We start from the raw sequence: 144,179 nt of genomic DNA, 5'->3' as shown, positions 1-144,179 counted from the left end.
AGGAGTGTAATAGACCAGTAAGTACTTACCGCATTAGACACGTGACTGAGAAGCGTTTCCTCTTCTGCGCACAGAGCTGACACCTCGTTTAGCTCTTTACAATGTGCTTGTACAATAAGTTGCCTGACAGACAGAAAGAAAGAAGTTTATGCATATACATACATTACATCTTACTTCCTGAGCAGTATAATATGTATCATTCATCCTATTGGGGGACATTGGAGGCATTGGGGATCCTGGAGCGTGGGCGCTTTAAATCAAGCCTGTAGCTCCACCCCCTTTACACCCTGTGACAGCAGGAGCCTCAGCCTGGTTTCATGCCCTGGTAGTGCAGGGGCTTATTTCGTTCTCCTCGGCAGACAGGTAGGTAAACCCTCCTCCCATTGTTATCATTCCATAACATTCAACTGGGTTGGAGGTATTGCGAGTTGTGGATAGGTCATAGATATCTTGGGCTTCACAAATTAGGATTTAACACTGGTGACAGCAGGCGCCAGCCGTTGAGGAAGAGGGAGCTGTTTGCAGAGTCTTTAGCCCTCCCTTTGAATGGGGATGCAGTGATATTGCCGGCGGACCGGATCCTGGTCGTCCATATACAGACGCCGGAATCCCACAGCCTGTCATGATGCCGACGCAGATATTATGAATGAGATCAGGATACCGGCGTCGACATCCTGAACAGCCGGAATACCAAACGTCCACGGCCAGGTAAGTATTCTCATGTCCCCGGGGAAGGGGGGGTTAGGTTTAGGCACCCCTGGAGGAGGGAATTAGGGTTAGACACCCCCCAGGAGTGTTCGGGTTAGGCTGCAGAGAGTGGAGGTTAGGGTTACACACCACCGGGGGGACATTAGGGTTAGGCACCCCTTAGGGAGGTTAGGGCTAGGCACCACTAAGGTAGGGTACTTACCTTCCCGCGTCAGGATCCTCCTGTCAGGTTTCTGCATTCAACAGCCGCCGGTATTTCGATACCATTCCCTTTGAATGCGATGGCACTAAAAGCAGTGATTTACAACTTATTAGGAGGAGAGGTGGTAAAAATCCCGGCAGGCAATGTCATGTCACATTACCTACATCAGCAAAGGGGCACTAACATTCCCTTGCTATGAGAGAATCCCATAGGATCATGCGATGGGAGGAACGCCCTGTCTATTATGGCGAGCGAAGACAGATTTACTAAGATAGGATCTTCATACCCAGGAATGTTACCTCCACCTGTACGTCTGTCTTTAGTTGGAGGAAAGATGGAGTCGCAGTGGAATTGTCAGCCCAGGTGTAATACTTCTGCTCCAAGACAAAAGAGCCAAATGTGTTTATGGTAGGTGCCATATCTGTGCGGTAGGCCCTTCATATAAATTACTTCTTGCTTCCACTGTCAAAGCTTCGGAGTGTACTAAAGGGAAGGTTTTACTGTGGCTCCATACTGGCTGTGGAGGTTGTGGTACATGTGTATTCTCAACATGGCAGAGCAGCAACAGCCAAGGCCAGGCCTTCAAAGCCACGGTCCTGAATTTACAACGGCTAGGTTTAACAGTATGGCTGCTGACGCCAATGATTCAGGCCTTATTACTGGAAGTCTAGATGTATATACAGCACGTAGAACATGTGTACCCTGCATGTCTTTTCTACAGCCCCTTGGGATCTTAGCCTGGTGCTAAACGCCCTAAAGCAGCCTCCTTTTGAGCCGTAAATTCGGTGGAGTTAAAGTCCCGTTACCTGGAAGATGGGTTTACATTTGCCCATTTATAGAATACTAGGAGAGTCTCCACCTGGGGGCGCTGTTCTGCAAGTCTCCCTTTCTCATTTCAAAAGGACTGGGCTGTCCTTCAGACTGTCTTATATTCAGCCTAATAAGGCATCCTAATTCCATATTATTCAGGATATTAGAAGCCCAGACAGACACATGGCAAAGAGGGGGATGAGTTACAGACGTCTAGTGACGGCACTCCTGGATCCACACACTCTATACCCAAATGCCTCAAGTGTCCCTCAAAGAGTAACTATAAAACCCTCTTATTCATGTAGTGCTACAAAACTCTGCAGCGCTGTACAGATGGGCATAGAGGAGCGGTTTATAAACTACGAAGCAAGCACAGGTCAAATACAGGAATCATTAATGCATGCATAACAATACTGTACATCAGACATAAGACCGTATTCAATTTGGAGCGAAAAGCCATTTTCGCGTGTTTTTGGCGGAAACTTTTCGCCGATGACGTCATTTTCGCCTGTTTTGCTTTTACTCCGTATTCAATTTGAAAGACTTTCCGCCTAGGCGGAAAGTCAGTGCAATGTACTAGGCGGAAAAGTTTCGCCTATGAATGGGAGGCGGAAAAAAGTGCAGAATTGGGGTTTTGTGGTGCAACGTTGCGGGAACCCCTGTGCAGCCTTCAGAGAGTCCCCCAAAGGTAAACTGTCAAAAAAAAATAATAAATAAATACACGTAAGAACACCGCAAAATATTACTTTGAATTTGGGGACATAAAAAAAATTGTTGGGGTACAAAGTTAAAAACTAGAGAACTTGACTCTGGGGAGGGTCCCCAAGTATGCCCCAGGTGTTTTTGTGATTGCAGGTGCTTGCGGAAGGTGGATTTTTCACGTTTTTTTCAACTTTACTTTAGCAACTCTTAAATATGCTGACCCCCATTTTCAAGTACCCCAAAATACTGGGATAAGTTATTTTCTGGAAAAAATACTCCTGAATACTATTCTGCACCACGTATAGAAAAACGCTATTTAGCAGCTATTGAGCCCGTTTAAAAACAGCAAATACCTTCAGCAAGCCAAATCGGGGGGTACCATAGGGAACCCCCATGTCAGAGCATCATTTGGGGGGTGTCAGGCTGATTTCCCCAAATCTGACAGTACTTTCCGCCTGTTCAAGTTTCGGCGGGTCGCGTACTTTCAAATTGAATACGGCGATACGCGGGCATGCGTGCGATACTTTTCCGTCTGCAAAACAGGCGAAGTAGGCGGAAAGTCCGGGGAGGCGAAAAAGTATCGCGGGTCCGCTCTAATTGAATATGGGCCATAATAGGTAAGGTATAGGACAAACAGGTGTCAGACAGAACACGCATGTGGCATGATAGGAGGATGGAGGGGGGAGAAGATGCTAGGAGAGAGCACTGATATAAACCTCACTGTTACTACACACATAGAGCGGGCACTATAAGACAGGGAACGTGCACTATGCTGACTAATAACCATCTCCCGACCGGGGGTGCCCTAAGGACTATTTCTTCCCTGATGCACTCTACCAACAGTAAATATGCCCATTATGGTATGCCCTACATCCAATTAGGAAGCATACCTTGGCTTTTCCTGCCACCAATAAGGAAGCCTATCCTACATCCAAAAAGTAGCTGACTCTGGTATACCCTAATTCAAATAAGGAATTCAACCCTGGCATATTCTACCTGCTATAAGGGATCCAACACCGGCATATCCTACCTGCTATAAGCGATCCAACACCGGCATATACTACCTGCTATAAGGGATCCAACACTGGCATATCCTACCTGCTATAAGGGATCCAACACCGGCATATCCTACCTGCTATAAGGGATCCAACACCGGCATATCCTACCTGCTATAAGGGATCCAACACCGGCATATCCTACCTGCTATAAGCGATCCAACACCGGCATATCCTACCTGCTATTTAGGGATCCAACACTGGCATATCCTACTTGCTATAAGGGATCCAACACTGGCATATCCCACCTGCTATAAAGGGATCCAACACTGGCATATCCTACCTGCTATAGAAGGACTAACACTGGCATATCCTACTGCTATAAGGGATCCAACACTGGCATATCCTACCTGCTATAGAATGACTAACCCTGGCATATCCTACCTGTTATAAGGGATCCAACACTGGCATATCCTACTGCTATAAGGGATCCAACACTGGCATATCCTACCAGCTATAGAAGGACTAACACTGGCATATCCTACCTGCTATAAGGGATCCAACACTGGCATATCCTACTGCTATAAGGGATCCAACACTGGCATATCCTACTGCTATAAGGGATCCAACACTGGCATATCCTACCTGCTACATAAGGACTAACACTGGCATATAATACCTGCTATATGAGGACTAACACTGACATATCCTCCCAGCTATATAAGGCCTAACACCAGCATTACCTACCAGCTATAGAAGGACTAACACTGGCATATCCTACCTGCTATAAGGGATCCAACACCGGCATATCCTACCTGCTATAAGCGATCCAACACCGGCATATACTACCTGCTATAAGGGATCCAACACTGGCATATCCTACCTGCTATAAGGGATCCAACACCGGCATATCCTACCTGCTATAAGGGATCCAACACCGGCATATCCTACCTGCTATAAGCGATCCAACACCGGCATATACTACCTGCTATAAGCGATCCAACACCGGCATATACTACCTGCTATAAGAGATCCAACACCGGCATATCCTACCTGCTGTAAGGGATTCAACCCTGGCATAGCCTACCTGCTATATTAGGGATATAACACTGGTATATCCTACATGCTATAGAAGGGCTAACACCGGCATATCCTACCTGCTATAAGGGATCCAACACTGGCATATCCTACCTGCTATAAAGTGATCTAACACTGGTAAACCATTAGTCACCAATAAGAAAGCTCACACCACAACCACTTACTGGGCTTTTTCAAGCATTTTCTCTTCATGACCAGTCATGTGGGTGGACTGTAACTGACTGGCAGAGGTCACTTTAGTTCTGGGATTTGTCTCCTCTTTACTCTGAACACATCTTGGCATCTTCTCATCCTTGACACCACAGTTGGGAAATAGACATTTCATTAGCTTGTTTTTGAGATGCTCCAGTTCACGGTCTCGGAAAGGCAACCGTTTGAGGTCTCCAGAACATTTGCAATCTGTACCCGCGACAGGAGACTCTTGTTGATGACGGTCGCTCTCCATAGGAGTCCCGATAAGGTTGGGTTGTTTATTAGCTATCGTTTTAAAGACATTGGCCTTGGCCTCATTTAAACCAAGGTTGTTGTCATGTTTGTCTTTGACAGCATCTACAGACTCTTCAAAAATCTTCCTACCCAAACCCCAAGGCAGATTTGCAGTCTCATGATTTTTAGGGTTTGTGCTGCTTTCTTCAGTATCCGCATCATAATAGTGACTGATCTGGTCACCGAATCTGGAAACAGCAACATCTAAGTAAGAAGAATCACTGATGCTGAAGGAGCCGTTCTGCCTCGACCTTGGCGAACCACCTGAACATGGCTGGGAGCCATTGCTGGCTTCTGAAGGCCAGTCCTTGGCTCTTTGCTGGGAGTGCTGAAAATGCAAGCTTTCATTATACCGAAGCATCTGTTTGACAAGTGCCGATAAGTTATTTTCAACAGACCGGTCATCAAGGTGAGATTCTAAAGCCACAACCTTCTTAGGAGCTGTATTTCCTGCTCCATCATCTGATCTAGAACACTCATGTGGTTCAAGGTCAGTAGTAGCCTCCAGGAACCAGTTGTCCTGGAGCTGCGACACAGTGAGTGGAGGCATCAAAGCAGAGGCAGAGTCCGATGATTTATTCATGGACTCTCTGGTATGCTCGCTGATTAATGTGGCTCCTGTTGTCTGGGACCCTAGTAAAGGAAGAGTTCTATCACCCTGTAATGGTAATGGACCAAAATCACTTGATATGTCCTCCACAGTACTGGACATGAAAGAAAGCTCATTCTTTTTCTTTAGCTGGTTGGGTAAGTCCTCATGAGAAGAATATGGCTTTTCAGGAGTATTGCTGATGTCCGACGAGCCGCGTGCACTGGTAGAATCATCTTCGGAACTCCATAAAGTGTGGTCACCATGTCCTGTCCTCATTCTCTCTGCAGAACCACAGCCACTTGCACAATTACAGCTCACCGCGTCTTTGTACTCCCGTGGTTCAGAGTGATTGAAGCACAATCCTTGACCCCTACCTGAGCATTTCCTCATCTCCGTGTTTGACGAACCCTGGTGAAGAAAGAACGAAAGCCTTTCACGGACCATCTCTTCTTTTCTTCCCTTCTTCTGATTGGAAGCGTAAGAGAAGGAGTCTTCGCTAAAATCACTGTCATCTGGGTCTTCCTGTGGCTGTCCCTCCTGTGGTGGAGTTGAGCTGCTGATATGGCCAACTCTAACCTCTTGGGGCTTATATCGGTCCAAAAACTTTTCGAGCGGCTGATAGTGCAGTTTCTGATGGAGAATAGGTGGGTGTTGAAACTGCTGATGGTAAAATCTCAGGCGTTCTTCCCTTTCCTTCTGTTGTGGAAGATCCCCCAAATCACCGCCAGCATTTCTGCGGACTGGGTCATCACCAGAACTACATCCTCTAGTATTCCTATTCTCCAGCGATATCCCAGTCCTGGACACAATTTGCTTCTGTACAGGCTGCACGGCTTGTACTCTTTGCAAATTTTGACGATTGTGGCTAAAATTATTTTCTCTCAATTCATTTGACATCTCTGATTTATTACCACAAGGATTCCTGGGTGTGGGATTCTGATCCTGGTTAGGTTCAGGTTTTTTTTTGCCATTATTGCCCATCTTCATGAATCCTTTGAGTGGGGTGGTGTGAGCGATCCAGGCTTGGCCAGGGCTCCCTCTCACAGTATTTGGTTTCGTACAGATTTTGGGAGTGGAAGACAGGGGTATATTAGATGGATGGAAGACAGATGGATATGACTTGGGCTTTATGGTGCTTGAGGTGGTGGAGGAGGAGGATGAGTGTTGTAATCCCAATTTTACTTTTTTTGGCGATATTTTTTCTCCCAGCATAGAAGGAGAATTCTGGACCCGTTTTGGAGAGAAACCGGAAGCAGAACGGCTGCGATTAGCGCAGGTTGTGGCGCACCTCAGTCCCTTTTTCAGTTCTTTTACCCTGGAACATACAATGAAAAGTCATCAAGTTTGTCTGTAACTTTTAAAATGTATTTCTACTAAAAGAAAAAAAAAAAGTAAAATTAATGGTGAATTTAATTTATTTTTTCCAGGGCTGCACAATAGGGTGGGTTGGCGCCTAAAGATTTTGTATTTACGCCAGAACACCACCGCAAAGCGCTCTGGCAGCGCTTTTTTTCATACTGTTTGTTCCTAAGTAGCAGTATACAATAGTTTTGACTCATAATACACGCCCTGTTCACCGTATAGTGTCATATAGTAAGTGCGCTCACCATAGCCGTATCATCTAAAATGCAAAATCCAAGATAGTGGCTTTTGGCGCTAAGAAGGAAACCTCTGATTTAATATGTCACTTCACGCAGCTGTTTATATGGGGGCAAACCAAAATATGGGGGCAAACCAAAACAAAAAGAACAAATATTTAAAAAACAGAGCAGTGTGAAATGAGAAGATGCGCAGTGTACCCACAGTTTCATAAAACAAATGTATTAATAAGACATACAGTATATCAACAGTCTGATGATCAATGTTCAAACTAGAAAAGCATCACAATAAAAAAACATGCAAATACAATACAAGTAGCAATAATTTGATATCTTAAGATCGTAATCAATACGTGTCCAAATCCTAACTGCTCTAATATAAATCCCAGACACAGGTATCTATGTCTATTTTTGCTATCTGCAGATTTACTAAGGCCAAAACCGCTACAAAACTGCCATCAAAACACATTTTAGAATAGAGTAGAACAGGGCTGTCATTTAGAAACCGCTGAAAAACTGCCACCAAACCCCCGCGGTTTAGAACAGAATAGAACCCGCCACCAAACCCCCGCGGTTTAGAACAGAATAGAACCCGCCACCAAACCCCCGGGGTTTAGAACAGAATAGAACCCGCCACCAAACCCCCGCGGTTTAGAACAGAATAGAACCCGCCACCAAACCCCCGGGGTTTAGAACAGAATAGAACCCGCCACCAAACCGCCGGGGTTTAGAACAGAATAGAACCCGCCACCAAACCGCCGGGGTTTACAACAGAATAGAACCCGCCACCAAACCCCCGGGGTTTAGAACAGAATAGAACCCGCCACCAAACCGCCGGGGTTTAGAACAGAATAGAACCCGCCACCAAACCGCCGGGGTTTACAACAGAATAGAACCCGCCACCAAACCCCCAGGGTTTAGAACAGAATAGAACCCGCCACCAAACCCCCGGGTTTAGAACAGAATAGAACCCGCCACCAAACCCCCGGGGTTTACAACAGAATAGAACCCGCCACCAAACCCCCAGGGTTTAGAACAGAATAGAACCCGCCACCAAACCGCCGGGGTTTACAACAGAATAGAACCCGCCACCAAACCCCCGGGGTTTACAACAGAATAGAACCCGCCACCAAACCCCCGCTTAGTAAATTTTGCCCAGGCTGTGTATATTCAGAAAAGATAGAGATATACAGTCAGGTGCATAAATATTGGGGCATTGACAGAATTTTCACATTTTGGCCTCTATTCACCACCACAATGGCTTTGAAATGAAACAAAGATGATGTGAATTAACTGCAGACTTTCAGATTTAATTTGAGGGTAATTACATCCAAATCAGGTGAACGGTGTAGGAATTACAATGGTTTCTATATGTGCCTCCCACTTTTTAAGGGGCCAAAAGTAATGGGACAAACTAAACAATCCTAACTCTAACTTTCACTTTGTAATACTTTGTTGCAAATCCTTTGCAGTAAATTACAGCCTGAAGTCTGGAACGCATAGACATCACCAGACGCTGGGATTCATCCCTGGTGATGCTCTGCCAGGCCTCTACTGCAAATGTCTTCAGTTCCTGCTTGTTCTTGGGGCATTTTCCCTTCAGTTTTGTCTTCATCAAGTGTGATGCATGCTCAATCGGATTCAGGTCAGGGGATTGACTTGGCCATTGCATAACATTCCACTTTTTAGCCTTAAAAAACTCTTTGGTTGCTTTTGCATTATGCTTCGGGTCATTGTCCATCTGCACTGTGAAGCGCCGTCCAATGAGTTCTGAAGCATTTGACTGAATATGAGCATATAATATTGCCCAAAACACTTCAGAATTAATTCTGCTGCTTTTGTCAGCAGTCACATCATCAATAAATACAAGGGAATCAAGGGAACCAGTTCCATTGGCAGCCATACATGCCCACGCCATGACACTACCACCACCATGCTTCACTGATGAGGTGGTATGTTTTGGATCATGAGCAGTTCCTTTCCTTCTCCATACTCTTCTCTTCCCATCACTCTGGTACAAGTTGATCTTTGTCTCATCTGTCCATAGGATGTTGTTCCAGAACTGTAATGGCTTTTTTAGATGTTGTTTGGCAAACTCTAATCTGGTCTTCCTGTTTTTGTGGCTCACCAGTGGTTTACATCTTGTGGTGAACCCTCTATATTCACTCTTGTGAAGTCTTCTCTTGATTGTTGACTTTGACACATATACACCTACCTCCTGGAGAGTGTTCTTGATTTGTTGTGATGGGGTTTTTCTTCACCAGGGAAATAATTCTTCTGTCATCCACCACAGTTTTTTTCTGTGGTCTTCCGGGTCTTTTGGTGTTGCTGAGCTCTCCGGGGCGTTCTTTCTTTTTAAGAATGTTTCAAAACAGTTGATTTGGCCACACCTAATGTTTTTGCTATCTCTCTGATTGGTTTGTTTTGATTTTTCAGCCTAATGATGGCTTGCTTCACTGATAGTGACAGCTCTTTGGATCTCATATTGAAAGCAACTGATTCCAAATGCAAATGTCACACCTAGAATTAACTCCAGACCTTTTACCTGCTTAATTGATAATGAAATAACGAGGGAATAGCCCACACCTGTCCATGAAATAGCTTCTGAGTTGATAGTCCCATTACTTTTGGCCCCTTAAAAAGTGGGAGGCACATATAGAAACCGTTGTAATTCCTACACCGTTCACCTGATTTGGATGTAATTACCCTCAAATTAAATCTGAAAGTCTGCAGTTAAAGCACATCTTGTTTGTTTCAATTCAAAGCCATTGTGGTGGCGAATAGAGGCCAAAATATGAAAATTCTGTCAATGTCCCAATATTTATGCACCTGACTGTATATAGTATGAGAAGATATTCGTCACTGGTTTCCACTGTAAGAGTGTTTGTTGTGTTTACTGTTAGAACATCTAACCAACAGAAGTAAGTGTTAAAATCAACAAATTACTTAATAAAGAGTCAGTTAATACATTTCTTGTTGTGTCTGCAGACTCTATATGTGGTTTTACCTTTTCAACCCTCTCCAGAGGGAACAGCCAGGGGGTGGTGAATGCAATAGCGGTGTCTGTCTTAAGAGGGTCACAAAGTAGCAACTTCACAGGGCTCCCATTCTCTGTACCTCGATCCGAACAGAATAAATACAAAAGCGGCGTCTGCCGTGAAATGGTTACAAAGTAGCGACTTCACGTTTTCTGTACCACAATCCGACCAGAGTGGGGCTTTTGTGCCGGTACTGGCGTGGGATTATTAATATTTGTAACACGTAAACTGCAGTAGTAGGGTATCTGTTGCCCTCTGCCCGCAATTGCAGCTTAGGAGTATAGGCCTAATCAATGCCACCAATTGCCATACGACGCTTCCATCTCTGGTCTTTTAGAAACATACGTTCCTTGGGATCTACGGTCTTTCCCTTCGTGCACTTACATTCTCCTTCACAAGTACAAGTGCAAACATCAAACAGTCACCTTGCCTCAGTTTTGAACTTTTCAAGCCTACAATGGAAAGTCGGCCAGCTCTAATTTTTAGGAGTGTCGATCGTTCTTGTAGTATGTCTGAACGCGTTTGTCTATGTTTTACAGGGTGACAGAATTATAACTGTATGGACTAAAGCATCATTACCTACGGTTAGCACCAGCCCTAGCGACCTCTGCAGTTGACGGGTTAAGACGTGTATCTGACAGAATGTCATGGAATTGAAGAACTACTTTTTCGTAAGTCGGAAGAACAGTACCATCAAACTCCTGAGGGGTCCCAAAAATAGGACAGTTAGGATGTTGGGGAGAAGGGGGATTTATCATCTTTCTTGTGGAATCGGCCCGGAACCTTATCCAAATTCATCTTAATAATGGAAATGATTGGATGTTGTTCCGATGGTTGACTCTTTCTTTAGTTCCTCAGAGCTGCCCTGGCTCCTTCCTGCCTGCTGTGCCTCAGGGGAATCTTGTACTCGTAGGAGGCTGTCTCTGGGAATCAGTCAGTCTCAGTGATACCTCCCCTCTCTAGGCTGCTGCTAGGCAACCAGACACATTGCTAGCTCTGATTGGTTATCACAGTATCAGTGAGCCAATCAGAGCACAGCCTGCCCCTCTGCCATGCACTACTAGCACAGCCACAGCATGATGAGCAGGGAAGCGGCAGGCAATTGGCAGCAAGCCTTCCATCCCACCCAGTCACTCAGTGACTGCTGCTGGGGACAGGCTGGACAACAACAACACAGTATACCTCTATCAGCGCTGCCAGAATGCTTTGCGGTGGTGTTGCCTATAGAGCGTAAATACAAAATCTTTAGGCGCCGGTTGGCCGACTAAGATATTATCCAAATTTGAACAAGTAAACGGCAATCATCTACTCCAGTGGTCCCACAAATTTTTTCGACGCTAACAAATCAATGCAATAACTTTTTCTTTTTTTCTTTTTTTTAAACCCACCCTTTTGCACAATTTACTAAAATAATCTCCAATAGTTTCCATGGTTACAGGCGTCAGATAATTTACATTACAACAAATTTACCAAATAGCAGTAGCAACCATGGAAAATGGTGATCACTTTTGGAATGGAGTCACAAATAACGCCTGGCTTACACTAGACAAGGGAACATATTAAATCACCATTGAATATACTGTACAGCCATGGGTAGTTAGACACCTCGCTTCAGCCATGGGTAGTTAGACACCTCGCTTCCCATGTATATCGTGTAAAGGATTCTAGGAGGGTAATCCAGAAAGTAAAGACCGTTTGCGCATTCCTGCAGGTCATTCACCCCCCAATTCATGGTCGGACGGTCTCCCTAACCTGTTTCCTAGGTGCTCTGTGAGTGGGGTGACGTTATGGCTGATTTTGGTGATGGGGTGTTTGCTTTGCTATAATGAACCCTGTAATACAAAATCCCTCCGACTGTGAAGTGAGGAGCGTGATCGGATTCCTGAACGTGCAGAAAGTGAGAGCTGTATTGGTGATGTGAGAGAGTGGTGTGATATGTTCAATAGTGCATGATAGGGATCAACTAGGACACCCATCACTTGTCACAGTTTTGGGTGGGAGGTTTTCGATCACTCACTCTATAGTCCGGACCTCGCTCTGAGCGATTTTCACCTTTAAGCTCTTATGCTGGCCACACACATGGCGATCTGCACACGATCAGCCGATGTGTACGATTTGTGTACGATTTCCCTTGAAACTCTCCCCGGCAGCTCTGCACACGATCTGGTGTCCAATCTTCATACGATCTCTCCTGCAGTCAGACTATCACAGTGCATCGCCTCCTATATTGTCAGATCTGCCCTACTGCACGGCAGATCTGAAGATGGGATGAAGATGCGATGTGCGACCAGCGGGGACGCGCATCGCATCGTGATCGTGAGTGGGGCCATATTTTGCAAGATCTGTCGTTCCAATGTGTCGAAATCAGCCAGATTGAGTAGAATATCGCTGTGTGTGTGGCCAGCATTAGAGTTCCTGGGTGGACAACCTTTAGGAAGTGATGATGACCTGAAGCCTATGGTCAACGGGATGTAGTTATGATGCGACCGCCGTTCTAAATCTCAACAGCGCAATCTGACACCTATGTTAATCCCGATGCCGGAACGCCGAACCAATCGTCCTCTCTGCCGGGTAAGTATACACTTATCCCGGGAATGGGGGGGTTAGGTTTAGCATTAGGCACTGGGGGAGGGGGGGGGGGTTGGGAGGTTAGGGTTAGGCACCCCCAGGGGAGGGTTAGGGTTGGGTTTATAGCATACTTACCACCGGGCGTCGGGATCTTCACCTGTCGGCCTGTCACATTGCTTAGCTCTGATTGGTTATCACTGTATCAGTGAGATAATCAGAGCACAGCCTGCCCCTCTCCCCTCCCAGAGCCACAGCATGATGAGAAGGGAAGCTGCAGGCAATTGGCAACGAGCCTTCCATCCCACCCAGTCACTCCCTGACTGCTGCTGGGAACAGGCTGGACAACAACAACACATTATACCACAGTAGACACTGTCGGGATTTGAGCCGCCGGTATTTCAATCCCATTCCGTGGTCAACAACTGGTTCCACGGACTGAAGGCTGCTGAGTACAACAAGGGTTTTGCTAAAGTTCGTGCACAAATATGACAAATGCTAAAATGCTAGAGGCGATTATGTGGAGAACTAGACAAAGGTACTCTGTGTGTTTTATTACCAGCTAAACGGTCTATTTTCTGGATTACCCTCATATTTCAAGCAACAGCCCACATCTTAGCTGCACTACTGCTCAGTAGGAGGACAGTGAATCCGGCTGCAGAATGGACAGAAGTAGCTGATCCACTGAGGAGTCCTCATTACCCCCCCTCTCATTCCTAGTGTCTTCAACATCTACAATGTGCTAGGTCCAGCAGTGGTGACATCTCTCCTGGCTTTCAGCACTGTGAGATCCATGGCTACATTCTAGTAATGCTGGGGTCGGGCAGGGAGTAGCCCCAGCAAAGAGGATAGAGGGAAGACGTACAGTCCCTATATGGTGATTATGTATACAATGAGGAAATACCGCTTTCCTGAATGAGTTAAACGTCTCCAGAATACATTGTGTTCTTAGATTGGTCGTGCTGACTAGTGAAGCCGCCTGGAGAATGGCGCACGTACTGCTAATGTCGTGACCAGGAGGAAATCCCCCATATGCGTCACATATAACAGACCTGAGGGAGAGAGTACTAGAAATGGTGGAATTTGGGCTGCAGGAAAAATATTTCACCACTACTTCAGAAAAGGAGATGGTTTCAGTGGAGGCGATTTCTGCAGCGGTTTGACATTCACAGCACATCCTAATATCAATGTACTGTTACTTACACGCATATCATTACTGGGACAAATCAACTGTGACTGTTCTAATACTGAGCTCATGTAATAATTCACAGCCAATGTACCCAGAGCTGACAGCTTGATGAGGTCACAGGGGCACACGGAGCATGCGTCTGCCAGGACATGGGCTGTTCCCCAGCTCATTAATAGTCATTGACGCCCAGAAGATGGCTGACTTCCCGCAGGTGTGTACAAAGGTGGATACAGAAGAATCTATCCAGCTGTACCACACAGAACAGGTAACATACTGTATGACTGGCTAGGTTTCATGTGCAGCTGTGTGTGTAGGTGACAGGTCCATTGTAGATGAGAGAGGAAAAGTCCCTTAGGGAACACAGAAGAGATCAGACGTGTAGCAAAGAAGAATGTAGCGGCCGGGACTACTTACCTGTCTGCATAGCGTAGGGTATTCAGTGTGTGCTCAGTCGCTATGTGACTTGGGGATATATTAGCGATCATACAAGTCTTTGAGTTACCGATAAATGAATCTTTCAGCACCTGTAATAAATGAGATACAGCTATTAGACTGGAAAGTGTAGTTATACACAGGCAATCTCATGCTCTGGGACCATGCACGCCCATCCGTCTGCACCGGAGACCACGCACACCCATCCGTCTGCACCGGAGACCACGCACACCCATCCGTCAGCACCGGAGACCACGCACACCCATCCGTCAGCACCGGGACCACGCACACCCATCCGTCAGCACCGGAGCCATGCAGGGCCATCCGTCAGAGCACCAGGACCACACAAGCCCATCCGTCAGCACCGGGACCATGCCCGCCCATCCGTCAGCTCTGGGACCACGCACACCCATCCGTCAGCTCTGGGACCACGCACACCCATCCGTCAGCTCCAGGGGCCACGCACGCCCATCCGTCAGCTCCAGGGGCCACGCACGCCCATCCGTCAGCTCCAGGGGCCACGCACGCCCATCCGTCAGCTCCAGGGGCCACGCACGCCCATCAGTCAGCTCCAGGGGCCACGCACGCCCATCCGTCAGCTCCAGGGGCCACGCACGCCCATCCGTCAGCTCCAGGGGCCACGCACGCCCATCCGTCAGCTCCAGGGACCACGCACGCCCATCCGTCAGCTCCAGGGACCACGCACGCCCATCCGTCAGCTCCAGGGACCACGCACGCCCATCCGTCAGCTCCAGGGACCATGCACGCCCAACCGTCAGCTCCAGGGACCACGCACGCCCACGCGTCAGCTCCGGGGCACGCACTGGCGCCATCCGCACAGGATACATCCACAAGGATATGTGTCATGCATTGCATTGCACCATGTGAAGCCTTCTAAATCCTTCCTATTAAAAGTTCGGGTTGATCCAGTTTCTGGGACATTCTCTGGTGCTTTATTCCTCTGCTGCACTTACTATTTATGTCACCAAACGTATTTCAGCTATACCCGATCACCGGAGGGGCCGGGAGTTCCCATCTTACCTGGGTGAGTTTGCTCTGTCGGAATGGGGTGTGGGCCTGTTCCTGGTCCAGAGCGCGGATACACTCCTTCAGCTGATGAGGAAAATGTCACAGATCAGTTTCACATAATTCAGTCACAACAGAATAAAAGCAGGAACTAAGACTGGTCATAATTACTCCTGTATCCTACGTGATTTGGAATGTATGAAATGTATGAATGAAATGTATAACCATTGGCATACCACCCTTTCACCAGTGGTGGCAGCACAGAGTCATCCATTGCTGCGCCTTTATCTGTACCCAGCCAACCTATGTAGGACAGCGTTACTGCGCCTTTATCTGTACCCAGCACACTTATGTAGGACAGCGTTACTGCGCCTCTATCTGTACCCGGCACACATATGTAGGACATAGTTACTGCGCCTTTATCTGTACCCGGCACACTTATGTAGGACAGCGTTGCTGCGCCTTTATCTGTCCCCGGCACACTTATGTAGGACAGCGTTACTGCGCCTTTATCTGTACCCAGCACACTTATGTAAGACAGCGTTACTGCGCCTTTATCTGTCCCTGACACACTTACGTAGGAAAGCGTTACTGCGCCTTTATCTGTCCCCAGCAATTATGTAGGACAGCGTTACTGCGCCTTTATCTGTCCCTGACACACTTACGTAGGAAAGCGTTGCTGCGCCTTTATCTGTCCCTGACACACTTATGTAGGACAGCGTTACTGCGCCTTTATCTGTACCCAGCACACTTATGTAGGACAGCGTTACTGCGCCTTTATCTGTACCCTGCACACTTATGTAGGGCAGCGTTACTGCACCTTTATCAGTACCCAGCACACTTATGTAGGACAGCATTGCTGCGCCTTTATCTGTACCCAGCACACTTATGTAGGACAGCGTTGCTGCGCCTTTATCTGTACCCAGCACACTTATGTAGGACAGCGTTGCTGCGCCTTTATCTGTACCCAGCACACTTATGTAGGACAGCGTTACTGCGCCTTTATCTGTACCCAGCACACTTATGTAGGACAGCGTTACTGCACCTTTATCTGTACCCAGCACACTTATGTAGGACAGCGTTGCTGCGCCTTTATCTGTACCCAGCACACTTATGTAGGACAGCGTTGCTGCGCCTTTATGTGTACCCAGCAAACTTATGTAGGACAGCGTTGCTGCACCTTTATGTGTACCCACCACACTTATGTAGGACAGCGTTACTGCGCCTTTATCTGTCCCTGACACACTTATGTAGGAAAGCGTTACTGCGCCTTTATCTGTACCCAGCACACTTATGTAGGACAGCGTTACTGCGCCTTTATCTGTACCCAGCACACTTATGTAGGACAGCATTGCTGCGCCTTTAGCTGTCCCCGGCACACTTATGTAGGAGAGCGTTGCTGCGCCTTTATCTGTCCGTATCCAAGGGTTGAGTATACTCACAGCGAGGAGACTCTGGTTTATTTCTGCTCCCTCCATCTTTGTTTGTTTGTCGGATTCTCTGGCATCAGACGCTCTCTCACTTCCAGCTAAATCAATGAAAGACATTCTGAAGTAGAAAGATGAGAGAAAGTTACAGCACGGATCCAAGTTACAAGCTCAAGTCCCTTTATACAAACTGTAGTGTAGTATCTGACGGCATCACAGACTGTATTTATATCATGTAATATAGAGGACACCCCACTGGCTGATTCCCCATCTCACCTCCTGTGATTACAGCTCCCAGTGTACGTTACTACAGGGGCTCATTAGTATCAGAGTCACAGACTGTATTATATGACATGTAATATAGAGGACACCCCACTGGCTGATTCCCCATCTCACCTCCTGTGATTACAGCTCCCAGTGTACGTTACTACAGGGGCTCATTAGTATCAGAGTCACAGATGTATTTATAGGACATGTAATATAGAGGACACCCCACTGGCTGATTCCCCATCTCACCTCCTGAGATTACAGCTCCCAGTGTACGTTACTACAGGGGCTCATTAGTATCAGAGTCACAGACTGTATTATATGACATGTAATATAGAGGACACCCCACTGGCTGATTCCCCATCTCACCTCCTGAGATTACAGCTCCCAGTGTACGTTACTACAGGGGCTTATTAGTATCAGAGTCACAGACTGTATTTATAGGACATGTAATATAGAGGACACCCCACTGGCTGATTCCCCATCTCACCTCCTGTGATGACAGCTCCCAGTGTACATTACTACAGGGGGTTATTAGTATCAGAGTCACAGACTGTATTATATGACATGTAATATAGAGGACACCCCACTGGCTGATTCCCCATCTCACCTCCTGAGATTACAGCTCCCAGTGTACGTTACTACAGGGACTCATTAGTATCAGAGTCACAGACTGTATTTATATCATGTAATATAGAGGACACCCCACTGGCTGATTCCCCATCTCACCTCCTGTGATTACAGCTCCCAGTGTACGTTACTACAGGGGCTCATTAGTATCAGAGTCACAGACTGTATTTATATGACATGTAATATAGAGGACACCCCACTGGCTGATTCCCCATCTCACCTCCTGAGATTACAGCTCCCAGTGAACGTTACTACAGGGGCTCATTAGTATCAGAGTCACAGACTGTATTTATATCATGTAATATAGAGGACACCCCACTGGCTGATTCCCCATCTCACCACCTGTGATTACAGCTCCCAGTGTACGTTACTACAGGGACTCATTAGTATCAGAGTCACAGACTGTATTATATGACATGTAATATAGAGGACACCCCCACTGGCTGATTCCCCATCTCACCTCCTGTTATTACAGGGGCTTATTAGTATCAGAGTCACAGACTGTATTATATGACATGTAATATAGAGGACACCCCCACTGGCTGATTCCCCATCTCACCTCCTGTTATTACAGGGGCTTATTAGTATCAGAGTCACAGACTGTATTATATGACATGTAATATAGAGGACACCCCACTGGCTGATTCCCCATCTCACCTCCTGTGATTACAGCTCCCAGTGTACGTTACTACAGGGGCTTATTAGTATCAGAGTCACAGACTGTATTTATATGACATGTAATATAGAGGACACCCCACTGGGTGATTCCCCGTCTCACCACCTGTGATTACAGCTCCCAGCGTACGTTACTACAGGGGCTTATTAGTATCAGAGTCACAGACTGTATTTATAGGACATGTAATATAGAGGACACCCCACTGGCCGATTCCCCATCTCACCTCCTGTTATTACAGGGGCTTATTAGTATCAGAGTCACAAACTGTATTTATATCATGTAATATAGAGGACACCCCCACTGGCTGATTCCCCATCTCACCACCTGTGATTACAGCTCCCAGCGTACGTTACTACAGGGGCTTATTAGTATCAGAGTCACAGACTGTATTTATAGGACATGTAATATAGAGGACACCCCACTGGCCGATTCCACATCTCACCTCCTGTTATTACAGGGGCTTATTAGTATCAGAGTCACAAACTGTATTTATAGGACATGTAATATAGAGGACACCCCACTGGCTGATTCCCCATCTCACCTCCTGAGATTACAGCTCCCAGTGTACGTTACTACAGGGGCTCATTAGTATCAGAGTCACAGACTGTATTATATGACATGTAATATAGAGGACACCCCACTGGCTGATTCCCCATCTCACCTCCTGTGATTACAGCTCCCAGTGTACATTACTACAGGGGCTCATTAGTATCAGAGTCACAGATGTATTTATATGACATGTAGTATAGAGGACACCCCACTGGCTGATTCCCCATCTCACTTCCTGTGATTACAGCTCCCAGTGTACGTTACTACAGGGGCTCATTAGTATCAGAGTCACAGACTGTATTATATGACATGTAATATAGAGGACACCCCACTGGCTGATTCCCCATCTCACCTCCTGTGATTACAGCTCCCAGTGTACGTTACTACAGGGGCTCATTAGTATCAGAGTCACAGACAGGATTTATATGACATGTAATATAGAGGACACCCCACTGGCTGATTCCCCATCTCACCTCCTGAGATTACAGCTCCCAGTGTACGTTACTACAGGGGCTTATTAGTATCAGAATCACAGATGTATTTATAGGACATGTAATATAGAGGACACCCCACTGGCTGATTCCCCATCTCACCTCCTGAGATTACAGCTCCCAGTGTACGTTACTACAGGGGCTCATTAGTATCAGAGTCACAGACTGTATTATATGACATGTAATATAGAGGACACCCCACTGGCTGATTCCCCATCTCACCTCCTGAGATTACAGCTCCCAGTGTACGTTACTACAGGGGCTTATTAGTATCAGAGTCACAGACTGTATTTATAGGACATGTAATATAGAGGACACCCCACTGGCTGATTCCCCATCTCACCTCCTGTGATGACAGCTCCCAGTGTACATTACTACAGGGACTCATTAGTATCAGAGTCACAGACTGTATTTATATCATGTAATATAGAGGACACCCCACTGGCTGATTCCCCATCTCACCTCCTGTGATTACAGCTCCCAGTGTACGTTACTACAGGGGCTCATTAGTATCAGAGTCACAGACTGTATTTATATGACATGTAATATAGAGGACACCCCACTGGCTGATTCCCCATCTCACCTCCTGAGATTACAGCTCCCAGTGAACGTTACTACAGGGGCTTATTAGTATCAGAGTCACAGACTGTATTTATATCATGTAATATAGAGGACACCCCACTGGCTGATTCCCCATCTCACCACCTGTGATTACAGCTCCCAGTGTACGTTACTACAGGGACTCATTAGTATCAGAGTCACAGACTGTATTATATGACATGTAATATAGAGGACACCCCCACTGGCTGATTCCCCATCTCACCTCCTGTTATTACAGGGGCTTATTAGTATCAGAGTCACAGACTGTATTATATGACATGTAATATAGAGGACACCCCCACTGGCTGATTCCCCATCTCACCTCCTGTTATTACAGGGGCTTATTAGTATCAGAGTCACAGACTGTATTATATGACATGTAATATAGAGGACACCCCACTGGCTGATTCCCCATCTCACCTCCTGTGATTACAGCTCCCAGTGTACGTTACTACAGGGGCTTATTAGTATCAGAGTCACAGACTGTATTTATATGACATGTAGTATAGAGGACACCCCACTGGGTGATTCCCCGTCTCACCACCTGTGATTACAGCTCCCAGTGTACGTTACTACAGGGGCTCATTAGTATCAGAGTCACAGACTGTATTTATAGGACATGTAATATAGAGGACACCCCACTGGCCGATTCCCCATCTCACCTCCTGTTATTACAGGGGCTTATTAGTATCAGAGTCACAAACTGTATTTATATCATGTAATATAGAGGACACCCCCACTGGCTGATTCCCCATCTCACCACCTGTGATTACAGCTCCCAGCGTACGTTACTACAGGGGCTTATTAGTATCAGAGTCACAGACTGTATTTATAGGACATGTAATATAGAGGACACCCCACTGGCCGATTCCACATCTCACCTCCTGTTATTACAGGGGCTTATTAGTATCAGAGTCACAAACTGTATTTATAGGACATGTAATATAGAGGACACCCCACTGGCTGATTCCCCATCTCACCTCCTGAGATTACAGGGGCTTATTAGTATCAGAGTCACAGACTGGATTTATATGACATATAATATAGAGGACACCCCACTGGCTGATTCCCCATCTCACCTCCTGTGATTACAGCTCCCAGTGTACGTTATTACAGGGGCTCATTAGTATCAGAGTCACAGACTGTATTATATGACATGTAATATAGAGGACACCCACTGGCTGATTCCCCATCTCACCTCCTGTGATTACAGCTCCCAGTGTACGTTACTACAGGGGCTCATTAGTATCAGAGTCACAGACTGTATTTACATAATGTAATATAAAGGACACCCCACTGGCTGATTCCCCATCTCACCTCCCGAGTTTACGGCTCCCGGCATCTTTGATCTGGATCTGAATGACGGCATGTGACCGTGAAGAATCAGAATTCACCCCGGTGGCGCCGGTACTACGTTCTCTGCTGCCCTTCAGAATCATCTACAGCAAAGACAATGGAGTTATCAGCTGTATTGTATTACACTGATACAATGTACGTGGCTGGTTCAATAAATACGGTAACAAGACCTCTCATTGCGTACATTTATTCAACTCGTAAATGACCATATAATCAATAGCATGGCCTTGGTACAGATTATATATCTACATAGTCCCCATACTTGTCTAAGCATTTGCTCCAATAGTACACAAAGGCATCTATCCCGGCATAGAAGAAATCAGTGCCAGGAGCCTGAAGCCAGGACATGGCGGCTGCTGAACTTCACCATTGGCTGCAAATCTGCTTCCACCCAGGAGCTTCTTCAATGGTCCAAAGAGAGGGAAATCACTCGGTGCCAGGTCAGGACTGTAGGGAGGATGGTCCAGTACCTCCCAATGGTAGCGCCGTGTGAGTGTGGCCTGGCGTTATCGTGCAGCAATAAGACGCCTGCTCAAAGCAACCTAGGTCGTTTTTTACTAATTGCCCTCTGCAACCGGCTCAAAGTGTCACAATAGCGGACAGCATTCACAGTATTATTATTATCATCCTTTATTTATATGGCGCCACAAGTCTTCCACAGCGCCTTACATAGTACATAGACAAATTGTTGACAAGACTTACAGAACAATACAATACAGGACCAGGACATGGATAATATATATATTGTTACATTAGCGACCATAACACCCAGATAAGCAACAGAGCATAAGCAGCCAAGTGTTAGGTGCCCTAGTGGTAAGAAGTAGATGAAACTAAAGTAGGGAGAAGCACAAGAGGGTAGAGGGCCCTGCTCGTAAGAGCTTACATTCTAAAAGGGAGGGTAAGACAAACAGGTGTGAGACAGATGGGGTAGGCAGGGAGGAAGGAGCATGTAGCAGGGACTTAGGATGAGAGCTGGAAGGCTTTAATGAAGTAGGGGGTCTTGAGAGCCCGTTTGAAGGAAGCGGAGAGTCTGATGGGGAGAGGGAGCGAGTTCCAAAGGTGGGGTAGTAGTACGGGCAAAATCTTGGGAGTCGGGAGTGGGAGGAAGTAATCAGTTGGCATGAGAGGTGGCGTGCATTAGTTGAACGAAGAGGGCGGACAGGAGAGTGAAGGGAGATGAGATCAGAGATGTAAATGGGAGAGGAATGGGTGAGGGCTTTGTAAGCGAGTGTAAGAACCTTAAATTGGGTTCTAAAAGGGAATGGTAGCCAGTGGAGGGCTTGTAGGAGAGGAGAGGCAGATGTAGAGTGTTTGGAGAGGGTGAGCCGAGCAGCAGCATTAAGGACAGACTGGAGAGGACAGAGATGGGATTTGGGGAGGCCAGATAGGAGGAGGTTACAGTAATTCAATCTAGAGATGACCAGTGAGTGGATGAAGGTTTTAGTAGCATCCTGGGTGAGATAAGGTCTGATCTTAGAAATATTTTTGAGATGGAAACGACAGGACTGTGAGAGGTATTTGATATGTTGTTTGAAGGAGAGTGAGGAGTTCAGGATAACTCCAAGACAGCGCCCTTTGGGACTAGAGGACAGTATCTCCCTCGGGTGAGGAAATAAACAAGAAGCACGCCCTTGTGGTCCCAAAAACACAGTCGCCTTTGCTGCTGGAGTGGTTTTGAATTTATTTGAAGGTGGGGACGATGCGTGTTTCCATGTCATGGATGGTGGCTTCATTGTCAGTGTCACATGATGCATCCACGTTTCATCACCTGTAGCAATACGCTGCAGGAACTGCCCTCCCTCCCTATGGTACCGCATCATGTGCCTGAGACACCATCCCATCTGCAAGTAGCTTCGGTACCCAGCGTGATCACATTTCCCTGTACCCCACTTGCTAATGTGCGATGTTGTGCACAGGACCCACTGAGAGGTTCAGTTCCTCAGCAATGTCATATCATCTGTCCTCCTGAATCAGACCTTCAATGCGGCACAAATTGCCATCTGTGGTGGACGCGCTTGGCCGGCCGGATCGCGTCCCATCATGGACGTCTGTCCTGTCGTTATCAAAGGCCATGCACCAAACCCAAACCCGTTTCCATGACATGACCACTGTACACCTCAACAAGTAGGCGATTAATTTCAGCTGCTGATGAGGTAGAAATCTGATCACACTACGCACCTCAATGTGTGACCATGTCTCACCCAGCCTCGCCATCTTACACCTGATGCTGGGACAGTATGACTGGTATGGGGCGCAGTCTAATGGCTGTGAGGGGGAAGCAGTGGTCTAACCTGCGCCAGCCTGGCGGGAAATTAGAATGATATAGACATGCGAAAGGTCTTATTACCTTACTTGTTGAACCACCCTCATATTATATTCCTCAGCATAGAACACAAACAGCGCTAAGGTCAGATACACAACTTAAAAGTGAATCTTTAAATATTAATCTGTATAAATGCTGCATATAATACACCGAGAAACCCGCAGTAAAGGATCACATAACTGGCCGATAAGTCGGGGATATTTCCAGCGTCCTGTCACATCGGTCTCCCTGCATATGTTTAATATACTGAGTTTGTCAGTAGTGATTGTATTTCTCTATATTTTCTGTAAGAGGCTTCTCTTCTCTCTATGGGGTACATGCTACGAGCAGCAGGTAGAGCCGCACGGTCTGTTTCCCATGTAAAGTGCCTGGAGCTATTCGATTATAGACCCGCAAACAACCTGCTGGCTACCGTTAATACTTATCTAATGAGCATTAACGGCAGCATCAGGACTGTCCGCGAGTCTGTTCACCATTGAAAGTGCCTGGAGTCATTCAGTTACAGACCCACAAACAACCTGCTGGCTACCGTTAATTCTTATCTAATGAGCATTAACGGCGGCATCGGGACTGTCCGAGAGTCTGTAACTGAATAACTCCAGGGAACTGACAGCGCAAGCTCCATATATTAAAAGACTGGGAGCAGCCATATTGTTTGATCATAAAATGATCAAGAATCAGCCACAAGGGGTTAAATGATGTAGCATGGCACAGTGATGTAGCATGGCACAGTGATGTAGCATGGCGTATGACTGAGCACACTTACGATTCTTTAGCAGCGCTACACAATGACTGCGTTTCCGGTACACTAGGTGCTGTACATCTGCATTGCATCTTTTCATGTATGTGTATACTGGCAGTTTTGCTCATCTATATAATAAATGGAGAATGAAACACTCAGAGACCATGCCCATTCTGAGCAGTGTCTCGTACCTTCCTTCCCACCACACTAAGGGGGTCATTCAGACCCAGTCGTTAGCGCCGATGCGCTCGGACCGGGTCGATGGCCCCCCACAGAGCATGCACACGACGGCGACGGCGCCGTCGTGCGCATGCGTGAGACCCGCTACGACCGACAGCGCCGGTCGTAGCGGGTCTCGATCCAAAGGGGGCGAGCTGTCGATGTTGATTGACAGCTCGCCCCATTTGGAAGGCGGGCTGGGGGGGTGGCAGCCCAAACGGGGGCGTTCCCATGGGAACGCCTGCAGTTTGGGGGCGGCCCCACTGACATCACGAGTGATGTCAGTGGAGAGCTTCCGGCTCAGACAGAGCCAGAAGCTCTCCGGGGCTTACGACAAGGGAGACCCTACCCACCCTAGGGTCTCGTCGTAAGTCCTGATGGTCGCGATGGTCTTGACCATCGCGACCATCACCTTAGGCGGTCGTAAGGCTGTGGGTGTTAACCCACAGCCTTACCACCGCCAAGGAGGACGTCTTGAAAATTCAAGACGTCCTCCCCTCATTCAGACCAACCGCACGCTCTGTGCGACCGGCTCTGAATGAGGTCCTAAGTGCTCCCACCGCAGTGCGGGGAGAAAGCAAGAAGACGAGAGGGTTGCGGCTGGGGTAACAGTGGCGTAAGGATGTGGCTTGGCATATGCCTAGTGCATTTTGATAGGCTAATATAGGTAAAACTATCTAATCATGTCTTTATTTCAGGTGTAATATTAATTGATTCTATGTCCTGAATCCCGTTAGCTCTCCGTTATCTGCTGTGAAACATTCTGCAGTTTGTATGGGCTTAATGAACATTCCCTTTCAAATCCCAGGGTAAAACTTCCTGCTCAGCAATCAGGGGAACCCACCCGCCCTACTGCCACTCCGCAGATTCATTTATACAGATATGTCCACAAACATCTAGCCACCGCGTTAAACAGCCCTTCTAGTCGCACCACGCCGTGGCTTGACTCGGAAGCGCAGAACGTCTTTTATTGCGTCTTCTGCTGAGTAAAAATGATATGCGGCATGCCTATGTTCTGTGCGTGACTGCGGGTGTTTCTGCATGCGGAATGCTACGTTACAGTGTCAGCGGCTGTATCTGCATGCAGAATGCTACGTTACAGTGTCAGCGGCTGTATCTGCATGCTGAATGCTACGTTACAGTGTCAGCGGCTGTATCTGCATGCAGAATGCTACGTTACAGTGTCAGCGGCTGTACCTGCATGCTGAATGCTACGTTACAGTGTCAGCGGCTGTATCTGCATGCAGAATGCTACGTTACAGTGTCAGCGGCTGTATCTGCATGCGGAATGCTACGTTACAGTGTCAGCGGCTGTATCTGCATGCGGAATGCTACGTTACAGTGTCAGCGGCTGTATCTGCATGCAGAATGCTACGTTACAGTGTCAGCGGCTGTACCTGCATGCTGAATGCTACGTTACAGTGTCAGCGGCTGTACCTGCATGCAGAATGCTACGTTACAGTGTCAGCGGCTGTACCTGCATGCTGAATGCTACGTTACAGTGTCAGCGGCTGTATCTACATGCAGAATGCTACGTTACAGTGCCAGCGGCTGTATCTGCATGCGGAATGCTACGTTACAGTGTCAGCGGCTGTATCTGCATGCGGAATGCTACGTTACAGTGTCAGCGGCTGTATCTGCATGCGGAATGCTACGTTACAGTGTCAGCGGCTGTATCTCCATACGGAATGCTACGTTGCAGTGTCAGCGGCTGTACCTACATGCTGAATGCTACGTTACAGTGTCAGCGGCTGTACCTGCATGCTGAATGCTACGTTACAGTGTCAGCGGCTGTATCTGCATGCAGAATGCTACGTTACAGTGTCAGCGGCTGTATCTGCATGCAGAATGCTACGTTACAGTGTCAGCGGCTGTATCTGCATGCAGAATGCTACGTTACAGTGTCAGCGGCTGTATCTGCATGCAGAATGCTACGTTACAGTGTCAGCGACTGTATCTGCATGCAGAATGCTACATTACAGTGTCAGCGACTGTATCTGCATGCAGAATGCTACATTACAGTGTCAGTGACTGTATCTACATGCAGAATGCTACGTTACAGTGTCAGTGACTGTATCTGCATGCAGAATGCTATGTTACAGTATCAGCGGCTGTGACACTGTAACGTAGCGTTTCGCATGCAGATACCCTCATAGTTGAACATAGGCATGCAGCATATCATTTTAATCAGCAAAAGCTGCTTGTGCGTTCTCTTCACTGTGTGAATAAGACGCATTGAAAGGGAAAAATATGCACAAACAGATGCTCTGCGCTACCGAGTCACACGGCGCTCACGCTTTGTGTAACATGACTTGTGGCGCACATGTATGTGGACACATCTGTAGCTTAGCTTACAGAATGGAATCCTGTTTTGGAGCAAGTGGTTCACACGGAATTGTGCCAAAACCACCAATAATTCAGAACTGACCGAAAGATGAAGCAAACTTGCCGGCCAATCTGAGAACGCATAAACGCAGTCATGTGACATCAATCCCAGGAAAACCGGCCAGTGCCCTGTGCTGCTCTTCAGGTTAGCTTACAGACAACAAGAGATATGGTAAGAACTTACCTTTGTTATCTCTGTTTCTACGAAGTCCATAGGGTCCACAGGTTGACCTTGGGGTATAGCTAGATCTGGATCCATGGGCACCACGCAGTTAAAGCTTTAGCTGCTCCCAGGATGCACTTGGGTCCGTCCTCCTCTATACCCCGCCCCCGGCCACAGCACCTCAGTTGGTAAGCAGCCAAGGCCGGAGGAGGAGACTAAACAGAGAGAAGGAAGACTGGAACACACAAGAAACCATACTCACAGAAACGGGAGATGGAAAACCGGTGACCAGCCACACAGCCCATTTGAAGCCAGGTGCGTCAGGGCGGGCGCCCTGTGGACCCTATGAACTTCGTAGAAACAGAGATAACAAAGGTAAGTTCTTACCATATCTCTTGTTTTCTACTTCAGGGTCCATAGGGGGTCCACAGGGTTGACCTTGGGGATGTCCCAAAGCAGTACAACTAAGGGCGGGGACGCTCCTGAGCTGAAAGGAGTACCCGGCGCCCAAAGGATGCATCCTGAGAGGCAAAGGTGTCAAACGCATAGAACCTCAAAAACGTTTGAATTGAAGACCAAGTGGCCGCCTTACACAGCTGAACAGCAGAAGCGCCACGTCTAGCAGCCCAAGAGGGACCCACAGAACGAGTGGAATGAGCCTTAACAGAGGCTGGCACAGGTAAGCCCTCCTGTGCATAAGCCTCACAAATAACGGAACGAAGCCAACGGGCTAACGTTTGTTTGTTGGCAGGCCAACCCCTCTTGTGAAAACCAAAGAGGATAAACAAGGAATCAGACTTCCTAACCGAAGCCGTCCGGTCTACATAAATTCTAAGCGCCCGGACCACATCTAAGGAAGTCTCACCAGCTGAAAGATCAGGGGACTGAAAAGCTGGCACAACAAGTTCCTGATTAATGTGGAACTTCGAGACCACTTTGGGCAAAAACTCAGGACGAGTGCGGAGCACCGCTCTGTCCTGGTGAAAAATCAGGAAAGGAGGGCGACAGGAAAGCGCCCCCAATTCAGACACCCTCCTGGCCGAAGCAATTGCCAGGAGAAAAACCGTCTTAAATGTCAGCCACTTGAGCTCCACCGCCTCAAGAGGCTCAAACGGAGGACCCTGCAGGACCCGTAGCACCACCGCCAAGTCCCAAGGAGCCACAGGAGCCACAAAGGGAGGCTGGATCCTGAGAACACCTTGGAAAAAGGTGTGAACGTCTGGTAGTATTGCAATCCGCCGTTGAAACCACACGGACAAGGCGGACACATGAACCCTCAGAGATGCAAGGCGTAAGCCGAGATCCAATCCTGACTGAAGAAATTCCAAGATCCCAGAAACTCGGAACACCTGAGGATCATAATGTCTGGACTCACACCACTGAAAGTAAGTGTGCCACACTCTGTGATAAATCCGTGCTGAAGCAGGCTTGCGTGCCCTGAGCATGGTACCAATAACCGAACTGGAGAAGCCCCGAGACCTCAAGACGGCTGTCTCAAGAGCCACGCCGTCAAAGACAGCCGACCCAGATCCGGGTAAAGGCAGGGCCCCTGAGACAACAGGTCCCGACGCTGAGGAAGAAGGTACGGAGCGTCGATGGAGAGGCTCCTGAGATCGGAGTACCAAGGACGTCTGGGCCACGCCGGAGCTACCAGCACGAGCATGCCGCCGTCCTACTTGAATTTCCGCAGAACCCGAGGAAGCAGGGATATCGGAGGAAACAGATACGCCAGGTGAAACGTCCATTTCACCGACAGCGCGTCCACCAGACTTGCGCCTGCGTCTCTTGTCCTTGACCCGTAAACGGGCAACTTGTGATTGTGACGGGAGGCCATCAAGTCCAGCTCCGGAAGTCCCCACCTGTCCACGAGTAGCTGAAACACCTCTGGGTGAAGCGACCATTCCCCGGGATGCACGTCGTGACGGCTGAGGAAGTCCGCCTCCCAATTGAGGACTCCGGGGATGAAGACCGCCGAGATCGCTGGAATGTGACCCTCCGCCCAAGTCAGGATACGAGACACCTCCGACATCGCTGCCTGACTGCGAGTTCCGCCTTGGTGGTTGATATACGCCACCGTGGTGGCGTTGTCGGACTGCACCTGTACCGCCCTTCCGTGAAGAGCGGGGCCGGACGACTGCAGGGCCCTGTATACTGCCCGCAGTTCCAGGATGTTGATGGGGAGAAGTGCTTCTTCCGCTGACCAACGACCCTGAAGCGACAAAGAGCCGGTCACTGCCCCCCAACCCCGGAGACTGGCATCCGTCGTGAGCAGGACCCAGTCCGGGATCCAAAATGGGCGCCCCTCGACCAGATGAGCTGTCTGAAGCCACCAATCCAAAGATTGCCGAACGTCCGGAGACAACACCAGCACCTGAGAGCGGATCCGGTGAGGTAACCCGTTCCAATCTGATAGAATCAGCCCCTGCAGGGGCCGGGAATGGAACTGGGCAAATTCCACCATGTCGAATGTCGACACCATGGACCCCAGAACTCTCATAGCCGAATGGACCGACAGGCGGCAACGGCTCAGGCAACTGCGTATCCGCAGCTATAGGGAGGCGACCTTCTCCGGAGTCAGGAAGATCCTTTGCTGACGCGAATCCAGCAGGGCTCCCAAATGAACCATCCGCTGTGATGGAATCAGGGAGGACTTTTTCCAATTTATCAACCACCCGTGTGCTTGCAGGCAAGCGATCGTCAGGTGGAGATGTTGAAGCAGTACCTCCGGGGAGCTCGCCAGCAACAGGAGGTCGTCCAGATACGGCAGCAGCCGTACATTCTGGTTCCGAAGATGTGCGGCCATGACCGCCATAATCTTCGTGAACACCCTCGGTGCCGTGGAGAGACCAAAGGGTAGCGCCCGGAACTGGTAATGGTGTTGAAGGATAGCGAACCTCAGATACCGCTGGTGTGAAGATGCTATCGGAACATGGAGGTAGGCGTCCTGGATGTCCAGGGACACCATGTAATCCCCCGGTTCCATCGCCAGAATGATGGAACGTAACGTTTCCATCCTGAACTTGGGAACTCTGAGGAATTTGTTCAGAGACTTCAAGTTGAGGATAGGGCGATGAGAACCATTGGGTTTCTGCACCAGAAACAGAGACGAATAATACCCCGTCCCTCGTTGTGATAGAGGAACGGGAACAATGACCCCTGCTTTCAGCAAGGACTCTATAGCCTCCTGAACCTGTAACGCCTTGGTCTTGTCCTGAGAAGGACTTGTGCAGAAAAACTGGTGGGGTGGTATGTGCCAAAAAGACAGGGCGTACCCCTGGGAGACCACTTCTCGAACCCAGGCATCCGTGGTGGTATTGTGCCAGCACTGGGCAGATAGAAGAAGTCGGCCTCCCACTCTGAGGTCCCCCAGAGGGAGGCCCGTCCCATCAGGCCGCAGGTTTATCTTCCTGCTTGGAAGAAGGGCGCCGAGCACTCCAGGCTTGCTTCTTGGGTTTAGAGGCCATCTTACTCGCAGACTGTCTCGGGAAGGACTGACCTTTCGCCTTACCCTGAACCCGAAAGGAACGAAAAGCTGAACTCCGAACCTTAGCAGGCAGTGCCGCCGAAGGGAGGAAGGCCGACTTGGATTTAGCCAGGGTGTCCACTATTTTGTCCAAGTCCGGACCAAATAGTAATTCCCCATTGAAAGGTAAGGCCTCCAGACCTTTCTTTGAATCAGAGTCCGCTCTCCAGGACCGCAACCATAAGGATCGGCGGGCAGACACCGCTGCAGCCGATACCCGCGAGGTCAGCAGACTAGCATCTAAAGAAGCTTCTCCAATGTAAGAAGCAGCGTCCCTCATTTGTCCCAACAACGCCCGCTGGACATCCGGAGCGTCGTCCGGGAAGGTATCTTCCAATGCATTGGCCCACCCGTCAATGGCCTTGGCCACCCAGGAGATGGCCATGGACGGTCGGGCCACCGCCCCGGAGAGGGAATAAATAGACTTTAAGCAAGTCTCAACTTTCCTGTCTGTGGGATCCTTCAGCGAAGATATCGACGGTAATGGTAAGGTGGCGCCCCGAGTTAAACGGGTGACATGGGAATCCACCGCCGGTGGAGTTTCCCATTTTTTACAATGTGCCTCAGGGAAGGGGTAATTAGAAGCCAACCGCTTCTGAGGAAGGAATCTCTTACTGGGCGCTGCCAAGCTACCGCCATATGATCCGTCAACTGATCCGACAGGGGAAACACCGCAGAAGCCACCTTAGTTTTTTTGAAACTAGGAAACTTCGACTTAGGAACCGGTGCCTCATCCTCTATAAGAAGAATAGCTCGCACCGCCCTAACTAGTGCTCGCACATTAATGGACGACTTGGTATCCATTTCCTGGACCGAGGCGTCCGAGTCAGTGTCATCAGGGACCTCCCCATCATCTGAGGAACCCTCTGAGTCCGATACCTGAGCAGCCCGTGTCATGAGTGGGCGTTTTGAAATCCTAGAAGGCATGTCAGTCTGCAACATTCACTGAAAAGCCGAGGAAGCGGCCGCCAAATTTTGCACGGAGTTGGAGAGCACATTCACCCATGGTGGAGGAGTCGCCATAGGGCCCTGAAAAGGTACCACAGGCTGCTGCGACACAGGGGAAGCCTGTATATACATAGGCAACCCCGCATAGGGACCTACTGATTGAGACCCAGGAGGACTCCGCAATAACTGCGGGACACCCGGGGAATGGGGGATGGTCGGCTGGGACAACACCCAAGTAGGGAGAGCAGTCGGGACCGACAGACGGTCCGCAATAGACACCAGCACTTGAGAAAACATCGCCCACGGTGGTTCCTGCGCCAGAGAAGGTCTGGATGGGCCAGGAGCCACCTGGCATCGACTACACAGGCCATCCTGTGACAAATCCTCCCTATCTACTCCTGCAGAACAGCGTCCGCAGGAGGCCAACACCGGAGCCACTGAGCGCTCAACCTCCTCGTCTGACATGACAGAATATATTATATAGTCAAAAAATATATCTGGCAACAGGGCAGAAGAAAACGCACTCACCGGTGTGCTAAACAACAGCCCACAATACGGCACTGTGTAGCACACAACTGTATGTGACGGACCTCACAAATACGTGATCTATATAAGTGAGGTCAGTAGAAACGCCCCTCCCCCACACACCTGTAGGGCTTGTAGGAGAAGTAAAGGGACAGGTATAAGCTGACAGTAAGCGGAAAATAAGCACAGACAGGCAGCACTAGCAAAAGTCACATACCATGCAGAAGATATACTCACTGCACCTTTACACTACAATCAACCTGCCCAGATTCAGTGTCTGGGAGGGCTATAGTGCTGTGTACGCTGTCCTTAATCAGGGGAGAGGTACACAGGGGGACCGGTCCGCGTGCTCCCTGAAGATCTGCGCTGCCACTGTGAGAAAATGGCCGCTGGAGACCTCAGAGAAGGAGTGGCCGAGTATCTGCAGCTCAGCGACGCCAGACTCCGTGCTGAAAGGCGCGCTGAGCTGAGGGGAGGAGCCGCTGATAGGGAAGGCTTCCTCCCCTGGCTAGCATATTAACCCCAGGGCTTGCCGGCATCCCGCTTGCCATATATCCCTGGTGGTCTAGTGGTCCCACGGGTTATTCCTCCTCAGAGGGGGAGCCCGCCGCCACCGCTAGCGGCCCCCGGTCTGTCCCCTAGGACCGGGGGCAAAGGACTGCATTTGCAGGCAATACTCACGAGCCGCCGCTAATCGGCGACTCGCGGCTTACCTTGTCCCCGGCGACTCCGGCAGCAGTCCAGGGAGGGACCCAGAGTCCGGCTAGTACGTACTCTGGCCTCCCGCCGCGATCCCCAGTGCAGTACTGGCGTCGCGGCGCCAGCGGGGAAGGAGAGCGGCAGCGTGGGCGTCTGCATAGACAGCCCGTCGCTGCCACACTAGAGCCTCTGTTTTAAAATAAAAATCTAACAGGCTCTCTTTTTTTTTTTTTAAATAAAAATAGAAAGCTTTTGGGGGCTGCCCCCCTGCGCAGGTGAACCGACTCCGGCCGGGCACCAACTCAAACTGAGGTGCTGTGGCCGGGGGCGGGGTATAGAGGAGGACGGACCCAAGTGCATCCTGGGAGCAGCTAAAGCTTTAACTGCGTGGTGCCCATGGATCCAGATCCAGCTATACCCCAAGGTCAACCCTGTGGACCCCCTATGGACCCTGAAGTAGAAAGGATAAAATAAACCAGCCGCTGTGAGCAATATTCCAGCCTTACACCTTCGTCATACACTTAAAGACACAGGAAAAGCGCGATCGGCAGGGTCACATGATTTACATAGCGGTCAGAGTCCTTACCTCCAGGAGGAAATCCACATTTTTTACTTGAACTTCTCGCAGTCCCACTACCTGAACTACATGCTTCCCATCTTCTCTAGCATAGAGCCTGTACAAAGACAAGGTGAGAGCGGATTATTCCTAGTCCTTTATCTGCAGTAACCGCACATTTACACCACAGGGGCGCTATAAGAACACTAACGAATGGCAGTCTGCTGGAATAAGCCCATCCTAGTGGTACGGACTCCTGGGATGCGAGGTGTGACCACCACCTGGCAGGCTCTTGCTGCATTCAGTACCACCTCATCACACCTATACTAAGGCAAGGGGGTGATGTTCCTGCACAGAGTTATGGACAGAAACCACCTCATCACACCTATACTAAGGTAAGGGGGTAATGTTCCTGCACAGAGTTATGGACAGAAACCACTTCATCACACCTATACTAAGGTAAGGGGGTGATGTTCCTGCACAGAGTTATGGACAGAAACCACCTCATCACACCTATACTAAGGTAAGGGGGTAATGTTCCTGCACAGAGTTATGGACAGAAACCACTTCATCACACCTATACTAAGGTAAGGGGGTGATGTTCCTGCACAGAGTTATGGACAGAAACCACCTCATCACACCTGTACTAAGGTAAGGGGGTGATGTTCCTGCACAGAGTTATGGACAGAAACCACCTCATCACACCTATACTAAGGTAAGGGGGTGATGGTCCTGCACACAGTTTTATGGACAGAAACCACCTCATCACACCTATACTAAGGTAAGGGGGTGATGTTCCTGCACAGAGTTATGGACAGAAACCACTTCATCACACCTATACTAAGGTAAGGGGGTGATGTTCCTGCACAGAGTTATGGACAGAAACCACCTCATCACACCTGTACTATGGTAAGGGGTGATGTTCCTGCACAGAGTTATGGACAGAAACCACCTCATTACACCTATAGTAAGGTAAGGGGGTGATGTTCCTGCACAGAGTTATGGACAGAAACCACCTCATCACACCTGTACTATGGTAAGGGGGTAATGTTCCTGCACAGAGTTATGGACAGAAACCACCTCATTACACCTATAGTAAGGTAAGGGGGTGATGTTCTTGCACAGGCCTGGGTACACCGGGGCACGGAAACCAGGAGATCACAGAATAGGAGCCACATCTATGTGTAGGATGCACATACGGGGAGATCACAGAATAGGAGCCACATCTATGTGTAGGACACACATACGGGGAGTTCACAGAATAGGAGCCACATCTATGTGTAGGACACACATATCGGGAGATCACAGAATAGGAGCCACATCTATGTGTAGGACGCACATACGGAGAGATCAGAGAATAGGAGCCACATCTATGTGTAGGACACACATACGGGGAGATCACAGAATAGGACCCACATCTATGTGTAGGACACACATACGGGGAGATCACAGAATAGGACCCACATCTATGTGTAGGACACACATACGGGGAGATCACAGAATAGGAGCCACATCTATGTGTAGGACACACATACGGGGAGATCACAGAATAGGAGCCACATCTATATGTAGGACACACATACGGGGAGATCACAGAATAGGAGCCACATCTATATGTAGGACACACATACGGGGAGATCACAGAATAGGAGCCACATCTATATGTAGGACACACATACGGGGAGATCACAGAATAGGAGCCACATCTATGCATAGGACGCACATACGGAGAGATCAGAGAATAGGAGCCACATCTATGTGTAGGACACACATACGGGGAGATCACAGAATAGGACCCACATCTATGTGTAGGACACACATACGGGGAGATCACAGAATAGGACCCACATCTATGTGTAGGACACACATACGGGGAGATCACAGAATAGGAGCCACATCTATGTGTAGGACACACATACGGGGAGATCACAGAATAGGAGCCACATCTATATGTAGGACACACATACGGGGAGATCACAGAATAGGAGCCACATCTATATGTAGGACACACATACGGGGAGATCACAGAATAGGAGCCACATCTATATGTAGGACACACATACGGGGAGATCACAGAATAGGAGCCACATCTATGCATAGGACGCACATACGGGGAGATCACAGAATAGGAGCCACATCTATGTGTAGGACGCACATACGGGGAGATCACAGAATAGGAGCCACATCTATGTGTAGGACGCACATACGGGGAGATCACAGAATAGGAGCCACATCTATGTGTAGGACGCACCTTTTCCTTCCATCTAACAGGTCATACAGTTGTCCGCAGTAAATTTCAAAAAAGCTGATCCAGACAGTCTGGTCTTTTCTGGGCTGGGAGGACTCTAGTTGCTGGAAGATGTCCCTAGCGGCCAGGGCGTAGAGTCCGGGGTTTTTCTGGGTGCCGATCATGGTGTACGTTTTACCTGCTCCCGTCTGGCCGTATGCAAAGCACGCAGCATTTCCACTGAAATAAGAACACAACAGCTGTAGGGTTGCCGATACTCTACCAGACAGGTCTTAAAGTTGTTCTCATACGCCGTACATTAACAATGAATATCACACACATTGGTATACAGTTCTCTTTCCGGATTCCCTATAGGATGGGTGTAATTTACCCCCATGTTGGTGGCTAAACTGGTCAGATCGGTACTTTTTTGAGCAGGAACAACAGGAATCAGGAAAACCTGTAACTTGCTCTCAGACATCTAACGTACGGTGTATTGGTCGGCGGTGGAGTCACATGTCTGCGACTTGTGGTTCAATTTGGTGTAAATCTGTGAACCTGGTTAGCAATATAGGCAAGTGTCTCCCATGGTCTTGGGCAAATTGACTCGACATTGTACCTGTCTGATTAATATGAAATACTGGGGGATGCTGTAAAATGAAAGTATCCCTACTTAGAATTCTCTCCGGACTGCTCTAAAGTTGGCCACACACCGGAGCAAAGTCGTTCTGTTTTGGCTGATTTGCCAAATCGGAACAACAAATCGTGCAGTGTGTATGCACAATATGCGCACTCCCACGGTCGCATGCGAAGTCGTCAGGTTTGATGTGCTGCACATGAAACCTGACTATATCGCATTCGGCGCCGTGCATATTAATGAAGGACGGAACGGGGGATGTTTCCTTCCTTCAGTAATCGCTGCAGTGTGTACCGGCAATCATGCGATAACCAGGGCGTCCCTGAATATTGTCACTACTGCCGGTCGACCAAGTGTGTACCCCGCTTAAGGCTCGTAGTAAAGAGAACCCTGGAATGAAGGTTCCTCAGAGGATGAGCTAACCATTTATTAAAGAATAAAATAATAACTATAAACATTGTTGCTTAAGTGGCCAAGAATAAAAATCACTTGAATAGACAATAATTGTTCGATGTATCCTCCATTGTGGTCATTTGAAGAATAGCAATCTCTTTAGTGGAACGTAACATGTCGGGTGGAATAGCCGGCATGTAATGACTAATGCGGTCTTCCAGATCTGACAGTGTATGGGCTCGCGTCCGTCCCCATATACCTGCTTCTTAAAAAAAAAAAAATAACACACACAAACAAAAGACGCATGGGGGAGCGAGGTCTAGTGATCAAGGTGGATGATGATGATGATGATGATCGGTTCTACGGTAAAGTGTTGACTTGGTAATAGCTGCGCTATGTAAGTGAATTTTATCACCACATAGTAACAAAATGTATATATAATTTTTTTCCAATAAATGGCTAGCATAGAAGTAGGCAACATGCGGCCCTTCAGTTGTTATAGAACTACAAATCCCAGCATTCCCTGTCATAGTTTTGGCATGCTCTAACAGCAAACCAGTGGCAGGGAATGCTAGGAGTAGTTCCACAGGCCGCCTACCCCAGGGCTAGCACATCCTCTCACATTGTCTACATCTCTTTCCATTAAATAAATCAGAGTTTCGGAACACTAGAGAAAAGAGGACTGACGTACATGATAAAGCACAGAGGGCCTGATTCAGACCGAGCGATCGCAAGCGGGTCAATGTTGACCCAGTGCGCATGCGCACGACGGAGGCAGCTCCATCGTGCGCATGCGCGAGACCCGGATAGTAACGGGCAAGCCGTCGCTCCAGGTCTCGCTACAAAGGGGGCGTGCTGTCGATGTTGAGTGACAGCACGCCCCCTTTGGTGGGCGTGCCGGGGGCGTGGCTGCCCAGACAGAGGCGTTCCCATGGGAACGCCTACCGTCTGGGGCCGGCCCCACTGACATCACTAGTGATGTCTGTGGGAGTGCTTTTGGCTCTGATAGAGCCGAAAGAACTCCAGGGCTTGCGGCAACGAGACCCTACCACAAGGGTCTTGTCGCAAGCCTGATGGTCGCGATGGTCTTGAACATCGCGACCATCTTCCCAGCCGCTCGCTATAGCTGTGGGTGGTCACCCACAGCTATACGAGCGGCCAGGAGGCCGCTCTAAAAATGAAGAAGGACGGCCCTGATTCAGAGCGAGCGCTCTGTCAGAGCGTCCGGCTCTGAATCAGGGCCAGAGACCCCTAAAGCATAGGGATATTCAACAGGCGGCCCTGAAGCGGCTGTGTAACTACAGATGCCAGCATGCCTTGCCACAATTTTAGCACGCTCTAAAAGCAAAACTGTAGCAGGGTATGCTGGGATGTGTAGTTCCACAGCAGCTGGGGACACACATTTTGAATACCCCTGCCCTAGCAGAATCACACAGTGTCGCACAATGCACACAGAATGGTTATTAAGAGAAAATGCATAAGTGACAACATGAAATGAAGGAACGTTCCCTACCCGTTAAAAACATGCTGGATGAGCGGGTAGGAGGTCTTCATGTACACATCCTGGTTGGTTAACGTCTCGCTAAACACGTCATCAAAGTAAAACACGTGCTGAAAAAATAAACCCAGTGACAATTAAATGTAAAAACTTAAATAAATAACCCTCAAACTGTACAATTAAAACTTGAATAGAAGATGGTGGTTACAGAGCCTCTGTTCTAATAAGAGGGAATTCTGTGAGTCAGCTAAATTACGTATAGAAGATTGTATCGAAAATGATTTATCCGCGGCTTATCATTGCTTCATACGAGGGTTGTTCAAAAAGTAATTCCTAAATGCTCACAACTCAAATTTTATTATAGATACAGATTTGAAAATTTGCAGTAAAATACTTTGAAGTCTTAGTAACAGAATGACTCTACTCAAAAATTCACCATCTGCCCTCAAACATTTTCTCCACCTCTCAACCCAAGTTGTGACTCCACTTTGGAAAAATTCCAGTGGTTGGTTTATGACCCAGGAACATATGGCGTTTTTAACAACCTTCAAAAATAACAATGTTTTCAAAATGTTGACCACGGAGACAGTATTTGAGAGGGCCAAACAGATGAAAGTCAGAAGGGGCCAAATCAGGACTGTATGGTGGATGTGGCATTATTGCCCACCCCATTTTGGCAATGGTTGCAGATGTTGCCATCGAAGTGTGAAGACCTCACACTTCGATGGCAACATCTGCAACCATTGCCAAAATATTGACAATTGGTGCAAGATGACATTTGACATTTGAATTGTTGACCTTTTTTTTTTTTTGCGGATGGCTTCTTTCAGCTTCTTAAGTGTAATAATGTATCGATCACTGTTGATTGATGGGTTTGGTTCCAAGTAATCGATGAGAATAACACCTCGGCAATCCCAGAAGAATGTGGCCATGACTTTGTTTACAGATCGCTGTGATTTAAACTTTTTTGGCCTAGGTGAACTTAAGTGTTTCCATTGCTTTGCTTGGGCCTTTGTTTCTGGGTCATAAAGGAATACCCAGGTCTCATCTCCTGTAATAACATTTTCCAAAAACGTCTCAGAGTTGGCTTCAAAGTTGGTCAAAAGGTCATTGCACACTTCCACCCTCTGGGCCTCATGATCCCTGGTTAATTGCTTTGGAACCCATTTAGCACACACTTTACAATATCCCAAATCATTGATTAGTGTTATACAGTGCCATGGCTACATTCAAGGTCATCACTGAGATCTCTGATGGTCACACGATGGTCTCTCTGAATCATGGCATCGACTTTGTGTCGGTTCTCTGATGTCACTACGGTTGATGGTCTGCCACCACGAGGTTTGTCGCACACGGACGATTTTCCCGATTGAAAACGCTTCATCCACCTTCTGACATTGCTATAGTCACTTGTACGCTCACCATACACTTTTTTCTGTCTTCTGTGGATCTCTGTAGCACTGCAGCCTTCTTTTTCCAGAAATTCAATGACGGCTCTTTGTTTCATCTTGGATTCCATGGTACTTCTTGGACTACCTAAACAAAACTACATATATAGCTAGCAGACATATTAAACTACAAACTGACAAAGTTTCAAATAAATATTGCGTATTATTTCAGAGTTAAGAGCATTTAGGCATTACTTTTTGGACAACCCTCGTATTAAGACCCCAGAGTAGGAGCCCACCAAATAGCGCAACCTCTGTCATCAGCCCTTTGCAGACTCCCATGCTGAAGATTCATCATTTTATTCACTTTAAAAGGAAGAGTCTGTGATAAGCAGGCAGATGTCACCAAACGCCACGAGCACTGAGCGGGCGAGCATTTTCACGTGTGCACCGGTGAACATCTCCCCCCTTGCTTCATTCTGTATGATCGCTGCCTACATGAAAATTAACTAGCAGGGTAGATACTGGTTCAGATAAAATAGTGTTTAGGGCAAGTACATGGACCTCATTCAGACCCGGTCGCAAGCGGGTATGAAAAAAAGAGCCCCCCCACCAGAGAGACCTTATACTATACCTGGAGAATATATTCCTCAGCCCCCCCACCAGAGAGACCTTATACTATACCCGGAGAATATATTCCTCAGCCCCCCCCACCAGAGAGACCTTATACTATACCTGGAGAATATATTCCTCAGCACCCCCCACCAGAGAGACCTTATACTATACCTGGAGAATATATTCCTCAGCACCCCCCACCAGAGAGACCTTATACTATACCTGGAGAATATATTCCTCAGCCCCCCACCAGAGAGACCTTATACTATACCTGGAGAATATATTCCTCAGCCCCCCACCAGAGAGAGCTTATACTATACCCAGATAAAATATTCCTCAGCCCCCCACCAGAGAGACCTTATACTATACCTGGAGAATATATTCCTCACCCCCCACTAGAGAGACCTTATACTATACCTGGAGAATATATTCCTCAGCCCCCCCACCAGAGAGCCCTTATACTATACCTGGAGAATATATTCCTCAGCCCCCCCACCAGAGAGACCTTATACTATACCTGGAGAATATATTCCTCAGCCCCCCACCAGAGAGACCTTATACTATACCTGGAGAATATATTCCTCAGCCCCCCCACCAGAAAGACCTTATACTATACCCGGAGAATATATTCCTCAGCCCCCCCCCCCACCAGATACACCTTATACTATACCTGGAGAATATATTCCTCAGTCCCCCCACCAGAGACCTTATACTATACCTGGAGAATATATTCCTCAGGCCCCCCACCAGATAGACCTTATACTATACCTGGAGAATATATTCCTTCAGATTGACGGCTTCTTTCCGCTCATGAATCAGAACACTGTGTCCATCTTCCACGGTCACCACGCTCACTTCTCCGCGCCGCTCTTCTCTTAAGCCTAGAGGACGCTTGCGGACACAAACACGGATTTTATCGCTATCGGTCCAGGGTTCCTCTTTGTCAGCAGCGCTCGGCCTGTCCAATCAAACGTAAGGCGGCAACAAAAGTCAGAATCGTCCATCACTGACCGGAAGCGGTCTTTAAGTTACGGATTCCATTAATTTGACAACGTTCACCTGAGGTCACCCTGTTCTGCTTTATATACGGGATACAGACAATTTGCCGACATGCAGGATGTCGGGCACTTAGAAAACCGGCGCCGGAATCCCGAAGGTAAGTAGTGGAGTTAGGCATTAGGGGGAAGATTAGGGTTAGGCACTAAGGGGGGAGGGTTAGGTTTAGCCACGGGGGGGGAGGGCGGGGGTCATGTTTAGGCATCGGGGAGGGAGGGTTAGGGTGGGGAGAGAGGGAGGGGGAGGATTAGGATACCATACTGACAGGTGTCGATATCCTAATCCTGTCGGCATCCCGTACCCATCCCTTATATACATGTCCCTAAAGAGACTATAGAACGTGCTCGCCATAATTAGTTTCATTATTATACCACCAATGTAATCTGCAACACTTTACAACTGGGAGCAAACAACGTGAATATTAAGCAGACCCAGAGATACAAGGCTGCTGCTGGCAAGCTCACAATATATAGGTCATCAGAATTCACATTAAGGCCCGTATTCAATTTGAAGCGTTAAGTCCGGATCCGCGTTAAGTTACCGCCGATGACGTCATTATCGCCTGTTTTGGTTTTACCCCGTATTCAATTTGAAAGACTTTCCGCCTCAATGCAATGTAATAGGGGGTAAAAAATGTAAAAAAATGTAAAAGAAAAAACAAAAAAACTGAAGGACACCCCAAAAATTTACTTTGAAAAAGGGGGCGAAAAAAAAAAATGTTGGGGTTCAAAGTTAAAAACTAACGAACTTGACTCTGGAGGGGTCCCCAAGTATGCCCCAGGTGTTTTTTTTCATTGCAGGTGCATTTTTCACGATTTTTTTCAACTGTAAATATGCTGAACCCCATTTTCAAGTACCCCAAATTTGCTGGGATAAGTTATTTTCTGGAAAAAATACTCCTAAATACTATTCTGCATCAGGTATACAAAAACGCTAACTTTGAAATTGAACACGGGGTAAAGCGTGCATGCGCGCGATACTTTAACGCCTACAAAACAGGCAAAGTCGGCGTTAAGTTAACTTAACGCGGCTCGGCTCAAACTGAATACGGCTCTAAATATTCATGTATAATATAGAAAATTGTTGTCATTCTAGAACAACGAGTCTGTAAAACGTCTCTAATTACTGAATGGGAAGTACAGGCGCGGATACTGACACAGACTACGCGCGCGGGAAAGATGGCTGCAGGACCAGACGCACTGGGCCCAGGGCTGCTGTTGTGCGAGCAGACAGATGAATAAACTAATACACCAGACGTTTATGAGATGAGCTGGAGATTGCAGGAAATGACCACTTTGCTCATCAGTAGATCTAGCAGCGTTTATAACTGTTTACAAGTACCAGATCCTCCTTACGTGCCGCAGTGTTTGCCAGGACCACGTATAACATGAAAAAACTCCATTTATAATAATAAAGCAGAATTACCTTGATGCAAAAGAGTTACAGAACAGAAGATATAATAAGGGTCATAATCTACGTATAAAACAGTACAAACCAATGGCTTTATCAATGAGAAGCATCAAACAGGTCACTGCGAGTTGTATTATTACCGTAATTGTGTCTGCGGAACTCCATAGTTATAGCCCGATACGTGCATCACTCTGTGAATGATAGGGCCCTCAGGGTCTCTAAGGCCTGGCGCTGTGCCCCTCGGTGCTTCCGCTGAACTCTCCTCTCCTTGTGCTGTGGGGAGCCTGTGGCCACGGTGGTGAACAGCAGGTGGCGCTGTGTCACAGATTACTGCAGGGTGCTTAGTGATACAGGTATGAGAGGAGCTGCACAATTCAGACGATGGAGACGCATCTCCGTCCAGCTCATAGGAGAAGTCAAAGTGCAGCTGCCTCCTGGTGGCAGACCGGCTGTGAGGGGGCTGGAGGTAGACACAGCCCGGCTGGAGGGGTGTTGTCCCATCGCTGTGCTCAGCTGCCACACTCTGGATTATTTTAATCAGCTGGAAGAGGCGTTTGCGGTCCTCCATAGTGTGCACTCCCAGCTTGGAGTAATCCTTCATGGTGACCTCTGCCAGCTCCTCAATCTTCTGGAGTCCCACAGCTAGGAAGTGAGGGTAGTACTGCCCCAGCTCAGCCTCGCACAGGCACTCCAGGAGGCAGGAGGCCATCTTCCTTCTGCTCTAAACAACACAAAAACACAACGCTAATCAGTACAACAGCGTGGTGTGTGGTTGGTATGCGGTGGGGCGTGTGTGGCTGGTATGCGGTGCGGCGTGTGTGGCTGGTATGCGGTGCGGCGTGTGTGGCTGGTATGCGGTGCGGCGTGTGTGGCTGGTATGCGGTGCGGCATGTGTGGCTGGTATGCGGTGCGGCATGTGTGGCTGGTATGCGGTGTGGCATGTGTGGCTGGTATGCGGTGTGGCTGGTATGCGGTTCGTGGTGTGTGTGGCTGGTATGCGGTTCGTGGTGTGTGTGGCTGGTATGCGGTGCGTGGTGCGTGGTTGATATGCGGTGTGGCATGTGTGGCTGGTATGCGGTGTGGCGTGTGTGGCTGGTATGCGGTTCGTGGTGTGTGTGGCTGGTATGCGGTGCGTGGTGCGTGGTTGATATGCGGTGTGGCGTGTGTGGCTGGTATGCGGTGCGTGGTGTGTGTGGCTGGTATGTTTATTTTATCAAGGCAGAAACATTTATTGTATCCGTATATGTGAATAGGGGACAACATCTCCCCTGTAGGAGTTTTATTGCCTGTGTAACATGGGGGATGTGGTGATTCAAACAGTAGATCGTGCCACCTATCCCATATACTCATACCATAATACTCCATATAATAAGGTATATGAAGAAGTCTGAAGGATGAAACGCGTTGGGCGGTGACCTCTCTTGCTCCATGAACGTAAGACTGACATTTCATCCAGATAAGAACATTTTTTCGTTTTATATAGATTTTATTTTTTTTGCCAACTTGATCAACTCTTCATTTTATAAAAATAAAGTTTATCTGAGAACTAGGTGTTGTTCTATGTTATGCCAATTCCATTGCCTTCAACTTCCATTAATAATAGTTTGCTTTCCCCATTTCCATGACACCACCTTTTATTGCACCCCTCATACTGGTCTCTCTTGCTTTTAGGACACCCCTCCCCCCCCCCTTTTGTTAATATCTTTTTATACATCCATTTTACTTCCAATTTTTGCACCCCATTGTCCAGGTTTATATATTGTCTAGATTAATTATTGTATTTTATACTTATTCTCTGAATGTATTTATTTGTTATTGATTCACTTACACTGTATACTAACACACGGGGGTCTATTCAGCAACAGTGACGATGGCGCCCAGATTATTATCGGACAACATCGTCACAACATTTTAGCAATGATGATAACATATGGAAGCTATTCAGCGTTATTTTGTGCAGGGACAGCGGTTGCGGTAACACGCTGACCCTGCGACGTCACAGAAGGGATTGTAATCGGGATTCCGAAAACAATCCCTTCTGTTTGTTCCTCTGCGTATGCTCAGTCGTGCGCTCGGGAACAGTCTCCGTCCTGGCTTCCCGGTGACCGCGGACGGGTAAGTACAGCTTTAGCCTCCCGACATTGATTGATATGTGTATACAGGCTTTATACTAGCCTGTATACATGTTTATGTGCTTTTATATTTAACATTTATATATAATAATAATTGCACATAATTATACATGTATACAGGCTAGTAGAAAGCCTGTATACACATATCAATCAATGTCGGGAGCTTTAAAAGCCTCTAGAGTGACTTACCTGCCGCCGATCACCGGGAACCAGGGGCGGAGACTGGGCGGGGTTACAAGATGCTGCAGGGACTTATGGGAAGCTGCATTTTTCAGGATATTTAGCATTTTCTTCATGTAACGCTATTCTGAGATGGCGTTATAGAAAGGAAATATTTATCGAGTGATTTAACACTTTTTGCTTTGCTGAATAGCAATGAGCATTAAAGCACTGTATAGATCAATGGCTGATCCCTAAAGTGCGGTACTCAGCGAGATGGGAATCAATGGAGAAGATCATTGTGTTATCTTCCCCATTATCCCATTGCTGAATAGGGGATTTACAGAAAATATACGGAAATCATAGTTTCCGTATTTTTTATGTAAAAATAAAATAAACGCTGAATAGACCTCACAGTCTTACACTTACTGACAGCAAGGTCTGTGTCTATGATCCATTAATTTGTATAAGCTATTAGAAATCTGACAGTCGCTCTAAACATTACACCCATCTACGTACACCCATCTGCGTACTACTTACAGAACTTACACACTGTGTTAGCAGGCACCCTGATATTCAAAGGGAGAGCAGCTTCTATTTCACCAGCTATTCATATTCACAAAGGTTTTCTTTGAGCTATATACTGAGGGGGGTCGTCGTCTACTATTGGCGCCTTTTTCTCTACATATATTATTATATATATATATAAAATGTATTTATCACACACACACACACATTTTACAGTACACACCTATACACAAATGACAGTAATACATCCGGCAGCTGTTCCTGTACTCGGTTGCTGTGGAGAGGACACTAGGAGGGTGTATAGTTACTTATCACACAGTACGGCAGCTGTTCCTGTACTCGGTTGCAGTGGAGAGGACACTAGGAGGGTGTATAGTTACTTATCACACAGTCCGGCAGCTGTTCCTGTACTCGGTTGCTGTGGAGAGGACACTAGGAGGGTGTATAGTTACTTATCACACAGTCCGGCAGCTGTTCCTGTACTCGGTTGCTGTGGAGAGGACACTAGGAGGGTGTATAGTTACTTATCACACAGTACGGCAGCTGTTCCTGTACTCGGTTGCTGTGGAGAGGACACTAGGAGGGTGTATAGTTACTTATCACACAGTACGGCAGCTGTTCCTGTACTCGGTTGCAGTGGAGAGGACACTAGGAGGGTGTATAGTTACTTATCACACAGTCCGGCAGCTGTTCCTGTACTCGGTTGCTGTGGAGAGGACACTAGGAGGGTGTATAGTTACTTATCACACAGTACAGCAGCTGTTCCTGTACTCGGTTGCTGTGGAGAGGACACTAGGAGGGTGTATAGTTACTTATCACACAGTCCGGCAGCTGTTCCTGTACTCGGTTGCAGTGGAGAGGACACTAGGAGGGTGTATAGTTACTTATCACACAGTACAGCAGCTGTTCCTGTACTCGGTTGCTGTGGAGAGGACACTAGGAGGGTGTATAGTTACTTATCACACAGTCCGGCAGCTGTTCCTGTACTCGGTTGCTGTGGAGAGGACACTAGGAGGGTGTATAGTTACTTATCACACAGTCCGGCAGCTGTTCCTGTACTCGGTTGCTGTGGAGAGGACACTAGGAGGGTGTATAGTTACTTATCACACAGTACGGCAGCTGTTCCTGTACTCGGTTGCTGTGGAGAGGACACTAGGAGGGTGTATAGTTACTTATCACACAGTCCGGCAGCTGTTCCTGTACTCGGTTGCTGTGGAGAGGACACTAGGAGGGTGTATAGTTACTTATCACACAGTACAGCAGCTGTTCCTGTACTCGGTTGCTGTGGAGAGGACACTAGGAGGGTGTATAGTTACTTATCACACAGTACGGCAGCTGTTCCTGTACTCGGTTGCTGTGGAGAGGACACTAGGAGGGTGTATAGTTACTTATCACACAGTCCGGCAGCTGTTCCTGTACTCGGTTGCTGTGGAGAGGACACTAGGAGGGTGTATAGTTACTTATCACACAGTACGGCAGCTGTTCCTGTACTCGGTTGCAGTGGAGAGGACACTAGGAGGGTGTATAGTTACTTATCACACAGTACGGCAGCTGTTCCTGTACTCGGTTGCTGTGGAGAGGACACTAGGAGGGTGTATAGTTACTTATCACACAGTACGGCAGCTGTTCCTGTACTCGGTTGCTGTGGAGAGGACACTAGGAGGGTGTATAGTTACTTATCACACAGTACGGCAGCTGTTCCTGTACTCGGTTGCAGTGGAGAGGACACTAGGAGGGTGTATAGTTACTTATCACACAGTACGGCAGCTGTTCCTGTACTCGGTTGCTGTGGAGAGGACACTAGGAGGGTGTATAGTTACTTATCACACAGTCCAGCAGCTGTTCCTGTACTCGGTTGCTGTGGAGAGGACACTAGGAGGGTGTATAGTTACTTATCACACAGTCCGGCAGCTGTTCCTGTACTCGGTTGCTGTGGAGAGGACACTAGGAGGGTGTATAGTTACTTATCACACAGTACGGCAGCTGTTCCTGTACTCGGTTGCTGTGGAGAGGACACTAGGAGGGTGTATAGTTACTTATCACACAGTCCGGCAGCTGTTCCTGTACTCGGTTGCTGTGGAGAGGACACTAGGAGGGTGTATAGTTACTTATAACACAGTCCGGCAGCTGTTCCTGTACTCGGTTGCTGTGGAGAGGACACTAGGAGGGTGTATAGTTACTTATCACACAGTCCAGCAGCTGTTCCTGTACTCGGTTGCTGTGGAGAGGACACTAGGAGGGTGTATAGTTACTTATCACACAGTACAGCAGCTGTTCCTGTACTCGGTTGCTGTGGAGAGGACACTAGGAGGGTCTATAGTTACTTATCACACAGTACAGCAGCTGTTCCTGTACTCGGTTGCTGTGGAGAGGACACTAGGAGGGTGTATAGTTTTTTATCACACAGTACGGCAGCTGTTCCAGTACTCGGTTGCTGTGGAGAGGACACTAGGAGGGTGTATAGTTACTTATCACACAGTACGGCAGCTGTTCCTGTACTCGGTTGCTGTGGAGAGGACACTAGGACGGTGTATAGTTACTTATCACACAGTACGGCAGCTGTTACTAGTCTGCAGCCAGAGCTTTTCCATAGACTATTAATATTAATAGGGATGAGTTACTTACTAATGGTGCGTACACACTGGGCGATTAAAGTGGACGACTGAACGATAACGATATCGTCCATTTTTAACACAAAAAAGATGAACGATGACGACGACGCGCGTTCCCGCGGGTCGTTCGTCATCCTCGTTCATCGGGCTGACATGCAGGCCAACCTGACGACCTCGTCAGGTTGCTGCATGTCAGGGAATGGGTGAGAGAGCCCGGCGCTGAACGATATCGCTAATGATATCGTTCAGCGGCTGTGCTCAATGTCATGAACGACATTGAGCACAGCCTGCCGGGGACACACTAGACGATATCGCTCAGGGAGGACCCACCGGCGTTTTATTTGCACAAAGAAATGCATTTAGGATTTACTTGCTCTCCGTATTGGAGGTGACCTTGCCAGTGGGTAACTTGGAAGGGGCATCACTGGGTTCCCTTTGCCATCTCGTTCCCGTGCATTGTACTAGCTGTAATAAACCCTAAAGAGACGCCACTGGGTAGGAGGTCATGGGAACATGATAAGATGGGGTTGCCCATAACAACCAGAGATATTTTGTTTCATTTTTGAAAGTGTACTATTGACAGAATCTGATGAGTTGCCGTGGGTAACGCATTCACCCAAACCAGCTTTCAGAAATACCCCTTTCCGTTCCTTTTTCAGTGGAAGTGGGCACATGACATTTACGTGGTCGTTTTGCCAGTATTACTTCTACTACCACGACAAGCCCCTCCCCCTGGTGTACAGCCGTGCGCCTGACGCGCTCAGATATCATTTGGTGCATTTTTACACTCCACCATGGGTCGCACCATGGAAACTTGTACCAGACCCATGCCAGGTGCAGACTGTCCATCAGAGATTAGGCGTCTGCCTTTGCAACCACTTCAGCGACACAATTATGAGACCGCGCATCTCTATCGGTACTGTGACACTGCTCACGCACTCTGGACACAAGCGCAGTAGGAAATAAAACGGCTCAACTGCGTTCAACATCAAGTCTGTGTGTAATCAGACTCGGAGCCATTACATGTAGGACAGAGCGTATGCGCTATCACCGGGGGGATTTCAGACGGAAGCCCTATGTCACCTACAATGAAATACCCAGCACAACGACTTTAATTAGTCAGAATCAGCATAGGAGCAGAGCTGTCCTTTAAGTGAATAAAGCCCCGTCCTCCCTGCTAGAACATTACCAATGGGACATGGCAGGTGACGCCAGCTGAAGCTTTTGGAACTTGAATCCGCCATTAACTTGGGGCCTGATTCACAGACGGACGACAATGCAAACGCAACTGTATACACGGACTGCGGTTGCCAAAATATGCTAATACCTTTCATAGCACAGCCCAGGATAGGGGCGCCCCCTGCTGCCTTCTCATGTCAGTACAACGTGCAACAGCACAGACAACGGTACCATGGACGCACAGCGCTGAGCAGGTCTTTACTTCGCACAGTGCAATGAGTCTGCTTTGATCAGCTGGCCAATTGCGTTCAGCTGTAGTCAGCCATAATCAGACTTACGCAAACACTGAACAACATCTGAGACCAGGTAATATCACCTAAATTATGGCCATTGTAATGTGATGGCTGAACATGGTTAGGACTAATATATGTATAGTGTTCCCGCTAGGCTGTTTTAGCGGGGCGCGGCGCCCTGCCCTCCTTCTGGAGGGCAAAAAGCACCCTGCCCTCCAGGAGGAGGGAAAAAGCGCCCTGCCCTAACAGCCTGCGGGAGCCGTTCTCACCCGCGGGACGCAGTGTCCCGCGGGTGGACAAACATGCGGTGATCCGGTCACCGCCGGAGAAAAGACGCCGGGCGCATGCGCCAAGCATCTATTCTCCCTTTCTGCAGCGCTTGGGGGCTGCCCGGCATGTCCGTAAGCGCCGGGCACGCCCCCAAGTATGACGAAAAGGGGACGCGTCTTATAGACACGCCCCCTTTTCATAACCACGCCCCCTTTTCAGGCGCGCACACAAGATTGCCCTCTCTAGCTCCGGCGCCCTGCCTGCCGCCGGGGCTAGAGGGAACACTATATGTACTAACTAAACTCTTATGGCTCACACACACTAGACGATAAAGTGAATGATAACATCCAGTGAGTACGCTCGATATAGTCAGGCACTGCATGTTCGGGGAAGTGGGGAGAGAGCCCAGCAAACAAGGCCAAACATGGAGCATCTCGTTATGGGTGTATCCGCCTTAGCTGTGTGCAAATGCTGGGAGCATAGGAGAGAACATCTCACAACTAACTGCAATGGTGACAAGGGATGAGCTGGATATTGTGGTGTCATATCCTGGATACTCTCCTCAGCTGGACCTCGAATATCTGTCCCCGTACCCTACTGCTGGGTACACACTGGCAGATATATTGGCCGATCAATTGACCAGCCAATATATTGTATGTCCGTCGGCCAGTGTGTACCAGCGATGTCTGTGAGTGACGTAGTTCACAGACATATGGCGTTGACTGTGCTGCGCAGCCGATGGCAGGTATATCTGCAGGTATATCTGTCCAACATGTTGCGTGTACAGACGATCAGCCATCCGCCCGTACACTTGCAGCAGCAGCCGCAGGGAAGTGGTCGCAGTTTGACCCCCGGCCAGCGGGACCCGCGGACAGATAGAAGATGATGGTTGTTCAGTCTCTATGAACAACCATCATCTGCAGATATATCTGCTAGGGGGGTACCCAGCATAACCCCCCACCCCAACCCCAATACTCAAACATCCTTATCCCTCGACCCTAAGAAACCTTTAACCCTATTACCTTAACACTAACCCCTAACTCTATGTACTAATACACAAACAAACTTAACCCCTGACTCTAACAAACCCATGACCCTAATACCCTTACTACCTACCACTAACCCTTAACTCTAATACCCAATTATACTAATCCCCAAGCAACCCTTAATCACTAACAACCTACATTAACCTCCGACCCTAACCCAACCCATCCCTAACCCAAAGAGGGCAGACTAGATGGGCCATATGGTTCTTAGCTGCCACCAAATTCTATGTTTCTATATAAGTTAGGTCTGACCAGCCTCAAACACTGCAGCTCTCCTGACTCGCAGAGCGATCTCACGCTGCGCAGGAGACGCAAAGAATAATTTGTGCGCGCCCACGATACGGCATTTAAACAATCAATCAGACACGCCTGCGTTTTTCTAACCACCCCCAAACGCCGACTACCTGTCACTCACTTTGCGAGTGCGTAATCGCAATGCAGTGCAGCGTTGGCGCTTTAGCAAACAACCGCTTGATCTGCGTCCATCTCTGAATCAGGCCCTATGTTACAATCAGAGCAATCAGTGATTAGGGGTGTAGCAAATAGCCCCAAACTTAAATCAATCCTCTCTCTAATGAAAACTGTTATTTTGCAGGATTTAGGGCTTGATAACTAGGCTCCTAAACCACACAGGATAAATAGCAGTCACATACTGTATGTTACACAGCTGCTAATTCAGGATACAATCGGCAAAGAACACAACCACTAGGTCACCCCAGCTTTAAGCTTTATTGTAAGATTCCACATAACACACAATGTAACAGGCTAGAATGGCCCGAGTATCACATCTATGCTGGGCGATGGGACGCCAGATGCGGCTGCTGATTTATTGAGCAATTACGTGTTAGTAATAGAGAGTCCACCAGAACCTGACAGACAATGAAGGAACACCCAGAGGAGGTCACTATTAGGCAGGGCATAAACTCATATTTAGGGGTTTACGCAGCATAAGAAGCAAACTAAGGGCCTGATTCAGAGCCGGACGCAATTAGCGCTCGCTCGTCCAGAAAATAGGGGTGGCTATTCAAATGAACCGTTCGCTGTTTGCGGTCTGTTCACGCCTCTAGGTCTGAACGAGCGTACAAAACTTGCGGTCGTTTTTTAGGAAACTACGCCCCCTGGCCGCTCGCATCCTACGTCATGTCCGCTATTTATTAGATTAATCGAGTACATCGAACAGGGTATGAACTGCTCGCTATTCTTGTGGTTGGTTTTTGCTACCACAATTTTGCGAGCAGTTCTGGCTATAAAATAACCCAGTGACGTGGTCAATGACGCTGCTGTTTTAAATATGCACACCCATAAAACGCCCGTTTTGACCTTTAAGCACGCCTGCGATCGGATCTCCACTCCCCGTTTTCAAGCACCTTCCCCTGTTACCACCCACATACGCCTCATTCTGTCACTCAAATTATCAGGCATTCGCTATTTTGCGAGCACATGAATTTCGGCCGCACTGACTGTTACGCGCATGCGTATAACGATCCGTACGCATGCGCAGTTGGGCAAACATCGCTCAGAGCGAACGAGCTGCCGCTTACGAGTGGCTCTGAATCAGGCCCTAAATCAGATTATTAGGGATTATAACTGGTCAGTGAAATAAAAGATGAAAGGTAACCTAAAATAGCACTGGCCAGTCCTGTAAGCAGCTATATTTATTATTGCAGAGCAGCTACACCCAGATGCACTGTGGTTTAAGGACACCTGTCTGAGGGCAGAATGCAGCGCTCCAGTGATACATAGCTATGTGGATCTCCTTATAAGTATGTACAAATATTCCAATGTTCCTATTATAACCTGCTAAAGCCTGCGTATCACAGCTGGTATGGACAGCTGCCCCTTACAGCAACTGTAAGAGCCCGGCCCTCGGCCACACTAAGGTCACCCGCAGACAGACAGCTATACACAAATGGAAATATCTAATAGCAGGATACATAAGAAGATTTATATTGTAATACACAGCAACCAATCATATAGCAGCTTTCAGCAGTCAAGGTAGTCACGCTAATGAATGCCGATAACTGATTGGTTGCTGAGAGATTCAACATGTATTAATCTAATTGTCCACTACACACAATCGGTGTACATTTGCTGTAGGAATAGGTCTACATTGCTTACAGACGCATTACAGCATAAGCAGGCAGGATGGACGCACTATTTCTGTGATATATAGGGGTTCTGATACCACAATCCTTCGCCCCCAGAATAACATATCGCTCCCCTGTGCTGTGAATAACATATACATGGGAGTACTAGCTTCATGTTGTCTGTCACCCTCCCATGTAATTCTGTTATAGCACAATCTCCTAATTACTGTATACACAGTGCCTCTCATTGTACCCAGCGAGTCCCACAGCACCCTGCAATGTACACAATGCTACCCTATTACACACGGTGTGCCCCATAATGGCGCTCAGTACACAGGGTGTGCCCCATAACGCCGCTCAGTACATAGGGTGTGCCCCATAACGCCGCTCAGTACACACGGTGTGCCCTATAACGCCGCTCAGTACACACGATGTACCCCCACACCGCCCCTCAGTACACACGATGGTCCCCATACCGCCCCTCAGTACACACGGTGTACCCCCACACCGCCCCTCAGTACACAGGGTGGGCCCCACACCGCCCCTCTGTACACAGGGTGGGCCCCACACCGCCCCTCTGTACACAGGGTGGGCCCCACACCGCCCCTCTGTACACAGGGTGGGCCCCACACCGCCCCTCTGTACACAGGGTGGGCCCCACACCGCCCCTCTGTACACAGGGTGGGCCCCACACCGCCCCTCTGTACACAGGGTGGGCCCCACACCGCCCCTCTGTACACAGGGTGGGCCCCACACCGCCCCTCTGTACACAGGGTGGGCCCCACACCGCCCCTCTGTACACAGGGTGGGCCCCACACCGCCCCTCTGTACACAGGGTGGGCCCCACACCGCCCCTCTGTACACAGGGTGGGCCCCACACCGCCCCTCTGTACACAGGGTGGGCCCCACACCGCCCCTCTGTACACAGGGTGGGCCCCACACCGCCCCTCTGTACACAGGGTGGGCCCCACACCGCCCCTCTGTACACAGGGTGGGCCCCACACCGCCCCTCTGTACACAGGGTGGGCCCCACACCGCCCCTCTGTACACAGGGTGGGCCCCACACCGCCCCTCTGTACACAGGGTGGGCCCCACACCGCCCCTCTGTACACAGGGTGGGCCCCACACCGCCCCTCTGTACACAGGGTGGGCCCCACACCGCCCCTCTGTACACAGGGTGGGCCCCACACCGCCCCTCTGTACACAGGGTGGGCCCCACACCGCCCCTCTGTACACAGGGTGGGCCCCACACCGCCCCTCTGTACACAGGGTGGGCCCCACACCGCCCCTCTGTACACAGGGTGGGCCCCACACCGCCCCTCTGTACACAGGGTGGGCCCCACACCGCCCCTCTGTACACAGGGTGGGCCCCACACCGCCCCTCTGTACACAGGGTGGGCCCCACACCGCCCCTCTGTACACAGGGTGGGCCCCACACCGCCCCTCTGTACACAGGGTGGGCCCCACACCGCCCCTCTGTACACAGGGTGGGCCCCACACCGCCCCTCTGTACACAGGGTGGGCCCCACACCGCCCCTCTGTACACAGGGTGGGCCCCACACCGCCCCTCTGTACACAGGGTGGGCCCCACACCGCCCCTCTGTACACAGGGTGGGCCCCACACCGCCCCTCTGTACACAGGGTGGGCCCCACACCGCCCCTCTGTACACAGGGTGGGCCCCACACCGCCCCTCTGTACACAGGGTGGGCCCCACACCGCCCCTCTGTACACAGGGTGGGCCCCACACCGCCCCTCTGTACACAGGGTGGGCCCCACACCGCCCCTCTGTACACAGGGTGGGCCCCACACCGCCCCTCTGTACACAGGGTGGGCCCCACACCGCCCCTCTGTACACAGGGTGGGCCCCACACCGCCCCTCTGTACACAGGGTGGGCCCCACACCGCCCCTCTGTACACAGGGTGGGCCCCACACCGCCCCTCTGTACACAGGGTGGGCCCCACACCGCCCCTCTGTACACAGGGTGGGCCCCACACCGCCCCTCTGTACACAGGGTGGGCCCCACACCGCCCCTCTGTACACAGGGTGGGCCCCACACCGCCCCTCTGTACACAGGGTGGGCCCCACACCGCCCCTCTGTACACAGGGTGGGCCCCACACCGCCCCTCTGTACACAGGGTGGGCCCCACACCGCCCCTCTGTACACAGGGTGGGCCCCATACCGCCCCTCTGTACACAGGGTGTGCCCCATACCGCCCCTCTGTACACAGGGTGTGCCCCATACCGCCCCTCTGTACACAGGGTGTGCCCCATACCGCCCCTCTGTACACAGGGTGTGCCCCATACCGCCCCTCTGTACACAGGGTGTGCCCCATACCGCCCCTCTGTACACAGGGTGTGCCCCATACCGCCCCTCTGTACACAGGGTGTGCCCCATACCGCCCCTCTGTACACAGGGTGTGCCCCATACCGCCCCTCTGTACACAGGGTGTGCCCCATACCGCCCCTCTGTACACAGGGTGTGCCCCATACCGCCCCTCTGTACACAGGGTGTGCCCCATACCGCCCCTCTGTACACAGGGTGTGCCCCATACCGCCCCTCTGTACACAGGGTGTGCCCCATACCGCCCCTCTGTACACAGGGTGTGCCCCATACCGCCCCTCTGTACACAGGGTGTGCCCCATACCGCCCCTCTGTACACAGGGTGTGCCCCATACCGCCCCTCTGTACACAGGGTGTGCCCCATACCGCCCCTCTGTACACAGGGTGTGCCCCATACCGCCCCTCTGTACACAGGGTGTGCCCCATACCGCCCCTCTGTACACAGGGTGTGCCCCATACCGCCCCTCTGTACACAGGGTGTGCCCCATACCGCCCCTCTGTACACAGGGTGTGCCCCATACCGCCCCTCTGTACACAGGGTGTGCCCCATACCGCCCCTCTGTACACAGGGTGTGCCCCATACCGCCCCTCTGTACACAGGGTGTGCCCCATACCGCCCCTCAGTACACACGTTGGTCCCCATACCGCCCCTATGTACACACGGTGTTCCCCATACCGCCCCTATGTACACAGGGTGTTCCCCATACCGCCCCTATGTACACAGGGTGTTCCCCATACCGCCCCTATGTACACAGGGTGTTCCCCATACCGCCCCTATGTACACAGGGTGTTCCCCATACCGCCCCTATGTACACAGGGTGTTCCCCATACCGCCCCTATGTACACAGGGTGTTCCCCATACCGCCCCTATGTACACAGGGTGTTCCCCATACCGCCCCTATGTACACAGGGTGTTCCCCATACCGCCCCTCTGTACACAGGGTGTTCCCCATACCGCCCCTCTGTACACAGGGTGTTCCCCATACCGCCCCTCAGTACACAGGGTGTGCCCCATACCGCCCCTCAGTACACAGTGTGCCCCATACCGCCCCTCAGTACACAAGGTGTGCCCCATAACAGTGTTCCCCATACCACCCCTCTGTACACACAGTGTTCCCCATACCACCCCTCAGCACACTCAGTGTCCTCCATAACACCCCTCAGTACACAGTGTCCCCATAACACCCCTCAGTACACAGTGTCCCCATAACACCCCTCAGTACAAACAGCATAATACTCTTAAATACACACAATCTCTGCCATAATACCCCTCAGTACACACAGCATCCCCCATAATACCCCTCAGGACACACAGCATCCCCCATAATACCCCTCAGGACACACAGCATCCCCCATAATACCCCTCAGGACACACAGCATCCCCCATAATACCCCTCAGGACACACAGCATCCCCCATAATACCCCTCAGGACACAAAGCATCCCAGATAACACCCCTAAGCAAGGTTGCATAAAAATCTGATTTTTATGTAATCCTGCCCCTAAGTACACACAGCATCTCCCGTTACCCCAAGCAACCCTCATATTGTCCTCAGTATACACAGCGCCCCCATATTACCCTCAATACACACAGCGTCCCCACATTACCCTTCAGAACACAGCGTCCCCCATATTACCCTCAGTACTTACAGCTTTCCCCATATTACCCTCAGTACTTACAGCTTTCCCCATATTACCCTCAGTACATTGCATCCCCCATAATACCCTCAGTACTCACATTATCCGGGATCCCCATATTACTCCACAGTACACAGCATCCCCATATTACCCTCAGTACTTACATTGTTCCCCATATTACCCTCAGTACTTACAGCATTCCCCACAGTACCCTCAGTACTTACAGCATCCCCCATATTACCCTCAGTACACACAGCATTCCCAATATTACCCTCAGTACTTAGTGTTCTCCATATTACCCTCAGTACACACAGCGTTCCCAATATTACCCTCAGTACTTACAGCATTCCCCATATTACCCTCAGTACTTACAGCAGCCTCCAAATTGCCCATAGTACTTACAGCGTTCCCCATATTACCCACACTACATACAATGCACCCCTCAGTGCACACCACATCCCCCATATTACACCTCAGTACTCACAGCATCCCCCATAGTACACCTCAGTACTCACATTATCCTGGATCCCCATATTACACCTCATTACTCATAGCATCGCCCATATTACACCTCAGTACTTACAGCATCCCCATATTACACCTCAGTACTCACATTATCCTGGATCCCCATATTACACCTCAGTACTCACAGCATCCCCCATATTACCCCCATTATCCGGGATCCCCATATTACTTCTCAGTACTTACAGCGCTCCCCATATTACCCTCAGTACATACAGCATCCCCCATATTACCCTCAGTACACACAGCATCCCCCATATTACCCTCAGTACACACAGCTTCCCCATAATACCCTCAGTACTTACAGCATTCCCCATATTACCCTCAGTACTTACAGCATCCCCCATATTACCTCAGTACTTACAGCATTCCCCATATTACCCTCAGTACATACAGCATCCCCATATTACCCTCAGTACTTACAACATCCACCATATTACCCCTCAGTACTTAGTGTTCCCCATATTACCATCAGTACACACAGCATCCCCATATTACCCTCAGTACACACAATGTACCCCTCAGTACTTGCAGCATCCCCCATATTACCTCAGTACACACAATGTACCCCTCAGTACACCCCACATCCCCCATATTACCCCTCAGTAATCAAATTATCTGGGATCCCCATATTACTCCTCAGTACACAGCATCCCCATATTACCCTCAGTACTTACAGTGTTCCCCATATTACCATCAGTACACAGTGTTCCCCATATTACCCTCAGAATCCCCCATATTACCCTCAGTACACAGCATGCCCCATATTACCCTTAGTACACACAATGTACCCCTCAGTACAAACCACATCCCCCATATTACTACTCAGTACTCACATTATCCGGGATCCCCATATTACCCTCAGTACAAACCACATCCCCCATATTACTCCTCAGTACTCACATTATCCGGAATCCCCATATTACTCCTCAGTACACAGCATCCCCCATATTACCCTTCAACACAGACATTGTCCCTCCCCATATTACCCCCTTCCCAGTATACACATTGCCCCCCCCCAAATATTACCCCTCAGTACTCACAGAACCCCATATTACCCTCAGTACTTACAGCGTTTCCCATATTACCATCAGTACACACAATGTACCCCTCAGTACAAACCACATCCCCCATATTACCCCTCAGTACTCACATTATCCGGGATCCCCATATTACCCTCAGTACAAACCACATCCCCCATATTACACCTCAGTACTCACATTATCTGGGATCCCCATATTACCCTCAGTACAAACCACATCCCCCATATTACCCTCAGTACAAACCACATCCCCCATATTACTCCTCAGTACTCACATTATCCGGAATCCCCATATTACTCCTCAGTACACAGCATCCCCCATATTACCCTTCAACACAGACACTGCCCCTCCCCATATTACCCCCTTACCAATATACACTTTGCCTCCCCCCCCCCGATATTACCCCTTAGTACTCAGATATTACCCTCAGTATTTACAGCATCTCCCTAATTACCCTCAGAAAACACAGCGTCCCCATATTACCCTCAGTACACACAGCGTCCCCATATTACCCCTCAGTATTCACAGCATCCCCCATATTACCCTCAGTACTCACAGCGTCCCCCATATTACCCTCAGTACTCACAGCGTCCCCCATATTACCCTCAGTACTCACCGCTTCCTCCATATTACCCTCAGTACACACAGCGTCCCCATATTACCCCTCAGTATTCACAGCATCCCCCATATTACCCTCAGTACTCACAGCGTCCCCCATATTACCCTCAGTACTCACAGCGTCCCCCATATTACCCTCAGTACTCACCGCTTCCTCCATATTACCCTCAGTACTCACAGCTTCCCCCATATTACCCTCAGTACACACAGCATCCCCCATATTACCCCTCAGTACACACAGCATCCCCCATATTACCCTCAGTACTCACCGCTTCCTCCATATTACCCTCAGTACACACAGCATCCCCCATATTACCCTCAGTACTCACCGCTTCCTCCATATTACCCTCAGTACACACAGCATCCCCCATATTACCCTCAGTACTCACAGCGTCCCCCGTGATACCACTCATCACAGACATTACCCCCTCTCCAGTACACACCAACACTGCACCTCAATAATACCCTCCAGTACACCCAGCGCCCTCCTGGTAGTGCCACCTGAAGAGACACATCACGATCAGCACCTTACCCCACACGGCCGGCGTTCCGGGGTTCCGGGCTCCCGCCGCTGCCGCCGCCGCGCTGCTGTCCCCGGGATTCAGGAACACACAGCTGTCTCCGTATCCATGGCAGCGCCGCTCTTGCCGCCCAGCCAATCACAGCAGACCCTAGGCGGGGCTTCCTGATGTGTTCTCTCTAATGACAGGCAGCCATCACCGCGTCCCCGCCCCCAGCACTTCCATACAGCGATACGGTGTCACGTGAGCCAGCAAGCCGCTCTGACCTCCCCTGCCCACGTCCAAGATGGCCGCCGCAGGTCTGTTCACTGGTTTTCCGGGTTCTGGCTGCCCATGCGCAGTGGCGCTGCGAGGAAACCGGGTGAGTAGTAGTACACACGGAGTCCACTCACTGAGTCTGCACCCTGTAGTATCGGATACGCGGGGGTACCCCCACCAGCCATAGGGCCGTTAAGACCAGGTCTGTCCCAGTGTATAACCACCAGCTCTAGCCCCTGGGTGTGGCACAGCACATACAGCCTGTACAAACCCCTATTTACTGCTCGTTCCTACATTTACTGCCGATATATATATATGTGTATATATATATGTCCCCTATTACAATGGCATCCGTGGGCGTTTGTCCTGTCACCCCCAAGCCGTGGTTGTCCATCTAGTCATCTTCGAGCCGTGGGCGTATTGTTACCCCAAGAGAATCTTGAGCGTCCAGTCACCCCAAGCGAATCGTGGGCGTCCTGCCACTCCAACCTGTGGGCAGCAGGTGTCTTGTCACCCCTGACCCGTGGCCAGTCTGGCCCCCCTGACCCGTGGCCAGTCTGACACCCCTGACCCGTGGGTGTCCTGTCACCCAGACCCCAGATTTCCCATTATACAGAAAGTGAATTTGTGACGCACTCATCGTTTTTCTTACACGTTACCTGGAGTTTTTCTATAGATCTGCTGAAAGTAAAGTCATTTATTCCATATAAGACCGCTATGTGTTATGTTGTCACCCCAAGAGAGCCGTTGGCGTCCTGTGATCCCCTGGCAATTTGTGTTCTTCCGAACCGTGGGCGTCTTGTCATTCCCGAACAGTGGGCGTTTTGTCACCCCCTAACCTGCGGCCAGTCTAGCAGCCCTGACCCGTGGGGCTCCCGCCACCCAGACCTCAGATTTCCCATTATGCAAAAAGTGAATTTGTGACACTCTCATCCTTTTTCTTACACTGTGACTTTAACTGGAGTTTTTCTATAGATCTGCTGAAAGTAAAGTAATTTATACCATACAAGACCGCTATATGTGTTATATTCGCTCCAAGAACTGCAATGTGAATTATCCTGTCCTCAGGGAAATGTCACTGAGAGCCTGCGGTCTGATCATCTTTAGAAGAGTCTTAGCTGCCGACATTGAATTCCTCCTCCTACAGACCTCCTATGGGACACATCACTGGACCCCTCCCAAAGGTAACAGTCTCCTAAAACAGACGCCATTCTGTCCTGCAGTAACAGAATCGGGTACACAGATTGAGTCGCAGTAGATTTGGAAAAAGAACCATCACATCTTGGGGTAGAGAAAACTTATGTCGCTTTTTGCCAATGTCTCATGAACAGTGGGCCTGATTCAGACCCGGTCGCAACCGCTGAGCACTCGCAACCGGGTCGATGGTGGCCCAGAGCGCATGCGCACAACGGAGCCGGCTCCATCGTGCGCATGCGCGAGACCCGGATAGCAACGGGCAATCCGTCGCTCCGGGTCTCACACCAAAGGGGGCATGCTGTCGATGTTGAGTGACAGCACGCCCCCTTTGGTGGGCGGGCCGGGGGGGGTGGCTGCCCAAATGGAGGCGTTGCCATGAGAACGTCTACCATTTGGGGCCGGCTCTGTTAGAGCCGAAATCTCTCTGGGGCTTGCGGCAACGAGACCCTATCACAAGGGTCTCGTCGCAAGCCCGATGGTCGCGATGGTCTTGACCATCGCGACCATCATCATGGCCGCTCGCTATAGCTGTGGGTGGTCACCCACAGCTATGCGAGCGGCCAGGAGGCCGTTCTAAGAAAAAAAAAAGACCGGCCCTGATTCAGAGCGAGCGCTTTGTCAGAACGACCGGCTCTGAATCAGGGCCTGTATCCCTTTATTGTCCTTAGCAGCTACTATTAACCATTTGAACCATAATACATTGTATTTTTAATGGGTCTTTAAAACAGGTGACTCCCAATGCTGGGAACAAGATCAGCGGCTCATTGCAGAGAAAGTTATACTTCCTTCCGGCTTCAGGGTCCAAAGGCTCCACAGGGAGACCTTGGGGTGTAGGTGATGGGAACCAAATCTGGGCACCACGTAGTTAAAGCTTTCAGCTCCCAGGATGCATTGGGTCCACTGTCCCTATACCCTGCCCCCCAGCCAGAGGCACCTCAGTTTTAGTTGGTGCCCGGCCGGAGTCGGGTCACTGTTAACGCAGAGGGGCTACTTAGCAGCCCCTAAAGCTATTTTATATTATGATTTGGTAGTTCCATAACAGTGTTCTTGTATCTTAGGCCACGTGGACCCAGGAGAGGATGACATGACCACTGCCCTGCGCGAGACCGAGGAGGAGGCTGGCTTCCAGCCCAGCCAGTTCCGCATTGTGGACGGGTTTAGGAAAGAGTTAAATTACAACGTCAAGAACAAGCAAAAGACAGTCCTCTACTGGCTGGCGGAGCTGAGAGACCCCAACGCGCCGGTGAAACTCTCCAGAGAACACCAAGACTTCCGCTGGCTGCAGCTGCAAGAGGCCTGTAAATATGCCGCCTACCAGGACATGCAGGACACCCTGAATGAGGCGTATCAGTTCCTGCTAGGTCACCTCAAACCCTGATGTAACTCCAGCAGCTCTTCTGATATAGTTCAGCATTTGTGCATTAAAAAATATTTTTTTTTTACCGTTTTCTTAGTTAATTCTTATTTATTGATGCTGTCATAGCAAGTGTGTGATGGCGGGTACGGAGACTTGTCCATGTAACTGCTTTTTGTTTTTTGAAAGTCCTTGGTCAGGGCCGGAGAGGGGGTCCCTTTACTCTGTGATCTGTAGAAGCTACACCCAGAGACCCGACGTCTTCTGCGCCCTCCACAAGGAGGGGGGGAGATGGGAGCACCAGGGTCACACCATCTCCTATAATTCTCTGGGATAAGAAGCCTATAAGTGCGCATGGATGAAGTGCTCAGTGCTGTACTCTTTTAGTAGGTCACCAACCACGTCAATTTCAGGTATGCCCAGGTCGTCAGTCCGGAGCCACTTATATGGTAGAAGTCTCCATCCTTGAACGGTTATTACACTTCATCTTAGCCTCATCAAAACAGAAGGTATTGGCGAGCAATGTTGTGCAACTTCTGGGCCTGATTCAAAGCCGCACGTGAAGTGGGCGCGTCTGCGATATTTCTCACTGCGCGTGCGTCCCAGGCAAATATTCGCTTCTTTGACGGTCTCTGGGACTATTTCGAGCAGCACGGAAATCGGAAAGGTCTCCACTGGCGGCTAAATGGCAGTACAGGGCATTCGCACTTGGGATAAGAATGTCGTGGGTGTGTAGACAGAATTGCGGCCTATTCAGAGGCAAGTGTGCGCAAAGATGGATCATTCGCACCCCGAATAAGGCAGGTGCTGATAGTGATGGCGGCTGCTGTCACAAGCAGATGTATAGAGGCTGTGCAGGTGCAGAATCGCCCATGGACTCTAAGCACGGGCTGAAAGCCGCGGCTTTTTTCGGGTACGCAGCGCAGGAGCTTTGCGTGCGGCTCTGAATCGGGTCACCCGTAAGAGAAGCGGTCCTCGTTAAGCCTCAATTTTTGGGTGTATAGCTGGTAAAAAGGAAGATAAGTGGGTAGATTTACTACAGCTTCTAAAGTAGACAAGTCGCGGTGGTAGCAACCAATCAGCTTCTGTCTATCATTTTCAAGGATGCAATAGAGAAATAATAGCTACAGTCTGGTTGCTATGGGTAACACTCCCATTTCTCTTTCATCCACTGGGGACACTGGAGGTGCTTACGCTGGGGTATAGAGGCGTGGATAACTGGAGCCGGCACTTTAAATAATTGAGAAGTGTGAAGCTCCTCCCCCTCTATGCCCCATCAGCCCTCAGTTTAGAAAATGTGCCTCTAGGAGCTGGTCACTACATGCTGTGCTCCAGCAAATACATTTTTCTACTTCAGGGTCCATAGGGTATCCACAGGATACCTTGGGGTATAGGTGTGACGTCAGTCATCGGGCACCAAAGAGTTAAGCTTTCAGCCTCCCAGGATGCACTAGGTCCCCCTCCTATACCCCGCCCCCGAGCCAAGGCATCCCAGTTTCGTTTGGTGCCCAGCCGTAGTCGGAGGCACCTGCTAGAGGGGGGCTTAGAAGAGCCCCTGAAGCTTTTTCTTCATGCAGCTGTGGCTGCACATCTGGATGAACAGCATGGACAGTCAGTCCTGACGTCCATGCTGTCTTCCCTACACCACGCCGGTACTGATCTGGGGATGCTGGTGGACATCTGGGGTCACAGCTAGCGGTGACCCCAGATGTTCCGGACCATGGCCGGATTCAAGGGGGACAGAGGTGGGCAGCGGGGGGTCCCCGCTGATCACATGGTCCTAAGTCCCCAGGCAGGGGGCTCCCTGGGGACTGGCTGCAGCGTGGAGCCAGGCGACCAACCTGCGCTTCCACTACCCCCTGGGACAGCGGACCGCAGCAGAGCGGTAGTGCTGCGGCGTCCCAGGGGTTAAATGCATGCCAGGGGAGCGCGCCTTCCCTGTCTCACAGCCGGCACCCCCCCCGCTGCACACAGCCCTCTCTGCACTGTGCTGACTGGCCCTGTGTCAGCGCTCCTCCCCCAGGCCAGCCTTCTCTCTGCTCCTCGGTGGCCATCTTTTCTGAAGCATGGTGTACGCTGCTGGAAGCCTGCATTGGAAGCATCGTGGTCTGGGTCCCCCCGCATACCTCTCCTCCGCTGTGGTCAGGTCTGTGTATGCAGCGCTGTGTCCTACCAGGCCCTGTGTCTGTGTAGTTGAGTGATCAGCGCTGTTAGTGCAGGAATTGTTATTTCTCTGCATTGTATGTGACTGTGCTAGCGCTGCTGCCTGTAACTTTTTTTCTAAACTGTCAGCTTTATACTGTCCCTGTTTTTTCTGCTAAGCCCTTGCGGTGCGGTGCTGCAGGGTGGTCTCTCGCCTCTTAAATATATAATTGGTGAGAGGGGTCACATACGTGGTGCCATCATGTCTGAAAGTGATTTTCCCCTCCGGCTACAGTGTACTACGTGTAAAGTACCGTTAGCGGAGGGGGAGGGTAGCGCGGAGGGCCTCTGCCGGCAGTGTTTGTCTATGGCGCGGCCTCTTACGGTTACTGCACCGGTACAGGAGCCGCCCTGGGCTTGTTTCGCTCAAGCGCTTACAGCCTTAGTGGGCCAGTTAGCTCCGCAGCCCGCGTTTACACCGATGGGTTTGTCCCAGCAGTCAGTGGTGTCGTCACCCATGCAGTGTTTCCTACGACAATTGGTGGTACCCCACAGTCTCCCTATTTCCCTGCTCCCGGTTTCTCAGGAGCCAGCGTGGGTTAACTCCCTGACGAGTTCTGTACAGCACTTGTCGGATGTGTTGCAAGGGGAGTCTGTGATGCGGCCGCATAAACGGCCGGTGGCGTCTCTGTCGGCTCCTTATGAGGATGACGAGGGGACGTCTGATGATGGGGAGATTCTGGATCCTTACGATCAGGAACCTCTCCATGCTAAGGACACTGATGCTAAGTCCAAAGTATATATTCCTGGACTTATTCGGGCGGTCCGCACAGCCTTGGTGATTGAGGACGAAGTTCTCCCAGCGGCTAAATCTAAGTATGCCTTTTTCAAAGATGTGAAGGGCGATGCCACAGTCTTTCCTCATTCGGGTCAGTTGATGGACCATTTAGAGGAGGCGTGGAAACAGCCTGGCAAAAGATACCAGCCGCAGAGACGCCTGGCGGTGGCTTATGCGTTCGCGGATAATTATTTTGCAAAGTGGGAATCCCCTCCACAGGTGGATTCTCACGTGACCCGTCTTGTCCGTAGTGCCACATTGCCGATGCCATCCATGTCCTCCCTTAAGGATGCTACGGACCGCAAGGTGGAGATCTGCCTGAAGTCCGCTTATTCCCTTGCGGGGGGGGCAGCACGGCCGGCTATGGCCATTTGCTGGGTTGCCAGAGCGATGGAGCGCTGGGCGGATTCATTAGAGGCTTCTTTTGTTTCCGACTGTCCGGCCGAACAGGCGGAGTTGATTGGCAATCTCTGTGATTCGGCCACCTACATCAACGAGGCGGCCCTAGACATTAGTACTCTGGTGTCTAGGATTTCTTCAGCAGCGGGATCTGGATAAGATTGTGGCCACGCTGGCGGCAGCCAAATCGGCTTGTCTCCCGTCGGCCGCTGCTCCTTCTGGTTCTGGACCATCGTCCTTTCGGTCATCTAGGGCCCAGGGCAGGCCCAAACCACAGTCGTTTCCTCGACAGGCTGGTCCTAAGAAATCGGTCAAGCCCCGGAAGCAGACATGGAATACCAGACGTCCGGCCCCCAAGCCAGATGACAAGCCTGCGGCCTGATGGTCCGGGCCTCCCTTTGGGGGATCCCAGGGTGGGAGGCCGCCTGCTGCAGTTCGCCCAGTGTTGGTCGACCACTACAACAGACACTTGGGTTCTGGAGGTGGTCTCCCACGGGTACGCCCTCTCCTTCCGGCACAGACCCCCGGCTCGATTCTTCACTACGGGTCTACCATCAGACCAGAACAAGGCTACGGAGCTGCGGAAGGTATGGCACACTATGCTCCAGGCTGGAGTTATAGTGCCTGTTCCATTCTCCCAGAGGGGCCAGGGTTTCTATTCAAATCTTTTTTTGGTACAGAAACCCAATGGGTCGTATCGTCCGATTCTCAACTTCAAAGCACTCAACAGGACTTTGCCGGTACCGAAGTTTCGGATGGAGACCCTACGGTCCATCATTCTGGCGCTGGAACCTGGGGACTACATGGTGTCATTGGACATACAGGATGCTTACCTGCATGTCCCTATACTTTTGCGCCATCAACAGTTCCTCAGGTTTGCAATCCGCAGCGACCACTTCCAGTTTCGGGTGTTACCTTTTGGCCTGGCGACAGCACCACGGGTTTTCACCAAGGTGATGGCGGTCATGGCGGCTTCTCTGCGGCTGTAGGGAGTCCACATGTTGCTGTACTTGGACGACCTGTTATTGGTGGCAGGATCTCCAGAGCTCCTGTTACGCCACTTGGACCTGACCATTGCACTGCTGCAACGGCACGGCTGGCTAATCAACTGGCAGAAGTCCACTCTAATCCCGTCTCGGAGGATTCTGCATCTTGGAGCCTTATTGGACTCGGGACAGCAAAGGATCTTCGTGACGGAGGACAAGATCTCTGCTTTACAGTCAAGGGTGCGCAGTTGTCTGCACAGCTGCCGGGTGTCCCTACACTCGGCGATGAGGTTACTGGGCTCCATGGTGTCGGTGTTCGACATGGTGGAATACGCCCAGTTTCACTCCAGACCTCTGCAGCACCTGATCCTGTCCAAGTGGAACGGGCTGCCTCAGTCTCTGAAGTCCCAGACGATTGTGCTCACCCCGGAAGTTCGCCTGTCCCTTGCTAGGTGGTTACAGACGACCCACCTCAACAAGTGACGTCCGTTCTGGGTTCCAAATTGGGTCCTGTTGACAACGGACGCCAGTCTTCGGGGCTGGGGAGCGGTTTTGGGTCCACACTTGTTCCAGGGCAGGTGGACGCCGACAGAAGCGGAGCTTCCCATAAATATCTTGGAAATCCGTGCGGTCTTCAATGCTCTCCAGCAGGCACATCGGTTTCTCCAGGGTCACCCGGTACAGGTCCAGTCGGACAACGCTACCACCGTGGCCTACATAAACAGGCAAGGAGGAACCCGCAGTCGGGCGGCTCTCGTAGAGGTCTCTCGGATCCAGGTTTGGGCGGAGCGCAATCTTCCGGCCATATCAGCGGTCTTCATCCCGGGAGTGCTAAATTGGGAGGCGGACTTTCTAAGTCGCCAGGACGTTCATCCGGGGGAATGGTCCCTGCACCCGGACGTTTTTCAACTGCTGGTGGACAGGTGGGGTCTTCCAGAGATCGACCTCATGGCGTCCCGGCACAACAACAAGTTGCTGGTGTACGGGTCTCGCACAAGAGACGAAGGGGCGTCTCTGGTGGATGCTCTGTCCGTCCGGTGGACGTTCCGGTTCGCATACCTGTTCCCTCCGGTCTCCCTTCTTCCACGGGTAATCCGGAAATTCAAACAGGAAGGAGGGACGCTCCTGTTGATAGCTCCCGCGTGGCCCAGATGGCACTGGTTCTCAGACCTTCAGGGTCTGTCCGTGGTCAGTCCTCTGCGGTTGCCGCTACGACCGGACCTTCTGTCTCAGGGTCCTTGTCTTCACCCGGACCTGACTCGGCTGTCTTTGACGGCGTGGCTGTTGAGACGGCCATGCTGAGGTCCCGGGGGTTTTCCAGCTCTGTGGTGCGTACCATGTTACGAGCTCGGAAACCGTCTTCCGCGAGGATATACCATCGCGTGTGGCATACGTTCTTCAAGCGGGACTAGATCATGGGCTTCGCCTTGCTTCTTTGAAGGTACAGGTTTCGGCCTTGTCTGTCTGGTTTCACCGTAGGATTGCTACAATCCCGGATGTGCGCACCTTTATGCAAGGTGTTGTCCGCATTCAGCCGCCCTTTGTTCCACCTGTGGCGCCTTAGGATTTGGCTGTGGTCCTGAGGGCTCTCCAAGGACTGCCGTTTGAACCACTGGGCTCAGTGGATCTTAAATGGCTAACAGCTAAGACTGTTTTCCTTCTGGCTATTGCTTCGGCCAGACGTGTTTCTGAGTTAGGGGCTCTTTCTTGTAGACCCCCTTTCTTGGTTTTTCATGGGAATAGGGCAGTGCTCCACACTCGGCCCGAGTTTCTTCCCAAAGTTGTTTCCCAGTTTCATGTTAACGAGGAAATCGTTGTTCCGGCCTTTAACTCACCGGGTCTTTCCGTGGGTGAGGCCTCTTTGGATGTTGTGCGGGCCTTAAGGACTTATGTTGACCGCACTTCTTCGTTTAGGAAGTCGGACGCTTTGTTTGTCCTCTATGGCTTCCGTAAAAAGGGTTGGCCTGCTTCAAAGCAAACTTTGGCAGCCTGGATCCGTATGGCTATTTCTGAAGCTTATCTTCATGAAGGCCTGCCGGTTCCTCCTTCTGTGAAGGCTCATTCCACTAGGTCTGTGGGTCCTTCGTGGGCAGCTCGACGTGGTGCCTCTGCAGTCCAGATCTGCAAGGCTGCTACGTGGTCCTCTGTCCATACCTTCGTGAGGTATTACAGGTTTGACACCTTCGCCTCTCAGGATGCTTCCTTCGGGCGGCGGATTCTCCTTTCTGCACAGGAGCGTCCCCACCCTTAAAGGATACTGCTTTGGGACATCCCCAAGGTATCCTGTGGATACCCTATGGACCCTGAAGTAGAAAATATGAGATGTGGTAAGAACTTACCCTTGTTATCTCTATTTCTATGTAGTACATAGGGTTCCACAGGACTCCCGCCCTGTCGCACCTGTGCTGCAGATGGGCTTTGCTCTGGTCACCGGTTTTCCGTCTCCCTCTGGTGAGAATGTGATTCTTGACGTCACACCTATACCCCAAGGTATCCTGTGGAACCCTATGGACTTCGTAGAAATAGAGATAACAAGGGTAAGTTCTTACCATATCTCATATTATTTTATTTATTTTAAGACATCTTTTACACACCTATAGGTACCCTTCGCCACCTATCTAAAAGGTGGGGTCCGGGTACCTGGCCCCCTGGTGTTTTAGCAAACACCAGGAAGGAGTTCACAGGGCTCATTACAAGAGCTCCTGACAGCTCCTTACTGCCACAGCAGGTCTTCACACAAGAAGAGAAGACTCTGCTGACTGCCGAGAGAAGCCTCTCCGGGAACACGCAGTGAGTAACAAGCTGCGCATCCCCCGGCTCCTGCCCCGCGCTGACACAGCAGGCTGCGCTGTGTGGCTGTGTGCATAGCGCTGGTAGACAGCGCTACAAGGTCCCGCTGTCAGCACTTAACTCTTAACTGCCTGCATCTCTCCTTTATACAGGAGAAGTGCAGCAGAATTGAAGGCTGGATTCTTTGGCTCCCCATTACTGGCTACAGCAGCTACAAGTTAAGCAGAGACTGTGCATAATACACTGGGGGTGCAGGGAATCTGATCTGTGGGTAGGGAGTGGGGTGTATCTCCTCCTCTGTGTCCCAAGCCAGCCTTCTGTTTTTCTTTACCTCTGTATATACTCTGTCCCTCTGTGTGTGGTGACTGTGTGTATCCATGTCAAACAGAACAAAGGCGTCTCAAAAGATGTTTGTTCTAGGTGTAACAACAAACTATCCAAGCCGCATGCCGCTGGGTCCACGTTATGTGATGCTTGTATAGCAATTGATCCACCTGTGGCTAATACTGCCTCACCTGCGCCTACATGGGCTGCTGACATGGCAGGAGTAATGACGGATTTAACGTCTGAGTTAGCTGAGGCACGCAAGTCTCAGCCTCCCTGGGTTGCTGGGCTAACCAAGTCTCTAGACACCCTGGTACAGGTAATGGGTACAGCTGTGTCCGCTCCCTCCACTTCCTTACAAGGACCGACACAAAAGTGTAATTTATCGACTATTCTCCAGTCAGAAGAGTCTGACGAGGAATTCCTCGCTGTGGAGGATACTGAGGAAGGGGAATTGGAGGAATCCTTAGAGTCTGGACGATACCCCTCTAGAGTTAGAGTTGGCGGTCAGAAAAATCCTTAAATTACCTGAGGATATTACTCCTGCATCCCAGGAGTGTGAATTATTTCATGAACAACCAAAGAGTTCGGCGGTTTTTCCGTTCTCACTGCATCTCTCGGTGGCCTGGAAGCAACCGGATAAACGGTTCCAAATTCCGCGCCGGTTTCCTTCTAGCTACCCTTTTCCATCATCCATGATGGAGAAGTGGGAAACACCCCCTCCAGTAGATGCATCCGTCTCCCGTCTTTCTAAAAAAACAGCACTCCCAGTACCGGGAGCTACAGTACTAAAAGATCCTTCGGATCGTAAATTGGAGACAACGCTAAGATCTATTTATACTGCAGCGGGTGCTCAACTTAGGCCCACCCTTGTTACTGCTTGGGTTAACAAAGCGTTGGTCTGCTGGGCTGACCAGTTGATTACAGGTTTGGACTCTGGTACTTCTAGAGCAGAGTTACGCTTACTAGCTGAACACATCCGCGAGTCTGCAGTTTTCCTGGAAGAAGCGTCAAAAGATATCAGTCAGATTAGTGCTCGCATATCTGCTTCTGCTAGTTCCGGCCGCAGAGCCCTCTGGTTGCGCGCCTGGCATACGGACATAGAGTCCAAGCGTGCGGTGGAGGGTTTACCATTCAATGGCGACATGCTGTTTGGTCCGGAATTAGACAAATGGATATCCCAGGCCACGGGGGGTAAGTCTTCCTTCCTCCGTCTACTGCACCGGCTCCCAGACGATCTTATACTGGACCTTCCTTTCATTCCTTTCGTGCGCCACATTCCTTCCGTGGTAGAGCCAGAGGTGCTCCTTCCCAAGCAAGAGGCAGCAGAGGTAGAGGTCGCCCACACGGTTGCACGTAGACAGGAGCCTAAGCCAGCTGAAAAACAGGTGGCATGACGGTCTTCCGTCCCACCTGGGACCACCTACAGTGGGAGGCCGCCTGCAAAGATTTCAACAAGTTTGGACCCAGACCTCTCCAGAGCCGTGGATCCACAGACTAATTTCCCTGGGGTACCGAATAGAGTTCGAGGTCCCCCCTCCACCTCGGTTCTTCACTACAAGTCTGCCCATACATGCAGACAAGGCCAGGGTTCTACAGGAGGCTATCCAGTCTCTTGTAGTATCATCTGTGCTAGTCCCAGTTCCAGAACATCAACGAGGTATGGGGTTTTACTAAAACCTGTTTGTAGTACCCAAACCGGATGGATCGGTCAGGCCCATCTTGAACCTCAAGTCATTGAACCTGTATCTGAAGATGTATCGGTTCAAAATGGAGTCTCTGCAGTCCGTTATTGCGAGCTTGGAACCAGGAGAGTTCCTATTATCCATGGATATCAAGGATGCTTATTTCCACGTTCCCATTTGGGAACCACACCAAGCCTTTCTGCGTTTCGCCATATTGAAGGATCATTATCAGTTTCGGGCATTGCCGTTTGGGTTATCCTCGGCTCCCCACATCTTCACCAAACTCATGTCAGTCATGATTGCTCTCCTTCGGTCATCGGGAGTGAACATAATCCCTTATTTGGACGACCTGTTACTCAAGGCGCAGTCGGTATCTCCTCTTACAAGTCATGCCGTACTGACATATCAGACTCTAATCCAACACGGTTGGATAATAAACTTCAAGAAATCAAATCTCAATCCGTCCCAGAAGCTCATGTTTCTGGGCATGATCTTAGATACGGCATCAGAGAGGATCTTCCTTCCAGTAGACAAGGCCCGGGATATCCAGTTGTTAGTTCAGCTGGTCCTCAGACCAAGGAGGGTGTCCCTCCTTCTTTGTCTGCGTCTCCTGGGGAAGATGGCCTTCGAGGCAATACAGTTCGGGCGGTTCCACTCCAGGGTGTTTCAGCTGGACCTACTAACACAGGGGTCAGGGTCTCATCTGCTCCTACATCGCCAGATCCGTCTGAGCCCAGCTACCAGAGTGGCCCTTCTCTGGTGGACACAATCCAACAATCTTCTTGCGGGCCGGAGATTCGGAGTGTGGGACTGGATCATCGTAACAACGGATGCCAGCCTTCGAGGATGGGGTGCTGTAGTCCTCGATTATTATTTACAGGGTCGATGGTCCCCTCTAGAACAAAAGTGACCCATAAATGTGTTGGAACTCAGAGCGATCTACAATGTTCTGATAGAAGCAACACAGTTTCTAAGAACTCCTCCGATTAGAGTTCGGTCGGAGAACGCAATAGCCGTCGCGTACATCAACCGCCAATGAGGGAATCTGAGTCGCATGGCCATGCGAGAAGTAACTCAGATTCTCAGGTGGGCCGAGAGCCAGTCAGTAATCCTGTCGGCGGTATTCATCCCGGGTGTGGACATCTGGGAAGCAGATTACCTAAGCCGACAGGATATCCACCCCGGGGAATGGATGCTTCATCCAGACGTGTTCAACACGCTGATACGTCGATGGGGATGTCCTCAGGTGGACCTCATGGCGTCACGATTGAATCGTCAGCTCCCGGTATACGTTTCAAGAACTCGAGATCCGCAGGCAGTGGCAGTAGACGCTCTGACAGTTCCATGGAACTACGACTTGGTTTATCTCTTTCCTCCGATTCCACTTCTTCCTTTACTGCTAAAAAGGATAAAACACGAGTCAGCCTCTGTCATTCTCGTGGCTCCGAACTGGCCTCGGAGGAGTTGGTTCGCGGACCTTCGGTCCCTATTGTCAGACGATCCGTGGCCCCTTCCTCTGCGCCCGGATCTGCTACAGCAAGGTCCTTTAGTACACCCCAACCTAGCACAACTGCGTTTAACGGGGTGGCTCTTGAAACCGATATCTTAAGATGCAGAGGAATCCCAGACTCTGTCATTCCCACCATGCTACGCGCCAGGAAACCAGTTTCGGCTGCGCATTATCATCACATCTGGCGTTCTTATATCTTGTAGTGTTCCAGTCGGGATCTTCCATGTAGGACTTTTCGGTTGTCCTGGTTTCTGCTTTTTCTTCAGACGGGTCTGGATTCTGGCCTTCAGCTTGGAACTTTAAAAGTGCAGTTTTCTGCCCTTTCCATTTTCTTTCAATGGAAATTGGCCCTCATTCCTGAGGTGCAGACGTTTCTTCAGGGGGTCTTGCGGGTGCAGCCTCCTTTTGAACCTCTGATTGCTCCCTGGGACTTGAACTTAGTGCTTTTGTTTCTTCAGTCGTCCAGGTTTGAACCTTTGGAAGAGGTTGATTTTAAGTACTTATCTTGGAAGACTGTCCTCCTCTTGGCTCTAGCTTCGGCTCGTAGAGTTTCGGAATTGGGTGCTCTGTCCCATAAGCCACCTTACCTTGTGTTTCATGCTGATAGGGCGGAACTCCGGACGGTAGCCGCCTTCCTTCCCAAGGTTGTGTCAGCTTTTCATATTAATCAGCCTATTGTGGTACCGTCTTTGGTGGAGGACTCTGGTGGTTCTTCTACCTTGGATGTGGTTAGAGCTCTCCGCATCTATGTTGACAGGACTGCTTCCTTCCGTAAGTCTGAGTCACTTTTTGTCCTTTATGATGCGGTTCGGAGGGGTTGGCCAGCGTCTAAGCAGACTTTGGCACGTTGGATCCGACTGACTATTCATCAGGCTTATGTTGGTGCCGGACGCCGGCCTTCTTCGTCCATTTCAGCTCATTCCACACGTTCTGTGGGTGCGTCCTGGGCGGCTGGTAGGGGAGCCTCCACGTCACAGTTGTGCCGTGCGGCCACTTGGTCTTCTGTGCACACGTTTGTCAAGTTTTACAAATTTGATACGTTCGCGGTTTCGGCATCCCGTTTTGGCCGTCTTGTTCTGCAGGCCTCGCAGAGCGCTCCCGCCCATGGGGAAAACTTTGGGACGTCCCCAGCGTAAGCACCTCCAGTGTCCCCTAGTGGATGAAAGAGAAAATGGGATTTTGGTACCTACCGGTAAATCCATTTCTCTGATTCCACAGGGGACACTGGACGCCCACCTCTGCGCTCTTAGCCTGCCTGTTCGGTTTGTTCCATATGTTGTATGTTTTGATTGTTGTGTGTTCTCTCCCTTTTTACTCCGCTTGTTCTCCATCTCCTCTCGGTCTTCATTTTCTAAACTGAGGGCTGATGGGGCATAGAGGGGGAGGAGCGTCACATTTCTAAATTATTTAAAGCGCCGGCTCCAGTTATCCACGCCTCTATACCCCAGCGTAAGCACCTCCAGTGTCCCCTGTGGAATCAGAGAAAAGGATTTACCGGTAGGTACCAAAATCCCATTTTTTTTTTTTGAGATGCTTCAGTAAATCTGCCCCCAGGAGTTAGCTGTGTCTCTCTGAGGTAGATGTATTATAGCGGTACATCGTTCACTACAACTCTTCCTGCTTTGCCACTTTACAGAGCAGGGAGCCGTACTGTATTGTAACCCTGGTTAAGGGTTAATATAAGAACTGTACTTATAAATCTATGTAATATTTATAAATGTACAATTTATGAAGTAAAATATATATATGTATAGTCACAATTCATGATATATGTATTTAATGTATTAACATTTCAATTTATGTGGTACATTTTTATCTCTGTGGTGAGGATGTGCTACAGTGTGTTGGATACACTGGAGGAAAAGGGGCGGAGTAATATAGGTGTGAGTGAATTGTTTCCTGTCAGGAAAAGAGGATCCGGTGAAAGTGAGGATATATAACAGCTGTTAGCAGCAGCTGACAGGCAGTCTGCTGATCCCTCCCTCCAGTGCCTGCCCTCCTGTGACCCGGGCAGCCAGTGAGCGGCGATGAGCTGCCGGGCGCAGGGGGGCAGAGCCGGAGAGGGAGCTGAGCTGGGGCAGCATACTCACCCTGCCGTGCCGGTGGTGTCGCAGGAGGTGGTCCCAGCGGCGGAGAGGATCGATGGGACCCGTAGCTGAAAGCAGTAGAGAGGTGCAAGTCATGTTCAGGAGGCGGAACCTGCAATAGCTGAAAGCAGTATAGAGGTGCCAGTCATGTTCAGGAGGCGGAGCCTGCAATAGCTAAAAGCAGTAGAGAGCTGCCAGTCATGTTCAGGAGGCGGAGCCTGCAATAGCCGAAAGCAGTAGAGAGGTGTCAGTCATGTTCAGGAGGCGGAGCCTGCAATAGCCGAAAGCAGTATAGAGGTGCCAGTCATGTTCAGGAGGCGGAGCCTGCAATAGCCGAAAGCAGTAGAGAGCTGCCAGTCATGTTCAGGAGGCTGAGCCTGCAATAGCTGAAAGCAGTAAAGAGCTGCCAGTCATGTTCAGGAGGCGGAGCCTGCAATAGCTGAAAGCAGTAGAGAGGTGCCAGTCATGTTCAGGAGGCGGAGCCTGCAATAGCTGAAAGTAGTAGAGAGGTGCCAGTCATGTTCAGGAGGCGGAGCCAGCAATAGCTGAAAGCAGTAGAGAGGTGCCAGTAATGTTCAGGAGGCGGAGCCTGCAATAGCTGAAAGCAGTAGAGAGGTGCCAGTAATGTTCAGGAGGCGGAGCCTGCAATAACTGAAAGCAGTAGAGAGGTGCCAGTAATGTTCAGGAGGCGGAGCCTGCAATAACTGAAAGCAGTAGAGAGGTGCCAGTCATGTTCAGGAGGCGGAGCCTGCAATAGCTGAAAGCAGTAGAGCTGCCAGTCATGTTCAGGAGGCGGAGCCTGCAATAGCCGAAAGCAGTAGAGAGGTGTCAGTCATGTTCAGGAGGCGGAGCCTGCAATAGCCGAAAGCAGTATAGAGGTGCCAGTCATGTTCAGGAGGCGGAGCCTGCAATAGCCAAAAGCAGTAGAGAGCTGCCAGTCATGTTCAGGAGGCTGAGCCTGCAATAGCTGAAAGCAGTAAAGAGCTGCCAGTCATGTTCAGGAGGCGGAGCCTGCAATAGCTGAAAGCAGTAGAGAGGTGCCAGTCATGTTCAGGAGGCGGAGCCTGCAATAGCTGAAAGTAGTAGAGAGGTGCCAGTCATGTTCAGGAGGCGGAGCCAGCAATAGCTGAAAGCAGTAGAGAGGTGCCAGTAATGTTCAGGAGGCGGAGCCTGCAATAGCTGAAAGCAGTAGAGAGGTGCCAGTAATGTTCAGGAGGCGGAGCCTGCAATAACTGAAAGCAGTAGAGAGGTGCCAGTCATGTTCAGGAGGTGGAGCCTGCAGTAGCTGAAAGCAGTAGAGAGGTGCCAGTCATGTTCAGGAGGTGGAGCCTGCAGTAGCTGAAAGCAGTAGAGAGGTGCCAGTCATGTTCAGGAGGTGGAGCCTGCAGTAGCTGAAAGCAGTAGAGAGGTGCCAGTCATGTTCAGGAGGTGGAGCCTGCAGTAGCTGAAAGCAGTAGAGAGGTGCCAGTCATGTTCAGGAGGTGGAGCCTGCAGTAGCTGAAAGCAGTAGAGAGGTGCCAGTAATGTTCAAGAGGCGGAGCCTGCAGTAGCTGAAAGCAGTAGAGAGGTGCCAATCATGTTCAGGAGGCGGAGCGGTGGCTGGGATCCAAATTGGACAGGGCAGCAGCAGCGCTGTACTGGAGCGAGTAGCAGCTTCTCTTACACTCAGTAGGAGGCCCAATCCTTCATCTAAGTCCCCAGACACAAGCAGATAGGTGGACTAGTCTGTGCAAGGAGGGGGCACATGCAGAAGTAGTGCCGTCTGGCAAAAGTGTGTCCCGCGGCAGTGAGTAACCTTGAAGCAATCCCCTCCCACAGATGCACCCTCAGTCTCTATACTAATACAGCTCAGTACAGTACACTGTACCTGTCTCAACTATATCAGCACTAGTTAGGATGTATTGAGGGGTTTAGGGATGTCCACCCCTTTCCAATAGTAGAAAATAAGACAAAACTACTGTGGATTATTTTTTAGACTACTACAGTTGGGCAGTTATGTGGCGTTACATAATAATAGAGAGGAATATAGAAGACACGGGGCTCATTAATAAGAACTAGGGTAACCACTTCTAGAAATTCTCTGCTACAGGAGGAATTCAGGGGAGTGAAGTAGCATTAACCCGGTTTGTGGATGTTTAAGGACTGATTCAGAGCCGGAGTGACAGCACCCCCCCGGCCCACCAAAGGGGGCGTGCTGTCACTCAACATCGACAGCACGCCCCCTTTGGTACGAGACCCGGAGCGACGGATTGCCCGTCGCTATCCGGGTCCCACGCATGCGCACAACAGAGCCGAATGCGCTCTGGGCCACCATCAACCCGGTTGCGAGCGCTCATCGCTTGCGACCGGGTCTGAATCAGGCCCTGATATCAGTTATCTATCACAACAGTATCTAAATATACAGAGTGGAAAAGACTGCAACCTCTGTCAGAGTAATTGCAGCTCTATTGGATACAAATATAAGACAGAAACAAACCATAAATTGCTGGAATATAACATTAGCCTTACTTATAGTATGTATAGCACTGGTTCCTACTCCTACAAGACTCATTCATTTAATTTGTAAACTGATGATCTAATGTTAGATTTGTTTTGTATAGCCCTTTGCCAGCGTAATATAGAGGAAGGGAGATAGTGGAAACATGGATACACTGACAGGGCTCATACTAGGTACCCCGAAGCAGTATATTGACTTGGATACTAAGGGGTCTATTTACTAAGCAGTGTTAGGAGACAGAGGGCCTGATTCAGAGGCGCCCACAAAAAGCGAGTCCTCGCTCTGAATCAGGGCGGGCGTTTGTTTTTTTTAGTTGCGGCCTCTGGGGTCGCGCACGCTGCGTGTGCGCACTGCCTAACTATCGACCCGCTTGCGCGCGGGTCTGAATCAGGCCCAGAGTGAAAAGTGATAAAAGAGTGATAAGGTGCCAGCCAATCAGCTCCCAACTGTCATTTTTCAAACACAGCCTGTGAGATGACAGTTGGGAGCTGATTGGCTGGCACCTTATCACTTTCTTATCACTTTTCATTCTGTCTCCTAACACTGCTTAGTACATAGACCCCTAAATGTTTTATTGCAGAAACAACGAGACTCAATTTACACATCTTCAGTAATCTTTGGGACTAGTGAGATAGACTCTTTAATCTTAGTGCATTACCTTTTTAGAAGGGGGATTAGGATATCATATAATCCTCAGACCTGTGTACCTGTTATGTAATTTCTATTGTATGCTATGTATTTAAGAATGTAGCAAGGTAAAATGTAACTCTGTGGGTCTAAGCTTCCCACTATAAATGTGTTTATCAAAAGAAACCTAATACCCTGGTATATGGTAATGTAGGCAATTATTAATGGTTATAGTTTGTATATGCTCCAAGTATGATAGACATCTATATTAAACTACAAATCTACTTAACTGGATTACTCAATTTATTATTACATTGTTCTAATATTTGCATAATAGGGTTTTCCCAAGTAGGCCCACACTATATACTAGTACTTGGGTGGAGGCACTGCTAATATTATATGTACCACTTATAGGGAGGAAATAGGTGGGTACATTAGACTAGTGAAATGGGAGTTAGTAACCTGGTGTCCCTTTGGAGGGTAAAGGGGGGTTACATAACATCTCATATGCCTGAGCACACAATGCATCAGCCTAGTGCTAATGCGCTGTCTCTCCCTTCCCTGCCGGCTCCAATGGACATGCGCGGGATCTCACAAGCATGGCGATATATGGCGTGCAGCCTGGAGCTGGCAGCCGCCTCTGCACGGACGGTGCTATCCTTGGTGATAGGGTAAAGACAGCTGCAGCTATCAATATCGAGATCTGCAGCTGTCGGACCAGCCAGTGCCACTGACCGTCCATATATTGCCCAGCACATCAGCGCTGCTATCTTGTAAATGGCAGCGCCGATAATGACAGAAGGCTTTTACCACACTTCACCCTACAGTACCGACTTCATTTGTTACCCAAGAACTTTACGTTACACTGAGCCTGTATGACTGGATGGAGGATGAGTCCCAATAAACCAGTTTTCTTGTCCTTGTACTAATTTGGGTTTCTTTGCCATAGCGTCCAACACAAATCAGTTTCTGCTTTATTTTTAATTCCTTCAGGTTGATGCGACGTGTGTTACACGGATCAGTGACACAAACTCACGATGATGCATCTCATTGTCTCCTTCCTGATTTCATTGGCGTCTATAAGAAAATTGGGCATTTAAAAGATGACAATTTAAATTGTTTATATATTATATAGTGCCACCATAAAACACAGCGCTTTACAGATATTTAACTTGCACACGAGGGTTCCTTTTAGGCAGAAGCCAGTTACACAACTTATCAATTTTTGACTGTGTATGGAAATCCATGCAAAGATGGGGAGAACATACAGACTGCACACAGAGCCCTGGCCACAGTGTAACTTGCGATCTCTGTGCTGAGCTTCAAGCAGCAATTCATATTGTGCCACCCTATGTAAGTATTGGGGTTGTTAGTGCTTTCACACTGGAAGCAGCTCCTGGGGGTCCCCTAAGTGGGATGAAATCAGTTATCAGCCTCCTTTCTCTCCCTATGTGTACCAAAATGTCTGATAATGAGTCATTCATGATATATATATTTATCTGCGCTTAACCGACTCAACCCTTAAACATTCTGTAGGTCTGCGCTGCATAATCTAATACAGTGGTTCCCAAACTGTGCCGTGGCACTCGGGCCTCTCCTATCTCTTCCCTGGCCCTTCCCCATGAGGCCATGGCCCTCTCTCAGGTGCACTATATTATGTCCCTATTTATCCCCAGCACCTCCTGGCCTCCCCTATCTCTTCCCTGGCCCTTCCCCATGAGGCCATGGCCCTCTCTCAGGTGCACTATATTATGTCCCTATTTATCCCCAGCATCTCCTGGCCTCCCCTATCTCTTCCCTGGCCCTTCCCCATGAGGCCATGGCCCTCTCTCAGGTGCACTATATTATGTCCCTATTTATGCCCAGCATCTCCTGGCCTCTCCTATCTCTTCCCTGGCCCTTCCCCATGAGGCCATGGCCCTCTCTCAGGTGCACTATATTATGTCCCTATTTATGCCCAGCATCTCCTGGCCTCTCCTATCTCTTCCCTGGCCCTTCCCCATGAGGCCATGGCCCTCTCTCTCAGGTGCACTATATTATGTCCCTATTTATCCCCAGCATCTCCTGGCCTCCCCTATCTCTTCCCTGGCCCTTCCCCATGAGGCCATGGCCCTCTCTCAGGTGCACTATATTATGTCCCTATTTATCCCCAGCATCTCCTGGCCTCTCCTATCTCTTCCCTGGCCCTTCCCCATGAGGCCATCGCCCTTTTTCAGGTGCACTATCTTATGTCCCTATTTAAAAAATGAGGGAGGGGGCACCAATGATCTCTCTGGCACAGGGTACCAACAAGTCTAGTTACGGCTCTGCCTATGACAGGTCAGCACAATTGACTTCACTTTACTACTTTACATTTTTTTCTGAACTTCTCAATAACAAACTTTTGGCTTAGGGGTGCTGTGAAAACATTGCTGTTACTCTAGGGCGCCGTGATTCAAAAAAGTTTGAGAACCACTGATCTAATATTATTTAAACATAACAGTTAAAATAACGTAAATTTTTGCAGTTGACATTCAATAAACACACTCTTATTGAATGTGCCTTTAGGTAACATTTGCTTTTCTATTTGTTGTGTAAGACTACTAGATCTGATGCAGAGATGAACGCAGACCGGGTCGGTAACTGTATCTTGCGTGTTTTCACACTGCGCATGCTCTGGAGCTGAGCCAACGCCTCTACAGCCGCTGTTTATCCGTGCGCCATTCAGTCACATCTCCACTTTGGAGTGCTGGGTTGAAGCTGTATGTTACCGGGAGTTGTGCGAACGTCTGGATTCAGATGCGCCCAGTACAGGGTTGCCTACCCTCCCGATTTGGTCGGGAGCCTCCCGCATATCGGGTGCCGCTCCCGACCCCCCGGAAAGGCAGGCAAGCCTCCCGGCTGCCGCCTACCCCCCCAGACTACTAGTAAAAAACCCCGCTGCCGGAATCGCGTCATCGTGGCTCCACCCCCTGCTTCACAATGCCTTTTTTCCGGCATTGTGAAGAGGGGGCGGGGCCACGATGACGAAATCGTGCAGTCCCGCCCCGGCCCCACCCCCAAAACGGCATCATAGCCCGGCCACGCCCCCCACAAAATGCAGGCATTCGGCTCCCTCCCGGAAGCTGAATGTCGGCAAGTATGGCCCAGTATAGGGCGGGTGCAAGAGCGCACTGATGGTGACAGGTGTGAAGCTAAGTGTACAGGTGGTGGCGGGCGTGTAGACGTTCCGATGTGAGCCGACGCAAGAGACCCGGCTGAGTCTAGGTGGATCCCAAGTGCCAGGTAATGTATAGCGCTGGTACAAATGTGCACTGATTGGCTACTTCCACAAGCGGATGGATGGGGGCGGTGCAGGAGCATAGACGCGGCCAACTCTGGAAACAGGTGCAGATCCGTATTGTCTTCCAAGCACACGAAGCTGACGACCAGTAACGTGACTGTACATCCGCCCAGGTCCACGCGATGCCAAACACAGATAAAGTGGTTCCGACGTCAGGCGGCCATTCGGCACTCTCTTACGGCTACTCAGATGGACGATTATGAAGTGATCTGCAATGCCGGCTGCGTATTTGTTTTTCGATTTTGCGATGGCGTCTGCAACCTTTTCATATTTTCGCACATCAGTTGCACATGGGATTGCAGCTGCGATGCATTAGTGTACATCACCGAACCAGACGTTTCATTATGTGTTTAGCAGAAGATTTCTAACTGACCTGTCCGGCGAAGTCCACTCTCCCTCTTGCGGATGCTTTAACTGGCGCATTGCAGGGACATGGCGCCAGTCTAAACTTCCCAGCCGCACCAGTGGCTGATTTTACTACAAACAACCTTTGTTTTATTTTCACACGGTCCCTGGCTGCATATTCCGACAGTCGAGGACCGTGCTGTGTGGTGTGGCAATGACTGCTGCAGCTGTCGGACCGTTCATACATTGCATCGCCACGTTGGCGCCGATTATGTACAGCGGTGCCGATAACGACACGGACGCTTCGCTTTCCGGCATTTTCTCATCACTGCACGGGTTTTCCAGAATTTGCAATCTGAAGTATCACGTTTAAAATGACAAAGCCCGGTCTCTGTTTTTGGCTGGATTGGCCCCAGTAGTCCCAGTGAATGTAATTGCTGAGCACTGGGAGGTTTATGTGTCCTCCTTTATCTATCCTGTTAACACTGCAAACACCCGATCTCTGCTGTGACGACTGTCTGATTATAACATAGATGACATGTCATTCATCTGCACTATTATACTGCTTGGGAGTCAAATGCAATGACATCAATGGTTACACAGTGCAGTCTGATAAGGTTGTCGGGGTAGGCACGGCTCTTGTAGTACAGTCCTGGTTTACCTAACAGGATGCATTTGGCACAGGCTTGCCTACCCTCCCGATTTGGCCGGGAGCCTCCCGATTTTCGGGTGCCGCTCCCGGCCCCCCGGAAAGGCAGGCAAGCCTCCCGGAAGTCTCACACCCTCCCCACCTCCCCCCTGAAAAAAACAGAAATCCTTGCAGCGGGGGGCCCGGTGATGCGATTAGCGCAGAATCGCGTTATCGTGACCAAAAATCAATGCCGAAAATCAAGGCATTGTGAAGAGGGGGCGGAGTCACGATGACGCGATCGTGCGGCTCCGCCCCCAGTGTGACCCAAAATGTCCGCCCCCGGCTCCGCTCCCAATGGCCGGCCCCGCCCCCCGCTATTAGCCGACAATCAGCTCCCTCCCGGAAGGCTGGAGCTGATTGTCGGCAAGTATGATTTGGCATTTTGACAATGATTGTGTGCCCGCTCCTATCCTTTATTGCGTCCTCCCTCCTGTATTGCTTCCCCCACCCCTCTATTGCATAATCCCATCCCTCTATTGCATTCCCCACTCCCCTCCTCTGTTGCATCCCCCCCTCCTCTACTGTATTCATCCTCCTCCTGTTGCATCCTCCTCCCCCTCCTCTATTGCATCCCTGCCAGTTGTATCCCCAATCTCCCTTCCTCTATTGCAACCCAATCCCCTCTTCTATTGCATCCCCCCTCTGCCTAACTGTAAACAGATGTACATTACTTTTTGATGAGGCATTTATTAAAGGGTACAAGAGTGCAGCTGCAATGGGAGCAGAGGGATCGGCAAGGACGAAATAGATCATAATAATAGACAATATTTTCACATTTCCTTTACAGAACAACATGAAGAAGGGTCAGTATTGCTGTTAGTTGCCCATGAATGGATGTATGTGTGTCTTGATAAAGTGCACCTTGTAGCTGGTCAGGGGAATGTGTGAGTGTTGTGTGAGGGACACTCAGTACAGTCATAGAATGTCACTCACTTTGGAACCAAATGTGCACAGCTACGTGTGACTCAGTAGACCTAACTCGGCTGTAATTACAGCTGGCTTATGTTGCTTGTGAACGGTGGCAGTGATGGTTATTGGTCACCCCAGCTGGAATCCAAAGAGTCTCAGCTTTCATAAGTACTAAGGGGCAGATGTACTAAGCTCTAGAAAGTGATAAATTGGAGAGTGATCAAGTACCAACCACTCAGCTCCTAACTGCCATGTTACAGGCTGTGTTTGAAAAACGACAGGAGCTGATTGGTTGGCAGTTTATCACTCTCCAATTTATCACTTTCCAGAGCTTTGTACATCTCCCAGCTTGATGAGATCATAGGGCTGATTCAGAGGTGGACATCCGCAGTAGGAGGCATGATTCCACCTACTGGAGTATCGGGAGAGACAGGATGTGGTGGAGGAGACATCCGCAGTAGGAGGCAGGATTTCTTGTTCCATCTACTGGAGTATCGGGAAGAGACAGGATGTGGTGGAAGAGACATCCGCAGTAGGAGGCATGATTCCATCTATTGGAGTATCGAGAAGAGACAGAATGTTGTGGAGGAGATATCCGCAGTAGAGGGCAGAGTTTCTTGTTCCATCTACTGGACTATCGGGAAGAGACAGGATGTTGTGGAGGACACATCCAAAGTAGAAGGCAGGATTTCTTGTTCCATCTACTGGAGTATCGGGAAGAAACAAAATGTGGTGAAGGAGAAGACCAGGGCTATTGTCCCATCTACTGGAGCATTTGGAATTGATACAATGTTGTGGTGATACATCTACTGGAGAGTCTGGAAAGGATAGAATGAGGTGGTCATACATCCACTGGAAGTCATAAGGAACCACCTGTTGGAAGTAATAAGGGACAGGGTTTGCTTTTGCCCCATCTACTGGAGTATTTGGAAGGGTCAATGTGGTGGCCATCCATAACCTGTGTAGTCTGGGGGAGCAAGGTTTGTCAATGTCCCAACTATTTGAGCATCTGGAGGGGACAGAGTTTATTCATCTACTGGAGCATCTGGAAGGGGCAGAATGTTGTAGTGACACATACACTGGTCAGTCTGGGAGTGCCTGCAAGAGACAGATTGTGATTGGCATACATCCACTGAACAGTCTGTTGTTTCTTGATGGAGAGTTGGGAAAGGGTTTAGGGTTTGATAATGGCACATATATAGGGGTTGTCCCATATGTAGCAGCAAAGTCTTATTGATGGTCATACAGAGGAGTGATTGTGCCATCCTTCCACTCGATCAGGATCTCTCCATGTCTGAGGGTTGAGCAACTGGGATCCTGTCCTGGGTGCTCAGTGGGATCAGCTGTGCCTGTAAGAGGTGATTGCTCGCACGAAGAACCAAATGTACGGTGGGATTTCGCACCACTTGGCAACGCAGATAAAAGCTTCCGTTTCCTGTAAGGTTAAATAATATTTAAAACACAAAATAATCTATTTCTATATTTGCTGAATGTAATATGCAGGCATTAGCACTTGTGTGGGAATAAATATAACACAGCGTAATATATATGATTGAGACATTATATTTAAGCTACAGAGAAACCTACATTTTATTTCCCTACACAATACTGAAACATAAGGGCTATTTATTGGAATCTTGTTACAAAGTAAGAAAAAAATGAGTTACTGCATATTACATAGTAAAATGGAGGAGATGGTCCCTAATCCCTACAATGGCAACAACAAAAGAAGAAAAAAAAAAAGATACAACTTTTGGCCAGGTCCCCGGGAGCAGCTCCATGTATATAAAGTAGCCACAGCGGCACAGGAAGTGTTAATATCCGGCGTTATGATAGCACATGGGTTACGTCCCAGCATACACTGCAATGGACAACTCCCAGCGATATGGACCAAGTCTTGGGTGCAAAATGTGTTAAAATATATTACAATAAATGTATCTTAGTAAATGCACTGCATGCAGGGAGATACAGCATCGACGGTCATACCCAGCACTACAGCATGTGGAGGGTTAAGTCCCAGCACATGGCTGGGACCAGTGCATATAAATAAATATATATATATATATATATATATATGACAGAATGTATTTAGAATAAATGTGTCCTACTTTATCCCTGATGGTCCAGTGGGATTTGGGGCATCCCTCTGGTGGCCGCAGCGCTTTTTGAAGACCAGGGGGTAAATTTACTAAAGGTCGATTTGCAGGTCGATTTGAGGAGTTATTTATCTCTTCTCAAATCGACTCAAATCGACTGCAGTGTGAACTGTTTTTTCACTGCATTTACTATTAGTCGATTTGTTTTGTTATTTGCAAAACAAATTTGATTTGAGTCGGTTTTGAACAGTGATTTGCTGTTCGATTTGGCATGTTCATGTCCAAATCGAACGGCAAATCATCCTTCAGAACGAACTGCAAATCCCCGACACGTTAGAACTGCTTCATGCTTTCACTTTCAGCATGAGCAGTTCCTTCTCACACAGATACATGCAGACATAAGTGAGATGCCTGCATGTATCTACCTGGAAAAAATTATTTAAAGAGTGAAAATTAAAAAAGAAAAAAAACGTGAGGTCCCCCCCTCCAAACAGAACCAGCCAAGGACTGCTGAAACCCAGTTCTGGTTGACGAAGTACAGGGACAAAATGATGTAGGTTCTCCCTGTACTCAGTACAACCAGCACTGGGCTATGGGAAGCAGGGCTGGTTCTGGATTTAATGGGAAAAATTTGCGTAGGGTCTCCCTGTAAATCACAGAACCAGCCCTGGACCCTTTCTAACGGGGGACTGATGCCACAGCCAGGGGAGCCCTATCGCCAGGGCCCCCTTCGCAGCATCAACCCTGACCGCTAGTCAGCCCAGGCCAGGGGCCTGGGGAGTTGGAGACCCCTTCAAAAAAGGGGTCTCCCTCTCCAGATCACCCCTAGCCTAAGCTGATAGCCCGGGGCTATCCCCGCCACCCCTGGGTGGTGGGTGGCGGGTTGATTGTATGAGTGATAAAAATAGAAGTAATAAAACATTGTCTTTCCAATAGAACTGGAGGTCCCAGCAAGCCAGACCCGCATGCTGGTACTTGGAGAACCACAAGTACCAGTATGCAGGAGATTAAGGGCCCACTGAGACCTGTAAATAAATGTTGCAAGAAACACACACACACCTTACACAGTAGAAGTTTAATACATACACACTCACACATACTCACCTATATTACCTCCAGTGGTTCCCTTCTCCAGTAGGCATCCATGGGTTAAAATAAGAAAACGAAAAAACCCGACCATCGCTTTAAGGAAATATCATTCTAACCAGAATGATTATTCCTTCCCGAGTGAAGTGCACAGACGCGGCTTCCTCCTTTGAAGTTCCGTGTCTGTGCGTTCATTGGCTGAGAAAGGTCAGGCCCCGCCTCTCAGCCAATGAACGGCTCCTCCATTATACTCAATGGTGGGAGCCGCAGGGTTACTAAAGTTTATCCTGCGGTAATCTGACTATTAGATCTCTCACCTAGACTTCTAGATGCAAAGGAGAAAAAAGGGGTCCGAGACCCCCAACTGTGGAAACTTATTTTTTCGGGCAGTGTTTTAGCCATTGTCTGATATTTTACGGTGGGTGAGGTTTGAGAATGGCGGTTTTGCTGCGATTTTTCTGTTATATCCAACAAATAAAATCACACCAAAACTTTTCACAAATTGGGGTTTGATATTTTTCGCCCTAAGGACCTGATTCAGAGACGGACGGAGCGTCGATGCTGCCCGCAAGTAGCCGATGTTTTCAGTCTGCGCATGCGTCCAGATGGTTACCGCCTGGAGCCGCCGAAGGAATTTGGATGCAGAGAGTGGAAATTTCAGTGGTTGTTTCTGGGTGGTAAACGGGGGGTTGTCTAGCTATACACAGCGTGTCGCGGTCAGCGACTGTGTCTTTTGCCGTAATTGCACTCTTATGGGCAGCCATGTTTAGATGGAGATTGTGTGCCTCCATAGAGCTGGTGCAATTTCCAAAGGTGCGACTGATGTGCGCTCGATGGTGGATCTTAATGTGCACAGTGGTCGGATTAGTGGCGTAGCCGTGTGCGTATCTCCATCAGATGCGGCATTAGCATAAAGACAGTCACGCTGCGCCCAAAAGACACATTCGCGGCTGCAATAACGTGCACTTCTGAATCAGGCCACAAGTCCCACTGCAGACTTGGTAGCGCCAGGGTGCAAAGGAGTTGCCCCCTCACCCCAGCAGTGAACGTGGGGGGGGTCGAGGACAAGGTCCCAACCACTGAGCACAATGCTATAATGTGAATAAGGTGCAGGCTGGGTACCCATAACTGATATATGTACTAAGGGCCGGCTTCAGAGCTGTACGCTAAGGCCATTACAGCTGCTATGCCAAGATAGGCAAATGTCGCAGACGCAGTGAGATGTATGGAGACGCCCACCGGCAGCTTTACAAATCCAAGTGACTGTGCAGAAAGACGCAGCATCGGCCGCGGATCTTTCGATAATGAATCTTCTGGGAAACCCTGCAGTCACGCAGCATGGCCACGTGTACCGAAACGCTGGAGCCTTGTAATCTGCGTACTGCAGTGTAGGCTGTGACACGCACTGAAAACGGTGGCGTCACGCCTGCGTTTTTGCTGCCACTCCCTCATTACCTTCCCCCAAATGCTCCCTGACTGTCAATGACAGTAGATTGGCGCTGCAATCGACTACGGTACTTTGACTCATGCGCTGTGCGACTAAGATGCACGCACAGTTTGCTGATAATTGATTAACTGCAACAAAATCTGCGTAGCGTACATCTCTGAATCAGACCCTGTACTGTATAAAAAGCAGCGGCGTCCAGTGTAAGTATATACATCTGAGAGTCGTCTGTGTGTAACAGCTCTGCCCATTGGGTGAGTGAGTGTAGCATCTGTTCTAGGAGGGACTGGTCATTGCTCTCATAATGGGCAGGCCACATTGGTCCTCTGGCCAGAAGGGCGGCAGCAGAGAAAGCCCAGGACGTAAATGGGAATGGGATTGAAATGCCGACGGCTGTGAAGCCGCCGGTTCAAATCCCGACACCGCTAGCCCGACGCGGAGGAAATCCCGACAGAGGAGGTAAGTAATCTAACCATCCCCTCTCCCCCCCTAACCCTCCTTTAGGGGTGCCTAACCTCCAACCCTAGTGCCTAAACCCGTCCCCGCACCCTAAACATAACCTTAACCCTATCCTCCCCCCTAGTGCCGACACCTAACCCCCCCTTTCCCTAGCCTAACCGTCCCCGGGGGGGTGCCTAACCCTATGTCCCCCTGGGGGGGTCCCTAAACTTAACACCCTATCCACGGCTACATCGCTACTTACCTCCGGCGCTGTACGATTGGTCCTGCGTCCTGTCGGGGTCCCAGCATCGGGATTAATATAGGCGTCGGTATTTCGACGCCTATAATAAATCCCCTGCCGGGATTGTAGTGTCGGGATTGAGACCAGTGGCCATGCAGCTGGTCTCATAACTACATCCCCGTAAGGGACCCAGGAGCAGTGAGCCAAGGGGCCTGAAAAACAGGACTGGCTTGTTTAGTAAAATACTTTGCACTGGCCCAATGTTCTTCAGTCTGTACTCACTTTTTATGCCCTAAGGTTGGTGGGAAGGAAAATTTTCCTCCAAATTGCTGGAGCTGTAACTTCACGGTACACATTGTATTAATTCTCACTGTTATGCCCCAGGAGGCACCTTATAATCCCGGGCTTAGTTGTTAAAGGGCACCTTATTCTGCTGAGGAGGGCAGCCGCGCCACTTCTGAGTGAAGTCTGACCTGTCATGCTGCGAGGGGGATCGCAATGGCTAATTACCGCACGCCCATGAAACGGAGTTTAAACAGTCCCGACACACCTGCCTTTGCCTAGCCACCCCCTTATACCTTCCCCAAACTCTGACTACCTATCACTTTGTGAGCGAATCCCCTGTGCGAGCGTAATCGCAAACCAATCACATCTTCAAACAGGTATAGGGAGGAGGGGGCATCCCATTGGAAGCCACAGTGGTGATTTGATCAGTCCTGGGTACAGGGTACGCAGTACAGTGCCCCCCTGGACCCATGCGCCCGCATGCACCACACTCCCTGTGATGATTATAGCTACGCCGCTGACTCAATGCTCTGCCTACCGCACTGCAGTCCCGATACTATATAAGAGGCCAGAAGGAACCAGTCATCAGTAAAGAGGTGCTGCAGCAGCTATGTATACCACCCAGAAGTACTGTAAGCAGCCCCAGGTGCCAGTGAAGGAGTCAGGGTGGCAACACCTAGTCTATAGTGCACAATTGGCACTTACAGCGGTTAAGTATCGGGTCTGCGTACAAGCCTGAATCAGGCCCATAGAGCAGGGGTTCTCACACTCGGTCCTCAGGACCCCACACAGGTCACGTTTTCCAGGTCACCCAGCAGGAGCACAGGTGTACTCATTACTCACTGACACATTATAAAAGTTCCACAGGTGGAGCTAATTATTTCACTTGTGATTCTGTCAGGAGACCTGGAAAACATGCACTGTTTTGGGTCCTGAGGACCGAGTTTGAGAATCTGTGCCATAGAGAATAGTACAGAACATGCAATGTCAGTATGATGAACCTGTGGAACTTTTAAAATGTGTCAGTGAGTAATGAATACACCTGTGGTCCTGCTGGATGACCTAGAAACTGTGACGTGTGGGGGGTCCTGAGGACTGAGGCCCTGATTCAGAGCCGGACGCTCTGACAGAGCACTCGCTCTGAATCAGGGCCGTCCCTGCTTCTTTTTGGATTGGCCTCCTGGCCGCTCGCATAGCTGTGGGTGACCACCCACAGCTATAGCGAGCGGCCAATATGATGGTTGCGATGGTCAAGACCATCGAGACCATCGGGCTTGCGACGAGACCCTGCGGTAGGGTCTCGCTGCCGCAAGCCCAAGAGTGCTTTTGGCTCTATCACTAGTGATGTCAGTGGGGCCGGACCCAGACGGTAGCCGTTCCCATGGGAACGCCTCCGTCTGGGCAGCCATGCCCCCGGCACACCCACCAAAGGGGGCGTGCTGTCAATCACCATCGACAGCACGCCCCCTTTGGTGCGAGACCCTTAACGACGGCTTGGCCATCGTTATTCGGGTCTCACGCATGCGCACGACGGAGCCGCCTCCGTCGTGCGCATGCGCACTTGGGCACCGTCGACCCGCTTGCGAGCGCTCAGCGCTTGCGAGCGGGTCAGAATCAGGCCCCGAGTGTGAGAACATCTGAACTAAGATATTCTCACAGTGATCCCGCTGAGGGACTGAAAGCAACTTTCATACATCAGTCTATTTGTGAATGTTCTTTGTGACTTTTACATAAACCAACTTGTGCTGTGCATTTCGTGCTCGTGGACCTAGAGCAGCTCTCCCACAGCGCCCCTAGTGTTAGATCATGGTAACTTGCTCGAACATTCACTTTGTATTTTCCTGACATGAAAAAGTTATTTTATAGCATCTTAACACCCTTTTGTAAAAATAAAGCAAAAGTTAAAAAAAAATTACAAACTAAAATATTGATTTGTGTAGATTAGCGCTTTAATATGCAGTATGCAGGAAGCTCCCATTGCATATAAAGTGCACAGAATAAAATTGGGGGCATATTTTATTGTGTTCAAATAACTGTTAGTGATGTGAAGGGAAATTAATAATTGAAAATTGGACATTTACTTCTGCCTTATTAGCGGAGCTCCAGCAGTTTGGTGTCTCATAGTAACAGCGGCGGCCCGTAGCAGGATTCACTGCTGCCCTGTGCTGGTCCCGCCCTCAAACTAATGACATCACAGGAGTAGACAGAGCCGCCAACTGGAGATAGAGTAGAGCTGCCCATACTTTGGACCAGGGATGTCCATGGGTAGGTTATCCATCGACGGTCACCATTGGTTGATGACATCGATGGTATGAAACCATCACATTTAAACCATCGATGGTTTCATCCATCGATGGTCATCCTTGTTTTAATACTGGTCGGGCAGCGGGCCAATCAGGGAGTGGGGACGGGGCTTTGTGGGGCATGTCGGGGGCGGAGCTAAGCTCTGTGTCCCAGACATGGAGGGGGTTGGAAGGAACATTGTTTTAGCTCTTTGCCATCGAAGGTGGTGAACCATTGGATTGCCACCATTGATCGCAAAACCATCAACCATCGGTGGTCAACCATTGATGTTTGTTAATCATTGATGGTTGATGGCAATCCCTACTATGGACGCTCCAGGCAGCACTAAAGCATCACTCCTGGCTGCAGGGGGCCAATCGAGACACCCTACCAGCCAGATGCAGGGACCGCTTGCACACCCCTCCCTACAGACCTGCATAGCAAATGTGTTTATTGCACATAAAAACAATTGTGCAGGAAGCGTAAATGGGTTGTAAGTGTCTGTGACGTGTACTCAGCACCTGACAACCGGGATACATCTTGGAAATGGGCGACAATCGTCTCTCTATTCCGCTCACTACTCTGCGACGGCCCAGCAATGATTCTGAGTCAGAAAGGAAAATGATTGCTTTGTACTTACTTGTTGATGCGGACATTCCACATCAGTATGATCGCCCCCAGGATTAACGTGAGCGGGCTCAGGACCAACATGGCCGTTTTCCAACCCTTGCCTACGGGAAGACAACATGAAGCTGGAATTATTTCTCTTCTGACCGTAGTAGTCTGATCCTTTCTATCATCTGGCAGCAGACAAACACAAAGCTATAGAGTCAGCTGGGACTGATATGGTGACAGATATATGTGGATCTATGGGCCATATTCAATTGCCAGCAACATCGCAGGTTTTCTGAGTGTAAAAGTATCGCGCCCGTCCCCGCGTGTTCCCGTATTCAATTCCAAATCGGTAAAAACGGCACCCGGCGAAATCGGAATGAGCGCAAAGTGTTGTCATTTTTGGGGAAATCAGCCTGACACCCCCCAAAAGATGCTGTGACATGGGGGCATTTGGGGTGTTGAATTGGTCTCAATAGCTGTTATTTTGCGTCTTTGTAAATGTGGTGAAGAATAGCATTTAGCAAGTTTTTTTTTTTTTTTTTTCAAAAGAGTAGTCCCAGCAAATTTGGGGTACATGAAAATGGGTGCTAGCATATTTTAAAGTGTCTAATGTGAACTTTTAAAAAACGTGAAAAATCCACTGCCGCAACCACCTGCAATCAGAAAGACACCTGGGCATACTTGGGGACCCCCCCACCCAGAGTCTATTTCGCTAGTTTTAAACTTTTTCCTCCAACTTTGGGTTTTATTCGCCCCCAAAGCGAAAGTACTTTTTTGGGGTGTCCTGTGTTAGCTTTGAAAAAAAAAAAATGTGACACAGTCTACACTTGGGGGATAGTCCAAGGGGTGCTGGTTGGTTTCTGGAAGTTTGTACCCCAAAACCCCAATTCTGCACTTTTATTCGACACCTATTCATAGGTGATACTTTTTCGCTGGGTTCTAACCATTAACTTTCCACACCGGCGAAAAGTCAGAAGAATTGAATGCGGGGATAAGTTCAGATTGGCGAAATGACGTCATCAGCGAAAAAGTATCGCCGATAACGGCTTTTCGCCAGCAATTGAATATGGCCCTATATTGGAAAATAAATCTGTCCGATTTTAGGATGTCCCCATTCAGCCGTGGACATAGGGCCTGATTCAGAGCTGAACGCTCTGACCAGAGCGCTCGCTCTGAATCAGTGCCCTCCTACCTGAAAATGGAGCGGCCTCCTGGCCGCTCGCATAGCTGTGGGTGACCACCCACAGCATATGCGAGCGGCCAAAAAGATGGTCGCGATGGTGTTTGACCATCGCGACCATCGGGCTTGCGACGAGACCCTGCGGTAGGGTCTCACTGCCGCAAGTCCAGGAGTGATTTTGGCTCTATCAGAGCCAAAATCACTCCCACTGACATAATTACTGATGTCAGTGGGGCCGGACTCAGACGGTAGGCGTTCCCATGGGATCGCCTACATCTGGCCGCCACGCCCCCGGCACGCCCACCAAAGGGGGCGTGCTGTCACTCACCATCGACAGCACACCCCCTTTGGTGCGAGACCCCGAGTGACGTATTTCTCATGCAGATTAATCTCCCCCGGCTCCCTGTCACAGTGATGGTCTCCATGGTAACATGTACTGTACCTCCTTCATTCTGCCCTGAAGCTGCACAAGCTTGGTTCTCCTCCGTCAGTAGAACTTGGATGGGAGCACTACATGTAATTGTGCGAGCAGAACAAGCATCCCTGAAACTTGCAACTAGAAACTAGTGACATAAGTGAGGCATGAGGCATTTATCACTCATTTCTCAGTGATGTCATAAGTTTGCAGTGATGTGATAGGCTAGTGTAGGTATACTGTACACTATAGAAGAGGTGATTCTCAAAGACATAGACACAGGGCCGGCTCTAGGGGTGTAGAGGGCGCAACCCTCCCCAACATCCCGATTTCAGCGGGACAGCACTGTCCCGGTGTTCCACCCGTGGGCCGAAGTGGCCCGCGAGTGGTCAAGTCGGGAGGTTGGGGACCCCCACCGCCGCAGCTGTGCGGTGATGCCAGACCCCGGAAAATCTGAATCGATGCTGCGTGCATGCGTGAGACATCCATTCAGTGACGGGAGAGGGCTGGGGGAAGCCCAGCTAGTGAGGCTCCCCCCAGCCTGACGTTATTTGGAGGCGGGCATGCCTCCTAATAACTTCATGTAGGGGGCGTGATCTATTGTGATTAGACCACGCCCCCATTTTAGGATAAGATAGGGCGCACTGGAGAGGGCCGGCACAGGGTGCTCCGACCCCTGGAGCCGGCTCTGCATAGACATATCAAAGCTTGGCGAGAGATAAAGTGGCAAACGTAGGATTTCTAGAGGGGGGGTTTCCAAATGCTTGATATTAGAGTGAGTGTGGCCTGTCCATGAATAGAGCATAATTAGCACTTATCCAGCTTTAATATGTGTCATACAAAGTGTATTGCATACCTCCCAAATGTTTTTCTGGGACTGTCCCGCTCTCCCACCAATGGGCTGCAGTGTCCCGCGGTGGGGGGGAATTTGGGCATGTGCACGGCATCTGTTCCCCTGTGTAAGGAGAGCCTAGGTGCTACCCAGCATCTCGTCGAGTGCTGGGTACGCCCTCTATAGTGACATAAACAGGTGTTACCATGAGACTCTGCCCCTTTTCAGAGAGGCCACGTCCCTTCTAGTGTAGCCATGCCCCCTTTTCGGCAGCGCGCCACTCTTCCTAGATTTGAAAAGTTGGGAGGTATGGTATTGTGTGTCATAATTCCATCATATACAGGACCAGCGATCACAGTAACCCATTATATGTGTCATACATAGTGTATTGTGTGCCATAATTCCATCACATACAGGACCAGCGATCACAGTAACCCATTATATGTGTCATACATAGTGTACTGTGTGTCATATATCCAGCATATACAGGACCAGCGATCACAGTAACCCATTATATGTGTCATACATAGTGTATTGTGTGTCATAATTCCATCATATACAGGACCAGCGATCACAGTAACCCATTATATGTGTCATACATAGTGTATTGTGTGTCATAATTCCAGCATATACAGGACCAGTGATCACAGTAACCCATTATATGTGTCATACATAGTGTAGTGTGTGTCATAATTCCATCATATACAGCACCAGCGATCACAGTAACCCATTATATGTGTCATACATAGTGTATTGTGTGCCATAATTCCATCACATACAGGACCAGCGATCACAGTAACCCATTATATGTGTCATACATAGTGTACTGTGTGTCATATATCCAGCATATACAGGACCAGCGATCACAGTAACCCATTATATGTGTCATACATAGTGTATTGTGTGTCATAATTCCATCATATACAGGACCAGCGATCACAGTAACCCATTATATGTGTCATACATAGTGTATTGTGTGTCATAATTCCAGCATATACAGGACCAGTGATCACAGTAACCCATTATATGTGTCATACATAGTGTAGTGTGTGTCATAATTCCATCATATACAGCACCAGCGATCACAGTAACCCATTTTATGTGTCATACATAGTGTAGTGTGTGTCATAATTCCATCATATACAGGACCAGCGATCACAGTAACCCATTATATGTGTCATACATAGTGTATTGTGTGTCATAATTCCATCATATACAGGACCAGCGATCACAGTAACCCATTATATGTGTCATACATAGTGTATTGTGTGCCATAATTCCATCACATACAGGACCAGCGATCACAGTAACCCATTATATGTGTCATACATAGTGTACTGTGTGTCATATATCCAGCATATACAGGACCAGCGATCACAGTAACCCATTATATGTGTCATACATAGTGTATTGTGTGTCATAATTCCATCATATACAGGACCAGCGATCACAGTAACCCATTATATGTGTCATACATAGTGTATTGTGTGTCATAATTCCAGCATATACAGGACCAGTGATCACAGTAACCCATTATATGTGTCATACATAGTGTAGTGTGTGTCATAATTCCATCATATACAGCACCAGCGATCACAGTAACCCATTATATGTGTCATACATAGTGTAGTGTGTGTCATAATTCCATCATATACAGGACCAGCGATCACAGTAACCCATTATATGTGTCATACATAGTGTATTGTGTGTCATAATTCCAGCATATACAGGACCAGTGATCACAGTAACCCATTATATGCGTCATACATAGTGTATTGTGTGTCATAATTCCAGCATATACAGGACCAGCGATCACAGTAACCCATTATATGTGTCATACATAGTATATTGTGTGTCATAATTCCAGCATATACAGGACCATTATGTGTCATACATAGAGTATTGTGTGTCATAATTCCAGCATATACAGCACCAGTGATCACAGTAACCCATTATATATGTCAAACATAGTGTATTGTTTGTCATAATTCCAGCATATACATGACCAGAGATCACAGTAACCCATTATATGTGTCATACATAGTGTATTGTGTGTCATATATCCAGCATATACAGGACCAGCGATCACAGTAACCCATTATGTGTCATACATAGTGTATTGTGTGTCATAATTCCAGCATATACAGGACCAGTGATCACAGTAACCCATTCTATGTGTCATACATAGTGTATTGTGTGTCATAATTCCAGCATATACAGGACCAGCGATCACAGTAACCCATTATATGTGTCATACATAGTGTATTGTGTGTCATAATTCCAGCATATACAGGACCAGCGATCACAGTAACCCATTATAGGTGTCATACATAGTGTATTGTGTGTCATAATTCCATCATTTCCAGGACCAGCGATCACAGTAACCCATTTTATGTGTCATACATAGTGTATTGTGTGTCATAATTCCAGCATATACAGGACCAGTGATCACAGTAACCCATTATATGTGTCATACATAGTGTATTGTGTGTCATAATTCCATCATTTACAGGACCAGCGATCACAGTAACCCATTTTATGTGTCATACATAGTGTATTGTGTGTCATAATTCCAGCACATACAGGACCAGCGATCACAGTAACCCATTATATGTGTCATACATAGTGTATTGTGTGTCATAATTCCATCATTTACAGGACCAGTGATCACAGTAACCCATTATATGTCATACATAGTGTATTGTGTGTCATAATTCCATCATATACAGGACCAGCGATCACAGTAACCCATTATATGTGTCATACATAGTGTATTGTGTGTCATAATTCCAGCACATACAGGACCAGTGATCACAGTAACCCATTATATGTGTCATACATAGTGTATTGTGTGTCATAATTCCAGCATATACAGGACCAGTGATCACAGTAACACATTATATGTCTCATACATACATACATAGTGTATTGTGTGTCATAATTCCAGCATATACAGGACCAGAGATCACAGTAACCCACTATATGTGTCATACATAGTGTATTGTGTGTCATAATTCCAGCATATACAGGACCAGCGATCACAGTAACCCATTATATGTGTCATACATAGTGTATTGTGTGTCATAATTCCATCATTTACAGGACCAGCGATCACAGTAACCCATTTTATGTGTCATACATAGTGTATTGTGTGTCATAATTCCAGCACATACAGGACCAGCGATCACAGTAACCCATTATATGTGTCATACATAGTGTATTGTGTGTCATAATTCCATCATTTACAGGACCAGTGATCACAGTAACCCATTATATGTCATACATAGTGTATTGTGTGTCATAATTCCATCATATACAGGACCAGCGATCACAGTAACCCATTATATGTGTCATACATAGTGTATTGTGTGTCATAATTCCAGCACATACAGGACCAGTGATCACAGTAACCCATTATATGTGTCATACATAGTGTATTGTGTGTCATAATTCCAGCATATACAGGACCAGTGATCACAGTAACACATTATATGTGTCATACATACATACATAGTGTATTGTGTGTCATAATTCCAGCATATACAGGACCAGAGATCACAGTAACCCACTATATGTGTCATACATAGTGTATTGTGTGTCATAATTCCAGCATATACAGGACCAGCGATCACAGTAACCCATTATATGTGTCATACATAGTGTATTGTGTGTCATAATTCCAGCATATACAGGACCAGCGATCACAGTAAGCCATTATGTGTCATACAAAGTGCAGTGTGTATCATAATTCCAGCATATACAGGACCAGCGATCACAGTAACCTATTATATGTGTCATACATAGTGTATTGTGTGTCATAATTCCAGCATATACAGGACCAGTGATCACAGTAACCCATTATATGTGTCATACATAGTGTATTATGTGTCATAATTCCAGCATATACAGGACCAGCGTTCACAGTAACCCATTATATGTGTCATACAGTGTATTGTGTGTCATACTTCCATCATATACAGGACTAGCGATCACAGTAACCCATTATATATGTCATACATAGTGTATTGTGTGTCATAATTCCATCATTTACAGGACCAGTGATCACAGTAACCCATTATATGTGTCATACATAGTGTATTGTGTGTCATAATTCCAGCATATACAGGACCAGTGATCACAGTAAGCCATTATGTGTCATACAAAGTGCAGTGTGTATCATAATTCCAGCATATACAGGACCAGTGATCACAGTAACCCATTATATGTGTCATACATAGTGTATTGTGTGTCATAATTCCAGCATATACAGGACCAGTGATCACAGTAACCCATTATATGTGTCATACAGTGTATTGTGTGTCATACTTCCATCATATACAGGACCAGCGATCACAGTAACCCATTATATATGTCATACATAGTGTATTGTGTGTCATACTTCCAGCATATGCAGGACCAGTGATCACAGTAACCCATTATATATGTCATACATAGTGTATTGTGTGCCATAATTCCAGCATATACAGGACCAGTGATCACAGTAACCCATTATATATGTCATACATAGTGTATTGGGTGTCATAATTCCAGCATATACAGGACCAGCGATCACAGTAACCCACTATATGTGTCATACATAGTGTATTGTGTGTCATAATTCCAGAATATACAGGACCAGTGGTCACAGTAACCCATTATATGTGTCATACATAGTGTATTGTGTGTCATACTTTCAGCATATACAGGACCAGCAATCACAGTAACCCATTGTATGTGTCATACATAGTGTATTGTGTGTCATAATTCCTGCATATACAGGACCAGCGATCACAGTAACCCATTAACTGTGTCATACATAGTGTATTGTGTGTCATAATTCCAGCATATACAGGACCAGCGATCACAGTAACCCGTTATATGTGTCATACATAGTGTATTGTGTGTCATAATTCCAGCATATACAGGACCAGCGATCACAGTAACCCATTCTATGTGTCATACATAGTGTATTGTGTGTCATAATTCCAGCATATACAGGACCAGCGATCACAGTAACCCATTATATGTGTCATACATAGTGTATTGTGTGTCATAATTCCAACATATACAGGACCAGCGTTCACAGTAACCCATTATATGTGTCATACAGTGTATTGTGTGTCATACTTCCATCATATACAGGACCAGCGATCACAGTAACCCATTATATGTGTCATACATAGTGTATTGTGTGTCATAATTCCATCATATACAGGACCAGTGATCACAGTAAACCATTATATGGGTCATACATAGTGTATTGTGTGTCATAATTCCAGCATATACAGGACCAGCGATCACAGTAACCCATTAAATGTGTCATACATAGTGTACTGTGTGTCATAATTCCAGCATATACAGGACCAGTGATCACAGTAACCCATTATATATGTCATACATAGTGTATTGTGTGTCATAATCCCAGCATATACAGGACCAGCGATCACAGTAACCCACTATATGTGTCATACATAGTGTATTGTGTGTCATAATTCCAGAATATACAGGACCAGTGGTCACAGTAACCCATTATATGTGTCATACATAGTGTATTGTGTGTCATAATTTCAGCATATACAGGACCAGCAATCACAGTAACCCATTGTATGTGTCATACATAGTGTATTGTGTGTCATAATTCCTGCATATACAGGACCAGCGATCACAGTAACCCATTAACTGTGTCATACATAGTGTATTGTGTGTCATAATTCCAGCATATACAGGACCAGCGATCACAGTAACCTATTATATGTGTCATACATAGTGTATTGTGTGTCATAATTCCAGCATATACAGGACCAGTGATCACAGTAACCCATTATATGTGTCATACATAGTGTATTATGTGTCATAATTCCAGCATATACAGGACCAGCATTCACAGTAACCCATTATATGTGTCATACAGTGTATTGTGTGTCATACTTCCATCATATACAGGACCAGCGATCACAGTAACCCATTATATATGTCATACATAGTGTATTGTGTGTCATAATTCCATCATTTACAGGACCAGTGATCACAGTAACCTATTATATGTGTCATACATAGTGTATTGTGTGTCATAATTCCAGCATATACAGGACCAGTGATCACAGTAAGCCATTATGTGTCATACAAAGTGCAGTGTGTATCATAATTCCAGCATATACAGGACCAGTGATCACAGTAACCCATTATATGTGTCATACATAGTGTATTGTGTGTCATAATTCCAGCATATACAGGACCAGTGATCACAGTAACCCATTATATGTGTCATACAGTGTATTGTGTGTCATACTTCCATCATATACAGGACCAGCGATCACAGTAACCCATTATATATGTCATACATAGTGTATTGTGTGCCATAATTCCAGCATATACAGGACCAGTGATCACAGTAACCCATTATATATGTCATACATAGTGTATTGGGTGTCATAATTCCAGCATATACAGGACCAGCGATCACAGTAACCCACTATATGTGTCATACATAGTGTATTGTGTGTCATAATTCCAGAATATACAGGACCAGTGATCACAGTAACCCATTATATATGTCATACATAGTGTATTGTGTGCCATAATTCCAGCATATACAGGACCAGTGATCACAGTAACCCATTATATATGTCATACATAGTGTATTGGGTGTCATAATTCCAGCATATACAGGACCAGCAATCACAGTAACCCACTATATGTGTCATACATAGTGTATTGTGTGTCATAATTCCAGCATATACAGGACCAGCGATCACAGTAACCCGTTATATGTGTCATACATAGTGTATTGTGTGTCATAATTCCAGCATATACAGGACCAGCGATCACAGTAACCCATTATATGTGTCATACATAGTGTATTGTGTGTCATAATTCCTGCATATACAGGACCAGCGATCACAGTAACCCATTATATGTGTCATACATAGTGTATTGTGTGTCATAATTCCAGCATATACAGGACCAGCGATCACAGTAACCCATTATATGTCTCATACATAGTGTATTGTGTGTCATAATTCCAGCATATACAGGACCAGCGATCACAATAACCCATTAAATGTGTCATACATAGTGTATTGTGTGTCATAATTCCAGCATATACAGGACCAGTGATCACAGTAACCCATTCTATGTGTCATACATAGTGTATTGTGTGTCATAATTCCAGCATATACAGGACCAGCGATCACAGTAACCCATTATATGTGTCATACATAGTGTATTGTGTGTCATAATTCCAGCATATACAGGACCAGCGTTCACAGTAACCCATTATATGTGTCATACATAGTGTATTGTGTGTCATAATTCCAGCATATACAGGACCAGCGTTCACAGTAACCCATTATATGTGTCATACAGTGTATTGTGTGTCATACTTCCATCATATACAGGACCAGCGATCACAGTAACCCATTATATGTGTCATACATAGTGTATTGTGTGTCATAATTCCATCATATACAGGACCAGTGATCACAGTAAACCATTATATGGGTCATACATAGTGTATTGTGTGTCATAATTCCAGCATATACAGGACCAGCGATCACAGTAACCCATTATATGTGTCATACATAGTGTATTGTGTGTCATAATTCCATCATTTACAGGACCAGTGATCACAGTAACCCATTATATGTGTCATACATAGTGTATTGTGTATCATAATTCCAGCATATACAGGACCAGCGATCACAGTAAGCCATTATGTGTCATACAAAGTGCAGTGTGTATCATAATTCCAGCATATACAGGACCAGCGATCACAGTAACCCATTATATGTGTCATACATAGTGTATTGTGTGTCATAATTCCAGCATATACAGGACCAGTGATCACAGTAACCCATTATATGTGTCATACATAGTGTATTGTGTGTCATAATTCCAGCATATACAGGACCAGTGATCACAGTAACCCATTATATGTGTCATACATAGTGTATTATGTGTCATAATTCCAGCATATACAGGACCAGCGTTCACAGTAACCCATTATATGTGTCATACAGTGTATTGTGTGTCATACTTCCATCATATACAGGACCAGCGATCACAGTAACCCATTATATATGTCATACATAGTGTATTGTGTGTCATAATTCCATCATTTACAGGACCAGTGATCACAGTAACCCATTATATGTGTTATACATAGTGTATTGTGTGTCATAATTCCAGCATATACAGGAGCAGCAATCACAGTAACCCATTATATGTGTCATACATAGTGCATTGTGTGTCATAATTCCAGCATATACAGGACCAGTGATCACAGTAACCCATTATGTGTGTCATACAGTGTATTGTGTGTCAAACTTCTATCATATACAGGACCAGCGATCACAGTAACCCATTATATATGTCATACATAGTGTATTGTGTGCCATAATTCCATCACATACAGGACCAGCGATCACAGTAACCCATTATATGTGTCATACATAGTGTACTGTGTGTCATATATCCAGCATATACAGGACCAGCGATCACAGTAACCCATTATATGTGTCATACATAGTGTATTGTGTGTCATAATTCCATCATATACAGGACCAGCGATCACAGTAACCCATTATATGTGTCATACATAGTGTATTGTGTGTCATAATTCCAGCATATACAGGACCAGCGATCACAGTAACCCATTATATGTGTCATACATAGTGTATTGTGTGTCATAATTCCATCATTTACAGGACCAGCGATCACAGTAACCCATTTTATGTGTCATACATAGTGTATTGTGTGTCATAATTCCAGCACATACAGGACCAGCGATCACAGTAACCCATTATATGTGTCATACATAGTGTATTGTGTGTCATAATTCCATCATTTACAGGACCAGTGATCACAGTAACCCATTATATGTCATACATAGTGTATTGTGTGTCATAATTCCATCATATACAGGACCAGCGATCACAGTAACCCATTATATGTGTCATACATAGTGTATTGTGTGTCATAATTCCAGCACATACAGGACCAGTGATCACAGTAACCCATTATATGTGTCATACATAGTGTATTGTGTGTCATAATTCCAGCATATACAGGACCAGTGATCACAGTAACACATTATATGTGTCATACATACATACATAGTGTATTGTGTGTCATAATTCCAGCATATACAGGACCAGAGATCACAGTAACCCACTATATGTGTCATACATAGTGTATTGTGTGTCATAATTCCAGCATATACAGGACCAGCGATCACAGTAACCCATTATATGTGTCATACATAGTGTATTGTGTGTCATAATTCCAGCATATACAGGACCAGCGATCACAGTAAGCCATTATGTGTCATACAAAGTGCAGTGTGTATCATAATTCCAGCATATACAGGACCAGCGATCACAGTAACCTATTATATGTGTCATACATAGTGTATTGTGTGTCATAATTCCAGCATATACAGGACCAGTGATCACAGTAACCCATTATATGTGTCATACATAGTGTATTATGTGTCATAATTCCAGCATATACAGGACCAGCGTTCACAGTAACCCATTATATGTGTCATACAGTGTATTGTGTGTCATACTTCCATCATATACAGGACTAGCGATCACAGTAACCCATTATATATGTCATACATAGTGTATTGTGTGTCATAATTCCATCATTTACAGGACCAGTGATCACAGTAACCCATTATATGTGTCATACATAGTGTATTGTGTGTCATAATTCCAGCATATACAGGACCAGTGATCACAGTAAGCCATTATGTGTCATACAAAGTGCAGTGTGTATCATAATTCCAGCATATACAGGACCAGTGATCACAGTAACCCATTATATGTGTCATACATAGTGTATTGTGTGTCATAATTCCAGCATATACAGGACCAGTGATCACAGTAACCCATTATATATGTCATACATAGTGTATTGTGTGTCATACTTCCAGCATATGCAGGACCAGTGATCACAGTAACCCATTATATATGTCATACATAGTGTATTGTGTGCCATAATTCCAGCATATACAGGACCAGTGATCACAGTAACCCATTATATATGTCATACATAGTGTATTGGGTGTCATAATTCCAGCATATACAGGACCAGCGATCACAGTAACCCACTATATGTGTCATACATAGTGTATTGTGTGTCATAATTCCAGAATATACAGGACCAGTGGTCACAGTAACCCATTATATGTGTCATACATAGTGTATTGTGTGTCATACTTTCAGCATATACAGGACCAGCAATCACAGTAACCCATTGTATGTGTCATACATAGTGTATTGTGTGTCATAATTCCTGCATATACAGGACCAGCGATCACAGTAACCCATTAACTGTGTCATACATAGTGTATTGTGTGTCATAATTCCAGCATATACAGGACCAGCGATCACAGTAACCCGTTATATGTGTCATACATAGTGTATTGTGTGTCATAATTCCAGCATATACAGGACCAGCGATCACAGTAACCCATTCTATGTGTCATACATAGTGTATTGTGTGTCATAATTCCAGCATATACAGGACCAGCGATCACAGTAACCCATTATATGTGTCATACATAGTGTATTGTGTGTCATAATTCCAACATATACAGGACCAGCGTTCACAGTAACCCATTATATGTGTCATACAGTGTATTGTGTGTCATACTTCCATCATATACAGGACCAGCGATCACAGTAACCCATTATATGTGTCATACATAGTGTATTGTGTGTCATAATTCCATCATATACAGGACCAGTGATCACAGTAAACCATTATATGGGTCATACATAGTGTATTGTGTGTCATAATTCCAGCATATACAGGACCAGCGATCACAGTAACCCATTAAATGTGTCATACATAGTGTACTGTGTGTCATAATTCCAGCATATACAGGACCAGTGATCACAGTAACCCATTATATATGTCATACATAGTGTATTGTGTGTCATAATCCCAGCATATACAGGACCAGCGATCACAGTAACCCACTATATGTGTCATACATAGTGTATTGTGTGTCATAATTCCAGAATATACAGGACCAGTGGTCACAGTAACCCATTATATGTGTCATACATAGTGTATTGTGTGTCATAATTTCAGCATATACAGGACCAGCAATCACAGTAACCCATTGTATGTGTCATACATAGTGTATTGTGTGTCATAATTCCTGCATATACAGGACCAGCGATCACAGTAACCCATTAACTGTGTCATACATAGTGTATTGTGTGTCATAACTCCAGCATATACAGGACCAGCGATCACAGTAACCTATTATATGTGTCATACATAGTGTATTGTGTGTCATAATTCCAGCATATACAGGACCAGTGATCACAGTAACCCATTATATGTGTCATACATAGTGTATTATGTGTCATAATTCCAGCATATACAGGACCAGCATTCACAGTAACCCATTATATGTGTCATACAGTGTATTGTGTGTCATACTTCCATCATATACAGGACCAGCGATCACAGTAACCCATTATATATGTCATACATAGTGTATTGTGTGTCATAATTCCATCATTTACAGGACCAGTGATCACAGTAACCTATTATATGTGTCATACATAGTGTATTGTGTGTCATAATTCCAGCATATACAGGACCAGTGATCACAGTAAGCCATTATGTGTCATACAAAGTGCAGTGTGTATCATAATTCCAGCATATACAGGACCAGTGATCACAGTAACCCATTATATGTGTCATACATAGTGTATTGTGTGTCATAATTCCAGCATATACAGGACCAGTGATCACAGTAACCCATTATATGTGTCATACAGTGTATTGTGTGTCATACTTCCATCATATACAGGACCAGCGATCACAGTAACCCATTATATATGTCATACATAGTGTATTGTGTGCCATAATTCCAGCATATACAGGACCAGTGATCACAGTAACCCATTATATATGTCATACATAGTGTATTGGGTGTCATAATTCCAGCATATACAGGACCAGCGATCACAGTAACCCACTATATGTGTCATACATAGTGTATTGTGTGTCATAATTCCAGAATATACAGGACCAGTGATCACAGTAACCCATTATATATGTCATACATAGTGTATTGTGTGCCATAATTCCAGCATATACAGGACCAGTGATCACAGTAACCCATTATATATGTCATACATAGTGTATTGGGTGTCATAATTCCAGCATATACAGGACCAGCAATCACAGTAACCCACTATATGTGTCATACATAGTGTATTGTGTGTCATAATTCCAGCATATACAGGACCAGCGATCACAGTAACCCGTTATATGTGTCATACATAGTGTATTGTGTGTCATAATTCCAGCATATACAGGACCAGCGATCACAGTAACCCATTATATGTGTCATACATAGTGTATTGTGTGTCATAATTCCTGCATATACAGGACCAGCGATCACAGTAACCCATTATATGTGTCATACATAGTGTATTGTGTGTCATAATTCCAGCATATACAGGACCAGCGATCACAGTAACCCATTATATGTCTCATACATAGTGTATTGTGTGTCATAATTCCAGCATATACAGGACCAGCGATCACAATAACCCATTAAATGTGTCATACATAGTGTATTGTGTGTCATAATTCCAGCATATACAGGACCAGTGATCACAGTAACCCATTCTATGTGTCATACATAGTGTATTGTGTGTCATAATTCCAGCATATACAGGACCAGCGATCACAGTAACCCATTATATGTGTCATACATAGTGTATTGTGTGTCATAATTCCAGCATATACAGGACCAGCGTTCACAGTAACCCATTATATGTGTCATACATAGTGTATTGTGTGTCATAATTCCAGCATATACAGGACCAGCGTTCACAGTAACCCATTATATGTGTCATACAGTGTATTGTGTGTCATACTTCCATCATATACAGGACCAGCGATCACAGTAACCCATTATATGTGTCATACATAGTGTATTGTGTGTCATAATTCCATCATATACAGGACCAGTGATCACAGTAAACCATTATATGGGTCATACATAGTGTATTGTGTGTCATAATTCCAGCATATACAGGACCAGCGATCACAGTAACCCATTATATGTGTCATACATAGTGTATTGTGTGTCATAATTCCATCATTTACAGGACCAGTGATCACAGTAACCCATTATATGTGTCATACATAGTGTATTGTGTATCATAATTCCAGCATATACAGGACCAGCGATCACAGTAAGCCATTATGTGTCATACAAAGTGCAGTGTGTATCATAATTCCAGCATATACAGGACCAGCGATCACAGTAACCCATTATATGTGTCATACATAGTGTATTGTGTGTCATAATTCCAGCATATACAGGACCAGTGATCACAGTAACCCATTATATGTGTCATACATAGTGTATTGTGTGTCATAATTCCAGCATATACAGGACCAGTGATCACAGTAACCCATTATATGTGTCATACATAGTGTATTATGTGTCATAATTCCAGCATATACAGGACCAGCGTTCACAGTAACCCATTATATGTGTCATACAGTGTATTGTGTGTCATACTTCCATCATATACAGGACCAGCGATCACAGTAACCCATTATATATGTCATACATAGTGTATTGTGTGTCATAATTCCATCATTTACAGGACCAGTGATCACAGTAACCCATTATATGTGTTATACATAGTGTATTGTGTGTCATAATTCCAGCATATACAGGAGCAGCAATCACAGTAACCCATTATATGTGTCATACATAGTGCATTGTGTGTCATAATTCCAGCATATACAGGACCAGTGATCACAGTAACCCATTATGTGTGTCATACAGTGTATTGTGTGTCAAACTTCTATCATATACAGGACCAGCGATCACAGTAACCCATTATATATGTCATACATAGTGTATTGTGTGCCATAATTCCATCACATACAGGACCAGCGATCACAGTAACCCATTATATGTGTCATACATAGTGTACTGTGTGTCATATATCCAGCATATACAGGACCAGCGATCACAGTAACCCATTATATGTGTCATACATAGTGTATTGTGTGTCATAATTCCATCATATACAGGACCAGCGATCACAGTAACCCATTATATGTGTCATACATAGTGTATTGTGTGTCATAATTCCAGCATATACAGGACCAGTGATCACAGTAACCCATTATATGTGTCATACATAGTGTAGTGTGTGTCATAATTCCATCATATACAGCACCAGCGATCACAGTAACCCATTATATGTGTCATACATAGTGTAGTGTGTCATAATTCCATCATATATAGGACCAGCGATCACAGTAACCCATTATATGTGTCATACATAGTGTGTTGTGTGTCATAATTCCAGCATATACAGGACCAGTGATCACATTAACCCATTATATGCGTCATACATAGTGTATTGTGTGTCATAATTCCAGCATATACAGGACCAGCGATCACAGTAACCCATTATATGTGTCATACATAGTATATTGTGTGTCATAATTCCAGCATATACAGGACCATTATGTGTCATACATAGAGTATTGTGTGTCATAATTCCAGCATATACAGCACCAGTGATCACAGTAACCCATTATATATGTCAAACATAGTGTATTGTGTGTCATAATTCCAGCATATACATGACCAGAGATCACAGTAACCCATTATGTGTCATACATAGTGTATTGTGTGTCATAATTCCAGCATATACAGGACCAATGATCACAGTAACCAATTCTATGTGTCATACATAGTGTATTGTGTGTCATAATTCCAGCATATACAGGACCAGCGATCACAGTAACCCATTATATGTGTCATACATAGTGTATTGTGTGTCATAATTCCAGCATATACAGGACCAGCGATCACAGTAACCCATTATAGGTGTCATACATAGTGTATTGTGTGTCATAATTCCATCATTTCCAGGACCAGCGATCACAGTAACCCATTTTATGTGTCATACATAGTGTATTGTGTGTCATAATTCCAGCATATACAGGACCAGTGATCACAGTAACCCATTATATGTGTCATACATAGTGTATTGTGTGTCATAATTCCAGCACATACAGGACCAGCGATCACAGTAACCCATTATATGTGTCATACATAGTGTATTGTGTGTCATAATTCCATCATTTACAGGACCAGTGATCACAGTAACCCATTATATGTCATACATAGTGTATTGTGTGTCATAATTCCATCATATACAGGACCTGTGATCACAGTAACCCATTATATGTCATACATAGTGTATTGTGTTTCATAATTCCATCATATACAGGACCAGCGATCACAGTAACCCATTATATGTGTCATACATAGTGTATTGTGTGTCATAATTCCAGCACATACAGGACCAGTGATCACAGTAACCCATTATATGTGTCATACATAGTGTATTGTGTGTCATAATTCCAGCATATACAGGACCAGTGATCACAGTAACACATTATATGTGTCATACATACATACATAGTGTATTGTGTGTCATAATTCCAGCATATACAGGACCAGAGATCACAGTAACCCACAATATGTGTCATACATAGTGTATTGTGTGTCATAATTCCAGCATATACAGGACCAGCGATCACAGTAACCCATTATATGTGTCATACATAGTGTATTGTGTGTCATAATTCCAGCATATACAGGACCAGCGATCACAGTAAGCCATTATGTGTCATACAAAGTGCAGTGTGTATCATAATTCCAGCATATACAGGACCAGCGATCACAGTAACCTATTATATGTGTCATACATAGTGTATTGTGTGTCATAATTCCAGCATATACAGGACCAGTGATCACAGTAACCCATTATATGTGTCATACATAGTGTATTATGTGTCATAATTCCAGCATATACAGGACCAGCGTTCACAGTAACCCATTATATGTGTCATACAGTGTATTGTGTGTCATACTTCCATCATATACAGGACCAGCGATCACAGTAACCCATTATATATGTCATACATAGTGTATTGTGTGTCATAATTCCATCATTTACAGGACCAGTGATCACAGTAACCCATTATATGTGTCATACATAGTGTATTGTGTGTCATAATTCCAGCATATACAGGACCAGTGATCACAGTAAGCCATTATGTGTCATACAAAGTGCAGTGTGTATCATAATTCCAGCATATACAGGACCAGTGATCACAGTAACCCATTATATGTGTCATACATAGTGTATTGTGTGTCATAATTCCAGCATATACAGGACCAGTGATCACAGTAACCCATTATATGTGTCATACAGTGTATTGTGTGTCATACTTCCATCATATACAGGACCAGCGATCACAGTAACCCATTATATATGTCATACATAGTGTATTGTGTGTCATACTTCCAGCATATGCAGGACCAGTGATCACAGTAACCCATTATATATGTCATACATAGTGTATTGTGTGTCATAATTCCAGCATATACAGGACCAGCGATCACAGTAACCCATTATATGTGTCATACATAGTGTATTGTGTGTCATAATTCCAGCATATACAGGACCAGCGATCACAGTAAGCCATTATGTGTCATACAAAGTGCAGTGTGTATCATAATTCCAGCATATACAGGACCAGCGATCACAGTAACCTATTATATGTGTCATACATAGTGTATTGTGTGTCATAATTCCAGCATATACAGGACCAGTGATCACAGTAACCCATTATATGTGTCATACATAGTGTATTATGTGTCATAATTCCAGCATATACAGGACCAGCGTTCACAGTAACCCATTATATGTGTCATACAGTGTATTGTGTGTCATACTTCCATCATATACAGGACCAGCGATCACAGTAACCCATTATATATGTCATACATAGTGTATTGTGTGTCATAATTCCATCATTTACAGGACCAGTGATCACAGTAACCCATTATATGTGTCATACATAGTGTATTGTGTGTCATAATTCCAGCATATACAGGACCAGTGATCACAGTAAGCCATTATGTGTCATACAAAGTGCAGTGTGTATCATAATTCCAGCATATACAGGACCAGTGATCACAGTAACCCATTATATGTGTCATACATAGTGTATTGTGTGTCATAATTCCAGCATATACAGGACCAGTGATCACAGTAACCCATTATATGTGTCATACAGTGTATTGTGTGTCATACTTCCATCATATACAGGACCAGCGATCACAGTAACCCATTATATATGTCATACATAGTGTATTGTGTGTCATACTTCCAGCATATGCAGGACCAGTGATCACAGTAACCCATTATATATGTCATACATAGTGTATTGTGTGCCATAATTCCAGCATATACAGGACCAGTGATCACAGTAACCCATTATATATGTCATACATAGTGTATTGGGTGTCATAATTCCAGCATATACAGGACCAGCGATCACAGTAACCCACTATATGTGTCATACATAGTGTATTGTGTGTCATAATTCCAGAATATACAGGACCAGTGGTCACAGTAACCCATTATATGTGTCATACATAGTGTATTGTGTGTCATACTTTCAGCATATACAGGACCAGCAATCACAGTAACCCATTGTATGTGTCATACATAGTGTATTGTGTGTCATAATTCCTGCATATACAGGACCAGCGATCACAGTAACCCATTAACTGTGTCATACATAGTGTATTGTGTGTCATAATTCCAGCATATACAGGACCAGCGATCACAGTAACCCGTTATATGTGTCATACATAGTGTATTGTGTGTCATAATTCCAGCATATACAGGACCAGCGATCACAGTAACCCATTCTATGTGTCATACATAGTGTATTGTGTGTCATAATTCCAGCATATACAGGACCAGCGATCACAGTAACCCATTATATGTGTCATACATAGTGTATTGTCTGTCATAATTCCAGCATATACAGGACCAGCGTTCACAGTAACCCATTATATGTGTCATACAGTGTATTGTGTGTCATACTTCCATCATATACAGGACCAGCGATCACAGTAACCCATTATATGTGTCATACATAGTGTATTGTGTGTCATAATTCCATCATATACAGGACCAGTGATCACAGTAACCATTATATGGGTCATACATAGTGTATTGTGTGTCATAATTCCAGCATATACAGGACCAGCGATCACAGTAACCCATTAAATGTGTCATACATAGTGTACTGTGTGTCATAATTCCAGCATATACAGGACCAGTGATCACAGTAACCCATTATATATGTCATACATAGTGTATTGTGTGTCATAATCCCAGCATATACAGGACCAGCGATCACAGTAACCCACTATATGTGTCATACATAGTGTATTGTGTGTCATAATTCCAGAATATACAGGACCAGTGGTCACAGTAACCCATTATATGTGTCATACATAGTGTATTGTGTGTCATAATTCCAGCATATACAGGACCAGTGATCACAGTAAGCCATTATGTGTAATACAAAGTGCAGTGTGTATCATAATTCCAGCATATACAGGACCAGTGATCACAGTAACCCATTATATGTGTCATACATAGTGTATTGTGTGTCATAATTCCAGCATATACAGGACCAGTGATCACAATAACCCATTATATGTGTCATACAGTGTATTGTGTGTCATACTTCCATCATATACAGGACCAGCGATCACAGTAACCCATTATATATGTCATACATAGTGTATTGTGTGCCATAATTCCAGCATATACAGGACCAGTGATCACAGTAACCCATTATATATGTCATACATAGTGTATTGGGTGTCATAATTCCAGCATATACAGGACCAGCGATCACAGTAACCCACTATATGTGTCATACATAGTGTATTGTGTGTCATAATTCCAGAATATACAGGACCAGTGGTCACAGTAACCCATTATATGTGTCATACATAGTGTATTGTGTGTCATACTTTCAGCATATACAGGACCAGCAATCACAGTAACCCATTGTATGTGTCATACATAGTGTATTGTGTGTCATAATTCCTGCATATACAGGACCAGCGATCACAGTAACCCATTAACTGTGTCATACATAGTGTATTGTGTGTCATAACTCCAGCATATACAGGACCAGCGATCACAGTAACCCGTTATATGTGTCATACATAGTGTATTGTGTGTCATAATTCCAGCATATACAGGACCAGCGATCACAGTAACCCATTATATGTGTCATACATAGTGTATTGTGTGTCATAATTCCTGCATATACAGGACCAGCGATCACAGTAACCCATTATATGTGTCATACATAGTGTATTGTGTGTCATAATTCCAGCATATACAGGACCAGCGATCACAGTAACCCATTATATGTCTCATACATAGTGTATTGTGTGTCATAATTCCAGCATATACAGGACCAGCGATCACAATAACCCATTAAATGTGTCATACATAGTGTATTGTGTGTCATAATTCCAGCATATACAGGACCAGTGATCACAGTAACCCATTCTATGTGTCATACATAGTGTATTGTGTGTCATAATTCCAGCATATACAGGACCAGCGATCACAGTAACCCATTATATGTGTCATACATAGTGTATTGTGTATCATAATTCCAGCATATACAGGACCAGCGATCACAGTAAGCCATTATGTGTCATACAAAGTGCAGTGTGTATCATAATTCCATCATATACAGGACCAGCGATCACAGTAACCCATTATATGTGTCATACATAGTGTATTGTGTGTCATAATTCCAGCATATACAGGACCAGTGATCACAGTAACCCATTATATGTGTCATACATAGTGTATTATGTGTCATAATTCCAGCATATACAGGACCAGCGTTCACAGTAACCCATTATATGTGTCATACAGTGTATTGTGTGTCATACTTCCATCATATACAGGACCAGCGATCACAGTAACCCATTATATATGTCATACATAGTGTATTGTGTGTCATAATTCCATCATTTACAGGACCAGTGATCACAGTAACCCATTATATGTGTTATACATAGTGTATTGTGTGTCATAATTCCAGCATATACAGGAGCAGCAATCACAGTAACCCATTATATGTGTCATACATAGTGCATTGTGTGTCATAATTCCAGCATATACAGGACCAGTGATCACAGTAACCCATTATGTGTGTCATACAGTGTATTGTGTGTCAAACTTCTATCATATACAGGACCAGCGATCACAGTAACCCATTATATATGTCATACATAGTGTATTGTGTGTCATAATTCCAGCATATACAGGACCAGTGATCACAGTAACCCATTATATATGTCATACATAGTGTATTGTGTGTCATAATTCCAGCATATACAGGACCAGCGATCACAGTAACCCACTATATGTGTCATACATAGTGTATTGTGTGTCATAATTCCAGAATATACAGGACCAGTGGTCACAGTAACCCATTATATGTGTCATACATAGTGTATTGTGTGTCATAATTTCAGCATATACAGGACCAGAAATCACAGTAACCCATTGTATGTGTCATACATAGTGTATTGTGTGTCATAATTCCTGCATATACAGGACCAGCGATCACAGTAACCCATTAACTGTGTCATACATAGTGTATTGTGTGTCATAATTCCAGCATATACAGGACCAGCGATCAGAGTAACCCATTATGTGTGTCATACAGTGTATTGTGTGTCATACTTCTATCATATACAGGACCAGCGATCACAGTAACCCATTATATATGTCATACATAGTGTATTGTGTGTCATAATTCCAGCATATACAGGACCAGTGATCACAGTAACCCATTATATATGTCATACATAGTGTATTGTGTGTCATAATTCCAGCATATACAGGACCAGCGATCACAGTAACCCACTATATGTGTCATACATAGTGTATTGTGTGTCATAATTCCAGAATATACAGGACCAGTGGTCACAGTAACCCATTATATGTGTCATACATAGTGTATTGTGTGTCATAATTTCAGCATATACAGGACCAGCAATCACAGTAACCCATTGTATGTGTCATACATAGTGTATTGTGTGTCATAATTCCTGCATATACAGGACCAGCGATCACAGTAACCCATTAACTGTGTGATACATAGTGTATTGTGTGTCATAATTCCAGCATATACAGGACCAGCGATCAGAGTAACCCATTATATGTGTCATACATAGTGTATTGTGTGTCATAATTCCAGCATATACAGGACCAGCGATCACAGTAACCCATTGTATGTGTCATACATAGTGTATTGTGTGTCATAATACCTGCATATACAGGACCAGCGATCACAGTAACCCAATTATATCTGTCATACATAGTGTATTGTGTGTAATAATTCCAGCATATACAGGACCAGCGATCACAGTAACCCATTATATGTGTCATACATAGTGTATTGTGTGTCATAATTCCAGCATATACAGGACCAGCGATCACAGTAACCCATTAAATGTGTCATACATAGTGTATTGTGTGTCATAATTCCAGCATATACAGGACCAGTGATCACAGTAACCCATTATATGTGACATACATAGTGTATTGTGTGTCATAATTCCATCATATACAGGCCCAGCGATCACAGTAACCCATTATATGTGTCATACATAGTGTATTGTGCGTCATAATTCCTGCATATACAGGACCAGCGATCACAGTAACCCATTAAATGTGTCATACATAGTGTATTGTGTGTCATAATTCCAGCATATACAGGACCAGTGATCACAGTAACCCATTATATATGTCATACATAGTGTATTGTGTGTCATAATCCCAGCATATACAGGACCAGCGATCACAGTAACCCACTATATGTGTCATACATAGTGTATTGTGTGTCATAATTCCAGAATATACAGGACCAGTAGTCACAGTAACCCATTATATGTGTCATACATAGTGTATTGTGTGTCATAATTCCAGCATATACAGGACCAGTGATCACAGTAACCCATTATGTGTGTCAAACAGTGTATTGTGTGTCATACTTCCATCATATACAGGACCAGCGATCACAGTAAGCCATTATGTGTCATACAAAGTGCAATTTGTATCATAATTCCAGCATATACAGGACCAGTGATCACAGTAACCCATTATATGTGTCATACATAGTGTATTGTGTGTCATAATTCCAGCATATACAGGACCAGCGATCACAGTAACCCATTATATGTGTCATACATAGTGTATTGTGTGTCATAATTCCAGCATATACAGGACCAGTGATCACAGTAAGCCATTATATGTGTCATACATAGTGTATTGTGTGTCATAATTCCAGCATATACAGGACCAGCGATCACAGTAACCCATTATATGTGTCATACATAGTGTATTGTGTGTCATAATTCCAGCATATACCGGACCAGCGATCACAGCAACCCATTATATGAGTCATACATAGTGTATTGTGTGTCATAATTCCAGCATATACAGGACCAGTGATCACAGTAAGCCATTATATGTGTCATACATAGTGTATTGTGTGTCATAATTCCAGCATATACAGGACCAGTGATCACAGTAAGCCATTATATGTGTCATACATAGTGTATTGTGTGTCATAATTCCATCATATACAGGACCAGTGATCACAGTAACCCATTATATGTGTCATACATAGTGTATTGTGTGTCATAATTCCATCATATACAGGACCAGTGATCACAGTAACCTATTATATGTGTCATACATAGTGTATTATGTGTCATAATTCCAGCATATACAGGACCAGTGATCACAGTAACCCATTATATGTATCATACATAGTGTATTGTGTGTCATAATTCCATCATATACAGGACCAGTGATCACAGTAACCCATTATATGTGTCATACATAGTGTATTGTGTGTCATAATTCCATCATATACAGGACCAGTGATCACAGTAACCCATTATATGTGTCATACATAGTGTATTGTGTGTCATAATAGTGTATTATGTGTCATAATTCCAGCATATACAGGACCAGTGATCACAGTAACCCATTATATGTGTCATACATAGTGTATTGTGTGTCATAATTCCATCATATACAAGACCAGTGATCACAGTAACCCATTACATGTGCAATACATAGTGTATTGTGTGTCATAATTCCAGCATATACAGGACCAGTGATCACAGTAACCTATTATATGTATCATACATACTGTATTGTGTGTCATAATTGCAGCATATCCAGGACCAGTGATCACAGTAACCCATTATATGTGTCATACATAGTGTATTGTGTATCATAATTCCAGCATATACAGGACTAGTGATCACAGTAACCCATTATATGTGTCATACATAGTGTATTGTGTGTCATAATTCCAGCATATACAGGACCAGTGATCACAGTAACCCATTATATGTGTCATACATAGTGTATTGTGTGTCATAATTCCATCATATACAGGACCAGTGATCACAGTAACCCATTATATGTGTCATACATAGTATATTGTGTATTATAATTCCAGCATATACAGGACCAGCGATCACAGTAACCCATTATATGTGTCATACATAGTATATTGTGTATTATAATTCCAGCATATACAGGACCAGCGATCACAGTAACCCATTGTATGTGTCATACATAGTGTATTGTGTGTCATAATTCCAGCATATACAGGACCAGCGATCACAGTAAGCCATTATATGTGTCATACATAGTGTATTGTGTGTCATAATTCCAGCATATACAGGACCAGTGATCACAGTAAGCCATTATATGTGTCATACATAGTGTATTGTGTGTCATAATTCCAGCATATACAGGACCAGTGATCACAGTAAGCCATTATATGTGTCATACATAGTGTATTGTGTGTCATAATTCCAGCATATACAGGACCAGTGATCACAGTAAGCCATTATATGTGTCATACATAGTGTATTGTGTGTCATAATTCCATCATATACAGGACCAGTGATCACAGTAACCCATTATATGTGTCATACATAGTGTATTGTGTGTCATAATTCCATCATATACAGGACCAGTGATCACAGTAACCCATTATATATGTCATACATAGTGTATTGTGTGTCATAATTCCATCATATACAGGACCAGTGATCACAGTAACCCATTATATGTGTCATACATAGTATATTGTGTATTATAATTCCAGCATATACAGGACCAGCGATTACAGTAACCCATTATATGTGTCATACATAGTGTATTGTGTGTCATAATTCCAGCATATACAGGACCAGTGATCACAGTAACCCATTATATGTGTCATACAGTGTATTGTGTGTCATACTTCCATCATATACAGGACCAGCGATCACAGTAACCCATTATATATGTCATACATAGTGTATTGTGTGTCATACTTCCAGCATATGCAGGACCAGTGATCACAGTAACCCATTATATATGTCATACATAGTGTATTGTGTGCCATAATTCCAGCATATACAGGACCAGTGATCACAGTAACCCATTATATATGTCATACATAGTGTATTGGGTGTCATAATTCCAGCATATACAGGACCAGCGATCACAGTAACCCACTATATGTGTCATACATAGTGTATTGTGTGTCATAATTCCAGAATATACAGGACCAGTGGTCACAGTAACCCATTATATGTGTCATACATAGTGTATTGTGTGTCATACTTTCAGCATATACAGGACCAGCAATCACAGTTACCCATTGTATGTGTCATACATAGTGTATTGTGTGTCATAATTCCTGCATATACAGGACCAGCGATCACAGTAACCCATTAACTGTGTCATACATAGTGTATTGTGTCATAATTCCAGCATATACAGGACCAGCGATCACAGTAACCCGTTATATGTGTCATACATAGTGTATTGTGTGTCATAATTCCAGCATATACAGGACCAGCGATCACAGTAACCCATTCTATGTGTCATACATAGTGTATTGTGTGTCATAATTCCAGCATATACAGGACCAGCGATCACAGTAACCCATTATATGTGTCATACATAGTGTATTGTGTGTCATAATTCCAGCATATACAGGACCAGCGTTCACAGTAACCCATTATATGTGTCATACAGTGTATTGTGTGTCATACTTCCATCATATACAGGACCAGCGATCACAGTAACCCATTATATGTGTCATACATAGTGTATTGTGTGTCATAATTCCATCATATACAGGACCAGTGATCACAGTAAACCATTATATGGGTCATACATAGTGTATTGTGTGTCATAATTCCAGCATATACAGGACCAGCGATCACAGTAACCCATTAAATGTGTCATACATAGTGTACTGTGTGTCATAATTCCAGCATATACAGGACCAGTGATCACAGTAACCCATTATATATGTCATACATAGTGTATTGTGTGTCATAATCCCAGCATATACAGGACCAGCGATCACAGTAACCCACTATATGTGTCATACATAGTGTATTGTGTGTCATAATTCCAGAATATACAGGACCAGTGGTCACAGTAACCCATTATATGTGTCATACATAGTGTATTGTGTGTCATAATTCCAGCATATACAGGACCAGTGATCACAGTAACCCATTATATGTGTCATACATAGTGTATTATGTGTCATAATTCCAGCATATACAGGACCAGCGTTCACAGTAACCCATTATATGTGTCATACAGTGTATTGTGTGTCATACTTCCATCATATACAGGACCAGCGATCACAGTAACCCATTATATATGTCATACATAGTGTATTGTGTGTCATAATTCCATCATTTACAGGACCAGTGATCACAGTAACCCATTATATGTGTCATACATAGTGTATTGTGTGTCATAATTCCAGCATATACAGGACCAGTGATCACAGTAAGCCATTATGTGTCATACAAAGTGCAGTGTGTATCATAATTCCAGCATATACAGGACCAGTGATCACAGTAACCCATTATATGTGTCATACATAGTGTATTGTGTGTCATAATTCCAGCATATACAGGACCAGTGATCACAGTAACCCATTATATGTGTCATACAGTGTATTGTGTGTCATACTTCCATCATATACAGGACCAGCGATCACAGTAAACCATTATATATGTCATACATAGTGTATTGTGTGTCATACTTCCAGCATATGCAGGACCAGTGATCACAGTAACCCATTATATATGTCATACATAGTGTATTGTGTGCCATAATTCCAGCATATACAGGACCAGTGATCACAGTAACCCATTATATATGTCATACATAGTGTATTGGGTGTCATAATTCCAGCATATACAGGACCAGCGATCACAGTAACCCACTATATGTGTCATACATAGTGTATTGTGTGTCATAATTCCAGAATATACAGGACCAGTGGTCACAGTAACCCATTATATGTGTCATACATAGTGTATTGTGTGTCATACTTTCAGAATATACAGGACCAGCAATCACAGTAACCCATTGTATGTGTCATACATAGTGTATTGTGTGTCATAATTCCTGCATATACAGGACCAGCGATCACAGTAACCCATTAACTGTGTCAGACATAGTGTATTGTGTGTCATAATTCCAGCATATACAGGACCAGCGATCACAGTAACCCGTTATATGTGTCATACATAGTGTATTGTGTGTCATAATTCCAGCATATACAGGACCAGCGATCACAGTAACCCATTCTATGTGTCATACATAGTGTATTGTGTGTCATAATTCCAGCATATACAGGACCAGCGATCACAGTAACCCATTATATGTGTCATACATAGTGTATTGTGTGTCATAATTCCAGCATATACAGGACCAGCGTTCACAGTAACCCATTATATGTGTCATACAGTGTATTGTGTGTCATACTTCCATCATATACAGGACCAGCGATCACAGTAACCCATTATATGTGTCATACATAGTGTATTGTGTGTCATAATTCCATCATATACAGGACTAGTGATCACAGTAACCATTATATGGGTCATACATAGTGTATTGTGTGTCATAATTCCAGCATATACAGGACCAGCGATCACAGTAACCCATTAAATGTGTCATACATAGTGTACTGTGTGTCATAATTCCAGCATATACAGGACCAGTGATCACAGTAACCCATTATATATGTCATACATAGTGTATTGTGTGTCATAATCCCAGCATATACAGGACCAGCGATCACAGTAACCCACTATATGTGTCATACATAGTGTATTGTGTGTCATAATTCCAGAATATACAGGACCAGTGGTCACAGTAACCCATTATATGTGTCATACATAGTGTATTGTGTGTCATAATTTCAGCATATACAGGACCAGCAATCACAGTAACCCATTGTATGTGTCATACATAGTGTATTGTGTGTCATAATTCCTGCATATACAGGACCAGCGATCACAGTAACCCATTAACTGTGTCATACATAGTGTATTGTGTGTCATAATTCCAGCATATACAGGACCAGCGATCACAGTAACCTATTATATGTGTCATACATAGTGTATTGTGTGTCATAATTCCAGCATATACAGGACCAGTGATCACAGTAACCCATTATATGTGTCATACATAGTGTATTATGTGTCATAATTCCAGCATATACAGGACCAGCGTTCACAGTAACCCATTATATGTGTCATACAGTGTATTGTGTGTCATACTTCCATCATATACAGGACCAGCGATCACAGTAACCCATTATATATGTCATACATAGTGTATTGTGTGTCATAATTCCATCATTTACAGGACCAGTGATCACAGTAACCCATTATATGTGTCATACATAGTGTATTGTGTGTCATAATTCCAGCATATACAGGACCAGTGATCACAGTAAGCCATTATGTGTCATACAAAGTGCAGTGTGTATCATAATTCCAGCATATACAGGACCAGTGATCACAGTAACCCATTATATGTGTCATACATAGTGTATTGTGTGTCATAATTCCAGCATATACAGGACCAGTGATCACAGTAACCCATTATATGTGTCATACAGTGTATTGTGTGTCATACTTCCATCATATACAGGACCAGCGATCACAGTAACCCATTATATATGTCATACATAGTGTATTGTGTGCCATAATTCCAGCATATACAGGACCAGTGATCACAGTAACCCATTATATATGTCATACATAGTGTATTGGGTGTCATAATTCCAGCATATACAGGACCAGCGATCACAGTAACCCACTATATGTGTCATACATAGTGTATTGTGTGTCATAATTCCAGAATATACAGGACCAGTGGTCACAGTAACCCATTATATGTGTCATACATAGTGTATTGTGTGTCATACTTTCAGCATATACAGGACCAGCAATCACAGTAACCCATTGTATGTGTCATACATAGTGTATTGTGTGTCATAATTCCTGCATATACAGGACCAGCGATCACAGTAACCCATTAACTGTGTCATACATAGTGTATTGTGTGTCATAATTCCAGCATATACAGGACCAGCGATCACAGTAACCCGTTATATGTGTCATACATAGTGTATTGTGTGTCATAATTCCAGCATATACAGGACCAGCGATCACAGTAACCCATTATATGTGTCATACATAGTGTATTGTGTGTCATAATTCCTGCATATACAGGACCAGCGATCACAGTAACCCATTATATGTGTCATACATAGTGTATTGTGTGTCATAATTCCAGCATATACAGGACCAGCGATCACAGTAACCCATTATATGTCTCATACATAGTGTATTGTGTGTCATAATTCCAGCATATACAGGACCAGCGATCACAATAACCCATTAAATGTGTCATACATAGTGTATTGTGTGTCATAATTCCAGCATATACAGGACCAGTGATCACAGTAACCCATTCTATGTGTCATACATAGTGTATTGTGTGTCATAATTCCAGCATATACAGGACCAGCGATCACAGTAACCCATTATATGTGTCATACATAGTGTATTGTGTATCATAATTCCAGCATATACAGGACCAGCGATCACAGTAAGCCATTATGTGTCATACAAAGTGCAGTGTGTATCATAATTCCAGCATATACAGGACCAGCGATCACAGTAACCCATTATATGTGTCATACATAGTGTATTGTGTGTCATAATTCCAGCATATACAGGACCAGTGATCACAGTAACCCATTATATGTGTCATACATAGTGTATTATGTGTCATAATTCCAGCATATACAGGACCAGCGTTCACAGTAACCCATTATATGTGTCATACAGTGTATTGTGTGTCATACTTCCATCATATACAGGACCAGCGATCACAGTAACCCATTATATATGTCATACATAGTGTATTGTGTGTCATAATTCCATCATTTACAGGACCAGTCATCACAGTAACCCATTATATGTGTTATACATAGTGTATTGTGTGTCATAATTCCAGCATATACAGGAGCAGCAATCACAGTAACCCATTATATGTGTCATACATAGTGCATTGTGTGTCATAATTCCAGCATATACAGGACCAGTGATCACAGTAACCCATTATGTGTGTCATACAGTGTATTGTGTGTCAAACTTCTATCATATACAGGACCAGCGATCACAGTAACCCATTATATATGTCATACATAGTGTATTGTGTGTCATAATTCCAGCATATACAGGACCAGTGATCACAGTAACCCATTATATATGTCATACATAGTGTATTGTGTGTCATAATTCCAGCATATACAGGACCAGCGATCACAGTAACCCACTATATGTGTCATACATAGTGTATTGTGTGTCATAATTCCAGAATATACAGGACCAGTGGTCACAGTAACCCATTATATGTGTCATACATAGTGTATTGTGTGTCATAATTTCAGCATATACAGGACCAGAAATCACAGTAACCCATTGTATGTGTCATACATAGTGTATTGTGTGTCATAATTCCTGCATATACAGGACCAGCGATCACAGTAACCCATTAACTGTGTCATACATAGTGTATTGTGTGTCATAATTCCAGCATATACAGGACCAGCGATCAGAGTAACCCATTATGTGTGTCATACAGTGTATTGTGTGTCATACTTCTATCATATACAGGACCAGCGATCACAGTAACCCATTATATATGTCATACATAGTGTAATGTGTGTCATAATTCCAGCATATACAGGACCAGTGATCACAGTAACCCATTATATATGTCATACATAGTGTATTGTGTGTCATAATTTCAGCATATACAGGACCAGCGATCACAGTAACCCACTATATGTGTCATACATAGTGTATTGTGTGTCATAATTCCAGAATATACAGGACCAGTGGTCACAGTAACCCATTATATGTGTCATACATAGTGTATTGTGTGTCATAATTTCAGCATATACAGGACCAGCAATCACAGTAACCCATTGTATGTGTCATACATAGTGTATTGTGTGTCATAATTCCTGCATATACAGGACCAGCGATCACAGTAACCCATTAACTGTGTCATACATAGTGTATTGTGTGTCATAATTCCAGCATATACAGGACCAGCGATCAGAGTAACCCATTATATGTGTCATACATAGTGTATTGTGTGTCATAATTCCAGCATATACAGGACCAGCGATCACAGTAACCCATTGTATGTGTCATACATAGTGTATTGTGTGTCATAATACCTGCATATACAGGACCAGCGATCACAGTAACCCAATTATATGTGTCATACATAGTGTATTGTGTGTAATAATTCCAGCATATACAGGACCAGCGATCACAGTAACCCATTATATGTGTCATACATAGTGTATTGTGTGTCATAATTCCAGCATATACAGGACCAGCGATCACAGTAACCCATTAAATGTGTCATACATAGTGTATTGTGTGTCATAATTCCAGCATATACAGGACCAGTGATCACAGTAACCCATTATATGTGACATACATAGTGTATTGTGTGTCATAATTCCATCATATACAGGCCCAGCGATCACAGTAACCCATTATATGTCTCATACATAGTGTATTGTGCGTCATAATTCCTGCATATACAGGACCAGCGATCACAGTAACCCATTAAATGTGTCATACATAGTGTATTGTGTGTCATAATTCCAGCATATACAGGACCAGTGATCACAGTAACCCATTATATATGTCATACATAGTGTATTGTGTGTCATAATCCCAGCATATACAGGACCAGCGATCACAGTAACCCACTATATGTGTCATACATAGTGTATTGTGTGTCATAATTCCAGAATATACAGGACCAGTAGTCACAGTAACCCATTATATGTGTCATACATAGTGTATTGTGTGTCATAATTCCAGCATATACAGGACCAGTGATCACAGTAACCCATTATGTGTGTCAAACAGTGTATTGTGTGTCATACTTCCATCATATACAGGACCAGCGATCACAGTAAGCCATTATGTTTCATACAAAGTGCAATGTGTATCATAATTCCAGCATATACAGGACCAGTGATCACAGTAACCCATTATATGTGTCATACATAGTGTATTGTGTGTCATAATTCCAGCATATACAGGACCAGCGATCACAGTAACCCATTATATGTGTCATACATAGTGTATTGTGTGTCATAATTCCAGCATATACAGGACCAGTGATCACAGTAAGCCATTATATGTGTCATACATAGTGTATTGTGTGTCATAATTCCAGCATATACAGGACCAGCGATCACAGTAACCCATTATATGTGTCATACATAGTGTATTGTGTGTCATAATTCCAGCATATACCGGACCAGCGATCACAGCAACCCATTATATGTGTCATACATAGTGTATTGTGTGTCATAATTCCAGCATATACAGGACCAGTGATCACAGTAAGCCATTATATGTGTCATACATAGTGTATTGTGTGTCATAATTCCAGCATATACAGGACCAGTGATCACAGTAAGCCATTATATGTGTCATACATAGTGTATTGTGTGTCATAATTCCATCATATACAGGACCAGTGATCACAGTAACCCATTATATGTGTCATACATAGTGTATTGTGTGTCATAATTCCATCATATACAGGACCAGTGATCACAGTAACCCATTATATGTGTCATACATAGTGTATTATGTGTCATAATTCCAGCATATACAGGACCAGTGATCACAGTAACCCATTATATGTATCATACATAGTGTATTGTGTGTCATAATTCCATCATATACAGGACCAGTGATCACAGTAACCCATTATATGTGTCATACATAGTGTATTGTGTGTCATAATTCCATCATATACAGGACCAGTGATCACAGTAACCCATTATATGTGTCATACATAGTGTATTGTGTGTCATAATAGTGTATTATGTGTCATAATTCCAGCATATACAGGACCAGTGATCACAGTAACCCATTATATGTATCATACATAGTGTATTGTGTGTCATAATTCCATCATATACAGGACCAGTGATCACAGTAACCCATTATATGTGTCATACATAGTGTATTGTGTGTCATAATTCCATCATATACAGGACCAGTGATCACAGTAACCCATTATATGTGTCATACATAGTGTATTGTGTGTCATAATAGTGTATTATGTGTCATAATTCCAGCATATACAGGACCAGTGATCACAGTAACCCATTATATGTGTCATACATAGTGTATTGTGTGTCATAATTCCATCATATACAAGACCAGTGATCACAGTAACCCATTACATGTGCAATACATAGTGTATTGTGTGTCATAATTCCAGCATATACAGGACCAGTGATCACAGTAACCTATTATATGTATCATACATACTGTATTGTGTGTCATAATTGCAGCATATCCAGGACCAGTGATCACAGTAACCCATTATATGTGTCATACATAGTGTATTGTGTATCATAATTCCAGCATATACAGGACTAGTGATCACAGTAACCCATTATATGTGTCATACATAGTGTATTGTGTGTCATAATTCCAGCATATACAGGACCAGTGATCACAGTAACCCATTATATGTGTCATACATAGTGTATTGTGTGTCATAATTCCATCATATACAGGACCAGTGATCACAGTAACCCATTATATGTGTCATACATAGTATATTGTGTATTATAATTCCAGCATATACAGGACCAGCGATCACAGTAACCCATTATATGTGTCATACATAGTATATTGTGTATTATAATTCCAGCATATACAGGACCAGCGATCACAGTAACCCATTATATGTGTCATACATAGTGTATTGTGTGTCATAATTCCAGCATATACAGGACCAGCGATCACAGTAAGCCATTATATGTGTCATACATAGTGTATTGTGTGTCATAATTCCAGCATATACAGGACCAGTGATCACAGTAAGCCATTATATGTGTCATACATAGTGTATTGTGTGTCATAATTCCAGCATATACAGGACCAGTGATCACAGTAAGCCATTATATGTGTCATACATAGTGTATTGTGTGTCATAATTCCAGCATATACAGGACCAGTGATCACAGTAAGCCATTATATGTGTCATACATAGTGTATTGTGTGTCATAATTCCATCATATACAGGACCAGTGATCACAGTAACCCATTATATGTGTCATACATAGTGTATTGTGTGTCATAATTCCATCAACACAGGACCAGTGATCACAGTAACCCATTATATATGTCATACATAGTGTATTGTGTGTCATAATTCCATCATATACAGGACCAGTGATCACAGTAACCCATTATATGTGTCATACATAGTATATTGTGTATTATAATTCCAGCATATACAGGACCAGCGATTACAGTAACCCATTATATGTGTCATACATAGTGTATTGTGTGTCATAATTCAAGCATATACAGGACCAGTGATCACAGTAAGCCATTATATGTGTCATACATAGTGTATTGTGTGTCATAATTCCAGCATATACAGGACCAGTGATCACAGTAAGCCATTATATGTGTCATACATAGTGTATTGTGTGTCATAATTCCAGCATATACAGGACCAGTGATCACAGTAACCCATTATATGTGTCATACATAGTGTATTGTGTGTCATAATTCCAGCATATACAGGATCAGTGATCACAGTAACCCATTATATGTGTCATATATAGTGTATTGTGTGTCATAATTCCATCATATACAGGACCAGTGATCACAGTAACCCATTATATGTGTCATACATAGTGTATTGTGTGTCATAATTCCATCATATACAGGACCAGTGATCACTGTAACCCAGTATATGTGTCATACATAGTGTATTGTGTGTCATAATTCCATCATATACAGGACCAGTGATCACAGTAACCCATTATATGTGTCATACATAGTGTATTGTGTGTCATAATTCCAGTATATATAGGACCAGTGATCACAGTAAGCCATTATATGTGTCATACATAGTGTATTGTGTGTCATAATTCCAGCATATACAGGACCAGTGATCACAGTAACCCATTATATGTGTCATACATAGTGTATTGTGTGTCATAATTCCAGCATATACAGGATCAGTGATCACAGTAACCCATTATATGTGTCATATATAGTGTATTGTGTGTCATAATTCCATCATATACAGGACCAGTGATCACAGTAACCCATTATATGTGTCATACATAGTGTATTGTGTGTCATAATTCCAGCATATACAGGACCAGAAATCACAGTAACCCATTGTATGTGTCATACATAGTGTATTGTGTGTCATAATTCCATCAACACAGGACCAGTGATCACAGTAACCCATTATATATGTCATACATAGTGTATTGTGTGTCATAATTCCATCATATACAGGACCAGTGATCACAGTAACCCATTATATGTGTCATACATAGTATATTGTGTATTATAATTCCAGCATATACAGGACCAGCGATTACAGTAACCCATTATATGTGTCATACATAGTGTATTGTGTGTCATAATTCAAGCATATACAGGACCAGTGATCACAGTAAGCCATTATATGTGTCATACATAGTGTATTGTGTGTCATAATTCCAGCATATACAGGACCAGTGATCACAGTAAGCCATTATATGTGTCATACATAGTGTATTGTGTGTCATAATTCCAGCATATACAGGACCAGTGATCACAGTAACCCATTATATGTGTCATACATAGTGTATTGTGTGTCATAATTCCAGCATATACAGGATCAGTGATCACAGTAACCCATTATATGTGTCATATATAGTGTATTGTGTGTCATAATTCCATCATATACAGGACCAGTGATCACAGTAACCCATTATATGTGTCATACATAGTGTATTGTGTGTCATAATTCCATCATATACAGGACCAGTGATCACTGTAACCCAGTATATGTGTCATACATAGTGTATTGTGTGTCATAATTCCAGCATATACAGGACCAGTGATCACAGTAACCCATTATATGTGTCATACATAGTGTATTGTGTGTCATAATTCCAGTATATATAGGACCAGTGATCACAGTAAGCCATTATATGTGTCATACATAGTGTATTGTGTGTCATAATTCCAGCATATACAGGACCAGTGATCACAGTAACCCATTATATGTGTCATACATAGTGTATTGTGTGTCATAATTCCAGCATATACAGGATCAGTGATCACAGTAACCCATTACATGTGTCATATATAGTGTATTGTGTGTCATAATTCCATCATATACAGGACCAGTGATCACAGTAACCCATTATATGTGTCATACATAGTGTATTGTGTGTCATAATTCCAGCATATACAGGACCAGTGATCACTGTAACCCAGTATATGTGTCATACATAGTGTATTGTGTGTCATAATTCCAGCATATACAGGACCAGTGATCACAGTAACCCATTATATGTGTCATACATAGTGTATTGTGTGTCATAATTCCAGTATATATAGGACCAGTGATCACAGTAACCCATTATATGTGTCATACATAGTGTATTGTGTGTCATAATTCCATCATATACAGGACCAGTGATCACAGTAACCCATTATATGTGTCATACATAGTATAATGTGTATTATAATTCCAGCATATACAGGACCAGTGATCACAGTAACCCATTATATGTGTCATACATAGTGTATTGTGTGTCATAATTCCAGCATATACAGGACCAGCGATCACAGTAACCCATTATATGTGTCATACATAGTGTATTGTGTGTCATAATTCCAGCATATACAGGACCAGTGATCACAGTAAGCCATTATATGTGTCATATATAGTGTATTGTGTGTCATAATTCCAGCATATACAGGACCAGTGATCACAGTAACCCATTATATGTGTCATACATAGTGTATTGTGTGTCATAATTCCAGCATATACAGGACCAGCGATCACAGTAACCCGTTATATGTGTCATACATAGTGTATTGTGTGTCATAATTCCAGCATATACAGGACCAGCGATCACAGTAACCCATTATATGTGTCATACATAGTGTATTGTGTGTCATAATTCCTGCATATACAGGACCAGCGATCACAGTAACCCATTATATGTGTCATACATAGTGTATTGTGTGTCATAATTCCAGCATATACAGGACCAGCGATCACAGTAACCCATTATATGTCTCATACATAGTGTATTGTGTGTCATAATTCCAGCATATACAGGACCAGCGATCACAATAACCCATTAAATGTGTCATACATAGTGTATTGTGTGTCATAATTCCAGCATATACAGGACCAGTGATCACAGTAACCCATTCTATGTGTCATACATAGTGTATTGTGTGTCATAATTCCAGCATATACAGGACCAGCGATCACAGTAACCCATTATATGTGTCATACATAGTGTATTGTGTATCATAATTCCAGCATATACAGGACCAGCGATCACAGTAAGCCATTATGTGTCATACAAAGTGCAGTGTGTATCATAATTCCAGCATATACAGGACCAGCGATCACAGTAACCCATTATATGTGTCATACATAGTGTATTGTGTGTCATAATTCCAGCATATACAGGACCAGTGATCACAGTAACCCATTATATGTGTCATACATAGTGTATTATGTGTCATAATTCCAGCATATACAGGACCAGCGTTCACAGTAACCCATTATATGTGTCATACAGTGTATTGTGTGTCATACTTCCATCATATACAGGACCAGCGATCACAGTAACCCATTATATATGTCATACATAGTGTATTGTGTGTCATAATTCCATCATTTACAGGACCAGTCATCACAGTAACCCATTATATGTGTTATACATAGTGTATTGTGTGTCATAATTCCAGCATATACAGGAGCAGCAATCACAGTAACCCATTATATGTGTCATACATAGTGCATTGTGTGTCATAATTCCAGCATATACAGGACCAGTGATCACAGTAACCCATTATGTGTGTCATACAGTGTATTGTGTGTCAAACTTCTATCATATACAGGACCAGCGATCACAGTAACCCATTATATATGTCATACATAGTGTATTGTGTGTCATAATTCCAGCATATACAGGACCAGTGATCACAGTAACCCATTATATATGTCATACATAGTGTATTGTGTGTCATAATTCCAGCATATACAGGACCAGCGATCACAGTAACCCACTATATGTGTCATACATAGTGTATTGTGTGTCATAATTCCAGAATATACAGGACCAGTGGTCACAGTAACCCATTATATGTGTCATACATAGTGTATTGTGTGTCATAATTTCAGCATATACAGGACCAGAAATCACAGTAACCCATTGTATGTGTCATACATAGTGTATTGTGTGTCATAATTCCTGCATATACAGGACCAGCGATCACAGTAACCCATTAACTGTGTCATACATAGTGTATTGTGTGTCATAATTCCAGCATATACAGGACCAGCGATCAGAGTAACCCATTATGTGTGTCATACAGTGTATTGTGTGTCATACTTCTATCATATACAGGACCAGCGATCACAGTAACCCATTATATATGTCATACATAGTGTAATGTGTGTCATAATTCCAGCATATACAGGACCAGTGATCACAGTAACCCATTATATATGTCATACATAGTGTATTGTGTGTCATAATTTCAGCATATACAGGACCAGCGATCACAGTAACCCACTATATGTGTCATACATAGTGTATTGTGTGTCATAATTCCAGAATATACAGGACCAGTGGTCACAGTAACCCATTATATGTGTCATACATAGTGTATTGTGTGTCATAATTTCAGCATATACAGGACCAGCAATCACAGTAACCCATTGTATGTGTCATACATAGTGTATTGTGTGTCATAATTCCTGCATATACAGGACCAGCGATCACAGTAACCCATTAACTGTGTCATACATAGTGTATTGTGTGTCATAATTCCAGCATATACAGGACCAGCGATCAGAGTAACCCATTATATGTGTCATACATAGTGTATTGTGTGTCATAATTCCAGCATATACAGGACCAGCGATCACAGTAACCCATTGTATGTGTCATACATAGTGTATTGTGTGTCATAATACCTGCATATACAGGACCAGCGATCACAGTAACCCAATTATATGTGTCATACATAGTGTATTGTGTGTAATAATTCCAGCATATACAGGACCAGCGATCACAGTAACCCATTATATGTGTCATACATAGTGTATTGTGTGTCATAATTCCAGCATATACAGGACCAGCGATCACAGTAACCCATTAAATGTGTCATACATAGTGTATTGTGTGTCATAATTCCAGCATATACAGGACCAGTGATCACAGTAACCCATTATATGTGACATACATAGTGTATTGTGTGTCATAATTCCATCATATACAGGCCCAGCGATCACAGTAACCCATTATATGTCTCATACATAGTGTATTGTGCGTCATAATTCCTGCATATACAGGACCAGCGATCACAGTAACCCATTAAATGTGTCATACATAGTGTATTGTGTGTCATAATTCCAGCATATACAGGACCAGTGATCACAGTAACCCATTATATATGTCATACATAGTGTATTGTGTGTCATAATCCCAGCATATACAGGACCAGCGATCACAGTAACCCACTATATGTGTCATACATAGTGTATTGTGTGTCATAATTCCAGAATATACAGGACCAGTAGTCACAGTAACCCATTATATGTGTCATACATAGTGTATTGTGTGTCATAATTCCAGCATATACAGGACCAGTGATCACAGTAACCCATTATGTGTGTCAAACAGTGTATTGTGTGTCATACTTCCATCATATACAGGACCAGCGATCACAGTAAGCCATTATGTTTCATACAAAGTGCAATGTGTATCATAATTCCAGCATATACAGGACCAGTGATCACAGTAACCCATTATATGTGTCATACATAGTGTATTGTGTGTCATAATTCCAGCATATACAGGACCAGCGATCACAGTAACCCATTATATGTGTCATACATAGTGTATTGTGTGTCATAATTCCAGCATATACAGGACCAGTGATCACAGTAAGCCATTATATGTGTCATACATAGTGTATTGTGTGTCATAATTCCAGCATATACAGGACCAGCGATCACAGTAACCCATTATATGTGTCATACATAGTGTATTGTGTGTCATAATTCCAGCATATACCGGACCAGCGATCACAGCAACCCATTATATGTGTCATACATAGTGTATTGTGTGTCATAATTCCAGCATATACAGGACCAGTGATCACAGTAAGCCATTATATGTGTCATACATAGTGTATTGTGTGTCATAATTCCAGCATATACAGGACCAGTGATCACAGTAAGCCATTATATGTGTCATACATAGTGTATTGTGTGTCATAATTCCATCATATACAGGACCAGTGATCACAGTAACCCATTATATGTGTCATACATAGTGTATTGTGTGTCATAATTCCATCATATACAGGACCAGTGATCACAGTAACCCATTATATGTGTCATACATAGTGTATTATGTGTCATAATTCCAGCATATACAGGACCAGTGATCACAGTAACCCATTATATGTATCATACATAGTGTATTGTGTGTCATAATTCCATCATATACAGGACCAGTGATCACAGTAACCCATTATATGTGTCATACATAGTGTATTGTGTGTCATAATTCCATCATATACAGGACCAGTGATCACAGTAACCCATTATATGTGTCATACATAGTGTATTGTGTGTCATAATAGTGTATTATGTGTCATAATTCCAGCATATACAGGACCAGTGATCACAGTAACCCATTATATGTATCATACATAGTGTATTGTGTGTCATAATTCCATCATATACAGGACCAGTGATCACAGTAACCCATTATATGTGTCATACATAGTGTATTGTGTGTCATAATTCCATCATATACAGGACCAGTGATCACAGTAACCCATTATATGTGTCATACATAGTGTATTGTGTGTCATAATAGTGTATTATGTGTCATAATTCCAGCATATACAGGACCAGTGATCACAGTAACCCATTATATGTGTCATACATAGTGTATTGTGTGTCATAATTCCATCATATACAAGACCAGTGATCACAGTAACCCATTACATGTGCAATACATAGTGTATTGTGTGTCATAATTCCAGCATATACAGGACCAGTGATCACAGTAACCTATTATATGTATCATACATACTGTATTGTGTGTCATAATTGCAGCATATCCAGGACCAGTGATCACAGTAACCCATTATATGTGTCATACATAGTGTATTGTGTATCATAATTCCAGCATATACAGGACTAGTGATCACAGTAACCCATTATATGTGTCATACATAGTGTATTGTGTGTCATAATTCCAGCATATACAGGACCAGTGATCACAGTAACCCATTATATGTGTCATACATAGTGTATTGTGTGTCATAATTCCATCATATACAGGACCAGTGATCACAGTAACCCATTATATGTGTCATACATAGTATATTGTGTATTATAATTCCAGCATATACAGGACCAGCGATCACAGTAACCCATTATATGTGTCATACATAGTATATTGTGTATTATAATTCCAGCATATACAGGACCAGCGATCACAGTAACCCATTATATGTGTCATACATAGTGTATTGTGTGTCATAATTCCAGCATATACAGGACCAGCGATCACAGTAAGCCATTATATGTGTCATACATAGTGTATTGTGTGTCATAATTCCAGCATATACAGGACCAGTGATCACAGTAAGCCATTATATGTGTCATACATAGTGTATTGTGTGTCATAATTCCAGCATATACAGGACCAGTGATCACAGTAAGCCATTATATGTGTCATACATAGTGTATTGTGTGTCATAATTCCAGCATATACAGGACCAGTGATCACAGTAAGCCATTATATGTGTCATACATAGTGTATTGTGTGTCATAATTCCATCATATACAGGACCAGTGATCACAGTAACCCATTATATGTGTCATACATAGTGTATTGTGTGTCATAATTCCATCAACACAGGACCAGTGATCACAGTAACCCATTATATATGTCATACATAGTGTATTGTGTGTCATAATTCCATCATATACAGGACCAGTGATCACAGTAACCCATTATATGTGTCATACATAGTATATTGTGTATTATAATTCCAGCATATACAGGACCAGCGATTACAGTAACCCATTATATGTGTCATACATAGTGTATTGTGTGTCATAATTCAAGCATATACAGGACCAGTGATCACAGTAAGCCATTATATGTGTCATACATAGTGTATTGTGTGTCATAATTCCAGCATATACAGGACCAGTGATCACAGTAAGCCATTATATGTGTCATACATAGTGTATTGTGTGTCATAATTCCAGCATATACAGGACCAGTGATCACAGTAACCCATTATATGTGTCATACATAGTGTATTGTGTGTCATAATTCCAGCATATACAGGATCAGTGATCACAGTAACCCATTATATGTGTCATATATAGTGTATTGTGTGTCATAATTCCATCATATACAGGACCAGTGATCACAGTAACCCATTATATGTGTCATACATAGTGTATTGTGTGTCATAATTCCATCATATACAGGACCAGTGATCACTGTAACCCAGTATATGTGTCATACATAGTGTATTGTGTGTCATAATTCCAGCATATACAGGACCAGTGATCACAGTAACCCATTATATGTGTCATACATAGTGTATTGTGTGTCATAATTCCAGTATATATAGGACCAGTGATCACAGTAAGCCATTATATGTGTCATACATAGTGTATTGTGTGTCATAATTCCAGCATATACAGGACCAGTGATCACAGTAACCCATTATATGTGTCATACATAGTGTATTGTGTGTCATAATTCCAGCATATACAGGATCAGTGATCACAGTAACCCATTATATGTGTCATATATAGTGTATTGTGTGTCATAATTCCATCATATACAGGACCAGTGATCACAGTAACCCATTATATGTGTCATACATAGTGTATTGTGTGTCATAATTCCAGCATATACAGGACCAGAAATCACAGTAACCCATTGTATGTGTCATACATAGTGTATTGTGTGTCATAATTCCATCAACACAGGACCAGTGATCACAGTAACCCATTATATATGTCATACATAGTGTATTGTGTGTCATAATTCCATCATATACAGGACCAGTGATCACAGTAACCCATTATATGTGTCATACATAGTATATTGTGTATTATAATTCCAGCATATACAGGACCAGCGATTACAGTAACCCATTATATGTGTCATACATAGTGTATTGTGTGTCATAATTCAAGCATATACAGGACCAGTGATCACAGTAAGCCATTATATGTGTCATACATAGTGTATTGTGTGTCATAATTCCAGCATATACAGGACCAGTGATCACAGTAAGCCATTATATGTGTCATACATAGTGTATTGTGTGTCATAATTCCAGCATATACAGGACCAGTGATCACAGTAACCCATTATATGTGTCATACATAGTGTATTGTGTGTCATAATTCCAGCATATACAGGATCAGTGATCACAGTAACCCATTATATGTGTCATATATAGTGTATTGTGTGTCATAATTCCATCATATACAGGACCAGTGATCACAGTAACCCATTATATGTGTCATACATAGTGTATTGTGTGTCATAATTCCATCATATACAGGACCAGTGATCACTGTAACCCAGTATATGTGTCATACATAGTGTATTGTGTGTCATAATTCCAGCATATACAGGACCAGTGATCACAGTAACCCATTATATGTGTCATACATAGTGTATTGTGTGTCATAATTCCAGTATATATAGGACCAGTGATCACAGTAAGCCATTATATGTGTCATACATAGTGTATTGTGTGTCATAATTCCAGCATATACAGGACCAGTGATCACAGTAACCCATTATATGTGTCATACATAGTGTATTGTGTGTCATAATTCCAGCATATACAGGATCAGTGATCACAGTAACCCATTACATGTGTCATATATAGTGTATTGTGTGTCATAATTCCATCATATACAGGACCAGTGATCACAGTAACCCATTATATGTGTCATACATAGTGTATTGTGTGTCATAATTCCAGCATATACAGGACCAGTGATCACTGTAACCCAGTATATGTGTCATACATAGTGTATTGTGTGTCATAATTCCAGCATATACAGGACCAGTGATCACAGTAACCCATTATATGTGTCATACATAGTGTATTGTGTGTCATAATTCCAGTATATATAGGACCAGTGATCACAGTAACCCATTATATGTGTCATACATAGTGTATTGTGTGTCATAATTCCATCATATACAGGACCAGTGATCACAGTAACCCATTATATGTGTCATACATAGTATAATGTGTATTATAATTCCAGCATATACAGGACCAGTGATCACAGTAACCCATTATATGTGTCATACATAGTGTATTGTGTGTCATAATTCCAGCATATACAGGACCAGCGATCACAGTAACCCATTATATGTGTCATACATAGTGTATTGTGTGTCATAATTCCAGCATATACAGGACCAGTGATCACAGTAAGCCATTATATGTGTCATATATAGTGTATTGTGTGTCATAATTCCAGCATATACAGGACCAGTGATCACAGTAACCCATTATATGTGTCATACATAGTGTATTGTGTGTCATAATTCCAGCATATACAGGACCAGTGATCACAGTAAGCCATTATATGTGTCATACATAGTGTATTGTGTGTCATAATTCCAGCATATACAGGATCAGTGATCACAGTAACCCATTATATGTGTCATATATAGTGTATTGTGTGTCATAATTCCAGCATATACAGGATCAGTGATCACTGTAACCCATTATATGTGTCATATATAGTGTATTGTGTGTCATAATTCCAGCATATACAGAACCAGTGATCACTGTAACCCATTATATGTGTCATACATAGTGTATTGTGTGTCATAATTCCAGCATATACAGGACCAGTGATCACAGTAACCCATTATATGTGTCATACATAGTGTATTGTGTGTCATAATTCCAGCATATACAGGACCAGTGATCACAGTAACCCATTATATGTGTCATATATAGTGTATTGTGTGTCATAATTCCATCATATACAGGACCAGTGATCACAGTAACCCATTATATGTGTCATACATAGTATATTGTGTATTATAATTCCAGCATATACAGGACCAGTGATCACAGTAACCCATTATATGTGTCATACATAGTGTATTGTGTGTCATAATTCCAGCATATACAGGACCAGCGATTACAGTAACCCATTATATGTGTCATACATAGTGTATTGTGTGTCATAATTCCAGCATATACAGGACCAGCGATCACAGTAACCCATTATATGTGTCATACATAGTGTATTGTGTGTCATAATTCCAGCATATACAGGACCAGCGATCACAGTAACCCATTATATGTGTCATACATAGTGTATTGTGTGTCATAATTCCAGCATATACAGGACCAGCGATCACAGTAACCCATTATATGTGTCATACATAGTGTATTGTGTGTCATAATTCCAGCATATACAGGACCAGCGATCACAGTAACCCATTATATGTGTCATACATAGTGTATTGTGTGTCATAATCCCAGCATATACAGGACCAGTGATCACAGTAACCATTATATGTGTCATACATATTGTATTGTGTGTCATAATTCCACCATATACAGGACCAGTGATCACAGTAACCCATTATATGTGTCATACATAGTGTATTGTGTGTCATAATTCCAGTATATACAGGACCAGTGATCACAGTAACCCATTATATGTGTCATATATAGTGTATTGTGTGTCATAATTCCATCATATACAGGACCAGTGATCACAGTAACCCATTATATGTGTCATAGATAGTATATTGTGTATTATAATTCCAGCATATACAGGACCAGTGATCACAGTAACCCATTATATGTGTCATACATAGTGTATTGTGTGTCATAATTCCAGCATATACAGAACCAGCGATCACAGTAACCCATTATATGTGTCATACATAGTGTATTGTGTGTCATAATTCCAGCATATACAGGACCAGCGATCACAGTAACCCATTATATGTGTCATACATAGTGTATTGTGTGTCATAATTCCAGCATATACAGGACCAGCGATCACAGTAACCCATTATATGTGTCATACATAGAGTATTGTGTGTCATAATTCCAGCATATACAGGACCAGCGATCACAGTAACCCATTATATGTGTCATACATAGTGTATTGTGTGTCATAATTCCAGCATATACAGGACCAGCGATCACAGTAACCCATTATATGTGTCATACATAGTGTATTGTGTGTCATAATTCCAGCATATACAGGACCAGCGATCACAGTAACCCATTATATGTGTCATACATAGTGTATTGTGTGTCATAATTCCAGCATATACAGGACCAGCGATCACAGTAACCCATTATATGTGTCATACATAGTGTATTGTGTGTCATAATTCCAGCACATACAGGACCAGCGATCACAGTAACCCATTATATGTGTCATACATAGTGTATTGTGTGTCATAATTCCAGCATATACAGGACCAGTGATCACAGTAACCATTATATGTGTCATACATATTGTATTGTGTGTCATAATTCCACCATATACAGGACCAGTGATCACAGTAACCCATTATATGTGTCATACATAGTGTATTGTGTGTCATAATTCCAGTATATACAGGACCAGTGATCACAGTAACCCATTATATGTGTCATATATAGTGTATTGTGTGTCATAATTCCATCATATACAGGACCAGTGATCACAGTAACCCATTATATGTGTCATAGATAGTATATTGTGTATTATAATTCCAGCATATACAGGACCAGTGATCACAGTAACCCATTATATGTGTCATACATAGTGTATTGTGTGTCATAATTCCAGCATATACAGGACCAGCGATCACAGTAACCCATTATATGTGTCATACATAGTGTATTGTGTGTCATAATTCCAGCATATACAGGACCAGAGATCACAGTAACCCATTATATGTGTCATACATAGTGTATTGTGTGTCATAATTCCAGCATATACAGGACCAGCGATCACAGTAACCCATTATATGTGTCATACATAGTGTATTGTGTGTCATAATTCCAGCATATACAGGACCAGCGATCACAGTAACCCATTATATGTGTCATACATAGTGTATTGTGTGTCATAATTCCATCATATACAGGACCAGCGATCACAGTAACCCATTATATGTGTCCTACATAGTATATTGTGTGTCATAATTCCAGCATATACAGGACCAGCGATCACAGTAACCCATTATATGTGTCATACATAGTGTATTGTGTGTCATAATTCCATCATATACAGGACCAGCGATCACAGTAACCCATTATATGTGTCCTACATAGTGTATTGTGTGTCATAATTCCAGCATATACAGGACCAGTGATCACAGTAACCCATTATATGTGTCCTACATAGTATATTGTGTGTCATAATTCCAGCATATACAGGACCAGCGATCACAGTAACCCATTATATGTGTCATACATAGTGTATTGTGTGTCATAATTCCATCATATACAGGACCAGCGATCACAGTAACCCATTATATGTGTCCTACATAGTGTATTGTGTGTCATAATTCCAGCATATACAGGACCAGTGATCACAGTAAGCCATTATATGTGTCATACATAGTGTATTGTGTGTCATAATTCCAGCATATACAGGACCAGCGATCACAGTAAGCCATTATATGCGGCAATTGGTCCATCCTGCCTGAGCTGAATGTATTTATTTCATATGTGGGCACCATTCCAGAGTATTGGAGCAAGTCCGGGAGTCTGGGGGAGCAGCAGAAGAACCTAGCATTGCCCTGGACATATATGTACATATCGGTCTCCTTATGCACTGGATAGTGTATTATTAATTATATAGTATTAATATTTAACCCTACTGATAGGTCTATAGCAGTGCACCCCTAACAGTGCATGTTTTCCAGATCTCCTAGTTGGTGCAATGGTGTATTTACTATTGGCTGACACATGTTAAAAGATCCACAGGTGGTGCTAATTATTTAATTTGTGACACTGAAAAGAACATGCAGCACTGGTAAAATTCTATAATATTAATATTTCTATTGTGGTCATGATGTGGGCTGGGGAGAGGGATTTTCAGTCAACCGGAACCCCCCTTTGCCTTTTCCTTTGCCAGCCAATCAGCTTCTAACTTATTTTACAGGATGTGCTAGAAAAGTGAGTTAGGAGCTGATTGGTTGGTACTTTACAAGATTTGAGAACTCTCCATCATAGTTTCTTAGCCATCGACTCAAGTATTAGCAGAAATGTTATGTTTCTTGGAATATCTGGTATGGGTAAGTTATTTTAATTGGGCCATTCATGTAAGGAAATTCTGAAACCATGGCATGTTACATTCCCGAAGAGAGTGTTATCAAGCTACGGCCAGCTACGGCTTCATATCATATTAAGTTATCCCTATTTTTGTGAAGCTGCCTTAAAAATAATTTAACTTAGTATTATCTTCATATAGGGCCTGATTCAGACCCACTCGCGAGCGGCTGTCCGCTCGCAAGTGGGTCGATGTTCTGGACTGAGCATGCGCACGACGGAGGGAGCTCCGTCGTGCGCATGCGCCAGACGCGACGAGCGAAGGAAAGTCCTTCGCTCGTTGTGTCCGATCAAAGGGGGCGTGCTGTCAATGTTGATTGACAGCACGTCCCCTTTGGTAGGCGTGCCGGGGGCGTGCCTCCCTGACGGGGGCGTTCCCACGGGAACGCCTCCCGTCAAAAGCCGGCCCACTGACATCACTAGTGATGTCAGTGGGAGTGATTTTGGCTCTGATAGAGCCAAAATCACTCCGGAGCTTGCGGTTGAAAACCTCAACCGCAGGCTCCGGCTCGCAATTTCGATGGTCGCGATGGTCTCGACCATCGCGGCCATCAAAATGCACGCTCGTATAGCCTGTGGGTGGTGACCCACAGCTATACGAGCGTCCAGAAGGACGCTCCATTTTCATGGAGCCCGGCCCTCATTCAGAGCGTGCGCTCTGCTCAGAGCGTACGGCTCTGAATGAGGGCCATGATTCCTTATTTACAAAAAAAATAACCCCCATGCTTCCTCCTTTGGTCACTAAAGATACATTACAGCGTAACAGAACACAACTCACTGTTTTCCTCAAACACATAGATCTTCTCGCTCGTCCGCTCCCAGGAGCTGACCGGCTGACGGTCGCCTGTAAGATGACAACAGTAAAACCACGTCAGACATCAATATAAAATATTTGATCCCTGTGATTTAGCGTGAGAGCACTTTCACCCAGCGACGGCGTACCCACCTTATTATCTTCACCTGGTGGTAACTGTGGCATCGCCTGAGCTAAAGAGATGCCTCCTGTTAGTGGCGTTTATGCTGCAGTGAATAAAGCTACACAGTCACCCATTATGGGTGTATTTCATGGTATAATGCACTGAGGGCCTGATTCAGAGCTGCTCGTTCGCTCCGAGCGATGTTCTCACATCTGCGCATGCGTATGGGTCGTAATGTGCATGCGCCAACCAGTCATTGCGGTCGGAAATCGAGCGCTCGCAAAACAGCGAGTGCCTGCTAATTTGAGTGACAGGATGAGGCGTTTGTGGGTGGTAACAGGGGAAGGTGCTTGAAAACGGGGAGTGGAGATCCGAACGCAGGTGTGCCAAACGGTCAAAACGGGCGTTTTAAGGGTGTGCATAATTAACAAAGCAGCGTCATCGACCACGTCACTTGGTTGTGTCTTAGCCTGAACTGTTCGCATGATTGTGGTAGGATAAACCTACCACAAGCACTGCGAGCAGTTCAGACGCCTTTCGATGTACTCGATTAATCTAATAAATATCGAAGATGACGTAGGATGCAAGCGGCCAGGGGCGTCTTTACAAAATAGCGAGCGAACGTTTCGTTCGCTCGCTCAGACATAGAGGCATCAAGAGAACAAAAAAAGAGCGAGCGCTCAATTTAAATAGCCAGCCCCTTTTTCTGAACGAGCGAGCGCAAATAGCGTCCGGCTCTGAATCAGGCCCTGATTCCCAAACTGGGTGCCGCAGAGAACTTGCAGGGGTGCCACGGTTGGTGGACCAGGA

The 144,179-nt window shown here is 45.7% G+C and overlaps 2 protein-coding genes and 1 long non-coding RNA gene across 4 annotated transcripts in view; 1 reads left to right on the top strand and 2 right to left on the bottom strand.

The window, feature by feature from the left end:
* Positions 1 to 59,914, bottom strand: part of KIF24 (kinesin family member 24) — a 62,789-nt gene extending 2,875 nt beyond the window's left edge. The window contains exons 1-12 of one of the 2 annotated variants that reach the window (XM_088442395.1): positions 59,749 to 59,914; positions 42,888 to 43,468; positions 41,050 to 41,239; positions 38,294 to 38,391; positions 35,775 to 35,990; positions 33,554 to 33,641; positions 21,399 to 21,520; positions 16,884 to 16,989; positions 15,457 to 15,528; positions 14,398 to 14,507; positions 4,680 to 6,908; positions 30 to 123 (exon numbers count right to left, since the gene is read on the bottom strand). In XM_088442395.1, coding sequence (XP_088298521.1) covers positions 30 to 123; positions 4,680 to 6,908; positions 14,398 to 14,507; positions 15,457 to 15,528; positions 16,884 to 16,989; positions 21,399 to 21,520; positions 33,554 to 33,641; positions 35,775 to 35,990; positions 38,294 to 38,391; positions 41,050 to 41,239; positions 42,888 to 43,456 — 3,894 coding nt within the window. In that variant the 5' untranslated portion in view covers positions 43,457 to 43,468; positions 59,749 to 59,914. The remainder of the gene's footprint in view (positions 1 to 29; positions 124 to 4,679; positions 6,909 to 14,397; positions 14,508 to 15,456; positions 15,529 to 16,883; positions 16,990 to 21,398; positions 21,521 to 33,553; positions 33,642 to 35,774; positions 35,991 to 38,293; positions 38,392 to 41,049; positions 41,240 to 42,887; positions 43,469 to 59,748) is intronic. The other variant, XM_088442396.1, reaches the window with a different exon arrangement.
* A 104-nt stretch (positions 59,915 to 60,018) lies between these two features.
* Positions 60,019 to 62,639, top strand: NUDT2 (nudix hydrolase 2). Its single transcript, XM_088442397.1, has 3 exons — positions 60,019 to 60,098; positions 61,064 to 61,179; positions 62,251 to 62,639. Exons 2-3 carry the CDS (start codon positions 61,068 to 61,070, stop codon positions 62,568 to 62,570), a joined length of 432 nt encoding a protein of 143 aa, XP_088298523.1. The 5' UTR covers positions 60,019 to 60,098; positions 61,064 to 61,067; the 3' UTR covers positions 62,571 to 62,639.
* A 20,837-nt stretch (positions 62,640 to 83,476) lies between these two features.
* Positions 83,477 to 143,294, bottom strand: LOC148510719 (uncharacterized). Its single transcript, XR_015868751.1, has 3 exons — positions 143,231 to 143,294; positions 92,215 to 92,305; positions 83,477 to 85,133 (listed from the first exon to the last, which is right to left on the bottom strand). It is a non-coding gene; the product is annotated as an uncharacterized LOC148510719 (long non-coding RNA).
* Positions 143,295 to 144,179: the final 885 nt, after the last annotated feature.

This window comes from Taudactylus pleione, unplaced genomic scaffold (assembly GCF_031769625.1).
Source record: "Taudactylus pleione unplaced genomic scaffold, aTauple2 ptg000311l, whole genome shotgun sequence".
Taxonomy (NCBI): Eukaryota; Metazoa; Chordata; class Amphibia; order Anura; family Myobatrachidae; genus Taudactylus; species Taudactylus pleione.
The sequence above is the reverse complement of the archived record's forward strand: the minus strand, read 5'-3'. Positions and strand labels throughout refer to the sequence as shown.

What these genes read in the sequence shown, in the direction of transcription:
- NUDT2 (XM_088442397.1), top strand. Translation starts at nt 61,068, where the DNA reads ATGTCACTGAGAGCCTGCGGTCTGATCATCTTTAGAAGAGTCTTAGCT. An exon ending in TCACTGGACCCCTCCCAAAG is followed by an intron (nt 61,180 to 62,250) that starts GTAACAGTCTCC and finishes CTTGTATCTTAG; the next exon opens with GCCACGTGGACCCAGGAGAG.